This window comes from Capra hircus, chromosome 6 (genome assembly GCF_001704415.2).
Source record: "Capra hircus breed San Clemente chromosome 6, ASM170441v1, whole genome shotgun sequence".
Lineage (NCBI taxonomy): Eukaryota > Metazoa > Chordata > Mammalia > Artiodactyla > Bovidae > Capra > Capra hircus.
Window position 1 is genome coordinate 113,252,692 of NC_030813.1, and position 143,148 is coordinate 113,395,839.

Here is a 143,148-nt window from a genome sequence, read left to right on the forward strand (position 1 = left end):
TGAGTCAGGAGCCTCCCTTGCTCTCCCCTCTCCCTCACTTTGCTCTGTCCCATTTCTCTCCTTTTCTGTCTACTGCACACAGCATAGCCTGGCTGCATGAGTAGGCACGTAGTCAATGTATGATAGACAGATGGATAAAGGGATGGTTTGATAGAAAAAAAGATGGAGGGAAGGAAAAAAAGAGGATGGATGATGGACAGGTCAATGGTTGAGTGATGGGTGGATGGAAAGAGGAAGGAAGGAAGGAAAGAGAATGAGTGAAGGATGCATGAACGGGAGGGAAATGGGTGGCAGATGGACTGTTGTGTAGACGGAGGTTGAACAGATGGACAGGAGGGCGCAGGGTGGAGGGCAGTATGAAAGGATGGGAGAGTGTGTGGTGGGTGACTGGATGTCTGCAGGGATGGATGGATAGAGGGATGGATGCAGGAGCCAGTTTCATCCCAAGGAGGAAGCCTAAACCCCAGGCTGTGTCTAAGGACAGCCCACTGAGATCAAGGACAGGGCCCCTCATGGCCTCAGTGAGACAGCTCTTATGAACATATCCAGGTCCACAACCCATGGAGAAACAAGACCAAGCAGGGCCAGAGCCCCCTGTACCTGGCTTGACTGTGCTGTGCCCTCAGGGGAGGCCAGAAATGAAAGAGGCTCCCTGGCAGTGCAGTCCTGTCAAGAGGGGTCAGCTGAGGGTTGTAACCACGGACCACAGACGCAGCAGGAGCCGTGTTGTCAGGGGGATGCGGAAGGAGGGGACCTGAGGAAGCAGGTGGTCCAGGGGCCGTGCTGGACAGACCCTCTCTGCTCCCAGGCAGCTCCAGTCAGCCCTCGCCACCACCAGGAGGCCCCAAGGTCACCATCTACCCGAAGGAGATCCGGACGTTCTTCATTCACTTTCAAGAGCACTGAGCCCTTGGCAGATTCTTGGACCGAAAACACAGGAAAGAAAGCCTAGCGGGATGACTGGGACGCTGCCAATCTGGTGGGCTAAGGGCAGGAAATGGGTGGATGGGGGTGTCCTGACTTCTTAAATAAAATTGCATTAAGGACCTATGTCTTCCCCTGCCCACTGGAGCCAGCCCTCTCTCTCCTCTCCTGTCACGGATGGTAGCTTCACACATGCTCACACTCCTGCTTCACCTGCAAGAGTCGAAGCCAGGAAGTTCTCCCAAAGGCAGAAGGAACAATCCCCAGGGATAGCAAAATGCATCTGCCTGCCTCCTTCCAGATCTCAGCAAGTCCACCAGCGTTACCACTGGCCCTGCTGTGACCTGGGCACCTTCACGGGCTCATCCCAGGGTGGAGACGGCCCTGCTGTGGAGGGATATGCCTAAGATATACGGGAGGGAGCTACAGCACTGGCCTACCGACCCGGATGTGTGATGCCAGGCTCTGCGTCCAATCTCATACTCTTGCCCTGGCGCTTGGCCACACCTGCCCTACAGGAAGTTCCTACAGCTCAGGCCACAAAGATGGAAGGAAATCATGTAGCAAGTGAAACACGGAAAACCCAGTGTAAGGATTATTAATAATAAGGATCCCACTGGCCTCATAATTTCAGGACCAAGAACAGCAGCTGCCTCAGGACTCGGTGCCCCTGGTGACCATTATGAGACAGAGCAGGACACGGAGGGGCTCTGGAGCTGGTGGGTAGCCTCAGAAGGGTTGGCACAAGAAGGGGAGAAGAGATGGCAGGAGCAGATGGCCATATGCAAGCGTGTCATGCCATGCGGCGGTGGCCTCTGTGCCCAGGTTCTGCCCTGGGGTTGCCTGCCTCAGTGTGAAGCGCATTTTATGCAAGACAGGCTGAACGGGAGTGGGTAGAGAGGAAGGTTCTCAAACTGCGCATGTTTGACTCTGCCCTGAAAAACTTTTCCTTCTCCCCAGCCCCAAATGCCCTCTGTTGGGGGGAGAGCTGTCTGAACTCCCCTGCTCCCCAGGGATGCCCTGTAGAGCTGGACAAAGCCCTGGAAGCCAGTTCCAAGGAGGGAAATAGAGCTGCTCCCCGTGTGATCTTGACAGATGAGTGGAGGACTGACCTTCTGATTCCAGCTGCCTCACCCAGTGCAGAACAATAGCCTCCCCTCTGGACACTAATGACCCCTAGAGTGCAGGAGTGTGGATGGACTTGAAACCCTGCCTACCCATCTCCCAGCCCCAGAGTGAGATTAGAGGAGAGAAGGGCAGGGAGAGGGAACAGGTGGAGTTCTAAAGAGAGGGAGCCAGAGCAGAGAGAGAGAAAGAGCCTGCAAGACCCAGCCTCGCCCTGGCTCTCCTACCACACCCTGGCCCAGGACCAGCCATCTCCCCAGCACCCTGTGCCCTCCACCCCTCCTGCAGGAAGCCCTCCAGGATGCTCCAAGCACGTCCAAACCAGCAGAGCAGATTCTCCTGTGGTCAGAGCCACCACGGCCAAGTCCTGTCTCCCCACAGGGACATCCTGGGGTCAGCACAACTCCTGTCCCCTCACCGCCAGCACAGAGCCTGGCACAGAGTCAGGGTTCAGTGGCTCTTAACTGATGGAAACTTGAGAATGGGGTGCAGGCAGCCTTGCAGCCTGGGGTGGGGTGGACCTGCTGTGTATGAGGAGAGTTACCTCTGTGGTCAGGCACTGACGGGGCACGTACATCTCCAGCAGCTTAGTATCCAAACCACCCTATGGACAGACCTACGAGTGCCCACTGTACAGGTCAGGAGCCCGGGGCTCTGAGTCAGGCTGTCAGGGGGTGTGCACTGCCCTGCTCCAGGAGTGAGGGGCTCGTCACACAGCAGGTGGAGGCAGAGTTGGGAGGAGCTGCTGAGCTGAGCTTGATATGCTGTCCTGTGGGTGTCACCCATGTCGTCCATGGTAGAAGGGGGGCAGCCATGTCCATGACAGTTACATCCCTGAGTTCTTTCTCTCGAAAGATCAAGAGGTCCTGCTTTGTTCCTGGAGCTGATCCCGCAAACGACATAAGGGACCCATGTGGACCAAACACACAGGTTAATAGAGAAAAATATTCATCAGTAAATGCTATGGAGGTGGGATGGGAGGCCCACAGAAAATCTCTCAGAGATGAGGTGACATAAAGGGGGAATAGCACCTGCCAGACAGGAAGTGGGGGAAGATGCTTCCCAGCAGAGGGAGCAGCACCTCAAAGGGCCTGACCCGGGAAAGGGCTCAACCTGTAGGGAGGCCCTGACCCTGCAGCTGTGGTGCTGGGAGGATGGGGCTCCTTCCAGGCCAGGAGCACAGAGGCCAGGACTCAGCAGGAAAAGGGTTGTGCGATGGGGGGCAGTGGAGCTTCCAGCAGCTTCAGGGTGGACTGAGCAGAAGAGTGGGTGGGAGGTGAGACCAGAAAGGCAGGGGGAGACGTGTGCTGGAGGGCCTAGGTGCAGGCTTTGGGTCAGGCTCCCAGAGGGCAGACAGGGCAGCCATGGAAGGCTGGAAGCTAGAGGACGCCGGGGCCCTGCGGCTGTTGGGTGGATCCTGGCACCGGGTGTAGCGCAGGCAGTCTGTCCATCAGGGCATCCTGAGCCCCCAGGCTGGGCACACGCCCTAGGGGACAGACAGCCCTATGTCACAAAGAACGCATGGAAGTGGTGCTGGTGGGCCCATCTTACAAACTCCCATGCAGCGCAGAGGAGGGTCGGGCCGTTCTTTCTCTGGAACACCCAGCACGAGTCCTGCTTCACGCTCTCAGGATTCGCTATGGCCCAGATCAGGAAGAGGTCACAGGCCGCACACCCATGTGTGACACTGGGGACAAGCTGGCACTGCTGTGGGGTCCTGCCAGGACCGTGTGTTCTCATGGTGCCCAGGCTCAGTGTGCAGTTCCTGGTGCACCTCGTTGGAGCTGAACACATGTGCACCTGCCCTTTCGCTTCACAACACTTTGCTGCCAGGAACCAAGGTCATGTGTCCCAGAACCTCAAGTAGCCTCTTCCACTGGACCACTCAGCATGACAGAGCCTGATCCAGAAAGAACTGCTCCTGTGCCGTAGCCTGTCCCTGCAAGGAACCGATACCTTCTCTTGAAGTGTCTTAGTCACTCTGTCGTGTCTGACTCTGTAATCCAAAGGACTGTAGCCCACCAGGCTCCCCTGTCCATGGATTTCTCCAGACAAGAATACTGGAGTGAGTAGCCATTCCCTTCTCAAGGGGATCTTCCCTATCCAGGGACTGAACCACAGTCTCCTGCATTGCAGGCGGATTCTTTACCATCTGAGCCACCTACTGGTAAAGAACCTGCCTGTCAATGCCGGGGATATAAGCAATTCAAGTTTGATCCCTGGGTTGGATAGATACGCTGGAATAGGGCATGGCAACACACTCCAATATTCTTGCCTGGAGAGTCCCATGGACAGAGGTCCTGGAGTCCATAGGGTCCCCAAGAATTGGACTTGACTAAAGAGATTTAGCAAGCACCCAGTGAAGCACAGCGAGCCCTGAGGTTCTTACAGAAGCTGCCCTAAGCCCTAACTCTCCAGGAGCCTTCTGGTCTCCAGATCTGTGAGATAATACATGTCTGCTGTTTAGGACCCTCAATGGGAGGAAAGTGCAGGTCAAATCAGGTCAGGTGGGTACCAGGGAGGGGATGGGAGAGAGAGGATGGAGACCTGCTTGGAGACCATGTTCTCCACATGTATTTGCTGGGGGAGAGGACACGGTGGCCAGAAGGGACAGTGAGTCTCAGGTCTGGCACTGGTATTAAGAGCCACTCAGGCGTTTGGGTATCAGACAGAAGAGCCCACTCCCTTGCTCCTGAGCGAGGGGTACAGAGACCCCCAGGCAACACTCTGGCCCCTGCAGGTGCACCTCCGTGCCAGCTGTCCTCCAGTAAGGAGATCCTGTGGTTGTCATCCTCACGTGCATTCCCTCAAAGGCCCCAGCTCCTGTAAGGGCGTCCCATTTTACAGATGGGCTGCTGAGACCCAGAGAGCTTAGTCTTCTTGCCAAGGTCACTATCCCCGATCCAGATGCAATTTTGAGTTTCAGGCCTTTTTGCTCTTCCACTAGCTGTGCAACCTCGGGTTCAGATAAGTTCAGTCGCTCAGTCATGTCCGACTCTTTGGAACCCCATGAATTGCAGCATGCCAGGCCTCCCTGTCCATCACCAACTCCCGGAGTTGACTCAGACTCATGTCCATCGAGTCAGTGGTGCCATCCAGCCATCTCATCCTCTGTCATCCCCTTCTCGTCCTGCCCCTAATCCCTCCCAGCATCAGAGTCTTTTCCAGTGAGTCAACTCTTTGCATGAGGTGGCCAAAGTACTGAAGTTTCAGCTTTAACATCAGTTCTTCCAAAGAACACCCAGAACTGATCTCTTTTAGAATGGGCTGGTTGGATCTCCTTGCAGTCCAAAGGACTCTCAAGAGTCCTCTCCAACACCACAGTTCAAAAGCATCAATTCTTCAGCACTCAGCTTTCTTCACAGTCCAACTCTCACATCCATACATGACCACTGGAAAAACCATAGCCTTGACTAGATGGACCTTTGTTGGCAAAGTAATGTCTCTGCTTTTCAATATGCTATCTAGGTTGGTCATAACTTTCCTTCCAAGGAGTAAGCGTCTTTTAATTTCGTGGCTGCAATCACCAACTGCAGTGATTTTGGAGCCCAAAAAAATGAAGTCTGACACTGTTTCCACTGTTTCCCCATCTATTTCCCATGAAGCGATGAGACCAGATGCCATGATCTTCATTTTCTGAATGTTGAGCTTTAAGTCAACTTTTTCACTCTCCTCTTTCACTTTCATCAAGAGGCTTTTTAGTTCCTCTTCACTTTCTGCCATAAGGGTGGTGTCATCTGCATATCTGAGGTTACTGATATTTCTCCTGGCAATTTTGATTCCAGCTTGTGCTTCTTCCAGTCCAGCATTTCTCATGATGTACTCTGCATAGAAGTTAAATAAGCAGGGTGAAAATACACAGCCTTGACATACTCCTATTTGGAACCAGTCTGTTGTTCCATGTCCAGTTCTAACTGTTGCTTCCTGACCTGCATATAGGTTTCTCAAGAGGCAGGTCAGGTGGTCTGGTATTCCCATCTCTTGAAAAATTTTCCACAGTTTATTGTGATCCACACAGTCAAAGGCTTTGGCATAGACAATAAAGCAGAAATAGATGCTTTTCTGGAACTCTCTTGCTTTTTCAATGATCCAGCAGATGTTGGCAATTTGATCTCTGGTTCCTCTGCCTTTTCTAAAACCAGCTTGAACATCAGGAAGTTCACGGTTAATGTATTGCTGAAGTCTGGCTTGGAAAATTTTGAGCATTACTTTACTAGCATGTAAAAATCTCATGGACAGAGGAGTCTGGTAGGCTACAGTCCATGGGGTTGCAAAGAGTCGGACTCGACTGAGCGACTTCACTTCACTTCACTTACTAGTGTGTGAGACGAGGGAAACTGTGCGGTAGTTTGAGCATTCTTTGGCATTGCAACCTCGGGTAGTCAGGTCCTATTTGTGGGAGCCCACTTTTCTCCTTAAAAGGGAGATTACAATTGCTATTGCAAGGCTCAGTCTGGGGTTTCATGTGAAGGAGAGTGTATCACGGTGGGCGTCCTGGTGGTGGCAGGCCCCACACTGAGTGTTACGTTTTGCAGGGCAGTGTCAAGGAGCCAGTCCAGTGGGTTGGGGGCAGGGAAGGGTAAGATGTCCAGTGGGAAATACCGGGAGAGGCCTAAGGGAAAGGCATGAGGATTGGGGTGAGGAGAGCCAGGCCTTGCCAGAGGGAAGCTGGCTGTCCCCCCAGGGGAGGTGGCATTTGGGGTTTGTCTAAAGGCAGGTAGTCAGGAACCCGCAGATGGGAGCAGAGTGCTACCAGGCAGTGAGCGAATGCCACCTGCCTGCACTGCTCAGGTGACACCATCTGTGTGGGTGTCACTCCTGGTTTCCTTCCCACCGCATCCACCAAAGGCTGAGGCCCAGTCAGCTGGCAGGAGGCCGGGCCCTGCAGGTAGGCAGACGTCCTCCAGCCCCTGAGCCGGCCAAGGAGATGGAGCCACGGGGCTGGCTACCTCTGCTTCTGCAGTTGGGCCTGATGTGGCCCCTGGGAGCTCTTTCTGAGCCACGACTGAGGGTATTTGTGGTTCCCCACAGCCACATGGATGTGGGCTGGCTGCACACCGTACAGGTAGGTGGCCCGAGTGACCCCTGCACACCTCTTGAAGCTGCGGTTCTTTTTCCATCTGGACACCAGAGTGGGTTTGTGTCCTGGGTCTCTGCCATCAGGAGTCTCAGCCTGGGATCCATCACTACTGGGCTATGGACTGGCTGAGGGCTTCCCTGGTGGCTCGGATGGTAAAGAATCTGCCAACAGTGACAGAGACCCAGCTTTGATCCCTGGGTCAGGAAGTTCCCCTGGAGAATGGAATGGAGACCCACACCAGTATTCTTGCCTGGAGAATTCCACGGACAGAGGAGCCTGGCGGGATATAGTCAATGGGGCCACAAAGAGTTGGGCACGATGAGCAACTCACATGGGCTGGCTGTGGGCAGGGGTGAGAATGTGTCCCCTGCTGCAATGGGTGGAAGGTGTTCCTCAAATATTCCTTGAGTGAACGAATGAAACAGAGCAGAGGAAAAGAGGTCAGGACTGATTTCCATAAGTTTCTGGGGCAGGTAACTGAAATGATTACCCAGGCCTGCACAAGCTCTTTTCTGGCAGGAGGAAGGAAGTAAGTGAATACGACCACTCTGTGATCATGGATACAATGCTTTCCATGAGACATTAATAAGTGAGTCGCTCATTTTAAAGGGAGTCGGGCAGCAAGAGGCCCTGAGGCTGAAGGTTGAGTCTGGTCCCGGGTCACTGGGCAGCTGCCGGGGTCCAGCCCTGGTGGATCCAGGGTGATTCGAAGGTGGGGACAGAGTCGGCTTCCTTGGAAATAACTTATTTAATTACAGATAGAAAGGGATTAGAAAATTAGCAGAGAAAAAGAGGCTGAATAACTTGGTTTACATGGAATACCAATCACCATCTACGTGGGTCTTCCCATTCTCCCAAAGGAGAGGAGGCACTGAGGCCCCCCAGGTCTGATCTTAGAAGCCCAGGAAAAATTAGCGGGCTTGGTGGATACCCATGCACCAGATGGGAATTTGGCCAGAAAATAGTAGGAGAGAAAAGAGGCTGAATAACTGGGTTTACGTGGGATACCAATAAAATTCCAAGACAAGGACTTTGCACCATCTACGTTGGGCCACCAGCGCCACTTGAATATCGGAAGGTGGCCCTCCTTGGGCTCCTTCTCACGTGGGCTTGAAAACCGGGACAAGTAAGTAGACATAGTGAGCACCCACGCTCCAGATGGGAATTCAGCCAGAAAAAACGGGGAGCTAGAAAGAACGACACGGGGGAATCAGTCTTTCCGGAAACTGATCCGATTTCTTTATTTTTTGGTTTGCTTATATACCTTTTGTTACACATAGGGATGAATACAGAGTCACGCGGGGGTCAGGAGTCCTGACCTTTATCAAACTCAGGTGCTTTACATAAAAAAAGATCTTAGGGGTTTTACATCATCTTCTGGCCATGAGGCCTGCTGACATTTTACGACCCTTTCTTTCTGATAACCAAAAAACTTATTTTTTCCGAGGGTGTTTTTTTCTTAAACCAGGCACCACCCTCCAAATAAAGTTACATTCCTATAGGGTGAGGGTGTAGAGAGTTACAATCAAGAAAGGAATTTATTTAACCCACAGTTAACATGATTAATCTTAAAGGTTAATACTTATTTCTCCTCTATGCTTAAAGGTTAATACTTATTTCTCCTATATGTTAGTTATATTCATTATAAGGGCAGGGAATATGGAGATTTAGCAGCAAACATCAGCCCAACAAATGAAAATCCTTTCACCAATGTTCCCCTTAAGATCTATTTAGTCTTAAGATAGTGATAAAGTTACATTTTTTACATAACAAAGACACAGTGATTTTTAACAAAGTACAGTGATCTATTACAAAAGAGAAAATTCATTAACTCAAAAAGTCCAGTATTGCTAACCTTAAAAACTACTATATTTCCTTTTCTATATTCCAAATACATTGATTAATATATTCCCAGGTGCCTAAGGATATGGAGGCCTGGGGGCAATCATTGACTCAACAATGAGAAAAGCCCTATGCTAATTAAGATTCTCAAAATACTCCAAACTCTCTGTGCTGTTTATGGTTGAGAGGTAGTAAACAATCATGTGCATAGTGGCAGGAGTATGGATAATCCTGTCACACAAGCTAATTTGCCAGCAGAGAGGTTTGACCTGAGACACCCTTGTCACACCCAGGGCAGGGAATTAGCAGCAATTATTGGCACGACAAATGAAAAACCCTTCACCAATATAATTCCTAACCAACCCACTATACTAATAATTTCTAACATCCCAAAAGAATTTGCCTTTAGTAAGTATAAAACATCTCGTGCCTCTCAGGTTGGGAGGCTGTAAACAATCACATGTGGCCGGATGAACCTATACAGGTGGGCTAGATAACCTTCAGAGGAGTTTGTAAGTTGAAACACTCTTGTCACGCCCAGGAATTTTTGTTGACTTGGAGCTGCACATTTACTCCTTCTCCAAGAGAACTGGTGGGGAACAGCCCCCCCATAAAGTCAGGTGTAGGCGAGAGCATGAAACAGTAAAGTAGATAGACTCTGGTTTGGGGGCAGATGCTCGGGAACAGGGGGTTTCCTGAGGCTTGATCACGCCTTTGCATATGCCAAGCCTCCTTCCTCATGACCTTTGCCGTGAGTGGAGTTCCTCATGCTGGCTCCCGTCAGGGAGCCTCTGTGGGTGGTCACCCACCTGTGTGTGGAACTGCTAACATGTAGGGAAGCATGCTCGTCACCCCCAGTTTAGAGAAGGGACACTGTAGCCTGGGCTGGGGTGCTGCCCAAGTCAGCACACATCACCGCCTTGCCCGCTCACCGCCTCCCAAGGCTCCTTGCATTCCTTTATCAGCATCTCTGGGAACCATGCTGAGCCAGCCTGATCTAGATGGGAGCAAACAGAGCTCCATCCTGGGAACTCCCAGCCTCGGGGTGCAGGGGTAAATCGATCCAGAGAGATGCTCAAGCTGTCAGCTCCTCTCAGCCTCAGCCCTTGACACAGGCTTCTCCATCATTTCATCCCAAGAAGGCCCATCAGGGTCCCTGGACCTCACTCCCAGGGCCCTGTTGTCAACTGGTCTGTCCTCCAAGGCAGGAGTAGTCAGCCGGCCCCTCTGGGCTGGCCCAGAGCCTTGGCTGGACTGGCACGACCGTCTGTCACGTAGAGTGTCTGTCTCCTCATGACTCTCCTCAGGGGCAGGCCCCCATCAAAAATTGTCTGCCTGGATCATTGTCTCAGTGCAGGGCTCACCGTGTGTCCATCAGAGTGGACAGGCTCCCTTGTTTGAGGAGCAGGGGCAGCCGATTGCAGGGCCTGGACAGGCTTGGGGGGAGTGCCAGTGGCCCCTGGACACCATGTCTCCCTGGACGTTCCTCCTCGGTCCCTGGTCCACGCCCTGTGGCTTCCCCCAAGGGTCTGGAGTGATGGTCTCTCCCCCTCCCCACCCCAGGAGAGCATGCAGGCTTATGTCACCAATGTCTACAACTCCGTGGTGGAGGCACTGACCCTTGAGAAGAAGCGCAAGTTCATCGCCGTGGAGCAGGAGTATTTCCGGCTGTGGTGGGATGGTGTCGCCTCGGACGGGCAGAAAGGCCAGGTAACGCTACCCTCAGGGCGTGCTCACCAGGCAGATGAGAGTGGATGCCCTGGGGATCCTGGGGACGACCCTTCAGGAAGCTCCTGGGTTGTGCTCCATGAGGCCAGGGTGGGGCTGCATAAACCAGGAGGCCCCAACCTGGCTAGCTGTTTCCAGGGTCCATTTAGTACAGGTTTGTGGTCAGCCCCATGCCCAGGGGACAGGTTTGTGTTTGACCCTGCCTTTCCGGTTTTTCCTGAATAACTGAAGCTCTGGCAGCCCAGCCAGGCACTCAGCTGGTGTGAATGCGGTCACCTCTGACACTGCGCGCTCTGGGGTGACCCTGTGTCCACAGCTTCTGACTTCATTTGTGGATCTGCGTGGCCCCGATGGGCACCAGAGCCCAGGACCAGGCAGGGGTGCAGGAATCCCTGTGGATTAGCCTCTGGGGCTGATTAGCTCCATATCACAGGGGGTCAGAGGCCCTGGTCCTTGGAAGGGCAGCCTGGGGCCAGGTCCTCCCCGATCCCTGTGTGGTCACAGGTGGGGCAGGCTCTGCAGCTTCTGGTCCCACATCTGGAAGCAAGAGTATCCTCCCTCCTCAGAGAGGCTGTGCCCAGAATGTGCCCAGGATGTAAGCACCTAGGGTGCCTGGGACATGGTCCCTTCCAGGCATCACCTGCCCTCAGAGCAGTCACTGATGGTGAAACTCAGAGGCTCAGCCACCTGCTCAAGTCAGAGAGCTCAGACGGTCAAGCCAGGTGTCCACCAGGTCCCCAGAGGGGATGTGACCCTGCAGCCTGTGGAGCCGAGAGGATGGGCCTCCCATCTGATGGGCTCTGCCGTGGGCCAAGTGCTGGGCTCAGGTTTGTACAGGTTACTCTACTGACTCCTCCCCACAGCCTGCACGGTGAGGACCTTTATCCTACTGCACAGAGCTAGTCCAGGTTCAGAGAGGGCAGGCATCTGGCTCAAGGTCACACAGCTTATACCTGACAGGTGGGTTCTGGGTCAGTATTGTTAATCAAAGCATAGCTCTCTGGTGTCCACTGGGCAGTTCTTCCTTCTTTATATGGACAACCCCAGATGCAAACCACTTAATCCTCCTCTCACAGCTAGGTGTGCTGGCTAAGACCTAGACAGGAAATTCAATAATATGTCCCTGAAAGTGAAAGTGAAAGTGAAATTGAAGTCACTCAGTCGTGTCCGACTCTTTGCGATCCCATGGACTGTAGCCTCTGACTCTTTGCGACGCCATGGACTGTAGCCTACCAGGCTCCTCTGTCCATGGGATTTTCCAGGCAATAGCACTGGAGTGGATTGCCATTTCCTTCTCCAGGGGATCTTCCCAACCCAGGGGTTGAACCCGGGTCTCCTGCACTGTAGACAGATGCTTTACTGTCTGAGCCACCAGGGAAGTCCCTGGAAACTAGCAATTTTCCGTGAGTTGTGTGGGCTGACTCCAGGTCCTGGATGGGGCCCAACATGAAGCAGGTGCACATTGGAAACAGTACGCAGCAGGTGTCATTCCACATTTCTCAAGTGAACGGTCTGCAAAGACAGTCCTTTCGGATCAGATCCGCGCCGCAGTCTGCCAGGAGCACGGTGCGCTCAGTGTCCCGGCCTCTGACTGTATTTATGCTTCCGCTCTTCCCTTCTTTCATGGATATACTTTATTTTTGTACCGTGAGGTCTGTGGGTTGTTAGCTCCCTAGTTAAAGTAAAAAGGAAAGCAACTCACTCATGTCCAACTCCTTGCAATCCCATGGACTGTATCCTGCCAGTCTTCTCTCTCTGATGCTAAGTCACTTCAGTCGTGTCTGACCCTGTGTGACCCCATAGACGGCAGCCCACCAGGCTCCTCTGTCCATGGGATTTTCCAGGCAAGAGTACTGGAGTGGGGTGCCATCGCCTTCTCCGCCAGTCTTCTATGTACATGGAATTCTCCAGATAAGAATACTGGAGTGGATAGCCATTCCCTTCTCCAGGGGATCTTCCCAACACTTGGATCAAACCCGAGTCTCCTGCACTGTAGGCAGATTCCCCACCACCTGAGACACCAGGGAAGCCCAAGAAGGGATCAGAGTCACATCCTCAGCACTGAAAGTGCATCCTACACACTGAAGTCCCAGGAAATTTCCTTCATTCCTGTCTTCTAAAATATTTGCTAAGCAGCCATGTGCCAAATGCAATTTGAAGAGCATTCTACAAACGTACTAGCCTGAAACCATAAAAAATATGAAACAAATGCTCAGGAAGTGTTGGAAATTAGAGGATAAACTCCAGTATTCTTGTGTGGACAATCCCATGGACAGAGGAGCCCAGTGGGGCACAGTACACGGGGTCGCAAAGAGTCAGACATGACTGAGAACCTGAGCATGAATGCATGCGCGCGTTACTAATGTGAAATAGCCTGAGTGGTGATCATTCTAGAGCAGCTGTAATGATCTTTTTCTTTCAAAAATGACCTGAACTATTCAGATAAAGGCATACAGTTGATAACTTGTACTTTCAAATGGCTTAGAAAAAACTTACTGTGTGTAATGATATGGGGGAGTGTTAACATAAAGAGGTAAAAAATGTTAGCAATGAGATAATCTGGAGGATTTATGGGAGTTTTTTGGTACAGTTCCTGCAAGTTTTCCATAATCTTGGCTTCATTCAAAAGCAAAAGCTGTGGGCATATGTACCTGTGTATATGCCTGACGAAGCAGCAGCCAGGGACAGGTGCTGTTCTTGGAGCTCGACGCAGTGCTGCTCTTGCAGAATAAATGAGGCTGTGGAGTTTGAAGGAAGGACCATGAGATGCTATGGGCATGTGCCCAGAAAATACAACTGGCTCAGCCTGGGAGGTGTAACCTGGCCTTTTCTCTCCGCCCACTATGCCAAGGTCCGCCAGCTCGTGGCCGAAGGTCGCCTGGAGTTTGTCCTTGGAGGCCAGGTCATGCACGATGAGGCCGTGACTCACTTTGATGACCAGATCCTCCAGCTCACAGGTTCGATTACCCTTTCCCAGATCAGGGTCCCTGTGGCCTCCTGTGGGGCTGGGACTGGGTGTCTGAGCCCTCGTCCTGGAGTCCATCTTCCTCTTCAGCAGGAGACTGACCAGTCAGCACTGTGACTGCTGGCGCCGTGCCCATGTGTGCCTGAATGCAGGGGCTGAGGGTGTGGATTCTAGATGAGCCAGCCTGGCTGGTTCCTGACTCTGCTAACTCCCAACCCTGTGACCCTGGCACATGATGCAGCCTCATTAGGGCTTGGTTCCCTCCTCTGTGAAAGTGCTTGATGGTGATGGAAGATCTACCTTAAAGGGGTGTCATCGAGATTCATTTCAGTTCAGTTCAGTTCAGTTCAGGTGCTCAGTCATGTCCGACTCTTTGTGACCCCATGAACCGCAGCATGCCAGGCCTCCCTGTCCATCAGCAACTCCCGAGTTCACTCAAACTCACATCCATTGAGTCGGTGGTGCCATCCAACCATCTTATCCTCTGTCTTCCCCTTCTCCTCCGGCCTCCAATCCCTCCCAGCATCAGGTTATCGAGATTAAATTGGGATAATTCCAACAGAGCACATAGTGTATGGGGTGTGGGTCCCTAGTAAAGGATCAGTAAAGGTCAAATGCCATCTCTGCCATCACCTCACCCACCAGCACCACCACCAGCACCACCACTAACAGCTCAGCACGTCATTGCATCACTTCTAACACCAGCACCTCCAACACCATCACCATCACAACCATACCACCAACATCACTATCTACACCTGCACCACCTCCAACACCAGTGTCACTGCGACCACCAGCACCACCACTATCACCATCATCCCCTCCATCACCACTCACACTGGTGACTAATGGGCACATTCCTCTCCATTTAACAAGTGTTCTCTACACACATCACCTCACTCACCACTAAAGGCAGGGTGTGCCGGGGGCATCATGGCCTTCAGGCTCCTCTGCAGAATTGACTATAGAATAGAGAATACATGCAGAATAGAGAATGCAAGAAGGACACAGAGTCAGTGGAAGAGCCAGGATTGACTGCAGTGTGTGCTGAGCTCTACCCACACTCACTCCACTAAAGAGGGACTGTGTGTAGGACATCACGATGGCATTTCCTCCAAATGTGTTCCTTTTTATGGCTGAGTGATATTCCATTGCATATATGTATCACAACTTCTTTATCCATGTCGACAGATATCTAGGCTGCTTCCATATCCTAGCTATTGCAGATAGTGCTACAGTGAACATTAGGGGTACATGTGTCTTTCATTATTAGGGTATAGGAGTGCAAGGATTTCAGTTTGTTAATTTTATATCCCATAACTTTACTATATTCATTGATTCCCTCTAGTAATTTTCTGGTGGCATCTTTAGAGTTTTCTCTGTATATTATCATGTTATCAGCAAACTGTGAGAATTTTACTTCTTTTCCTGTCTGGATTCTTTTTTTCTTCTTCTTCTCTGATTGCTGTAGCTAAGACTTCCCAAACTATGTTGAATAATAGTGGCAAGAATGGGCATCCTTGTCTTATTCCTCATTTAGAGGAAATGCTTTCAGTTTCTCACTGTTGAGAACAATGCTTGCTATGGCTTTGTCGTATACGTCCCCAAGTCCGAGGTCAGGGGCAGTGGCCGAGAGGAGTACCCCCATCCGAGGTCAGCAGTGGTGGCCGAGAGGAGCTACCCCATGTCCGAGTTCAGTGGCGGACCGGAGGAGCCACCCAGCACCCAAGGCCAGGGGTGGCGGCCAGGAGGAGCAACCCGAGGAGCAGTGGCTGCGTGGACATAGGAGGGCTTAGAGGAGCTATCCCACGCTGAAGGTCAGGAAGGGCAGTGGTAAGGAGATATCCCTCGTCCAAGGTAAGGAGCAGCAGTTGTGCTTTGTTGGAGCAGCCGTGAAGACATACCCCACGCCCAAGCTAAGAGAAACCCAAGTAAGATGGTAAGTGTTGCAAGAGGGCATCAGAGGGCAGACACACTGAAACCATACTCACAGGAAACTAGTCAGTCTAATCACACTAGGACCACAGCCTTGTCTAACTCAATGAAACCAAGCCATGCCCTGTGGGGCAACACAAGACGGGCGGGTATTGATGGAGAGGTCTGACAGAATGTGGTCCACTGGAGAAGGGAATGCCAAACCACTTCAGTATTCTTGCCTTGAGAACCCCATGAACAGTATGAAAAGGCAAAATGATAGGATACTGAAAGAGGAACTCCCCAGGTCAGTAGGTGTCCAATATGCTACTGGAGATCAGTAGAGAAATAACTCCAGAAAGAATGAAGGGATTAAGCCAAAGCAAAAACAATACCCAGCTGTGGATGTGACTGGTGATAGAAGCAAGGTCCGATGCTGTAAAAGAGCAATATTGCATAGGAACCTGGAATGTCAGGTCCATGAATCAAGGCAAACTGGAAGTGGCCAAACAAGAGATGGCAAGGGTGGACGTTGACATTCTAGGAATCAGCAAACTAAAATAGACTGGAATGGGTGGATTTAACTCAGATGATCATTACATCTACTACTGCAGGCAGGAATCCTTCAGAAGAAATGGAGTACTCATCATGGTCAACAAAAGAGTCCAAAATGCAGTACTTGGATGCAATCTCAAAAACAACAGAATGATCTCTGTCATCTCCAAGGCAAAACATTCAGTATCACAGTTATCCAAGTCTATGCCCCAACCAGTAATGCTGGAGAAGCTGAAGTTGAACGGTTTTATGAAGACCTACAAGACCTTTTAGAACGAACACCCAAAATAGATGTCCTTTTCATTATAGGGGACTGGAATGCAAAAGTAGGAAGTCAAGAAACACCTGGAGTAACAGGCATATTTGGCCTTGGAATGCAGAATGAAGCAGAGCAAAGACTAATAGAGTTTTGCCAAGAAAATGCACTGGTCATAGCAAACATCCTCTTCCAATAACACAAGAGAAGACTCTACACATGGACATCACCAGATGGTCAACACCAAAATCAGACTGATTATATTCTTTGCAGCCAAAGATGGAGAAGCTCTATATAGTCAACAAAAACAAGACCAGGAGCTGACTGTGGCTCAATCATGAACTCCTTATTACCAAATACAGACTCAAATTGAAGAAAGTAGGGAAAACTGCTAAACCATTCAGGTATGACCTAAATCCAATCCCTTATGATTACACAGTGGAAGTGAGAAATAGATTTAAGGGCCTAGATCTGATAGATAGAGTGCCTGATGAACTATGGACTGAGGTTCATGACATTGTACAGGAGTCAGGGATCAAGACCATCCCCTTGGAAAAGAAATGCAAACAAGCAAAATGGCTGTCTGGGTAGGCCTTACAAATAGCTGTGAAAAGAAGAGAGGTGAAAAGCAAAGGAGAAAAGGAAAGATATAAGTATCTGAATGCAGAGTTCCAGAGAATAGCAAGAAGAGATAAGAAAGCCTTCTTCAGGGATCAATGCAAAGAAATAGAGGAAAAGAACAGAACGGGAAAGACTAGAGATCCCTTCAAGAAAAGTAGAGATACCGAGGGAACATTTCATGCAAAGATGGGCTAGATAAAGAACAAAAATGGCATGGACCTAACAGAAGCAGAACATACTAAGAAGAGGTAGCAAGAATACACGGAAGAACTGTATAAAAAAGATCTTCACGACCCAGATAATCATGGTGTGATCACTAATCTAGAGCCAGACATCCTGGAATGTGAAGTCAAGTGGGCCTTGGAAAGCATCGCTAGGAACAAAGCTAGTGGAGGTGATGGAATTCCAGTTGAGCTGTTTCGAATCCTGAAAGATGATGCTGTGAAAGTGCTGCACTCAATATGCCAGCACATTTGGAAAACTCAGCAGTGGCCACAGGACTGGAAAAGGTCCGTTTTCATTCCAATTCCAAAGAAAGACAATGCCAAAGAATGCTCAAACTACCGCACATTTGCACTCATCTCACACACTAGTAAAATAACGCTCAAAATTCTCCAGGCCAGGCTTCAGCAATACGTGAACCATGAACTTCCTGATGTTCAAGCTGGTTTTAGAAAAGGCAGAGGAACCAGAGATCAAATTGCCAACATCTGGTGGATCATGGAAAAAGCAAGAGAGTTCCAGAAAAACATCTATTTCTGCTTTATTGACTATGCCAAAACCTTTGACTGTGTGGATCACAATAACCTGTGGAAAATTCTGAAAGAGATGGGAATACCAGACCACCTGACCTGCCTCTTGAGAAATCTGTATGCAGGTCAGGATGCCACAGTTAGAACTGGACATGGAACAACAGACTGGTTCCAAATAGGAAAAGGTGTACATCAAGGCTGTAGATTGTCACCCTGCTTATTTAACTTCTATGCAGAGTACATCATGAGCAACGCTGGACTGGAAGAAACACAAGCTGGAATCAAGATTGCTGGGAGAAATATCAATAACCTCAGATATGCAGATGACACCACCCTTATGGCAGAAAGTGAAGAGGAACTAAAAAGCCTCTTGATGAAAGTGAAAGAGGAGAGTGAAAAAGTAGGCCTAAAGCTCAACATTCAGAAAACGAAGATCATGGCATCCGGTCCCATCACTTCATGGGAAATAGATGGGGAAACAGTGGAAACACTCTCAGACTTTATTTTGGGGGGCTCCAAAATCACTGCAGATGGTGACTGCGGCCATGAAATTAAAAGATGCTTACTCCTTGGAAGAAAAGTTATGACCAACCTAGATAGCATATTCAAAAGCAGAGACATTACTTTGCCGACTACGGTCCGTCTAGTCAAGGCTATGGTTTTTCCTGTGGTCATGTATGGATGTGAGAGTTGGACTGTAAAGAAGGCTGAGCGCCAAAGAATTGATGCGTTTGAACTGTGGTGTTGGAGAAGACTCTTGAGAGTCCCTTGGACTGCAAGGAGATCCAACCAGTCCATTCTGAAGGAGATGAGCCCTGGGATTTCTTTGGAAGGAATGATGCTAAAGCTGAAACTCCAGTACTTTGGCCACCTCATGCGAAGTGTTGACTCATTGGAAAAGACTCTGATGCTGGGAGGGATTGGAGGCAAGAGGAGAAGGGGATGACAGAGGATGAGATGGCTGGATGGCACCACTGACTCGATGGACATGAGTCTGAGTCAACTCCGGGAGTTGGTGATGGACAGGGAGGCCTGGCGTGCTGCAATTCATGGGGTCGCAAAGAGTCGGACACGACTGAGCGACTGAACTGAACTGATGCTCCTTCTATGTCTACTGTCTGAAGAGTTATAATAAATAAGTGTAGAGTTTTGTCAAAAGCTTTCTCTTAATCTACTGAGATGACCAGGGACTTCCCTGGTGGCTCAGAGGGTAAAAGCGTCTGCCTACAGTGGGGGAGACCCGGGTTCGATCTCTGGGTCGGGAAGATCCCCTGGAGATGGAAATGGCACCCCACTCCAGTACTCTTGCCTGGAAAATCCCATGGACGGAGGAGCCTTGTGGGCTGCAGTCCATGGGGTCACAAAGAGTCGGACATGACTGAGTGACCTCACTTTCTTTCTTTCTTTCTTTCTTTCTTTCTTTCTTTCTTTCTTTCTTTCACTGAGATGACCATGTGGCTTTTATCTTTCATTTTGTTAAGATAGCATGTCATATTGATTGATTTGTCTCTCCTGTAATGGTAATATTCTGTATATTGGAGAATCCTTGCATCCCTGAGATAAAGTCTACTTTATCATAAAGTATGATCTTTTTATTTTGTGTGTGTGTGTGTTTTATATTTTTTTAATATTTTTTAAAAATTTTTATTTTTACTTGATTTTACTTTACAATACTGTATTGGTTTTGCCATACATTGACATGAATCTGCCACGGGTGTACACGAGCTCCCAATCCTGAACCCCCCTCCCACCTCCCACCCCCTATCATCTCTCTGGATCATCCCCGTGCACCAGCCCCAAGCATCCTGTGTCTTGTATCGAACATAGACTGGCACTTCATTTCTTACATGATAGTATACATGTTTCAATGCCATTCTCCCAAATCATCCCACCTTCTCCCTCTCCCTCTCCCTCAGAGTCCAAAAGTCCGTTCTATAATCTGTGTCTCTTTTGCTGTCTCGCATACAGGATCATCATTACCATCTTTCTAAATGTGTTGCTCAATTCAGTTGGCTAGAATTTTGTTGAGTATTTTTACATCTGTTTTCACCAGTGATATTGGTATGTATTTTTCTTTTTTGTGGCATCTTTGTCTGGTTTTGTTATCTGGGTATGGTGGCCACGTAGAATGAACTGGGATGATTTTTTCCTGTGCAATATTCTGGAAGAGTTTGAGCAGGATAGGTAACAGCTGTTTTCAAAACTTTTGACAGAATTCACCTGTGGAGACATTCTTTTGCCCTGGGTGTTTCTCTGTTGAAAGATTTTGTGAATACAGTTTTGGGAATCTGTGCTTGTGACTGGCCTGTTCATATCTTGTATTTCTTTCTGGTTCAGTTTTGGAAAGTAATATTTTTCTAAGAATGTGTACATTTCTTCCATGTTGTCCATTTTATTGGCATATATTTCCTCATAGTAGTCTCTTATGATCTTTTGTATTTCTGTGTTGTCTAACTTCTTTTTCATTTTCAATTTTATTGATTTGAGTCTTTTTTTTTTTGGATGAGTCTGGCTAATGATTTATCAATTTTGTTTAGCTTCTCCAAGAATCGATTTTCATTGTACTGATCTTTGCTATTGTCTATTTCATTTCTTTTTCATTTATTTCTGTTCTGATGTTTATGATTTCTTTCCTTCTACTAACCTTGGGGGGTTGTGTCCTCCTTTTCTGTTGCCTTAGTGCAAAGTTAGATTGTTTATTTGATGGTTCTCTTGTTCCTTGAGGTGGGCTTGTCTTGGTATAAACCTCCCTCTTAGCGCTGCTTTTACTGCATCCCGTGGGTTTTGAATCACCGTGTTTTCATTCTCCTAGGTCTTGATAAACACTCTCGAGACTTTGTTTCAGATATAATATCTCTATGAGGGGGTGGCAGTTTTCCCAGCAGCTCAGAGGACAGGACGAGCTAAGTGTGGGCAGCAGGCCCTGGGGATGCGAGCTCATCCGCTCCCTGAAGTGACACTTCCCAGCTGGGATTCTCAGCAGAGGCCTGGAAGAGAGGCGGGACACAAGGGGGTGTCCCCAGCCACCCCATCCTCTGGGAGGGAGTCCAGCTCAGGTCGCATGGGGGCTGGGACTCCCCTAACTGCAGTGACAGAAGCAAATGTCTCCAAGAGGGAAGGACACGCCTGGGACAGTCCTGCGAGGACTCTGCTGTCCTGATTGTTCCTGCCCCAGCTCTCAGCTTGTGCCCACCCCCTCCCCCTCCCAATGCCAGTAATCCCCTGTTTCCTGGGTGCCCCTCTGTTCCACTGCCCTGCTTCTCTCTGACTCCTCCTCAGCAGAGTTAAAAACTGCTTAACATTCTCCTGAGGAGGAAGGAAGCAGGTCTCTCCAGCTGAGGCGGAGACCACAATTCCGGTGTCCCCTTGGCCTCTCAGGCACCTTGGCCCCTGCACTCTGGCCCCGCCCTCCATTACTGGGCAGGGATCCGGACCTGGTCTTTGTGCTCATTAGGACGCTGGCTCAGCTGCATGAAGGTGACTGAGTGACAAGGACTCGAGCAAGAGGGAAGGTTACTTCTCTCAGCACAGGGCTGGGGCGTGGAGTCCACACTGTGGGCTGTTCTAGGCCTTCGGGGTCACTGCTCCACGGAGCAGTGAGGCTTCCAGCAGTGGCTGTGTTTTGCTCGGCCACCCTATAGGGTGTCCCTGCCTTCCTTGCGAGGCTGAAGGTGCCTCACTCCCCTAAAATACCATATCAGTTGGGAAGGGGAGGGGAATGAAGGGAAGAGGGCAGTGCATCCTCGAGAAGGTGGCCCTGAGCTACCCTCATCACTTCTGGGCGCAGCCACTGTTCAGAACTCGTCGCATGGTCTGTCATCGTCAGGAGGCAGGGGAATGCAATTTCCTGCCAGGAGTCTGTTACCCTGTCCTAGTTAGGAGGGGCTGTGTGGTTCTGTTCCTAAAAGGCAGAGGGGAGAGTATATGCTGTACAAAGATTAATTGTTTTATGCGTTAATCACCAGTTCATCTGGACCTCAGGAAGGTTTCCTAACAGTGTTAAGAAAACCTGAGGTACACTGAGGTGTCATTAAGATATTTACTGCTTCCTTACAAAGAAGGGGGAGGATTTAGGGACTGATTCTGCAGCCCACTGATGTTTCTCATATTCTCATATCCTTTCCCACATGATCACAGAACGGCTGCTACAGCTCCAGTCATCAGGAAAGGAAAGGGGTACAAGGGGACATTTCTTGCTGAATCTTTTTAAAATGGAAAATGTGCAGATTGTTGCCCTGAAACTCAGGCCAGTTAAGCCCATACATCTTTTCGGCTATAACTATTTGCATGCCCACTTCCAGTTCCCACAGAGGTGGAGAAAACAAGAATCGGGCAGAGGTGGGTGTTCTTTCCATGACCTGTGGGACCAGTGCTAAGTCATCCCTTGGGTCTGGGTCAGTGTTCCCTGATTGAAGCGAGGATTCTGAGTGTGGAACTAGGGGCCAGCAAATCAGCAGCCATCAGACCTGCCCTCCTCAGGCAGATGATATGGGGACAGGGTGTGCCCTCCACAGATTGCTGAGCCCCCATCTCAGACCCCCAACCCCTAGTCTTCCCCCTCTTCTGCAGCTGCTCCTCCCTGGCCTCCTCTGCTTCCTGAGCCCCCTCTGCTGTTCCCACTGGTCCCTGAGTTCTCAGAGCCCACCCCAAGGCCAACCACCTGGCTGTCTCTTTGCAGAAGGACACAGCTTTCTCTATGAAACATTTGGGGTCCGGCCGCAGTTCTCCTGGCAGGTGGACCCATTTGGCGCATCCTCCACAACCCCCACCCTCTTGGCCCTGGCGGGCTTCAATGCCCACATCATCTCCAGGATCGACTACAACCTGAAGGAGGCCATGCAGGATAACCAGGTGAGTGGTGAGGGCATCTACTCATCCACTTTCTCATCGTCAGAACTGCTGCACCTATAATGATCCATAACGAGCTCCCCATGTCTGGGGACATTCAAGCCGAGTTACAGACAGCCTGGCTGGCAGGCCCTGGCAGAGAGTCCTGCCCTGAGGAGAGTCAGATGAAGGTGCAGAGAGGCACCGTCTGGAGGGCCGATTCCTCCGCCTTCTGTGGCTTTGGGAGGTCAGGGGGAACGTTGAGGAGGGGGCAGCAGAGGGGGATCTTGACCTGAACCCCTGAGAGCAGCAGGGGCAGTGAGGAGACTCAGGCAGTACCTGGAAGGGGGCAGCCGGAAGCCATGTCACCCCTGGGCACTCACTCCATCCCTCTGGGTTTGCAGCAGCTGCAGTTCGTGTGGCGAGGGTCCAGATCCCTGTCAGCGCAGCAGGAAATCTTCACACATGTCCTGGACCAGTTTGGCTACTGCTCGTGAGCACCTGGCTCGGGCCAGTCCCCGTCCCAGCACCCTGCCTGGACCACCTCAGCCACGCCCTTCATGGCCAGCCCTGAGGGCACGCACTGAGCACCCATCTTACAGAAAGAATAACTGAGGCCTGGACACCCAGCCAAGGTCCCGCAGCAGCAGCTGTACAGCAGCTGCACTGGGCTCTGGAGGCAGCACCAAGGCCTCCGTGTCCTCAGTCTCCCTGAGTCTGAGGATTTTGTAATACTGCTCTGTCTTTATATAGAATTTTATGATTCTGTTCATCACGATGTTTTTTGCATTATTTTTTTATTTGAAAAGTGTGAAAATCTCATTATATTGTTACTGAGATTTTTACAAGTGCAGAATTTTGTGTGAAGGCAAGTATCTCACTTGCCTCATTCTGGTTGCAGCCCTGCTCAGGGTTCTTGGAATCAGAATTGAAGGGCACAAGGATGACCTGAAGAATGAGTGATCACATGAATTGCTCCTGATCCACGTGGAGGAAGTGGGGCCCGGAGGTTGTGGGCTCCATGGAACAGCTGAAAAAATACGGGCTTGTAGGGTCATGTGCCCAAGGTCCTGCAGGGCTGAAGGGTGACGCCTTCTGTCCACATAGCTCTCATCTGCCCACTGCCCTCCGCCCTCTGATGGGAGACAGAGGCCCCGAGCAGGGTCTGCAGGCACAGTTGCTCTGGCCTTGCTAAGTCCTCCCGGCCTCCTAGGCCTCGGGCTGCTGCCTTTCTCAGGGCTGGTCCCTAACACTCGTCTCTCTCTCAGTGAGGGATTTTACTGGGATGGTGACCCAGTCTTCCCAGGCCCACCCACGGATGGCCTGTACCCCAGCATGGAAATCCCCGTCACTGAGGACACCATCCCAAGCTTTTCCAGTCTCCTGGTGAACAACGTGTTGGCTCGAGCCACCTGGTTCCGGACACCACACGTCCTCTGGCCCTGGGTAAGTGGGGGTCCCTGGCCCTGATCACTCAGCTTTGCACGAGGGCTGCTCTCACGTGTCTGAGCCCAGCAGCTGGGGCCACCCCAGGACTGTGTGTCCTGTTCTAATCAGGCCCGTGTCCCTCCAGGCAGTGGGCCATCCCAGCCCCGGCTCAGTCCTCCTTCCCTGTACCCCGAGTCCTCACCCAGTCTACCGGCTCCTCACCCCACCCTGGATCACCCCAACAACCTCTGCCTCCCGTGCAGCCCCTCCCCCACGCAGGCTCCAGCCTCTCCCCAGCTCTCCCCTCCTTTCTCCTTCTCAATGCTGGGAGCAGAGGCTTCGGCCTGAATCCTGGCTTCCTGCTCAGGGGCTGTGAGGCTGGGAACACTCTGAGCCTCACTTTCCTCATCTGTGAAATGAGGATGGTGACAGGACCTGCTCCATAGGCTGGATTTGAGGTCAAGTGGGAAAGACACCCCCAGGGGACAGTGCCCAACACCCAGTCACCATTGTTGTCACAGCTAAACTATATGGAGCACCCCCTGTTTTATGGGATGTGTGTGTCTCCCCCATTTTCTCTGCCCCACTGAGCGTAAGGGCAGGGCCTATGGTGTCCTGTCTACTCATAAGGGTCTGAGAACCAGAGAGGTTAAGGAATCTTCCTGAGGCCACATCGGTACTTAGCAGGGCACCTAAGAAAGTGGAATTTGTGCTCAGAGCCGTCAGAAAAGCTCCCGAGTGAGAAAGCCACCTGTGCATGCATTCAGCATACTGCGCATTACATCCTCTTGAAAGGTTGTTGTTGAATTACGCCGCCAGGATTCTTGGCCCCCAGAGGAGAAGAATTCAATCCGGGGCCAGAGACGAGGCTTGATCGCTCAGAGCTTTTGTGTAACAAAGTTTTATTAAAGTATAAAGGAGATAGAGAAAGCTTCTGACATAGGCATCAGAAGGGGGCAGAAGGAGTACCCCCCTGCTAGTCTTTAGCTGGATGTTATTGTAAGAAACGCCGCGGGAAGAAGGAGCCACCCCTATAGACCGTTGATCAGGGCCTTTTATTGGGCGGTCGCTCTCGGGCAGAACTCCCGGGGGCGGGTAAGCAAGGAAGCGAGGGGGGTCTGCGAAGCAAAGGGAGTCTGCGGGGTAAACGGAGTCTGCAAAGTCTGTGAGGGTGGGGAAGGGTTTTATAGTCCGGGCTGGGCCTCCCATATAAGGAAGAAAATGCGGGCTCAGCGGTGATTGTTGTCCAAGGGCTCTGTGTCGGTTCCTGATTGGACGGCGAGGGCTTCGTGTCGGCTCCTGATTGGTCGGCTTGGTTGCCGGGCCGTCTCCGGGGCTTGTCTGCAGCGCCCTCTGCCGGGACATGTCCCGACATGCCCGGGCATGCCCAGGCATGCCTCAGCACGCCTGACCTTGCCCTGACCTCTCATCCTGACCTCACCCTGACCTTTCATCCTGACCTCACCCTGACCTTTCATCCTGGCCTTTTTGATATAGGACAAGGGGTGCCGACTCTCTCTGGCTACTTCCTGCTGAACGGGGGTGACGAGGGTAGGGTACGGCCGGAATGACAGGGGGCGTCTGTCGTTAATCTTGCCACGGAGTGCTTGTTGGAAGCCCTTGGTACTGTTGTCGCATCACCATCAGCTGGACTGTGTCGAGCCTCTGTTTGATAAAGGCCAAAAGCTTGTTTAGGATACAGGGCCCGAAAGTTAGGAGCAGTAGGAGAATGATGATCGGTCCCACTAGGGAGGATAGCAAAGTTGTCAGCCAAGGGGAGCTCTGGAACCAGGACTCGAACCAGCCCTGCTGAGCCTCCCTCTCTCTCCTCCTGCGTTCTAATCCCTCTCTTACTTTAGCCATGGACTCACGAACCACCCCAGTATGATCAGCATAGAAACAGCATTCTTCTCTGAGGGCTGCACAGAGGACCCCCTGCTGCAAAAAGACCAGGTCTAGTCCTCTGCAGTTATGTAATACCACTTCAGAAAGGGAAGTCAGGGACTTTTCTAGGGCCGTCATGGACTTTTCTATGCGGGCGATGTCTTCGTCAATTGCGGCCCTCAGGGTGATGAAGCCCTGATGTTGTGTGGTCAGGGAAGCAATGCCTGTGCCCGTCCCAGCTGCTCCCAGGGCGAACAGCGTTGCCAGGGTAATAGCTGTAACGGGCTCCCTCTTATGTCTAGGAGGTAGGGTGTTTTGGTCCCAAAAGTTGTAGAGGACCTCTTCTGGATGGTATGTAATCTTGGGCACTACCGCTACCATGACACAGAATTCCCTGCTCTGGTTGAAGACTGCCAAGTGGAGACAGGGCGTTAACCCAGTCTGTGAGCACACCCACCATCCCCCAGTGTCAGGTATGACGTAGGTCTTATTGGCGAAGTTGGTATCATCGCCAGTCTGGGCACACAAGTTTTGTTTATCCGTAGGGACCGTGCCTAAGCAGGTCCCCGAACCCCATACTTCTTTCATGGTAAGGCCCACCTTGCGGTCTCCCCAAGAGCACTGCGGTGGGTTGGACAGAACAGATAAGTTGTAGGTAGCACTTAAGCCCACGGCCTCGTAGTAAGGTGGATGTAGGGTGTAGCAAAGCCAGCAGGATTGGGTCGCGTTAGGATTAGAGTGGTTGAGGGCCTTGTAAGTTTCTTTGACTAAGGCCCACAGGGGTTCCTGGGTCTCTAGCGGGTCAGTCCGGGTCAGCTGAAGGGAGGGTGTGAGGGTAGGCGAGGTCACAACATTTGTGGCGTTTGTCCCCCGTGGTGAGGGACAGGGAGGTGCAATAACCTGGTTGGGCCCCACAGCATGGGCCTGAACAGGTTCTATTGTCTGACTAACAACCAGAATTCCCCCTGGCTTTGCTTCAAACCACTCAGCATAGAGTTGGAAGCCCCATGATAGCCCGGATACCCAAGACCTCTCCAGTTTAGCCGCTTCCTGGTTGAACATTACTTTCACCTGAGCAATCCCGCAATAGGGTCGGACAAACGAGAAATTGACTAGGTCCCGATTCCCGACCTCCCATCTCCATCTCCCATCATTGGAGGTGACGCAGCTCCAGGACCAACAGAAATAATGTTTCAGTCCTCCCCAAGTCTCCCAATTATGTTTCTTTAGGTGTCCGGGACATGCCCAGAACCCAAACCAGAAGTTTCTGGTCCGGGTCGCTGACCAAGAAGTCTTTATAAGGTCTTTGAGGTTGAAATACAGATCTGGCCACCACGTACTAGGGGGGTGAATTCCAGTGGTCAAATTGAGTACCTCGCAAGTCAGTCCATTCCGGAGCGTCCAAGTGATCTGAAAGGACTGGTGGGGGTTTTGGTTGGTGTGTCCCCCTTCCTCCATGACGCCCAGTACCCCCAGAACAACCCAGAGTAGAGAGCCCCGCATTGTTCCGAGGTTGGGGTGAAAAGGGGTGCGGTGGATAACCAGCCTCGGGGGTCCCATGAGGATGGAGCTGGTAACCAGGTCAGGGTGTCCCAAGGGAATAGCACCCCAGGAGTAGGAAGTGGATGGTCAGGTATGTGAGGACTAGGGACAGTCGAAGAGTGGGGGGACCAATCCTTCGGTTTCTCTCCGTCTCTCTCTTTTCCTTCGATTCTGTCTTTCTCTCTTTGCTCTTTCCTTTCCCTTCTGTCACACTCTCTAATTCCTTTCTGTCTCTCGTCTCTCACTCTTTCAGTTTCAGTCTTTATCCTTCTTCCTTCCTTCCCCTTCCTCCGCCACTCTCTCTCTCTTTCCTACTTTCTTTTGCCTTCTCTTCTTTTCGCTTTTCAACTCTTCTCTTTCCTTTCTCTGACTTTCTTTTGCTTTCTCTCTCTCCCTCTCTTCTCTTGCTCTCTTCCCCCTTGTTCTTTCCTTCCCTCGTCTCCCTTCCTCTCTGTCCTACTCCTTCTGTCCTCTCTCTAGGTTGCTCTCCCTAATGTCTTCCCGGGGCCACCCCTGTCTCCGGGAGACCCGGGGGAGCTCGTCTAAGTCGGGTCAGGTGATACCAGGGCTCATGTACTAGGAGTTTGGCAGCTGTAGGAGTGGTGAGGATTACAGTATGGGGTCCCGTCCAGCAAGGCTGTAGTGGGCGGGGACTCAGGGTTTTCAGCAGTACCTGATCTCCTGGTGCTAGAGGCCAGGTGGGCCCTGTGTCGTCTGTTGGTTGCGGGAGGACTTGGTCTGCGTGTTCCTTCAGCAAGGATTGTAGGAGGGAGAAGGGGGGAGGTACCCCGCGAGTGGGGGAGCCTCTCCCTCGGGGAGGTGTGTCAGGAGATAGGGCCTGCCGTAGAGCAGCCCAAAAGGGGTCAAACCTGTTTTGGAGTGTGGTGTGGTGCGAATGCGAGTGAGCGCCAGAGGAAGGAGGTCGACCCAAGACAGGCTTGCCTCAGAACTGCGGCTGTCTTGGTCAGATGTGTCTTGATGATGCCGTTCACCCGCTCTACCTTGCCTGACGATTGGGGCCGATAGGGGATGTGAAGATGCCAGCCAATACCTAGGGCCGCAGCCACCTGCTGAGAGATCTGTGAGATAAATGTAGGCCCATTGTCAGACTGGAGAGAGTTTGGCAACCCAAATCTGGGAATGAGATGGGCCGTCAAGACCTCCGCCACCGCCGCTGCCGTCTCCCGGGCTGTGGGGAAGGCCTCGACCCATCCTGAAAAGGTGTCCACCAAGACCAGCAGATAGCGGTAGGTTCGATGTCTGGGCATGTGGGTGAAGTGGGATGGTAAAAAGGCATCCCTGTGAAATGGGAGGTCTGAGGAGGTATGGAAGAAAGGAGGGTGTAGGGGTTAGGGACAAGTGGATGGGCAGGGATCACTGCCGCGTTGATCAGGCGGAGATCCTGCACTAGCCTGTAGTCTCCTGAAGCCTTCCGAACAGGGAGGATGGGCGTGTTACAGGGGGAGGTCGTGGGGATCAGGAGACCCTGTCCCATGAGATGGTCGATGATGGGCTTCAGCCCTCTGAGGTTGCAAGTAGACAAAGGAAACTGGGACCGGGCTGAGAAACAGGTGGGGTCCCTTAGCCGGATGAGGACTGGAGGGTGGTGCTGAGCCACCACCGGGACTCGGGTGTCCCAGACCTCAGGATTAACAGAAGGGGTTGGAGGGTCAACCAATAGCATTAGGAAGGCCCCTGACGTGGGAGCCGACCCTGGAGCTAACTGAAGAGTGGCCTTCAGCTTAGCCAGTATATCTCTTCCCAAGAGAGGAGTAGGGCAGGAGGGGATGACCAGAAAGGAGTGGGTAAATAGACCGGAATCTAACTGACAGGATAGTGGTTGGGTTTGGAGCAGACACGAGGGTTGGCCGTCAATGCCCATAACCGAAACCTGGGAAGGACGTAAAGTGCCTCCAAAAGAGGGAAGGACCGAATAGGTAGGAAATTGATGGACTTACCCGCTACCTGGAGCATTACCCTGGGCTCGGCTTGGGTTATTGGGGTCCCCGAGTCTGGGCGGCGCCAGTCACCATTGAAGTTCAGCAGCTCCAAAGCCGAAGGAGGGCAGGAGGTCTCCCTGGGGCGCTCTGGTCCCCGGCCCCTAGAGGTCGAGACCCGAGAGGCCTGGGGACCGTCACTAGCCCAGTGTCCTCGTCGTTTGCACAACGGGCACGGCTTGGAAGGAGGCCGCGGATTGGGGCACATCCTGGCCCAGTGCCCTTCTTGGCCGCACTTGAAGCAGGCCCCCGGAGGGGGGTTTTGGGGCCCCGAGCCTGCCGCCGGCCGCAGGGCCGCTACCAAGGCCTGGGTTTGCTGGTTTAGGAGGCTTGCCTGAAATTCAGCCTTTTGCTTGAGCCTTGCCTTCCGGCTGGCCTCAGCAGTTTCCTCCCGGGCATGGTAGACCTTAAAAGCCATTTTTACCAGGTCTCGGATAGGGGTCTGAGGGCCGTCCTCGGCCTTGGCCAACTTTTTCCGGATATCAGGGGCAGACTGGGAAATAAAACGATTGGCCAAGGTGGCCGCCCCGATAGGGGACTCAGGTGACAGCCTGGTGTATTGGACAAGGGCCTCGGTCAGCCGATTAAGGAACATGGCTGGGTTTTCGTCGGGCCCTTGGGTCACCTCATCTAGTTTGAGGAGGTTTACAACCTTGTGAGAGGACGTTTCCATCCCGTCGAGGATACACTCGATCATATAGCGTACTCGCAGCTGGCCACCACCCCTCTCCTGGTAGTTCCAATCAGGGTCAACCGCCTGACCCCCTGGGAGGCGCTCGGGGGAGAGGTTGGCATAGTGCCGCTGGTTGGCCTGAGCCTTGGCTGCCGTCCAGATAGCCTGCCTTTCCTCGGGGGTGGTGGTGGACCCCAGGATGACATATAGGTCCTGCCATGTCAAGGCTAGGCACGGGTCAGACCAGTAAACTGCTTAATGTACTGAGTGGGGTTGGAGGAGAATGAACCCAGTTTGGCCTCAATCTGTGCTAAGTCTTGGAGGGAGAAGGGGACATGGACTTGGGCTAGACCCTCAGCTCCAGCTACTTGTCGGAGACGGAGTAGTGGGGCTGAGGGAGGGGGAAGGGAGGCTCCCGGAGGGTTGCTGTGGGAGCGAGTGTGGGAGCTAACCCGGGAAGGGGAGGGAGTGACGGGGGGAAGAGGAGGATACAAGATAGGGTTAAGGGCCGGAGGATCCGGGACTGGTGGTGGAGTCTCGGGGGCGGGAGCGGAGGTAGGAGAATCCGGAATGGAAGGGGAGGTAGCAGAAACCGGAGTGGAAGGGGTAGGGGCGTTGGAAGAGGTATAGGGAGGAGGGGCCACCAGATCTTCCGGGGAAACAGAGAAAGCAGAGGACTCAGAGACGGGAGGAGCTGGTTTGGCCCGGGAGGGTGGAATAGGGGGAGCCAGGATAAGCAGGATTTGGTGGGGAGTGCACGTGGTGCACAGGGTGGGGCAAGAGCGCAACACCCAAAAGGCCTGAACACAGGGGGCCTCAGACCATTTTCCCGTTCTCCGGCAGTAGTTATCTAAATCACGGAGGACGTCAAAGTCAAATGTCCCTGTGGCTGGCCATTGTGAGCCAATATGGCGGACGTATCCCTTTAGTTTTAGGGTCCGCAGGTTAGCCAGCAGGCCCTCTAAAGGGGTAGAATATTGGGGATCGGGTTTGGAGGCCGTCGATCCCATGGCGATCACCAAACGGAGACTAACCCCCGCTGCCCGAACGTCTTCGGGTGCCAAGGGAAGCTGGAGGATCCGCACAGCCGTTCGGAACGTCTTCCTCCCATGCTGGGGGACCGAGGCGGCCGAAGCCGGAGGATCCGCACAGCCGTTGGGGACGTCTCCCTCCCGAGCTGGGGACCGAGGAAGGCCGAAGCCGGAGGTCTACACAGCCGTTCGGGACGTCTCCCTCACGAGCTGGTGACCGGGAGGGCCCAGTAAGTGCACACCCGTTACTGGGTCCTAGGAAGTGGTCGCCAGGGAGGGTGGGCTCCAAAGCCGAAGGGACTTAACCCGTATCCTGCTGTCCGGGGGGTTGGTCAGCCACCTGGGTCCGGGGGGCTACCACGGCGGTGGAGCTCGAGGGGGCCTCAACGGCGAGTGCCGGAAGCCCTCACCTCGAGCCCCACGTTGGGCGCCAGATGTAAGAAACGCCGCGGGAAGAAGGAGCCACCCCTATAGACCGTTGATCAGGGCCTTTTATTGGGCGGTCGCTCTCGGGCAGAACTCCCGGGGGCGGGTAAGCAAGGAAGCGAGGGGGGTCTGCGAAGCAAAGGGAGTCTGCCGGGTAGAGGGAGTCTGCGGAGTCTGTGAGGGTGGGGAAGGGTTTTATAGTCCGGGCCGGGCCTCCCATATAAGGAAGAAAACGCGGGCTCAGCGGTGATTGGTGTCCAAGGGCTCTGTGTCGGTTCCTGATTGGACGGCGAGGGCTTTGTGTCGGCTCCTGATTGGTCGGCTTGGTTGCTGGGCCGTCTCCGGGGCTTGTCTGCAGCGCCCTCTGCTGGGACATGTCCCGACATGCCTCAGCACGCCTGACCTTGCCCTGACCTCTCATCCTGACCTCCCCTGACCTTTCAGTTATATAGTTATCAGCAGTCTGTTAATGAAAGAAAGGAATGTCTCAAAACTTAGAACGGCACCAGGCCCCTCACCCATAGGATGTATTTTGGAATAATCTTGGCTCCAAATGGTTCATCTTGGACCATAAAAGGATTAACTTGAATCTTGAAGAAGGGCAGAACACCATACAAATAGTGTTATTTACATAGATTAGAGGAACAATATCGGTGTATAACATCAGAGTTTGGGGTAAATGCATAGTACATTAGCAGAGCCTAAGATAAACATTTCTGTAAGAAAAGGCATTTGTTAACTTCAGGTGAAACCAGCTGTCATGGCAACACAGAATTTTAAGAGAAACCTCCTTTTAAATTTGTATAGAGAAGGAAAAATATCGCTACTTTGTTTCTTCCTGCCGCTTAAGAGAGAAAAATATGTCTGACATTTGCAGGCTATTTCCTCCATTTGGAGACCTCTGGCTTTCCTGCCTGTTACCCTCTCACTGTGACTTGTTCCTCAGATGGAAACATAACTTCTGACCCCTGTCAAGCATTTAGCCTACCCTGCAGCCCCTGTCTTTGGATCTACCCATATGTTCTCTCCATACATGACGTTATTGTCCACGTATTTTCTGTTTTCCTTTGATTCACGTATACCTGAGACCATATAGTATTTCATCTTTCCTTGTAGGACTTGTTTCCTGAGCTTAATGCCCTGAAGTTTCATCCGTGCTGTTGCAAACAGCAGGATTTCCTCTTTTCATGCTGAATAATACTGTGTACATATATGACATTTTCTTGATCTCGTCATCCATTGATGCACATGTAGGTTGATTCCATATTTCTGGCCGATTATAAATACAGCTGCAATGAACATAGGGTTGCAGAAGTCTTTTCAAGTTAGTGTTTTTGTTTTCTTTGAATAAATACAAAGAAGTGGGATGACTGTGTTAGGACCAAACTGAAGCCAGGACAGGCTCTAAGGGGCAGGCTAGGCCTGAGGTTTAGTCTCTAGGAAAGCTGAGGCACTGGGAACTCCCGCAGGCAGCGTAGCTGGACCAATCAGAAAAAAATCCCCGTAGCCCCCCGCCTGTGCCAGACCTGAGCCAATCCGGATAGGGATGCGAGGTTTAAAAGCCCCACGCGCATGTACGGTTTAACCAATCAGCTATGCTGTTACAGGAACAAAGAACCGTCTGTATAAAAGTAGATGTGATTCAGAGCTTGGGGCTCTCATCAAGACTCCACTGCACTGGATGAGACTTGAACCCTAGGTCGAGCTAGCAAGAAACCCCTTTATGCTTTTGCATTGCTGTGGATGTCTTATTCTCTCAGTTTTGGGGACTCGGACACTGGGCATAACAACTGAATCATGTGGTAGCTCTATCATTAGTTTTTCAAGGAACCTCCACACTGGTTTCCATTACTGCTGAAACAGTTTACTTTTAAATCAACAGTGCATGAATGTTTAAATTTCTCCTTATCCTGATGTACATTGGTTGTTTCTTTTCACTTAGACAATAGCCATTCTAATAGGTGTGAGGTGGTAGCTCTGTGTGGTTTTGATTTGTTCAGCATCTTTTCCTGTATCTGTTGGCATCTTCATGTCTCCTTGGACAAATATCTATTCAGGACCTCTGCCTATTTTTTTACCTGGATTGTTTTCATTATTACAACTAATCTTTTTTTTTTTTAAATGGAAGTCTTTGAAAAGACCAAACTTATTATTTTGGTCTTTTATTTATTTATTTTATATTTTACTTTGCAATACTGTATCGGTTTTGCCATCAACATGAATCTGCCACAGGTGTACACGTGTTCCCCATCCTGAACCCCCCTCGCTCCTCCCTCCCCGTACCATCCTTCTGGGTCATCCCAGTGCACCAGCCCCAAGCATCCTGTATCCTGCAATGAACCTAGACTGGCAATTCGTTTCTTATATGATATTATACATGTTTCAGTGCCATTCTCCCAAACCATCCCACCCTCTCCCTCTCCCTCTCCCTCAGAGTCCAAAAGACTGTTCTATACATCTGTGTCTCTTTTCCTGTCTTGCATACAGGGTTATCATTACCATCTTTCTAAATTCCATATATATGTGTTAGTATACTGTATTGGTGTTTTTCTTTCTGGCTTACCTCACTCTGTATAATAGGCTCCAGTTTCATCCACCTCATTAGAACTGATTCAAATGTATTCTTTTTAATGGCTGAGTAATACTCCATTGTGTATATGTACCACAGCTTTCTTATCCATTCGTCTGCTGATAAACATCTAGGTTGCTTCATGTCCTGGCTATTATAAACAGTGCTGTGATGAACATTGGGGTACATGTGTCTCTTTCAATTCTGGTTTCCTCAGTGTGTATGCCCAGCAGTGGGATTGTGGGGTCATAAGGCAGTTCTATTTCCAGTTTTTTAAGGAATCTCCACACTGTTCTCCATAGTGGCTGTACTAGTTTGCAATCCCACCAACAGTGTAAGAGGGTTCCCTTTTCTCCACACCCTCTCCAGCATTTATTGCTTGTAGGCTTTTGGATCACAGCGATTCTGACTGGCGTGAAATGGTACCTCATTGTGGTTTCGATTTTCATTTCTCTGATAAAGAGTGATGTTGAGCATCTTTTCATGTGTTTGTTAGCCATCTGTATGTCTTCTTTGGAGAAATGTCTATTTAGTTCTTTGGCCCATTTTTTGATTGAGTCGTTTATTTTTCTGGAATTGAGCTGCAGGAGTTGCTTGTATATTTTTGAGATTAGTTGTTTGTCAGTTGCTTCATTTGCTATTATTTTCTCCCATTCTGAGGGTTGTCTTTTCACTTTGCTTATAGTTTCCTTTGTTGTGTAGAAGCTTTTAATTTTAATTAGATCCCATTTGCTTATTTTTGCTTTTATTTCCAGTATTCTGGGAGGTGGGTCATAGAGGATCCTGCTGTGATTTATGTAGGAGAATGTTTTGCCTATGTTCTCCTCTAGGAGTTTTATAGTTTCTGGTCTTACGTTTAGATCTTTAATCCATTTTGAGTTTATTTTTGTGTATCATGTTAGAAAGTGTTCTAGTTTCATTCTTTTACAAGTGGTTGACCAGTTTTCCCAGCACTGATCTATATGTGTTCTTATATACATTGTGTATTATACCTTTTCAGATTTATGACTTGCAACTGTTTCATTTCATAGGCTGTCTTTATTTATGAAGTTTCTTTGCTGTGCAGAAGCTTTTAGTTTGATGTAGTCTTACTTGTTAATTATTCCCTGTGTTCTCTTTCCATGTGATGTCAAATCCAAAAACTCATCATCAAGATTGATGATGAGGAATTTACAGTGTATGTTTTCTTCTGGAAGCCCTTGTAGTTCCAGGAGTTACAATCAAGTCTTTAATTAACTTGACTTACTGTTTGAGTACCATGTCCAGCAGTGGTCCAACCTCATTCTACACCTGAGGATGTTCAGTTTTCATAAGACCATTTCCGGTAGAAGATGTCCTTTCCCCAGTTTATATTCTTGCCTTTTTGCTTTAATGTGATTACCATATACACACAGCTTTATTTCTGAGCTCTCTATTCTATCCCATTGATCTATCTATATCTTTTATTGTCGGTACCAGACTATTTAGATTGCTATGACTTTGAAGTGAAGTATGAAATCAGGGTGTACGGTGCTTCAGGTTTTGTTCTTCTTACTAAAGATTGCTCTGACCACTCACTGTCTTTGTGGTTCCCATAAGTTTTAGGATTGGTTGTTCTGTTTCTGTGAAAAACGTCATTGGAATTTTAAAAGGTTTTGCCTTGAATCTGTAAATTGCTTTGGAAAACGCAGCCCTCCTCTTGCAGTCATGAGCTCAGAATATTTTCCCACTTAACTCATGTCTTCCTCCATTTTGATCATCACAGCGTCGTCTAGTTTTCAGTGTGTAGGGCTGTCACCATCTCCGTGAAACGTATTCTTAGGCATTTTACCTTTCTGATGGAACTATCAAGAGGATTGCTTCCTTCACTTCTCTTTCTGATGGTTTGTTGTTAGTATGTGGAAACACTAGTCAGCAGGTGACTGTGTCTGTTTATATTCTATCCTGCAACTTTACTGCTGTTATTCACTTAAGATTAGTGCAGCCACTATGGAGAAGAGTGTGGAGATTCCTTAAAAAAATTGGAAATAGAACTGCCATACGACTCAGCAATCCCACTGTTGGGCATACACACCGAGGAAACCAGAATTGAAAGAGACACGTGTACCCCAATGTTCATCGCAGCACTGTTTACAATAGCCAGGACATGGAAGCAACCTAGATGTCCATCAGCAGATGAATGGATAAGAAAGCTGTGGTACATATATACAATGCACTATTACTCAGCTGTTAAAAAGAATACATTTGAATCAGTTCTAATGAGGTGGATGAAACTGGAGCCTATTATACAGAGTGAAGTAAGCCAGAAAGAAAAACACCAATACAGTATACTAACACATATATATTGAATTTAGAAAGATGGTAATGATGATCCTGTATGTAAGACAGCAAAGAGACACAGATGTATAGAGCAGTCTTTTGGACTCTGTGGGAGAGGGCGAGGGTGGGATGGTTTGGGAGAATGGATTAAAACATGTATATTATCATATGTGAAACGGATTGCCAGTCCAGGTTCGATGCATGATACAGGGTGCTCGGGGCTGGTGCACTGGGATGACCCAGAGGGATGGGATGGGGAGGGAGGTGGGAGGGGGGTTCAGGATGGGGAACACATGTACACCCGTGGCAGATTCTTGTCAATGTATGGCAAAACCAATACAATATTGTAACGTAATTAGCCTCCAATTAAAATAAATAAGTTTATATTTTAAAAAATTTTAAGATTTGTCTCTAGGGTTTTCTATAGTCACTATTTTTATGACATCATTACAGTAGCCATTAGTGAGAATTTTATCTCTTCTGTTCTGATTTCCATGCTTTTTCATTACTAATTGCTGCAGCTCTGATTTATAATACCACATTAAATAAGTGGTGAGTGGGATCATCCTTGTCTTTTTCCTGATCTCCCGGGAATCAGGAATCTTCCTTGAGTTGGTGTTAGCTGTCAGTTTGTCATATATGGCCTCTACTATGTTGAGGTAATTTTCATCCACACCCACTTTGAGGAGAGTTTTTATCACAAATGGAATTTGAATTTTGTCTTATGCCTTTTCTGCATCTGTTGAGATGATCCTATAACTTTTATCTCACATTTTCTCACTGATTGATTTAAGGATGTTGATCGAGCCTTACATTCCTGGAATAAATTCCTTGCATTCTGCTTTATGATGATGCAATATCATCTTCAATACTGTTGATTTTGTTTGTTATTATATGTTGAGGATTTTTGCATCTATGTTCCTAGGATATATTCAGCTATAATTTTCTTTTCTTGAGGCTTCTTTGCCTGGTTTGGTGTCAGGGTAATCTTGGCATTGTAAAATTATATTGAAACCTTTCAGTCCCCTTCTAGTTTGTAAAAGAGACCAACAAGGATTTGTATTCCCGAATCCTTGATGGCAATACCAGACCAGCTTACCTGCCTCCTGAGAAATTTGTATGCAGGTCAAAAGCAACAGTTAGAACCAGACATGGAACAATGGACTGGTTCCAAATTGGGAAAGGAGTAAATCAAGGCTGTATATTGTCACCCTGCTCATTTAACTTATATGAAGAGTACATCATGCAGAATGCCAGACTGGATGAAGCAGAAGCTGGAATCAAGATTACTTGGAAAAATATCAGTAACTTCAGATATGCAGATGGCACCACTCTTATGGAAGAAGTGAAGAGGAATTGAGGAGCTTCTTGAGGAAACTGAAAGAGGAGAGTGAAAAACCTGGCTTAAAACTCAACATTCAAAACACTAAGATCATGGCATCTGGTTCCCATCACTTCTGGCAAAGAGATGGGAAACAATGGAAACACTGAAGGACTTTATTTTATTGGGCTCCAAAATCACTGCAGATGGTGACTGCAGCCATGAAAATAAAAGATGCTTGATTCTTGGAAGAAAAGTTATCACCAACTTAGAAAGCATATTAAAAAGCTGAGACATTCCTTTGCCAACAAAGGTTCATCTAGTCAAAGCTATGGTTTTTCCAGTAGTCATGTATGGATATGAGAGTTGTACCATAAAGAAGGCTGAGCACCGAAGAATTGATGCTTTTGAACTGTGGTGTTGGAGACAACTTTTGAGATTCCCTTGGACTGCAAGGAGATCAAACCAGTCAATAGTAAAGGAAATCAGTCCTGAATATTCATTGGAAGGGCTGATCCTGAAGCTAAAACTCCAACACTTTGGCCACCTGATGCAAAAACCTGACTCATTGGGAAAGACCTTTATGCTGGGAAAATTTGAAGGCAGGAGAAGGGGATGACAGAGGAGGAGATGGTTGAATGGCATCACCAACTCGATGCCATGAGTTTGAGTAAGCTCTGGGAGTTGGTGATGGGCAAGGAAGCCTAGTGTGGTGCAGTCCATGGGGTCTCAAAAAGTTGGACACAACCGAGTGATTGAACTGACTGAATAAGGATTTGTATAAATTCTTCTTCAACATTCGATAGACATCGGCACTGAATGTTGATCTTTGCTTTCTTGAGAAGTATTTGGATCCTGGCTCAGTTTGGTTCTAGTATCCATTTGTTCAGGCTTCCTATTTACACATAATTCAGACTGGGCAGGTTATATATTTCCAGGAATTTATCAGTTTTTCTACTTTGACGTCTTTCTGAGGATGCAATTAAAGTCAGTAAATTCAAGCAAGCCATTCTGCTATTTATTCTTGTTTAGTATCTTATCATAATCAAGCTTATTGATAACTAATAGCAGTGCTGGGATTTAAGAAATTGTCAGGAAATGGAATCTGTCAGACACAGAAAACCAAAACCTAAATCATCACACTTATGTGGAATTTTACAAAACCAGTCTCATAGACAAAGAGATCAGATTTCAGCAGCCAAAGGTGGCCCTGGAGAGTGTGCAGAATTGGGGAATGTTATGAAAGGGTACAAAGCTGCAGCTGTAAGACAAACAAGTGCTGGGGAAACACCCTCAACATGGCAGAGAGCAGACACACCCAGCACAGGGCTCAGGATCCATGCCCGCCGCAGGGAGTACGTGTGGTCATGGGGATAGGAGGGGCTCTCCACGTGCAGGCTGGGCTCTGCACCCAGAAGGGCAGGGCGTTGCTTCTGTCCCCGGGCCTGCAGGGATGTGACAGGCAGTTCTTCAACGCCTCACTGCAATTCACCAACATGGACCGTGTAATGGAGGAGGTCAACAAGTTCACATACCAGCACGGCATCTCGGTGCAGTACGCTACGCTGGGCAACTACTTCCAGGCTGTGCACACTCACCAGCTCTCCTGGAAGGTCCGAGACCACCAAGACTTCCTGCCTTATTCCTCAGGTAGGAGCCTCTGGTGGGGGATCAGGGAGGGATTCGGTGCCAGGGAGGAAAGGGGCCCCCAAACTCAGTGCCTGCTCAGGCCTCTGCTTGGAGCCTGCTAGGGGCCCTGGGGGAGGTACAGGCCCTGACCCTCCTGCCTGACGCCCTCCACACTCTGCCCACTTCCTAGCTCCCGGAGCCTCTACGCTGTCCACACGCAGCAGGTCCCGTCTCTGCCTTTTATTGCAGTGCTGCCAGAGGGCTGGCCCGTGCCCACCTCCTCTTCCTGCAAAGTCCCAATTGTCCTGTAGTGTCGCCTCCTCTGATCCCCACGTGGTGCTTGTGGTAAAGAATCCACCTGCCAATGCAGGAGACACAGGAGATGCAGGTTGGACCCCTGGGTAGGGAAGATCCCTCGGAGGAGGAAATGGCAACCCACTCCAGGATTCTTGCCCGGGAAATCCCATGGACAGGGGAGCCCGGTGGGCTGCAGTCCATGGGGCCGCAGCGTCGGACACGACTGAGCATGCATGCATGTCACCTCCTCCAGGAAGCCTTTCCTGACCTTACGTCTCGATCAGCTGTCTCCTCTTCCCCTCAGGGCCCCGCTTTTCACCTACTGCCACAGAGGCATTATTGGGGGACCTTGTCTCCCACAAACCTGTGTCCTGGAGGCCAGGACGGGTTTGGCTGTGGCCGGCAAGGCTCCGGGTGAAAGGTCGTGGACTGAGCCTTGTGGTGGGTTGTGTGCACCGTGGAACCGTTCTGTGTCAGGAAAGCGGGGACGCTTATCTTGGTTAGCGCATCCAGTGTGAGAATGAAGTGAGATGAGGAGAGCCCTTAGCCTAGTGCCTGGGCCAGAGCCAGGGCTCAGCAGATGCAGCTGTTAACACTGACAGCAGCATCTCCATCCTGGGAGGCCAGGCGCCATCCTGGACATGCTGTGGGCACTCCATGCTGAGGAAGCTAGCCCGGGGCCTGATGCCCTGAAGGAAGCCCAGCATCAGTGCCTCTTCCCGGTCCAGCCCTACCCACCTCCAAGTGGACCCCCTCTAGAAGGTCCAGCTCTGCTATCTGTAAGCCAGACAAGAATTATGCACACACAGCCTCCCACTGACAGCTGGGGAGACAGAAATGCCCTCCACAGCCCAGTCCAGCCCTTGCTCAGGGCATCCACGGGGGATGGTGTTGGCCAATTTATTGAACATCTGATACCCTTACTGGAAGGAATGCCAGAAACCTTGAAGAAACCTTGTTGTCCTGCTCCCCTTTTCCAAAAAAAAGAGGAGCTGAGGGGTATCAGCATGGGGGGACCCCATGAACCAGGGCAGCCCAGGGACCCTGATCAGGCCCTACCTCCCAGCCAGGTTTGCCCAGCCATAGGTCCATGGTGGGATTACTCAGCAGGACAGGTCATTTTAGAAGGGAAAGGTGAGGTGTCTGTCTCCATGGACAGTTAGGAGACCCAGGCTCACAGCAGCATCCACTGGTTGAACGTCCTCCAGGGGACCAGGGTGCCTGAGCTGCGCCTCTCCAGGGCCTGTCCCCTACCCACCCTCACCATCCAGCAGGCACAGTGTCTCAGCAGGGCTGGCTCCAGGCGGTGACTCAGATGCTCACCTGGGTTGAGCTCGCAGCTCCTGCCCCCACCGGCTTGGGTGGCTTTGGGTAAGTGACGTCTGAGGCTTGGTTTTGTCATCCATAACATGGATTTTCAGAGGACTGGAGGGACCCTCACATGGCAGTTCAAATACAACCTTCTCATTTCCTTCCCTTCCGAAGAGACAGCAGGATGGGCCTCCAGCTGCAGGGCTGGTACCGGGCTGGGTGCCACCCTGACTGCCCCAGACCTGGATTTGCAGTGCCTCTCTGGCCTTGATCTTCTGCCTGAGTGGTGAGAAAGGGGAGCTACATACCTCTCAGGACACTTCCCTTAGGACCTCATCAGACTAGGGGAGGGCTGGCTCCTGGAGTAGGTGAGAGGGGCTACAAGAATGTGGGTGGGGTTCCAACTGAGGTGGGTGAGACACTGCCGTGTGGGCGTGGTCACACTTGAGGTGGGAGGAGATAGAGAATGTGGGCCTGGTTACCAGGAGGCAGGAAGGAGTGTCTGTGTCTGGGTGGGAAGGTATGCTGAAAGGTCCAGTGAAAAGCAAGGTGGGTGTGGCCACTTAGCCTTCCTCTAGAAAGGCACCATTTAGTCAGAGACTAAAGTGCAAGGAGGAGACTTGGTCCTGATCTGAGTGCAGGATTATCTTGGTAGCTTTGTCTAGTTGGGTCCTTGCTTAGAGCTGAGGCTGTGGTGAGCCGGTGCCTGACCTGTGTGCTCAGCTTCCGGGAAGAGCTGCGGAGGGCTCCTGTGTCTGGCCCCTCCAGCTGTAGCCTTTCCTCAGTCCTCCTGGCTTCCCTTCCTTGTCTAGCCAAGGTTCTCTGAGGGAAGAACAGAGAATGGAGGCACAACCCAGCCTGGAGAGGAGGCAGGAGGAGGGAACAGTCAGGAACCCTGAACCACCTGCTGAGACACATCCCAGCCCCAAGGTGCTCAGACTCTCGCCCCTTCCACCAGCCTCACACTCTTAGTCCAGGGTCAGGACAGAGGCTCCAGGGCTCTCCCAGCTCCCACCCTGCTGCCATCCTTCCCTGCTGAGCATCCAGAGAGAACTGCTGAAATGCATGCCTTCCAGGACCCACTTTTTCTCCAGAGGCACACAGGGGCTGCCAGCACTCCAGTTCTTCCCCTCTGGGTCCCTCAGTCCTCGCCCTCATCCCTCTCCCTCCTCCCCTGAGGTACTCAGGGCCTTTCCCCACAGGCCGTACCAAGGGTTCAGGTGCACACTGAATTCTTGTCATCACTGTGCTTCAGTGCCCGGACCTCAGCCCAGCCTGACCCTGCCAGCTGCCCAGCCATCCAGGGATCTTGTACCATTGCTGACCTGGCTGGACCAGGAGCCCTGAGATCACTCCTCTGACCTAGGCTGTGTCCCTGGGGACCTAGGCAGATCTGTCTCTGACCTCATCTTCCTCAGCATTTCCCAGATGAGGCTCAGGGGCCTCCATGGGCAGGACCTCACACCAACTACTGACCTTTTGCTTCTAGAAATATTTCACGCCTGGACCGGATTCTATGCCTCCCGAAGTGGTCTCAAGGGGCTGGCGAGGAGAGCCAGCGCTCTGCTGTACGCTGGGGAGTCCATGTTCACACGCTACGTGCTGTTGGCTCCCCACCGGTTCCTGGACCCGGCCTGGGGCCTGCAGCAGCTCCAGCAGCTCCGCTGGGCAGTCTCCGAGGTAACGCAATGCCTCCCAGAGACAGGTCAGGATTGGACCCTGCTGGGCTTCTCCCTCCCTAGGTCAGCACACCTCCTTGTCCCTGGTCACTACAGGTCCACTTTACAGATGAGAATACTGAGGTCGCCTTGGTCACAAGACTTGTACATGTTGAAGCCGCCCCAAGGCTAGGACCATGGCCTGCCAGGGTTCAGCTTGTGGTTCAGTAAGATTCAGAGCCAGATTGACCCAGAGGGGAAAGGGCAAAGTGGAGTAGCACTGATGTCCAACAATCCAAGGCTGGGCTCAAATCTCAGCTCAGTTCTGTGACGTCAGGCTACTGAGTTTCCCTCTCTGAGCTTTGTTGCAGAAGCCAGTACTTGAGAAACCAAGCACCACACTCAGAGAGTTGGAGAAGTCAGGTTTACTACGCTGGCAGGCCTGGAGGAGTTAGCACTCTAAGCTATGATCCCCAAACAAAGAGGCTGCAGAGTTTTTAAACATGGACAGGAATGACTCTGTGGGTTTGCAGGGGCTGGGAGATTGCAAAGAGCAGGACAAGAGTGAGTGAGATAAGATCCAGTTCCTAGTATTGTGAGTCCCCACTTTCTGAGACTACGTGACCTGCGTGATCCAGACGTTGCGAGGAGCAAGCTGAGTTACAGAGGCAGAAGGAGCAGGAGGTTATGTAAAACTTTAACTTATCCTCTGCATTCCCCCACCTCCTGATGCTTCTATCATTCACTGTAGAAAGCATCATCTCGTGTTTTGGTAGGATATTCAAAGCTCCCCTTTGTTTAGGGGGTATATTGAGCTATTACCATTTGTAACTTTATGGACTCAATTCTAGAGGTTATGAACTGGGTAACAGCACTGAGAATACGAGGGCCAAACAAGAGTGCCACAAAGAACATGAAAAGAGGACAGGTTTAAGGGAGAAGCCATGATGTCCAGCCCATATATGGTTCCAATGACCCCAGGAATTTGCTAGCTCCTCTCTCTTTTTCATCATTCATTCCCTTAGATATTGGGCCGTGTCCCTGACTATTCCTGATCGGTTTACATAAAAGCGGCAGTCTTTGTTCAAGAAGAGGCAGAGTCCTCCCTTTTCAGCTGTCAGTAAATCTAGTCCTCTCCTATTCTGTAAAGCCATCTTAGCCAGATAATCTGTTTGGTCCTGTAAAGCCACTAAAGATTTGGCTGCTCTCTCAATGTTGTCTGTGAAGTCCTTGGATAGTGTATGGTAGGAGGTGGTTGATGAAACAATTCCTCCTACTCCCGTACCTATCCCAGGAGTAACTGCCAGACCAGCTAGTAGAGGTATAGACTGGATGGCTCTTTTTGACCATGTCTTTGCTGCCAGAGGTAAGGTGGAAGTCTGGCTGTTAGGGGCAATATTCATGGCGGAGTGAGGAAAGCTAAGATGCAGATACCCATCCAATTGACTGGTAGGCATAAGTAAGCATCTGTCCCACAAAGAAAAGGCCTTGATGGGGGCAGCACCATATTGTGTTTGTGGGAGGATGAGTGGGCCACTCACCTTTTAAAGGTTGATTACATTGGTCCGTGGCTAAATTGCCTACAGGTTCAGTTCCTGCATTATTTGTAAAGCATTCTGGAGCCTTTTGAGTTAACTCAGTTGTCCTTAAGACCGGCCCTTGTAAGGGTGAATACATGGGAGGTCCCATGGCTGTGGCATTAGTCAATGGTACTGGTGTAGCTAAGCACCATGGCGCTCCTTACGATAAGCAAAGCCAGCAATCCCTGACCAGCTGGAGGACGGTGTCTTTGAGAAGGCGATGGGTTGCATTGAGAACCTGGTACAGACGAGGGTCTAAAGGGGAGTTTACTCTGTAACCTGAGTCCTACTGAGAGCCTGAGTTTTCAGGGCAAAGTCGGTCTGTGATTTTGTCTGTCTGCATTATTGTTCCTGTCCAGTAGGTTTTTCCATTTATTTGCAGACACACCTGTTCTCTTTTATTACGTCTGTGTGGTGTTTGGGGGTAAATGGAGGCACGGGGGCATGATGGCGATGGCATGGTATCACGATACCCCTGGGGCTTGGACCACCTGGTGGGGGGAAGGTAGCAGCAATGGGGGACATGAATGGAGAACATTTTGGTGCCCAGGCCTCTGGATTTACGTCGCATGGTTAAGAAGGCAGTAGGTGACCAACCTATAGGATTGGCTATCTATACATTGTTCAAGCTGATGATTAAGGAAGCAGTTTTCCAAGGGTTGACTGTAATGTTGACCGGTGCGTGATGGGTAAGGAATGGCACCATCTGTTACAGCAAGGGACAGCAAAAGGTTGCAAAGCAGCCTGCACATAACAGATAACTGAACACTAGCAAAAGGTTTCCTCCCCATCTTTGGGTTGCCATGGCTATAGCAACTGAGCCTATCGTGAAAGGGGTCAGCTATACTGTGAGCGATTTAGTTAGTAGGGAGAATTGATCCTAAGAGACGTGATCTCTGAGGCTTCCCACTCAGTGAGATAACAGACAGCCAACTGCAGCTTCTGACCCAAATCCCAGTCCCGGAGTGCGACTGAAGCTAGTCCTGGAGTGAAGAGCACAGCAGTAACTCCAATCAGGGATAAAGACCAAGGTTGACAGTGAAAATCCACTGATGTTTTGATAGCCAGATCCTCAAGCTTCCGCCGGGGGATGACCAGTCAGCTGTCGGAGTGTGGCTGGAACAATCCTCAAGCTTCTGCTGTGCGTTGACTAGTCAGCTTCTGAAGCGGCTAGGGCAGAGCTCAGCGCCCTTTGTGGGTGAGGGCCACTGTATTTGGAACCGACCTTGAGGGGATTTTCAGAGTCCTGAACTGCTTTCCAGATGTCCCCATCACAGGAAGCCGCTGCTTGACTCTGGTGTGGGGGATCCAAGGGATGAAGTCTGTAACTTTCAGAGCAGTAAGGGTTGCCAGGACGACAGTGGGAGGGCCTGTCCCATCTTGTGGAAGTGGTTCTTTTTCCAGTCTTTAACCCATAGCTCATCTTCGGGCTGATAGAGACGAATCCAATTGCCCACTTGGGGACAATGGAGGGTCCTTGCTAAGCTTTCTTGGGCTATATGGTGGAAGACTTTTCCCAGAGCCTGGACGGGTCAGTACACCTCCAGGTCAGCTGGTTGTTGGGGGTTTCCCTTGAGTTTTCCTATCACTGGGAGCATTTTCCCATATAAGATCTCAAGGAGAGAATTGCCTGAGGACCACAAGATACATCTGACTCAGACTAAGGCTAGCGGCAACATGTCGACCCTAGATAACTGAGTCTCCTGACAGTGTTTGGCTAATGTAGTCCTGAGGGTCCGATTCATGTGCCCAGCTTTCCCTGAGCTCTGCGGCCTGTAAGTGGTGGGACCCTTCCATTCGATTCCCAGTGTTCTGGTTAAAGTTTGCATTATCAGACACAAAAGCTGGCCCATCATCAGACCCTATGGAGCGAGGCAGCCTGTATCTCTGGATTATGTCTCTTAGTAGGGCCTTGGACACTTCTTGTGTCTGTCCAGTGCATGTGGGGTAGGCTTCAGCCCATTCCTAGTAGGTGCAGACTACCACAAGTAAGTACTAATAGCCCCTATACAGCTTGACTTCAGTAAAGTCCACTTCTAGATCTTCAAAGGGCAGAGTCCCAACTGTCTGCACCTCTGGGTTAGGTCTTGGTCCTTGGCTGGCGTTGTTTTGTGTGCAAGTTACGCCTCTAGTACTGATCTGGGCACACAGGATCGGGAGCTTAAAAACAAAACAGTAGCAGCTCAGTAAGCTCTCCAGCACAGTTTTTCCTAAATGAGTTGTCTCATGATGTTGTTTTACCAGCTGGACTGCATGATTGCTGGGGACGAGTCTGTGGTCTGGGAGCGTCCACCAGCCCTCCTTTTCTTTTATTCCTCCATCATTTAGAGCCCATTGGTCTTCTTTCTTCGTGTATCTCAGGGACAGAGGCAATTCTGGTGCCAAGAAGACCTTAAAGGTGGCCTCAGGCTGACTCTGGGGATCGGCTGGGTCGCTGCCTCCCTGACTGCCTGGTCAGCCGACCAATTTTCCTTTGCTGTTTGGATCAGTTCCTCGCTGACGGCCTTTACAATGGATGACTGCTATTTGGAAAGGCTTCCAGACTGCGTCTAACAACTAAAGGATTTCTTTTCTGTTTTTAATCTCTTTTCCCCTGCTGTCAATAGTCCCCTTTCTTTATAAATGGCTTCATGTACACGTAGAATATCCAAGGCATACCTGTATCAGTATAGATGCTGACTCGTCTCCCTTTGGTGCGCCTTAGCACCTGGGGAATGCCCGTAGCTCAGCCCGTTGTGCTGACCACGCTTGTGGCAAGGCCTCAGCCTTCACTTTCTCGGCAGTTGTTGTTATGGCAGAACCTTCTTTGTGCTGCCTTTCTTGGATGAAACTGCTTTTATCAGTGAGCAGTTCCAGTTCTGGGTTCTGGCGGGGAATGTCCATCAGGTCCGGCCTGCTCGAGTGAATTTCATCTGTGACCTCCTTTTAGTTATGGTAGGGGGTTCCCACTTACACGGGTAGAATGGTGGCAGAGCTCAGCGTCCACACAGTCTCGAGTTGCACCTGTTTGTTTTCCCAGAGCTGTCCTTTATAGTGAATCATCCTAGAGTTGGTCAGCCACTTATGGCCCTGGCTGTTCATCAGGCCAGTAACAACATGGGGAACCTTTACTTTTATATTTTGTCCTAGAGTAAGCTTATCTGCTTCTCTGGCCAAAATCACAGTGGCAGCTAATGCCCGGAGGCATGGTGGCCATCCCACAGCCACTGGACCCAGTCGCTTTGACAGGTATGTGGCCGGGCGCTGCCGTGGCCTAACTGTTTGCGTGAGGAGCCCCACTGCGGTGTGATTTTTCTCATGTACAAGAAGGTTAAAGTCCTGTGTCACATTTGGCAGCCCTGATGCAGGAACAGTGGTCTAGAGTCTCTTTATCTCCTTGAAGGCCTTTTCCTGTTAAGGTTGCCACTCCAGGGGGTCCTTACCACTCTATTGTGGCTTTCAACAAAGGCTTGGCAATTTCAGAGAAACTCAGTATCCAGATCCAGCAGAATCCAGCCCGGAGGAACTCACGGACTTTTTTCTTGGTGTTCTGCCGAGGTAGTGAGCAGATGGCCTGCTTCCTCTCCTGTCCCAGTGCCCGATGCCCTTTTCAGATGGCAAACCCCAGGTACTTGATTTCCTATATACAGATGTGACCTTTTCCATGACACCTTGTACCCTGTGCTGGAGAGAAAAGTCAACAGGGATTTGGTGCCTTTCCAGCAATCCCCTGGGTGGGACTGGCTAGCCACAGGACATCCACATACTGGAGCAGGGTGCAATTGAAAGTTTCTCTGTAAAAGGCAGCAAGGTCTTCAGCCAGGGCTTTACCAAACAGGGTAGGTGAGTTTTTGAAGCCTTGTGGCAGTCGGGTCCAAGTCAGCTGTGTCTTCCTCCCAGTGGGTGGGTCTTCCCTTTCAAAGGCAAAGAAAGGCTGGTGGCAGGCTGGCGAGAGCCAGAGCCAGAAGGATGTAGCCTTGTGATCGAAGCAGGTGAACCAGCCTGTGTGAGAGGGCAAGAGACGCAGAAGAAGGTAGGGATCTGGGACCACTGGATGGACGGTGACCACTGCACTGGTGATGTCACAGAGGCCCTGGACGGGGCAGTGGTCATTCCCTCCAGACTCTTTGACTGGTAAGAGCGGGGTGTTCCAGGGACACTGACATTCCGTTAGGACCTCGGCATCTTGTAGGCACTGGATGTGGTCCCGAATTCCCAGGCATGCCTCCTGTAGGTACTGGATATTATTTCTAACAAGAGCGGCTCCTGGCCTCAGGTCCACTACAATGGGGGCATAGTGTGTAGCCAAACCTGGGGATTCCTTCTCTTCCCAGACATCAGAGAATTCTATTAGCAAGATGGTGGGATTTATTTTTTCCCTCCGTAAGTTGCAGAGATGCCATTCATCTTCCCTGGGCATAGTCACGGCCTTCATCAGAGCTGATTGGCTCCCCAGAGTGAGGCTCGCAGGCTTTCCAGGGGCAAAGGTGATATGTGCCCCCAGGTTTGTCAGTAACTATCTACCCAGCCAGGGAATGGGGCGTTCAGGTAAGTAGAGAAACTCATGAGTCACCAGATGGCCCCCTAGCTGGCACGAATGGGGCCTTGCAAAATGAGCAGGCTGCCATGTCCCTGTGGCCCCAGCAACAGCTGCTGTTCGGCCTGTGAGGGGAGCCAGAGGTGTGGTTACCATGGCGTGTTCAGCTCCAGTATCCGCCATAAAAGTCATTGATTGGCTTCCTACTTTCATCGTGACCAGGATTAGCGAGCCCAGTCTTCCTTAGTCTGATTCTGCTCCGGCCAGGCCAACAAGGTTTTGGAGAGCCAGCTCAGGCTGGTACATTTCTTTTTGGATTGACCAAACTTCTTCAACCCTTTAGATGTCCTCTGTGACTGTGGCACTCAATCCTGCAGAGGCCAGTCTCTCTGCGATGCACTGGTCGTGGTGTGGAGCTGGTCTCTTCTTAGTTTCCCCTCTCCATGAGGGAACATTCTGTTTCGCTTGATCTGAGCTCCTCAGTGATGCTGCTAGCAGGGCTGCTTTCTGTTTCATTGATTTATCTGATTCTCGTTGGGCTTCATGGTCTAGGTTCACAAAGACTTTATTTGCTACCTCCAGTCGGTGTGAGGGATTCATCCCAGTGAAGCCTTCCAGCTTTTGGAGCTTTCACTGGGTGTCTGCACAGGATTGAGCCACAAGGGCAGCGTTAATCATCGGTTGATTCTCTATTGTCTCGGGGACGAACAGGTTGTATGTCTGGAATGCTTCACACACGTTTTTCGTAGAAATTGGTGGGAATTTCATCTGCCTTTTTGGACGGGTGTTGTAATTTTGGACATATTAGTGGGCTTTTTGGCTCCTGCTTGAAATCCATGTAGAAAGGTATCACAGTAGTGACCCAGGGTTTCTTATCCTTCTCTGAAATTGAAATCCCAACTAGGCCTCATCTCTGGCATCAATTCTCGTGCCCATCCTTCTGCATCTGAGACCTCTGTGGATACTTGTCCTCGGAGCCATTTTTGGGCATCTGTTGAGATGAGTCACCTTTCTTCAGTGGTGAAGAGAGACATAAGGGGCTGGTGACAGTCATCCCATGTAGGCTGACGGGTGTGGAAAATGGACCCTAGGAGGTCAGTCATAGCCAGTGGTTTATCAGAGTATGCTGGGTTATGGTGTTTCCAGTTGAGGAGATCAGTAGGGCTGAAGGGCTGGTGATAGAGGAGGGAGTGTCCAGGCTGGACTGAGCCTCATCCACTTATTGAGGACCTTGAGTTTCTTGCAGTGGTGTCTCACGGGCTGTGGCCAGCTGGTTAGGTTGTTTGACCGAACGGAGCCGCTTCCCTACTGGCTCAGGGCTGGTGTCTTGCTCATGAGGTGGTGCGGGGGACATGGAGGGAGGTGCACTGTCTGGCAAAGGGTCTGGCGCTGACTGTGCCGGGGCATCTGGAGTCAGGGGAATGTATGGCGGGGGCAGCTGTGGGTCTTTCACTGGGTCTCCCTGGAATATATGTTTTTTCTCTTCTTCTTTCTTTTTCTGAGTTCTGGTTGGGGAACAAATACCCTACTCTGTCCCTATCCGTTCATGCAAAATCTTGCCCATGGGGGCAGGATCTGTGCTATTAGAAGCCAGGGTTCTATGTATGGGGGCTTCCCTGGTGGCTCAGAGGTTAAAGCGTCTGCCTGCAATGCAGGAGACCTGGGTTCGATCCCTGGATCAGGAAGATCCTCTGGAGAAGGAAATGGCACCCCACCTCGGTACCCTTTCCTGTAAAATCCCATGGATGGAGAAGCCTGGAGTCCCAGTGACTACCTGGTTCACTGCTTGGGCAGTGGGAAGGTCAGGACCGCCCTCTGGCAGCCATCCAACATCAAAGCGCAGCCAACTGAGCTCACGTAAGTTAAGTTTCCTGGGGGTCATCTTGACTCTGTAATCTCCTGCAAAGCCCTTCTTAAAGTTCTTTGTCATGCAATGTAATACTGTTGCTTTAGAGGAACTGCCACCTATGTTGACAAGTGTAATCTACCTGGCGGGATTTTGAGGAAAACCTAATCTCTTACCTGTCAGCTCAAGGAGTCAGTCGACAGAAGAAAAACCAGTAACCAATAATTTCTCCCTCACTGTATATCCCTCCCTGAGTCAGTGGTGCAAAGACAAGCAAGGGTGGGTGGCCCATCAAAAGAGAATACCATTCAGGTGACTGCTTGGCTGCGTCCCTGGGGGAACCTAGGTGCCTCTTAGCATTGGCAGATCGGTATACGCCCCTGATCCAGTTCTGTCTCACAATGAGGAACTGGGTCCCTCAGAGCAGACACCGCCTTGAGCCACATGAGGTCACCACAGAACCGCAAGTTAGGGCCCACACGGACTCCGTAGCCATGAAGGCCGTGAAGCCACACAACTGAGCCGGAAGCACAAGCGAATGACATTCATTCACATTCCTGTCTCATCCTCCTGGCTGCTCTCTTGAGGGAGATTTAAGATGCCTCTGAACTTTGGCAGGTCGGTATAAACTACCAACCCAGACCAGCCTCACAGGGAGGGATCAAATCCCCCACAGGCTGGCCCTGCCTTTCAGCCTTGTGAGGCTGTCACGGAACTGCAGAGGATGCTCTCAGGCTCTGTAGTCTGAGGACGGCGTAGCTCACTTCCACTTCCTTCAATCAGCGATCATGCATAGACAGTAATTCAAGAGGTTATCACAATACCTCCCTTCTCCTGAGTCCCCAGGTCTCCCTATCTGATGCTCCCTTCCTGGGATCTCCAAGGAGGTGATCAGTCTCCTCTTCTCCCCATTAGGGTAGGGCCTGACTGGGGACTGGCCGCGGGGCCTCACTTAATCCTGCGGCCGTCCCTAGTGAGTTGGTCCATTCCTCCAATGAGTCCGGACAGGGCTCAGCCACGTGGAGAGTCAGAACGCTGGTCCGAAAGAGAACCCAGAATACCATCAGGTGGTGTGCCACCTCATCCGTTTCGGGGCTCCTCCACTCCAACCCAGCCGAGCACCCAGTCTGGTGGCTCAGGGGATGGAATGGTTGCAATCTTGCTGGGGCCTCCAGAAATGTTGCAGAAACCAGTACTCGAGAAACCAAGCACCACACTCAGAGAGTTGGAGAACTCAGGTTTTCCAGAGGAGTTAACACTCCAAGCTCTGAGCCCCGAACACGGGCCATACAGAGTTTTTATACACAGTGACGGTTAAGTGCATTTGCAGGGGACTGGGCGATTGCAAAGAGCAGGACAAGAGTGAGTGAAATATGATCCAGTTCCTAGTGTTGTGAGTCCCCACTTTCTGAGACTACATGACCTATATGATCCAGACGTTGCAAGGAGCATGCTGAGTTATAGAGGCAGAAGGAGCAGGAGGTTATGTAAAATTTTAACTTTTCCTCTTCCCCAAGGTCAGCACACCTCCCAGTCCCTGGTCACTACATGTCCACTTTATAGATGAGAGCACAAAGGTCGCCTTTGATCGCAAGACACATGCATGATGAAGCTGCCCCAAGGCTAGGACCATGGCCTGCCTGGGTCAAGCTTGTGGTTAAGGAAGATATACAGCCAGATTGCCGCAGAGAGAAAAGGGCAAAGTGGAGTAGCATTGATGTCCAGCAAGCCAATGCTGGGCTCAAATCTCAGCTCAGTTCTGTGAGCTCAGGCTATTGACTTGCCCTCTCTGAACTCTAATTTCCTCCTTGGAAAATGAGAACCCTATATCCAAATCAATAATACACATAAGTTGTTGGGCTCTGTGCTGCCACAAAGGAAGTTGTTTGTAACTCTGCATCTTACTTGTCCCCACTGTACAGATGGGAAAACCGAGGCTGAAGATCTCCTACAACTGTCTCTTCACTAGTCAGAAATGGGCCACACTGCTCATGACATTCATAGGCACTAAAAAGAACTGCTGCCAGGACTAGTCATGGTGCGGGGGGTGAAGGGGATTGACTTTAGTATCCATCAGAGTGGGTGGCCAAGTGACTTCACCTCACGGGGACTCAAGTTTCCCTTCTGTGAAGAGGAGGTCATCCAACCCTACATGGTGCAGACAAGTAATAGGCCGTGTATGGGGCTTTTCTGGAGCAGGTTATCAGCACTTATTGAAAGGTTGTTGCTGAACCATGAAAAACACTGGATTCTTGGCCTCTGGAGGAGAATTCAATCTGGGGCCAGAGATGAGGCTTGATCACTCAGAGCTTTTGTGTAAAAAGTTTTATAAAAGTATAAAAGAGATAGAGATCAGAAGTGGGCAGAAAGAGCAACCCCCTGCCAGTCTTTAGCTGGATGTTATATAGCTACTAGAAATCTGCTAATTAGATAAAGGAAATGTCTCAAAACTCAGAGAATGGCACCAGGCCCCTCACCCACAACATTCATTGAGATAACATTAGCACCAGGTGAGTCATCCCGGGCCATAAAACAATTGACATGGATCTTGAAGAAAGGCAGATTTTCATACATGTATACAGTTTCATTAACATAGATTAGGAGAACAATGTATGAGTATAACGTACTGGTTTGTCGAGTGGGTTCTGAGTCTTTAGGGGGAACCAACTTGAAGACAGAGTCTAGGGTAAATGCATAGTACATTAACATAGCTTAAGACAAACATTTCCATAAGAAAAATGCATTGGTTAGCTCAAGGTTGGAGAAAAGTTAAGTTCAGGTGGAACCAGGTGTCATCATGGAAACACAGAATTTTAAGAGAAACCTCTTTTTAAATTTGTATAGAGAAGGGGAAAAAATATAACACTAGTTTGTTTCCTCCTGCCCCTTAAGAGAGAGATAAAAATGTTTGACACTCCTCCGTTTGGAGACCCCTGGCCTTCCTGCTTGTTACCCTCTCATTATGGGATGCCTGGGTCATGGAGGGAAGCTGGGGATGGTCCTTTTTGGAAGTCAGTTTTCTGTCCAGAGTCAGGGACACAGTTATGTGTTTTCCCAAGGTCGAAAACACTTGGGCAAGTGCATCGACCTCTCTGACTTCAGTTTCCTCTTCTGTAAAGTGGGAGGAACCCCCAATTCTCCAGCAGCAGCTGCTGAGAGGGAAGGGGAGTCAGGGCCCAGTGGGTGTCAGGACAGCAGGTGCTGAGCAGAGGCCGGCCTGACCCCACTCTTGTCCTGTTCCTGCGGGGGTCCAGGTCCAGCACCATGACGCCATCACCGGGACTCACGCCGTCAAGGTTGGTGACATGTTTGTGGAGCACCTGAGCACTGGGATGCAAGGGGTGCACAAGCTGATGGCCTCCATCATTCAGGACAGGTCTCCAGCAAACTCAGGTATGCGAGGCCCCTGGGGGCACAGTGGGCATGGCGGGCGTCTGCCCGGTTGCACTGCCCAGCTCTGCCCTCCACTCAGTATCTGTGTGCAGTCCCATCCTACTTTCAGACTTTGGAAGGGCCCTGGGGACCAGGGGTGCAGCATCCAGGGACTCTGCCCATGCAGACTGGTGTTGGGAGGGGAAGACTTTCTCAGTAAGGGACTTAGAACTGGGTTCTTCCGGTTCCTAGTGGGGCTGGCTATTCCCATGAGCTCAGACGAGTGACTGACTCCCCAAGCAAGGTGTGGGTGGAGACCCCAGAAAGGCGTCAAGCCCTGGGAGCCGCCTGGGCAGAGGCTGGGGACTGGACAGTGTGTGCGGTGTTCAGGGATCTGGGAGTCACTGGACATGCTCTCATCCTGCAGCACATCTGGTGGAGGACAGAGCAGAAAGAGAATCCCAGTTCATACCAAAGAGACCTCCAGTGCTGACCTTGGTGATTGACCTTGACCCTTCAAGCTCCAGAGAACTTGCTATACATTTCCAAGCTCTCAAGCTTTGGAACCAAGCCTTAGAACATGGGTCATCTTGGACAGCTGACCCTTCTCTCTGCACCTCAGTGTCTACACCAGTAAAGTGGGCTGACAGGAAGAGATGAGTGAGGAGCTCATGGACCCTCATCTCTGGGTGGACGCTCTCCCACCCATCCTGGGAACCAGGACCCAGCTTGAACAGATGAGGAGGGGGTTGGACGTCGAGCCCATGTTTCTGCTTGTCCTTCCCCTTGGACTCTGCAGAGCTGGTCCCACCTGCCTCAGTTTCTCTTGTTCTGAGGGGCACCAGGGGTGAGGGGTGGGTCAGATGGCTTCACTAGAGCCTGTTTTCTGTGTGCAGGCCCAGAGCCTGGGGGTCACTTTGCGGTGGTCTACAACCCGCTGGCCTGGACGGTCACCACCATCATCACCCTGACTGTGGGCTTCCCTAATGTCAGCATCACAGACGAGTCAGGCCGCACTGTGCCTGCAAGGGTAAGGGGGACACCCCGTCTATGGTGCGTGCACTGTTGCTGCCCCTGCTCTGTGCGGGGCCCCCAGAAGTAGGCATCTAAAGGGAAGAGGTGACATGCTACCCTCACTGTGAGGAGTGTCCGATGGCTGAGTCACCATCAGGGTCAGTGGACCCACCCGAGGACTGACCCTGGGCTTTGGGCATCTGAGTTGACCAGAAGTCTGCTCTACTCTTCCTGCCTGGAAGGTCTCATGGTATCTTCAGCTCCATGGGAGGCATCCACCCACTGTCCAGCCTCCCATTGGGAATATATATATATATATATATATATATATATATATATATGTTCCTGTGTACATTTCTACTTCTCATGGGGAAGCTAGCAATAGTCTTCATTGTACATCTTTATGGAGGTGCTGTCATAGGGGAAGGCCCCAGCTATGACACCCACATCCTGTGTGGTCCCTCCTCATTTCCTTCCCAGACCTGGAGCTAGACTTGGTTCTAGAGGTGACCCTACTGTTACCAAGCCAGCCATTTCTTGAAGAGGTAAGAGAGGCAATGCCATCAGTCCGTCATTCCAGGCCCGGCCCCAGATGAATGCTCATCCCTGGACTCTGGAACCATCCTGGGGTTCAAGAAACAGACACAGAAATGGACAGTTAAGGTGTGGGGTGATGACCTGGCAGGCAGGGCAGTGATCCTTAGCTGAGACAGAGGAGGAAGATTCCTCTATGCCAGGGTTGGGAGACATGAGGGTGCTAGGTTGAGTAGACCCAACACATAACATCCCCCTGCCCACCCAAAGACACCACCCATTAAATGCTCTAAATGCTCTTAAATACTACTGAACACCTAATGTGTGCCAGGCACCGGGGAAACTTTAATAATCACGTAGACAATGATCCCTGCTCTCATGGGGCTTCTAGTCCAGTGGGGGATGCAGGAAAGAAGAAAATAAGAGTGTGCAGGAGTGACAGGTGACAACTGTGGAGGAAACCCTTCAGGACAGGTTCAGGGTGTGAGGTGGAAACAGGTGTCTTCTTTAGCTCAGAGAAAGGCCGTGCTGGAGACTGTGAAGTGAACGTGAGTTTCTTCACAGATCCCCCAAACCCTCTGCACAGGACTCAGAAATGACATGTGTTCCCTAGAAAGTGAAGGACCTCCTGCATGGACCCAGTGTCCTCATCCAACTCCCTTCCTTGAATCAGATGACACGGAGATGGAGAAAGTCCTGCAGGATAATCTGGAAACCTCCCTCCTTGGGAAAATTGGAGGATTAAGAGACAAGGGAGCCCCCTTCAAAGAGGTCAAGGGAACAGCATGAACAATGGCTCAGAGGCAGGAACAGGAGGGAATGTGCAAAGAGGACAGGTAGTTTGCAGCCCCGATGGAGAAAGAGGAAGGAGGGAGAAGAGGTTGCACCCTTTCAAGCAGGGAGGGTGCAGGAGGGGAGCCAGCTCAGCCCCGCGTTGAGTGACACAACTGTCTCTGTGCAGAGCAAACACTCCATCCACCAGGTGTGTAAGCCCAGGATTTCCAAGGAGACTGAGGCATTTTCCGTCCCTGACATCCATCATTCATCCCGTCCCTCAGGCCTTTCAGGTCCAGAGTTCAAAGGAGATGCCCTCTGCCTATGACTTGCATGTGCTGACCACAATCCCAGGACTCAGTTACCAGCACTACAGCATCCGGCCCAGCAGGAGTTCCCAGGAGGCCACTGGGGAGACTGCACCCTTTGTGGCCAGCACCCAGCATTTTGGACACAGACTCAGGAGACGTGGTGGACAAGTGGGCTGCCACCTGGTACCTGTGGAGAATGACTGCTACACCGTGTTCTTGGACACAGACACCAACCTGATGCACAGCATCTGGGAGAGGTGAGGTGCAGTCATTGCTGCCTCTGAGGCCAGGAGGACCCTGGACCTGGGCAGGTGATGCCCCACATGGGTCTCCATTTCCTCAGCTGCAGGGCGAGGGTGTGATGGTGGGGGAGCTCCCTGTAGTACAAACAGGTTTATGTCTAGTTGTGGGAATCTAAATCAGGTCCATACAGCCTTTCTTGAACTTGTGTATTCCAAAGATTTTTATCCTCAGAGAATGGGGTATTTACTAACACACACTGGGAAAATATACTAATCATGAGATCAACTTTTTTAAAACTGAGAGCCACATGAAATCCATCTATTCACCCATGGTCCCATCCACTATGCACTCACACAACCACTTATCTACGCATCTAACCTTCCTGGTTTCCATCCATCATCCATCCATCCTCCATCCACCCAACCATCCATCCAGCCATGCATCATCCATCCATCCATCTGTCCGTCCACCCATCCACTGGACTATTCACTCACCACCAGCTATTCGTTGGGAGCAGAGAGGGCAGCTGAGCCCCAGGAAAGGCCCCCAGAGTTTGAAGTCAGCACTGTCCATGGTGAGGTCACAGCATAGGCAGTTTCGATACCTCTTCAGCTCTTTGTCCAATGCACCTACTTCTGTTTCTTGATGTGATCTCCTAACAAGAGCAGAAGTTTGCCAGGGAGAGGGGCAAGGAACCTGGGGTGGGGGGCCGGGCACTGGGCAGAAAGTGAGGTAAGGAAAGAGAAGGAAGAGGTAGCCAAAGAAAGGGAGGAAGACAGGGCACATTGGTCTGAGGTGAGTGTCGCCTGCAGCTCAGCCCTGTCATCTGTCAGCAGTCTGCAAGCACAGACCTGGGCTTGGGGCTCCCTCCTCCAGTCAGCCCACAGGTCCTTCTTGAGAGGGCATGAGGCACATAGTCAGGGCTGACTGCAGAGAGTGTGGCGGAGCAGAAGAAATGGGCTGTCACCCCAGCAGGCTGTGAGTGACTGCCCCCCTCCTCCGAGGGGTCATGCTTTGAAAGGTGGAGTCTGCAGGCCAGCTTAAGCTCTGTCATCGCTCAGGCCCCATGCCCCTTCGGCAACACCCCTGAGCAGCCAGGTCCACCTCGCCACCCCATTCTTCCCTCCCTCAGGAACCCCGTCCCTGAGCCAGGACCCCACACGGCGCTCCCCGGGGGGAGGGCACATGTGCTGCTGGCCGCCTTCTTTACCCTGCGTGTCTTCAGGTGCTTTTGTCTCTGGGGAGGACAGCGTGTTCCTTATGGGGCTGCTCCACATCCCACTAGGGGAGCCACCAGTGCCTGCTGCAGAGTCAAAGAGGGGAGGCTGCGGGGACTGAGAAAGGGTGGTGCAGGGCGGGCATGGCAGGGATGAGGCCCCTGGAGCCAGATGTGAGGCTGAAGGGCAGGAGGGAGTCTGTGGGTCAGAGGAGGGGGCAGTGGTTCCTGGGAAGGACCCACATGTGCAAAGCCTAAGGCAGGGAGCCAGCATGTGCACAGACCACCCCAGGGCAGTTTTGCGGGAGGAGGGCCTTTGTTCTTTTATATACGTCAAGGGTGTTGCTGAAATTCACATACCGTCCAGGTCATCACTTTACACTGTACACATCCGTGCTGTTCCCTGTGATCACAGCGTGGTACAGGCATCTCCACACAGGTTAGGACATTTACATCACCCCCAAGAGAATCCTCACATGTCGTCTTTTCACCTCCTTCCCTGCTGGCTCAGATGGTAAAGAATCCAGCTGCAATGCAAGAGACCTGGGTTCAACCCCTGGATTGGGAAGATCCCCTGAAGAAGGACATGGCAACTCACCCCAGTAATCTTGCCTGGAAAATCCCATGGACAAAGGAGCCTGACAGGCTAGAGTCCATGGGGATGCAAAAAGCCCGACACCACTGAGCAACTAAGCACACACGCAGGGCTACGCAGCTAGTGGAATCTCCTGGACTTGCTTAGTTAAGAGATTTCATTCAATGGAATCACACCCTCTGGGGCCCTTTGGAGCCTGGTAGCCTTCACACGGTTGTTGTTGTTCTGTCGCTACCGCGTGTCCGACTTTGTGACCCTATCAATTGCAGTGCCCCAGGCTCCTCTGTCCTCAACTCCCTCTGGGAGTTCACTCATATTCATGTCCATTGAGTCAGTGATGCCATCCGACCATCTCATCCTCTGTCACCCCCTTCTCCTCCTACCGTCAATCTTTCTCAGCATCAGAGTCTCTTCCAATGAGTCTGCACTTCTCATCAGATGGCCAACGTATTGAAGCTTCAACTTTAGCATCAGTCCTTCCAATGCATATTCAGGGTTGATTTCCCTTAGGATTGACTGGTTTTATCTCCTTGCGGTCCAAGGGACTCTCAAGAGTCTTCCCAAGCACCACAATTTGAAAGCATCAAATCTATGCCTTTATGGTCCACTTCTCCCATCTTTGCATGACTATTGGGGAAACCATAGCTTTGACTATACAGACCTTTGTCGGCAAAGTGCTATCTCTGCTTTTTTAGTATGCTGTCTAGGTTTGTCATAGCTTTCCTTCCAAGGAACAAGTGTATTTAAATTTCTTGGCTGCAGTCACCATCTGCAGTGATTTTGGAGGTAGAAATTAAGTCTGTCACTGTTTCCATTTTTCTCTCTTCTATTTGCCATGACGTGATGAGAACAGATGCCATAACCTTAGTTTTTGAATGTTCAGACTTAAGCCATCTTTTTCACTCTCGTCTTTCACCCTTATCAAAAGGGTCTTTAGTTCCTCTTCATTCTCTACCATTAGAGTGGTATCAGCTGCATATGTAGGGCTTCCCTGATAGGTCAGTTTGTAAAGAATCCACCTGCAATGCAGGAGACCCAAGTTCAATTCCTAGGTCGAGAAGATACCCTGGCGAAGGAATAGACTACCCACTCCAGTATTCTTGGGCTTCCCTTGTGGCTCAGCAGGTAAAGAATCCACCTGAAATGCAGGAGACCTGGGTGTAATCTCTGGTTTTGGAAGATCCCCTGGAGAAGGGAAAAACTACTCACTCCAGGATTCTGGCCTGGAGAATTCCAAGGACTGTAAAGTACATGGGGTTGCAAAGAGTCGGACACAACTAGGGATTTTCACTTCCACTTTCATCTGCCTATCTCCGATTGTTGTTCTGATGGCAGTCTTGATTCCAGCTTGCGGTTCATCCAGCCTGACGTTTTGCATGACGTACTCTTCCACGCAGCATCATATTTCCAAGTTTGTGAGTGAGACCCAGTTCCTCTGTGGGGCTGATTTATATTCCATTGACAGATATTCCTGGGTTCATTTATCCAGTCCTCACCTCATGGACATGTGGGTGGTTTTCATTCTGGGGCTTTTGAGAATAAGTCCACTGAACATGCATGTATAAGATTTTGTGTTGACAAAAGCTTTCCTTTCTCTTGGGTCATTTCCTAGGAGTGAAATTGTTTCGTCACAGGAAACTATGTTTAACACTTTGAGAAATTGTTGGCCTGTGTCCCACCCAGCTGCACCATTTTTCTATCTTATCCAAAACTAGGAGGGTCTGATTTCCCCATATTCCCCCTACATTTGTATTAGCTGCCCGTTCCATATAGCTGCCCTAGTGCATGTGATGTGCTATTTCATTGTGGCTTTGATTTCCAGCCCTATGGACTGTAGATGTTAAGCATCCATTCATGGGCCTCTTGGCCATTTGTGCATCTTCTCTGGTGAAATGTCTTTTTAGATCCTTTGCCCATCTCAAAATTGGGCCGTTCTTTACTGTGGAGTTGTAAGAGTTCTTTCAACTTAGGAAAAATTACCGTGAACAAACGTTGTGAAGGTGATGGAATTCCAGCTGATCAATTTAAAATCCTAAAAGATGATGTTGTTATAGTGCTGCACTCAGTATGTTAGCAAATTTGAAAAACTCAGCAGAGGCCATAGGACCTTAAAAGGTCAGCTTTCATTCCAGTCCCAAAGAGGGGCAATGCCAGAGAATGTTCCAACTACTGTACAGTTGCTCTCATTTCACATGCTGGCAAGGATGTATTCAAAATCCTTTAAGCTAGGCTTCAGTGGTATGTGAACTGAGAACTTCCCGGAACCAGAGGTCAAATTGCCAATGTATGTCGGATCAGGGAAAAAGCAAGGGAATTCCAGAAAAACATCTATTTCTGCTTCATTAATTATACTAAAGCCTTGGATTTGGATCAGAAGAAACTGTGGAGAACTCTTAAAGAAATAGGAACAGCAGACCACCTTACCTATCTCATGAGAAAACTGTATACAACTCAAGAAGCAACAGTTAGAACTGGACGTGGAATAACCAACTGCTTCAAAATTGGGGAAGGAGTTCCTCATGGCTATATAGTGTCACTTTGACTATTTAACTTATATGCATAGTGCATCCCGTGAAATGCCAGGCTGAATGAATCACAAGGGGGAATCTAGATTGCCAGGAGAAATATCAACAATCTCAGATATGCAGATGATACTACTATAAAGGCAGAAGGTGAAGGAGGAACCTAAGAGCCTCTTGATGAAGGTGAAAGAGGAGAGTGAAAAAGTTGGCCTAAAACTCAACATTCAAAACACTAAGATTATGGCATCGGATCCCATCATGTCTTGGCAAATAAAAACAGGAAAAATGGAGAGTGTGACAGATTTTATTTTCTTGGGCTTCAAAAATTACTGCAGCAAGTCATGATGTAACATGGAATTAAAGATCCTTGTTCCATGGCAAAAAAGCTATGTGAAATCTGCACAGTATATTAAAAAATAGAGATGTCATTTTACCAACAAATATCCATATACTTAAAGCTTTGGTCTTTGCAGTAGTCTTGTGAGGGTTTGAGAGTTGGACCATAAAAAACTGAATGCTGAAAAATTGATGTTTTTGAAGTGTGGTACTGCAAAAGACTCTTGAGAGTTCATTGGACTGCAAGGAGATCAAACTAGTCAATCTAAAAGGAAATTAACCCCTGATATCCATTGGAAAGACTGATGCTTAAGCTGAAGCTCAAATACTTTGATCATGTGATGGGAAGAGCCCATTAATTGGAAAAGATCTTGATGCTGGGAAAGATGGAAGGCAAAAGGAGAAGGGGACAGCAGAGGGTGAGACGGTTAGATAGCGTCACCAACTCAATGGACATGAATTTGAGCAAACTCCAGGAGACAGTGAAGGGCAGAGAAACCTTGTGTGCTTTAGTGCATGGGGTCAGAAGATTCAGACATGACTTAGCAACTGAACAACAGCAACAACCAGGAAAGGGACAGGATCTGATGTCATGTGAGCTCTGGTGGGTCCATACTGCTCTTCTCCAAACCAAGTGCATGAGCTTCACTGAGTGAGCTCACAAATGTCACTGCTGCACTTAGGAGGTAGTTTATGTTCCCCCCTTGGCCCAGGCTGGCATCTCCAGAGGCTCTGTCAGCCTGGGTCCCAGAATGAGGATGAGATGGCCATGACGATGACACTCTTCTCTTTCCTTTCTGTGCAGGTGGAGTAACCGAACAGTACGGGTGACCCAGAGTTTCATGGAGTATCATGTGAAGAGTGATGTCAATCATGGCCCCATTTCAGACAATTATGTGTTTACACCCAGCGGTAAAGCAGAGCCAGCGTGGGAGGCTGTGAGGATGGAGATCGTGGAGGGGCCGCTGGTGACTGAGATCCGGCAGTACTTCTACAGGTGAGGGCGGCCCCCTGCTTGTGCTCAGCTCATGGAGGTGCTCACAGGCAGGGGAAGGAAATGAGGGCCCGTCGTGCTTCAGACACCCAGCTCCTGGACCTGGGCTTGGCACACGGTCCTTCCTCCCTGGAAGTTCGATGAAGTCATGAGCTGCTCCAGTCTCTGCCGTCCTGCTCTGCTTGCCTGCGCTGTGTCACCTTGGTGGGACCTAAGTCCAGAGGCGGGACAGGAGCCCACAGTGGCAGAGATGAGAGCAGTTCTTGTGTTTTCATGAGCAGGACAGATAGAGCCGCCCGGGTATGACTGGGTCATCAGAACCTTCAGAGAACTGGGTTGCTCCTGTTCTATTGCCTAAGCAAGCTCCCTGTACCCCTGGCGGCAGGAAGGATGGAGGGAGGGAAATGGAAGGAGAGGGAGGAAGAAAGGAGAAGGGTGGGGAGTCCAGAAGGCTCCCAAGTCTTGACCCACCTCTCCTGCTTCTCCTCGAGGGAGGTGAGCGACAGTGAGCCCACGTTCGCCATCTACTCCCGGCTGGCCCGTGGGCCCCAGGGCTCTGACGGGGAGCTGCTCTGCCATCGCATAGAGCAGGAGTACCGGGCGGGCCCCTTGGAGCTGAACCGCGAGGCCATCCTGAGGACAAGCACTGATCTGAACACGGGGCGGGTCCTCCACTCGGACAACAACGGCTTCCAGATGCAGCGCAGGCCCTACCGGCAGAACATGTGGAACACCATCGCTCGGGTACACCCTGTCCTGGGGTGTGGCAGCCACAGATCCAGTCCTGGTGGCCGTTTTCCAGAAGGCAGGAGAGCCCCCTTAGGACTAGAGCATCTCCCAGAACCCCGCTGCCCTGTGTCTGCCCCTAGGGGCTGCAGCCCAGGCATGTTCAGACCTGGTCTCAGAGTCTGGGGCCGCCGTGTGTGAGGTGTGTCCCTGAGGTTTCCTATGTCCACCACGGGTCCTACTCAGTCAATGGGTGACCCACTGGGGGTTGCTTGAGAATTAAGCACATGGTATCTGGCTAGGCCTGAATGGGTGTGACCCTTCTCTGCTGCTCTGAGCTGAGCCAAAGCTTGGCTGCCAGGGAGGGCTGAGCAGGGGCTGAACTCCAAAATCAGTCAGCTCCCAGGGCCTTGCCCTCCAAAAGCGTGACCTCGGCTGCGTCCCTGGGTGTCCCTGGGCCTCAGTGCTCTCCTGGGAAGTGAAGTGTGCTGAGCGCTGGGATGATCCAGGGAGCAGTGCCGTGCTGACCACCCCCTGAGCCTCCGTCTCTGTTAGTTGTCTCTCCTTCCACTGGGGCCCTGAGAATGGGTGTGGTTCCTCCCTGCTCTGTCTTCCTTGAACCTCTGTCCGTTCAACTCTGCAGCTGTTCCTCACCCACTGTGGCCTGGGCTCCAGAGAGTCTGGGGAAATCAGCCCAGGACATCTTGCTGCAGTAGAACAAACAAATAGAAAAAAGGTTGTATGAGCACTTTCCTGCCCAGACACCAGCCCCTTTCTATTTGGAACCCCTGGCTGGGGGCCATCCCTGGCTGGACTGGAACAGATGCCTCATTGTCTCCCTGCACCAGGGAGACCTTTTGGGCACATTTTATAGATGGGGAAACCGAGGCTTGGCTGGGCTGGGTCCCCCAGGGCATAAGGGCAGTGGAGCTGGATTTGAAACCCAGTGTGTCCATCTCAAAAGTCAGAGCCCATCCCATCACTACTGTGCCACCCTGGGCTGCTGCTGTGCCCATGCAGGAGGCTGCCTGGGGCCAGAGGGAGACCCCAGACCTGCTGGCTAACCTGGCCCTCTGCTCCCACCACCAGCCTGCCAATGTTTCTGTCCACAGAATTACTACCCCATGGTCCAATCGGCTTTCATCGAGGACTTACCAAGCAGGCTGGTGCTGCTGTCCGAGCAAGCGCATGGCGTCTCCAGCCAAGGGAATGGGCAGGTGGAGGTAGGAGGAGGCCCCTCTGGTCACACTCGGGGACCCCAGGACCCAGGCAGGCCCAGTCAGATAGTTGTCCCCTGCAGGTCATGCTCCACCGGCGGCTGTGGAACAATGACAAGTGGGCCCTGGACAATGACCTCACACTGAACGACTCCTCAGTTGTCCACCCAGTGCTCTGGCTCCTGCTGGGACCCAAGACCCTCACCAGTGGCCTGAGCCAGAGGAGCGGGCTGGCGCTGCAGCACCGGCCCGTCGTGATGCTCAGAGAGATGAACGGTGAGGTGGGGGGTCCTTTCAGTTCACCCGTCATCACTGCCCAGGGTGAGGTGGCCTGTCTAGCGCTGGAGCTGAGCTGGTGCCTGCAGGGATCTGGGCTACTATGGGGCAGAAAGTGACCAGGGACCTCAGATCTAAGCCCCTCCTTGTAAACATGGGCATCCTGAGGTTAAAGAAGTTTCAGTGACTTGCTCAAGGTCATACAGCTAGTATGAGGAAATGAAACTCCTCTTTCAAGAGCAGAGATCTCAGAGAAAGGTTCTGATTGGCCCCCATCGAATCATGTGACCCGAGCCTGACGAATCCCTGTGGCCTGGGAACTGAAAGGGGATGGCACCTCCAGTTGGAAACCAGAGTTGAACAGAGCATCTCCTGGAAGAGAAGGGCTCAGTCCCTCTGGGCAGAGGCAGTGATAGATGACAGCAAGGGAGCTGGCTTCCCAGAATTGTTCACAGAGCAGGTCTCTGTGTAAACTCACTGCATTTTCTGGAAGAAATGGCATCTTCTCTCTGGTCTCAGTCTCCCCGTCTGCAGTTTTGAAAGAGCTGGACTAGAGATTCAAGGCACTTTGGGCATTTTCACCAGCAGGTGCTTCCGGCTGCCTGCGGTGTGGTTGAGGGAAAGGGATCAGATTAAATGGGGGCCTTAGTGTGGAGAGCTAAGAATGCTGAGAGGAGAGTTTGGCCCAAAGCCTCTCCTTGTTGTCCATCTGCCTTGCAGAAACTGCCCACAGAGGCAGTTGGAATGGTTCTTGGAAGCAAGAGGCTGTGACACTCCCCTCAAGTGTCCACCTGCAGATCCTCAGCATCCCTGGCTGGAAATACAGCTCGAACCACACACAGCACCTGAGGACTCTCCAGAAAGGTGAGGCAGGTGTTCAGGTGTCCAGACTCACTCCTGCCTCCACATGTCAGCCAGTCCCCAGCCCTTCACCGTACAAAGGACTCTCCTCAGAGTCATCCAGGCTCTGTGAGTTCACCTGGTTCCCTTATCTGCCCAAAGAAGAATCTGAGGCCCTCAGGGAGGCAGGTCACTCAGCAAGCAGGAACAAGGTGCTTCTGGATGACATCAGATGCTGTGACTGTGTACAGAGGGAAGCCCCCAGCAAGGGATCAGGGAGGGCTTCCTGGAGGAGGAAACAACTGCCAGGAACCCATTATTCATATTGGGGTTGCTGCACCTTATCTGCTCCCTTAACTCCATGCTTCTCAAAAGATGGACTGACTGTGCCTCAGCCACTCCCCTGCTCCAAGAGACCCACCAAGGGCTGGCACACTCCAAGTGTCTGTGAAATGAGAAGGTGGAAAAAGGCAGAAGCCAAAGGTTATCTTTGTACCTGATAGAGGGGTGTTGCCAACTGTGGCTCAACTCGTAGACATGAATTCTAACACTGACCCACAGCATCTCCACTTGTCGCAGAAGGTGAGATGGGGGGGGGGCCTCACCTGTGGTGACAGAGCCTCCTCTACTGTTACGTGTGCCAGGCTAAGTGCACTGAGAACGCGTCTTCCAGGGGCAGCTTGTGCCAAAGAGGAGGCCAAGGGGGCTGGGCTGGGCAAGTCCATCCTCCTAGAGAGACATCGGTAGAGACTGAATCAAGGGAGCCACAGGGGATGGCGTGAGGCCTGCTGCCTCTCATAATGCTTGAATCCTCAAGGAATCTCCACCAGCATGATCATTGCCATCATGATCATTGTCTTCACCATTATTGTCATCACCATCACAGTCATAACCACCACACCATCATCACCATCACCACATTCGCCATCACCACCACCATCACCATCAGCATCACCATCACCATCAGGACCATCACCATCACCATCAGGACCATCACCACCATCACCACAATCACCACACCATCATCACCATCACCATCATCACCATCAGCGTCACCATCACCATCATCACCACACCATCATCACCATCAGCGTCACCATCACCATCATCACCACACCATCATCACCATCATCACCATCAGTGCCACCATCACCACAATCGCCATCACTGCCATCATCACCATCAGTGTCACTATCACCATCACCGCCATCATCATCATCACAACCACCACCACCACCATCATCACCATCACCACCACCACCACCATCACCATCGTTACCACAATCACCACCATCATTGCCATCACCACAATCACCATCACCACCATCATCACCATCAGCGTCACCACAACCATCAGGACCATCACCACAATCACCACACCATCATCACCATCACCGCCATCATCACCATCAGTGTCACCATCACCATCATCAGCACACCATCATCACCATCACCATCACCATCACCACAATCACCATCACCACCATCATCACCGTCAGTGCCACCATCACCACAATCACCATCACTGCCATCATCACCATCAAAATTGCCATCACCACCATCACCACCACAATTGCCATCACCACCATCACCACCACAATTGCCATCACCACCATCACCACAATCAGCACAATTGCCATCACCACCATCACCATCATCACCACAATCGCCATCACCACGATCATCACCATCAGTGTCACCATCACCATCAGTACCATCACCACAATCACCACACCATCATCACCATCACCACCACCACCATCATCACCATCAGCATCACCAACACCATCATCACCACAACATCATCACCATCACCACCATCACCACCACCATCACCATCAGCATCACCATCACCATCATCATCATCACCACCATCATCACCATCAGCGTCACCATCACCATCATCACCACACCATCATCACTATCATCACCATCACTACAATCACCATCACCACTATCATCACCATCACTGCCATCACCAACATTATTACCATCACCCTAATCACCACCACCACCATCACACCATCAGGACCATCATCATCATCACCATCACCACAATCACCTCCATCATCATCATCACGGTCATCATCACTACCATCACACCATCAGGACCATCACCATCATCACCGTCACCGCCATCATCACCAACATCACCATCTTCATCACCATTATCCTGGTCAACTTCATGTTCTGCTCTGAGAAGTCCTTCCCTGATTCTAGAGCTCCAGTTCCTAATCTCAGCATTTGAATGGAGACAAGAGACATTACAGACCTCTTGGGCTGCAGTAACAAGGAGCCCACACGCTCTCAGTCCTCACACAGCACAGGTCATTTCATCCCTGTGCTCTATGGGGTCGGCAGCATGGGTCTTCTCATTTGGTCACCAAGGACCCAGCAGGTGGAAGCTGTATTACAACACATTTCCTAGGTCTTGGTGGCAATGACCTGACACATCAACCCTGAAGATGGCGCCTCATATTCAGGGTTATGAGGCCATACCACCCTTCACAGTGGCCAAGCCAGAGAGAATCTTCCAGAGAACTGGAAGGTGGAAGGACGAGCCCAGTGAAGACCCCATCAGTGAATAAGAATCAGTGCCGGCTTCAGTGTGGGTGGTGGGAGGCAGTCACTTTGGTGCACCTCAGGTGGAATCCTGCCCCTTCCTTCTTTATGCACACCAGCTGCGTGCCTGGGCAAGTGCCCACCCCTCTCTGAGCCTTGTTTGGTCATCTGAGAAGTGGGGCTGTGTTAGCTGCCTCCAAGGGAGGGTGAAGATGTGAAAGGGAGGTGAGAGTGTAAAGTGCCAGGTCGAAACTGTGTCCTCATGCCACCTTCTTCTGTCCCCAAGACCGAAAGCACAAGCCCAAGGCAGACCTCCGCCGTGTCCTGCTGCGGCTCCAGCACCTGTATGAGGTGGACCAGGACCCCGTGCTGTCTCAGCCTGTGACAGTGAACCTGAGGGTAACCTGCCCCTCCCATGTACTGTGACATCACTGAGTCAGGCCACCAGGAGGAGGCACCCTTGGGAGACAAACCCTGGTGACTGGGTGTTTGCTGGGGCAGCCACACCTGCCTGCCACCTGCTGGAAGTGCTGACCCAGCTCGGCACTTCAGAGCAGCTCCTTTCGGCCTCAGTTCCTCATCTGTAAAATGGGACTGCCCCTTCTCCCATTGGGACTTGCGCTACAATGAATGTGGGGGATGCTGGGCGCTGGGCCCTGGGCCCTGGTGTGGCTGCCCTTCTTCATCGGGTTCTCTGCTCAGATCTGCGGTCCGGGTGCTCACCCCTCCCTGTGCTCTGTCCTGCAGTCTGTGCTGGGGGGACTGGGCTCCGTGGTGTCCGTGGAGGAGCGCTCACTAACAGGGACGTGGGACATGAGGATGATGAGCCGCTGGACCTGGAGCACAAGGGACCCTCACCGCCACAGAGGTTCAGATGCCCTGGTCCTGACCACGCCCCGGGTCCCCAGCCTGACCCCCAGCCAGATCCCAGCTCTGCCCCTAAGGCCTGTGTGACCTTGAAGTGGTGCCCTCCTGCCCCAAGTCTAGGTCTTCCTGCATCTACCACAGAAGATTCAAAGTCTTCAGGAGAGTCATCACACAGACTATGTATGTAGGTTGTGTGTGCATGAGTCCGAGGCCACACACCCTCTCCCTGCCTTGGGTGAGCGTCATCTTTATTTTTAGGTGAGCCTCATCTTGCAAGCCGGAGAAGGCAATGGCACCCCACTCCAGTACTCTTGCTTGGAAAACCCCATGTATGGAGGAGCCTGGTGGGCTGCAGTCCATGGGGTCGCTGAGAGTTGGGCAGGACTCAGTGACTTCACTTTCACTTTTCACTTTCATACATTGGAGAAGGAAATGGCAACCCACGCCAGTGTTCTTGCCTGGAGAATCCCAGGGACGGAGGAGCCTGGTGGGCTGCCGTGTATGGGGTCGCACAGAGTCGGACACGACTGAAGTGACTTAGCAGCAGCAGCAGCATCTTGCAAGCGTACCCTCAGGGGTTCTGACATTTGCCCTTCTGTGCATTGCACTGTGACACACAGTTAGCTCCTGCAAACCTCCGCCTGCTTTACTACTCTATCTGTGCTGTTCCCTCTACCTAGAATGCCCTTGTCCCCTTTATGTGGGCATCTCCTAATGGGGCTCTTCCAGGTCCAGGGCTGAATCCAGGGCCTCCTCTGCTCTCTCCTCTCCCTTAGTTTGCTCTGACCCATTTAGCTCCTCTTTGTCTACTGCACACGGCATAGTCTGGCTACATAGGTAGACACTTTGTCAGTCTTGACAGACGGATCAATAGAAGGCTGGTTAGTTGGGAAAAAAGGGTATAAAGAAGGGTGGAAGGTAAGTGAATGCTGGACAGGTGGGTGATTGAGTGATAGATGTTTGGAAAGATGAAAGGAAGGAAGAAAAGAAGATGGATGGGTAATGGATGGGTGCTGGGGATGGGATGATGGGATGGAGTAATAATGGGTCGGTGTGGATGGGTGATGGGCATGGATGGGGGTGATGGATGGGTAATGGGTGATGGATGGGTGGATGGGTGATGGATGGGTAATGGATGGGTAATGGATGGGTGGATGGGGATGGGTGATGGATGGGTGATGGATGGGTGATGGATGGGTAATGGGATGGGGTAATGGGGATGGGGTAATGGATGGGTGATGGGATGGATGTAATGGGTCGGTGTGGATGGGTGATAGATGGGGTGAATGGTGATGGGGTAATGGATGGGGTGGATGGGGTGATGGATGGGTAATGGATGGGTAATGGATGGGTGATGGATGGGTGATGGATGGTTGATGGATGGGTAATGGATGGGTGGATGGGTGATGGATGGGTAATGGATGGGTAATGGATGGGTAATGGATGGGTGATGGATGAGTAATGGTCGGTGGATGGGTGATGGATGGGTGATGGATGGGTGATGGATGGGTGATGGATGGGTAATGGATGGGTGATGGATGGGTGATGGATGGGTGATGGATGGGTGGATGGGTGGATGGGTGAGGAAAGGAATGATGGAAGGAAGGAAAGAAGATAGAAGATGGACTGTTGAGTAGATGGGGAATGGATGGATGATTAAATGATGTATGTTTTGATGGATAGATTGATGCATGGATGGAAGGATGGATGGCTGACCATGTTTCAGCCCAAGGAGGAAGCCTAAACCCCAGGGTGTGACCCCTCAGTGGAGTCCATTGAGATCAAGGGCAGGGCCCACTAATGGCCTTACTGATAAAGCTCTTAGGAATTGATTTCCACACCCTATGGGAATAGGAGGCCAAGAGGGACCAGGGCCCCCTAATGGCCTCAGTGAGAAAGCTCTTATGCACATACACAGGGCCACAACCCATGGAGATATGAGGTCAAGTGGGGCCAGGACCCCTTGTACATGCCTTCACTGTGCTGTCCCTCAGAGGAGGCCAGAAATGAAAGAGTCCCCCCGGCAGTGCAGTCCTGTCAAGAGGGGTCAGCTGAGGGTTATAACCACTGTGGCAGCCACAGACGCAGCAGGAGGCCTGTTGCCAGGGGGATGCTGGGAGGAGGGGACCTGGGGAAGCAGGTGGTCCAGGGGCCAGGCTGGACTGACCCTCTCTGCTCCCAGGAAACTCCAGTTGGCCCTTGCCACTGCCAAGAGGCCCCACGGTCACCATCTACCCGAAGGAGATCCAGACATTCTTCATTCACTTTCAAGAGCAATGACCCCTTGGCAGATTCTTGGTCCCAGGACACAGAAAAGCAGCCTAGAGGGATGAGGGGAAAGCTGCCAATCTGGTGGGCTAACAGCAGGAAATGGATGGATGGGGGGTGTTCTGACTTCTTAAATAAAATTGCATTAAGGACCTGTGTCTTCCCCTGCCCACTGGAGCCAGCCCTCTCTCTCCTCTCCTATCACAGGCGGGAGCTTCACACACGCTCACACTCCTGCTTCACCTGCAAGAATCAAAGCCAGGAAGTTCTCCCAAAGACAGAAGGAAATAATCTCCAGTGATACCAAAATGCCTGCAGCCTTGCTAGATCTCAGCAAGTCCACCAGTGTTAACAGTGGCCCTGCTGTGTGACTAGTGACCTGAGGTGCCAGGAGCCAGCACGGTGGGGACAAGAGGACTTCACGGCCCATGGTTTCTGTGTTGGGAAAGCTGTGGAAAGGTTATTCCTGGCTGGAGCTGTAGAAACACCTCACAGATACAGCTTGAGGCCCCCTCTTCCTGTAGGGTCCCCTGCATCCTGAACTGGGAAATATCATCTGCACTCCCTGCAAAAAAAGAAATGCAGACAGTAAATCTATCACTGAGCTGGGGCAGACATATTGAGGAGTCTGTTTGGGGTGACGCAGGCACCCAGCAGAGGGCTTCTTGTGGTGGCCCCAATGCTCCCTCAGGTTGGATTTTTTCCCTAAACAGAACAAGGGAAACACAGGAGCTACATGCAGGAAGGTGCGTCCAGTCTCCTCTTCCAGAGGAGTCTTGAAAAAGTTGAGGATGGTTGAGAAAAGAGACCACTGGGCACTATCCTCTGGGAGGTGAGGCAGGCAGCTGTGATGGATGCTAAGCCTGTTTCAGCATTATGAATTGTTGGGAAGGGTGATGTCCATGAGCACTCATGGGGCTGGCTGAGGTCAAGGGGCCCTCTGATCTTTTGCTGCCTTGACCTGGAATGGCAAGAGGTGGGGTGGCCAAGCAGAGCCTTTGGGGGTCATTCCAAGAAAACCCCCAAAGCTCCCATCTGGGCTGTTGGTGGAGCCAAACTCCTGGGTGCAGGGGATGTCAGGATTGTAGGGGGCTCTCAGGAGATATCTAACCAGGTCACTTCTAACAGGACACCTCACCTGGACCCTTGGAGGGGCACGTGGGGATGACACCAGATCACAGCCCACAGGCTGTCAGGATCTGTTTGCAACAGAGGTCCTCACACAGAGTCTGGGACCAGCCAGGTGTCCCAGATCCTAGAGCTTCTTCAGATCTTAGAAAGAGATAAACGATACCTGTCCTGTATCACAGAATACCCAACAGTGGATCTAGGGCAGCACCCATGATCACAGGCTCAATGTGTCTCCCCAAAATTTGTATGCCGAAGTCCTAACCCCTAGCACCTCAGAATGTGGTTATATTTGGAGATATGGTCTTTAAAGAGGAAATTAACATAAAAGAGGTTATCTTGTTGTTGTTGTTCAGTCTCTAAATTATGCCCAACTCTTTGCGACCCCATGGACTGCAGCACTCCAGGTCTCCCTGTCCTTCACCGTCTCCCGGGGTTTGCCCAAGTTCATGTCCATCGAATCCGTGATGCTGTCCAATCATCTCATCCTCTGCCACCCTTTCTCCTTTTGCCTTCAACCTTTCCCAGCATCAGGGTTTTGTCCGAGTCATCTCTTTCAATGAGATATTAGGGTGGGTCCCAAGCCAGGCTGACTGGTGTCCTTGTGAGAAAAGAAGACTAGGACACAGATGCACAGAGAAATGACTGTGAGGACACAGTGAGAAGATGGTCATCTACACATCCAGGAGAGAGGCCTCAGAAGGAAACCAACTCTGTCCACGTCTTGGTCTTGGACTTCCAGCCTCCAGAACTGTGAGATAACAAAATCCTGTTGACTGGCCCACCCAGCCCCTGTTACTTTGTTATGCTGACCCTGGCAAGGTCACACGAACACTTACATTTCCACAGTGAGGACATGACATACACAGGTAGTAGCATGAATAAGTGCTACGAATGCCCGCACACCCATCAGGCCATGTTTACCAGCAAAGAAGTTAAAAAGCAATGTTTCATTTCCAGAGCTTTTTTAGGTTTCAGAACTACAGCTGAGCAGGTGTGGACCACTGTAAACTCATAATCAATTTAGAATAACTATTAAATCATAAAATGTACTTATTAACCTAAAGTCAATTCTCAGTTTCTACTAATATAAATTTTAGAGGATTTAGTTAACAAATCCCTCCAAGTATCACCAAGGAAGGGCAGACACCAGAGGGACACAGGAGCCTTGAACTTATTCATATCCATGATAAATCTCCAGGGGAAGACCTGGGAGGGTATTCTGATCATCAGACTCTGATGGACCCTGCGGGGAGGGACCCACTGATTGGCTTAGAAAAATGTGCTTCACACATCGTTGAAAGAAAAAGTGAAACCGAGTGTAACCAAAAGCAAAGATCCAGCTGCCTGATGCTCAAAAGCCAATAAAGAAGCAAGGATAGTGGAAAGTAAAACTTGCTTTATTTTGGAGCCCCACAACGAGAGGGGTAGGGGGAGGACAGATGCCTGTCCAAAGGCTGACCCCCTGCCACTGACAATCAGGGGTCAAAAGCTTTTATAGACAGAGGCAAGGGGCTACATGAAGAAACAGCACAGTCAGCTCTGACCATCATCTTGAAATCCATTCATTAGCATCAGCTTGATTGTTTTAAGCACAGTTAATCTTCAGTTCTCACAGTGGTTTGTTCCCATTTCCTTGAGGCCAGTTCCTGGAATTGTGGCCGCCTATGCCATAGCTACAGTCTGGTCATGTAGTTACCTTCTTCCACCTGGTAGGGGTTTCAGTATCTACGAGAAAGCTCACAGAATATGGCTCAGAATATTAGTCCTTAAGAAGGAACTAATGGTCCCTGGCTCTGCTTAATGACAAAACTATAATTATTTAGTCTTATTGGACTATCTTCCTTTGTTTCTGCAGTTTCTCACTTCTGTGATTAAACTTGGCTAAGTGTTTCCACAGGCAAAAGGCAAACAGAGGACATATAGGGAGGGGGGCCATAGGGCCTGGCTCCATGTCAAGAACACCCTCACATTAGTTTTCTTAGGGCTACTGTAACAGAGTACTTCAAACTAGGTGATTTTAAAAAAAGAAAAAATGTAATTTATTCTATCACAGTTCTGGAGGCCAGGAGTCTGAAATTACGGTGTCTGTGGGGCCAGATTCTCTGAGGCTCATGGGAAAGGTTGTTTCTCACCAATTCCAGCTTCTGGTGACTTCCAGCAATTCTTACATCACTTCCCATTCTTCCCCTATTTTCACATAGCCATCTTCCCTTTGTGCACCACCCCCCCTTAAAGGACATAAAAGCAGTCATATGGGATTAGGGCCCTGCCCTGTGCCATCAGGACCTCATTTTAACTCGATTACATCCACAAAGATTCTATTGCCGGATAAGGTGCTGTTCACATACACAGAGCGTTAGAGCTTCAGCAAGTCTCTGGGGAGATACAATTCAAAGAACTGCAACCCTACATGGTAAAGTTTGCGTCCCTGCGGGTGTGGAGAGATTTCCAAGCACCAAAATATTCTGGGAGAGCCTAGTGAAAATTTCCAAGACATGCCCAAGACCTGTTTTTCAGGAACAGATGGGACTACAGATTATGGTATTTGTTTTTGAGCAAATTGTGGCGTTGTTTGTGACAGCTGTAAATTGTGAATAACCCAAAGATCCCTTGACAGCCAGATGAGGAAAGTGCAGTTGGTCTCAAAGTGTGACCCCAAGACCAGCAGTACCAGCATTGCCTGGGAAGCTGTGAGAAATACAAACCATCAGACCCTACCCCAGATCAAACAAATCCAAAACTCTAGGGTTTGGGCCCAAAAATGTGTGTTTCAACAAGTTCTACCGGTTTTTCTGATGCACACTCAAATCTGAGAACTGCTGCCAGAGAACACTCCCCACCATGGTGGCGCTAGGGGTGAAGAACTCCTCTGTCAGTGCGGGAGACATAAGAGACTCGAGTTGGATCCCTGGGTCAGGAAGATCCCCTGGAGGTGGGCATGGCAACGCACTCGAGTGTTCTTGTCTGAAGAATCCCATGCACAGAGGAGGCTGGTGGGCTAGAGTCCAAAGGGTCACAAGGAGTCAGACAACTGAATCAACTTAGCACACATGCACACACGCACATACCTACCCACATCGACACAGGTAAGTCTTATATATAAAACTGGTAAAAGAAGCAAGATACAAACAAATAATTATGATTCCACTTATATAAAGTTCAAACATGGGGGAAAAACTGTACCATATTATTTATGATTACATTTATAGCTGATAAAACAATAAAGAAAAGCCAAAAATAAATAAATGACCAAAAGTCACAAAAGGGGTTATCTGTAACGGGGAGTGGGAGGGCTGGATGAAGAAGAGCTGTCTCCTGACTCCCCTGGGGGCGCAGTGGTCGGCAATCCACCTGCCAGTGCAGGGGCCAGGAGTTCAACCCTTGATCCAGGAAGATCCCGCAGGCCTCAGAGCAACTAAGCCCGTGCACCACAACTACAGAAGCCCGCCCACTCTAAAGCCCATGCTTGGCAACAAGATAAGCCGCTGCAGTGAGAAGTCTGTGCTGCAAAAAAGAGTGACCCTCGAGGGGGGCAGTCCTAAGATGGCAGAGGAATAGGACGGGGAGACCACTTTCTCCCCCACAAATTCATCAAAAGATCCTTTGAACGCTGAGCAAATTCCACAAAACAACTTCAGAACGCTGGCAGAGGACACCAGGCACCCAGAAAGGCAGCCCATGGTCTTCAAAAGGAGATAGGAAAAGATAAAGAGACCAAAGAGTTAGGGACAGAGACCCATCCGGGGAGGGAGTCGTTGAAGAGAAGTTTCCAAACACCAGGAAATCCTCTCACCAGCGGGTCTGTGGGGAGTTTTGGAATCTCAGAGGGCAACATAACTGGGAGGAAAAATAAATAAAAAACCCACAGATTATGTGCCTAATGGCAACTCCCAGGGGAGAAGTAACCAGACACTCGCACCCGCCACCAGCAAGCGGGGGCTGAACAAGGAGGCGCCGGCTGCATTGCTTACGGAAGGGACCGGGCCTGAATGCCCTGAGGACAATCTGAGGGAGCTAACGTGACATAGCAATCTAAACTGTGGGATAGCCAGAAGAGAGAAAAAAAGAGAGAGAGAGAGAACTTTCCCACGAAAAGCTATAAACTAAGGCACTGGCGGGCCTGCTCACAGAAGAAAGGACTGAGCGAATCCCAGAGGAGAGCTAGCCGGCTGCGGACCAGCCCTTCCCCCGCTGGAGGCAGAGAGGCAGGCGGCCTACAGCCAGAGCCAGAAAGGGGCAATCTCGGCCCCAGAGACAGCATCCTCTACCAAACTGCGGGCAGGCTCCCAGTTGCTAACCAAGTCTTCCTAGGATCCTGGATGGTTGACATCCACAGGGAGGGTCACAGTCAGAGATCAGGTCCCCAGAGGAGACGTATGGCACACCTGAGACAGCGCTCCCGCTGCGCACCCAGGAAACCGAGAGGCTGTGACTGGGAAGGTGATAAGACACACCGCCCCACCTGAGGAGAGTGCACGCGCCAAGTACCTGGTCACCTGAGCTGCTCCGACCTGGAAAGGGCATGAAACGCAGGCCCAACCGAGTCTGTGCCTTTGTGGAGTACCCGAGAACCTGCACCTGAGTGGCTTAGACCTGGGAAGTGCACACAACCCAGGGCCCACTTTAGACAGTTCCCCTGCAAAGCAACCTGGAGCCTGAGCAGTGTAGACTGGGAAAGCACACACACCGTGAGCAGGGGCAAACCCAGTGTGGCCAAGACACTGCGAGCACTCCCCACATACGCCAGTGACATTTGTTTGCAGTGTTCCTCCCTCCCCACAGCACGACTGAACAAGTGAGCCCTAATAAGTGACCTCGAGGGGGGCGGTCCTAAGATGGCAGAGGAATAGGACCCTTCACCCCCTTGTGTCACGGCGGAAATTAGACACTGAAGAGACTTGCAAACAGCAGAAGCCAAAATAAGCACAGAGAACCACTTTGGAAGTGACAGGCGCAACAGATTAAAACCCTGTAGTTAGCACTGACTACACTGGAAGGGGCCTATAGACCTTGAGAAGTATAAGCTGGAACAAGGAACTATCTGAAACTAAACTGATCTAACATTTCCCCCAACAGCTCCAGAGAAATTCCTAGATATATTTTTACTATTATCATTTTTTTTAGTTTTTAATTTTTTTATTTTTAAGTCCTTTGTTACTTCTTTAATTTTCATTTTTATAACCTATTGTTAACTTGCAAGAAAAAAAACCTATTTTAAAAGCAAATTTCATATGTATTTTTTATAGTTTTTGTGATTTTTTTTAATATTGTGTTTTTGAGAGTCTATCCTCTACTCTAGATTTTTAATCTTTGCTTTTTGGTATTTGATATCAATTTTCTACCTTTAAAAATCCAATTTTCAGTACCCATTTTTACCTAGGAGTTTGATTACTGGCTTGATTGCCCTCTCCCCCTTTTGACTCTCCTTTTTCTCCTCTAGGTCACCTATATCTCCTCCCTCCCCCTTCTCTTCTCTACCCAACTCTGTGATCTCTTTGGCTGTTCCAGGCTGTGGAAAACACTTTGAGAACTGATCATTGGCTAACTCTGTCTCTCTCCTTTTGCCCACCCCACTGTCCTCCTAATGGTCATCTCTATCTCCCTCCTCCAACTTCTCTTCTCCATGTAACTCAGCAAACCTTTCTAGGTGTTCCAAACTGTGGAGAGTCTTTTCACCATTAACCTAGATGTTTTATAATTGGTGCTGTATGGATGGAGAAGTCTTGAGGCTACTGTAACAATAAGACTGAAAACCAGAGGTTCAGTTCAGTTCAGTTCAGTTCAGTCGCTCAGTCGTGTCCGACTCTTTGCAACCCCATGAATCGCAGCATGCCAGGCCTCCCTGTCCATCACCATCTCCCGGAGTTCACTCAGACTCACGCCCATCGAGTCCGTGATGCCATCCAGCCGTCTCATCCTCGGTCGTCCCCTTCTCCTCCTGCCCCCAATACCTCCCAGCGTCAGAGTCTTTTCCAATGAGTCAACCCTTCGCATGAGCTGCCCAAAGTACTGGAGCTTCAGCTTTAGCATCATTCCTTCCACTGTTTCCCCATCTATTTCCCATGAAGTGATGAGACCGGATGCCATAGTCTTTGTTTTCTGAATGTTGAGCTTTAAGCCAACTTTTTCATTCTCCTCTTTCACTTTCATCAAGAGGCTCTTTAGTTCCTCTTCACTTTCCGCCATAAGAGTGATGTCATCTGTATATCTGAGGTTATTGATATTTCTCCCAGCAATCTTGATTCCAGTTTGTGCTTCTTCCAGCCCAGCGTTTCTCACATTGTACTCTGCATATAAGTTAAAGAAGCTGGGTGACAATATACAGCCTTGATGTACTCCTTTTCCTATTTGGAACCAGTCTGTTGTTCCATGTCCAGTTCTAACTGTGGCTTCCTGACCTGCATACAGATTTCTCAAGAGGCAGGTCAGGTGGTCTGGTATTCCCATCTCTTTCAGAATTTTCCGCAGTTTATTGTGATCCACACAGTCAAAGGCTTTGGCATAGTCAATAAAGCAGAAATAGATGATTTTATGCAACTCTCTTGCTTTTTTGGTGATCCAGCAGATGCTGGCAATTTGATCTCTGGTTCCTCTGCCTTTTCTAAAACCAGCTTGAACATCAGGAAGTTCACGGTTCACGTATTGCTGAAGCCTGGCTTGGAGAATTTTGAGCATTACTTTACTAGCATGTGAGATGAGTGCAATTGTGCAGTAGGTTGAGCATTCTTTGGCATTGCCTTTCTTTGGGACTGGAATGAAAACGGACCTTTTCCAGTCCTGTGGCCACTGCTGAGTTTTCCAAATTTGCTGGCATATTGAGTGCAGCACTTTCACAGCATCATCTTTCAGGATTTGAAATATCTCAACTGGAATTCCATCACCTCCACTAGCTTTGTTTGTAGTGATGCTTTCTAAGGCCCACTTGACTTCACATTCCAGAATGTCTGGCTCTAGAGAATGATTACACCATCGTGATTATATTGGTCATGAAGATCTTTTTTGTACAGTTATTCTATGTATTCTTGCCACCTCTTCTTAATATCTTCTGCTTCTGTTAGGTCCATACCATTTCTGTCCTTTATCGAGCCCATCTTTGCATGAAATGCTCCCTTGGTATCTGTAATTTTCTTGAAGAGATCTCTAGTCTTTGCCATTCTGTTCTTTTCCTCTATTTCTTTGCATTGATCACTGAAGAAGGCTTTCTTATCTCTTCTTGCTATTCTTTGGAACTCTGCATTCAGATACTTATATCTTTCCTTTTCTCCTTGGCTTTTCGCCTCTCTTCTTTTCACAGCTATTTGTAAGGCCTCCCCAGACAGCCATTTTGCTTGTTTGCATTTCTTTTCCACGGGGATGGTCTTGATCCCTGTCTCCTGTACAATGTCACGAACCTCAGTCCAAAGTCACCAGGCACCCTGTCTATCAGATCCAGGCTCTTAAATCTATTTCTCACTTCCACTGTATAATCATAAGGGATTTGATTGAGGTCATACCTGAATGGTCTAGCGGTTTTCTCTACTTTCTTCAATTTAAGTCTGAATTTGGTAATAAGGAGTTCATGATCTGAGCCACAGTCAGCTCCTAGTCTTGTTTTTGTTGACTGTATAGAGCTTCTCCATCTTTGGCTGCAAAGAATATAATCAATCTGATTTCGGTGTTGACCATCTGGTGATGTCCATGTGTAGAGTCATCACCTTGTAGCCATCATGGTCAACAAAAGAGTCCGAAATGCAGTACTTGGATGCAATCTCAAAAACGCAGAATGATCTCTGTTCGTTTCCAAGGCAAACCATTCAATATCACAGTTATCCAAGTCTATGCCCCAATCAGTAATGCTGAAGAACCTGAATTTGAATGGTTCTCTGAAGACCTACAAAACCTTTTAGAGCGAACACCCAAAAAAGATGTTCTTTTCATTATAGGGGACTGGAATGCAAAAGTAGGAAGTCAAGAAACGCCTGGAGTAACAGGCAAATCTGGCCTTGGAATGCGGAATGAAGCAGGGCAAAGACTAATAGAGTTTTGCCAAGAAAATGCGCTGGTCATAGCAAACACTGTCTTCCAACAACACAAGAGAAGACTCTACACATGGACATCACCAGATGGTCAACACTGAAATCAGATTGATTATATTCTTTGCAGCCAAAGATGAAGAAGCTCTATACAGTCAACAAAAAAAAAGACCAGGAGGTAACTGTGGCTCAGATCATGAACTCCTTATTTAGAACCACCTTATGACCCAGCAATTCCACTACTGGGCATACACACCAAGGAAACCAGAATTGAAAGAGACACGTGTACCCCAATGTTCATCGCAGCACTGTTTATAATAGCCAGGACATGGAAGCAACCTAGATGTCCATCAGCAGAAGAATGGATAAGAAAGCTGTCGTACATATACACAATGGAGTATTACTCAGCCATTAAAAAGAATACATTTGAACCAGTTCTAATGAGGTGGATGAAACTGGAGCCTATTATACAGAGTGAAGTAAGCCAGAAAGAAAAACACCAATACAGTATACTAATGCATAAAAATGGAATTTAGAAAGATGGTAGCGATAACCTTGTATGCGAGACAGCAAAAGAGACACAGATGTACAGAACAGTCTTTTCAACTTTGTGGGAGAGGGAGAGGGCAGGATGATTTGGGAGACTGGCACTGAAACATGTATAATATCATATATGAAACGAATCACCAGTCCAGGTTTGATGCATGATACAGGATGCTTGGGGCTGGTGCACTGGGATAACCCAGAGGGATGGTACGGGGAGGGAGGTGGGAGGCAGGTTCAGGATGAGGAACACGTGTATACTCTTTGCGGATTCATGTTGATGTATGGCAAAACCGATACAACATTGTAAAGTAATTAACCTCCAATTAAAATAAATAAATTTATATTTTAAAAAAGACCCTGATGCTGGGAAAGATTAAGGGCAGGAGGAGAAGGAGACGACAGAGGATGAGATGGTTGCATGGCATCACTGACTTGATGGACATGGGTTTGGGTGAACTCTGGGAGTTGGTGATGGACAGAGGGAGGCCTGGCGTGCTGCAGTTCATGGGGTCGCAAAGAGACACGACTGAGTGACTGAACTGAACTGGACTGATATGCCATCCTCTTGTATACCACACTTTTCCATCCACCTTTTGAAGGCTATCTTCAGTTCAGTTCAGTCACTCAGTCGTGTCCAACTCTTTGTGACCCCATGAACTGCAGCACGCCAGGCCTCCCTGTCCATCACCAACTCCCAGAGTTCACCCAAACCCATGTCCATCAGTGATGCCATGCAACCATCTCATCCTCTGTCATCCCCTTCTCCTCCTGTACACAATCCCTCCCAGCATCAGAGTCTTTTCCGATGAGTCAACTCATCACATGACGTGGCCAAAGTACTGGGGTTCAACTTTAGCAACATTCCTTCCAAAGAAATCCCAGGGCTGATCTTCAAAATGGACTGGTTGGATCTCCTTGCAGTCCAAGGGACTCTCAAGAGTCTTCTCCAACACCACAGTTCAAAAGCATCAATTCTTCGGCGCTCAGCCTTCTTCACAGTCCAACTCTCACATCCATACATGATCATTGGAAAAACCATAGCCTTGACTAGACGCACCTTTGTTGGCAAAGTAATGTCTCTGCTTTTCAATATACTATCTAGGTTGGTCATAACTTTCCTTCCAAGGAGTAAGCGTCTTTTGATTTCATGGCTGCAGTCACCATCTGCAGTGATTTTGGAGCCCAAAAATATAAAGTCTGAGAGTGTTTCCACTGTTTCCCCATCTATTTCCCATGAAGTGATGGGACCAGATGCCATGATCTTCGTTTTCTGAGTGTCGAGCTTTAAGCCAACTTTTGCCCTGTCCTCTTTCACCTTCATCAAGAGGCTCTTAGTTCCTCTTCACTTTCTGCCATAAGGGTGATGTCATCTGCATATCTGAGGTTATTGATATTTCTCCCAGCTTGATTCCGGCTTGATTTCAGCTTGTGCTTCTTCCAGCCCAGCGTTTCTCATGATGTACTCTGCACAGAAGTTAAATAAGCAGGGTGACAATATACAGCCTTGACGTACTCCTTTTCCTATTTGGAACCGGTCTGTTGTTCCACGTCCAGTCCTAACTGTTTGCTTCCTGGCCTGTATATAGGTTTCTCAAGAGGCAGGTCAGGTGGTCAGGTATTCCCATCTCTTTCAGAATTTTCCACAGTTTATTGTGATCCACACAGTCAAAGGCTTTTGCATAGTCAATAAAGCAGAAATAGATTTTTTTTTCTGGAACTCTCTTGCTTTTTCAATGATACAGCGGATGTTGGCTATCTTGGTCACTTCCAAATTTTAGCAATTATGAATAAAAGGGGCTTCCTGGTGGCTCAGAGTAAAGAATCAGCCTGCAATGCAGGAGACCGGGTTTCAATCCCTGGGTCAGGAGGATCCCCTGGAGAAGGGAATGGCAACCCACTCCAGTATTCTTGCCTGGAGAAGTCCATGGACAGAGGAACCTGGCGGGCTACAGTCCAAAGCGAAAGTGAAGTCGCTCAGTCGTGTCCAACTCTTTGGACTGTTGTCTACTAGGCTCCTCTGTCCATGGGATTTTCCAGGCAATAATATTGGAGTGGGTTGCCATTTCCTTCTCCAGGAGATCTTCCTGATCCAGGGATTGAATCCGGGTCTCCTGCATTGTAGGCAGACGCTTTACCATCTGAGCCACCAGGGAGTACAGTCCAAAGGGGGGGGGTCACAAAAGAGTTAGACACGACTTAGGGAGTAAACAATAACACACACACACACACACACACCACCCCCACACCACCCCTTCAGGAGACACACTTTGCACACACACACACACACACACACACACACCACCCCTTCAGGAGACACACTTTGGACCCAGGCCCAAAGTAGCCGCCGGATGGAGGTTTGGGGATGAAAGCGGAGCTAAGACAAGACGGAGTGTTGCCGGCCCCTGCGTGGGTTGCGGAGGCGAACGCAGCACGAGGGTAACGGTGGGGAGAAGACGAGAGCCCACGTGCACACTGCGTGGGTTAGCAGCGGCGGGCCGCACGGGGTGAAGGGGGAGGGAGAGAAGGGAGCTCGTGCGTGCGCGTCTGTGCGTCCGCGTGTAACAGAAGGACGCTGCCCGGCGGCGAAGGGGTAGAGAGAGCTTGGACGTGCGCGCGGGAGGCCGCAGTAAAGCGGGTTGCGTCGCCCTCTACTGACGTGCGCGAGCCCGCAGCTAGTTCCCCCAGCGGCGTGACCGTAAAGAGGCACGGCGGTGTCGTGAAAGGGGCCGCAACACGCAGGGCGCTGGTTGACGGCTGAGCCTCCATTTTGTCCTCCGCTTCTCTGCTCGTAAGTCGCTCGTCTTCCGTGGCTTCTGTGAGGCGAAAAGTTTAAAAGGGGTGAAAGTTTTAAAGAATATTCTGGAAGTGTGTTGGTAAGCCCCGCGGGTCTCCATTTTCTCTCTGCAGCCGCCTCGCGTCCTGTGGTTCGGGAAGAGCGGGGAAGATGCGGCCCTTGGACATCGTGGAGCTGGCGGAACCGGAGGAGGTGGAGGTGCTGGAGCCCGAGGAGGACTTCGAGCAGTTCCTGCTGCCGGTCATCAACGAGATGCGCGAGGACATCGCGGCACTCTCCCGCGAGCACGGGCGGGCCTACCTGCGGAACCGGAGCAAGCTGTGGGAGATGGACAATATGCTCATCCAGATAAAGACGCAGGTGGAGGCCTCGGAGGAGAGCGCGCTCAACCATCTGCAGAATCCGGACGACGGAGTCGAGGGCCGGGGGACCAAACGCTGCGAGAAGGCGGAGGAGAAGGCCAAGGAGATCGCGAAGATGGCAGAGATGCTGGTGGAGCTGGTGCGGCGGATAGAGAAGAGCGAGTCGTCCTGAAGGAGGGTCGGCGGTAAGGCGGGGGGTGGGGGCGGCACGGGGGTCCCTGCGGTTGCCCGACGGTTGGGTCGGCCTCGGGGACGTTTGTTTACAGGGGATGCCCGGCGGGTGGGAGTTGGGAGAAGAGAATAGAATTCTGCTCAAGTTTTTACGTTAGGAGGTGTTAGGGCGTACCGTTTGTTTACTCTTAAATTGGCAAATAGGGGGAAAGCCGGTTGGTTGGTTTTGACTTAGTACGTGGTTGAAAGTTAAAATCACGGTTATTAGGATAACCACTAGGGTAATAAACAACAAAAATCACAGTATAGGCCATCAAGCAGACGGGGATAGAGATAACAGAATTAGCAGAGAGAAGGCCATTGGACGGTCCCTGATTTTGCTGGAAGGAGTCAAATGGCCTCCGGAAGAGGTGGTTTCCTGCGAGGCTGAATTCATAATGTTATTAGGTTGATTTTTTCCCACTTCGGATTAACCTGTTAATGGTGAGTTTCTCCCACTTTCACTTTAGATGTACAGCCAATGGATTCTGGTCAACTGATGGAGATTGGCTGACACCCTGGAGAAGCTGAAACCAGAGAGCCTTTTGTTTTCTCTTTCTTTCTCCCCACCCCACCGCCCCCCCCCCTTCTGTCTATACTCTGTTCTCACTTACACTACGTTTCTGCTATGGTCTGTGGTTAATGACCTCAATTTCAGTTTTGACTGTTAAATGTTTTTGTTTGGGAGGTATCTTTTATTTGGAAAATGCACTCACAAGAGTTAGGGCCTAGATTGTAAGCTCTTGCAGCAGCCACATTTGTTCCTGGGCTTTCGTTGTTCCTAAGTTTTGAGGTGCTTTGCTCTTTCTTGTGTGACCTGATAGCTCCCTGGAACTTTGGGTCTGTGTGTGACAGATGAGACTCAAGAGTTGGGGTTCTCCGGCTCTGAAGGTCCTGAAGGAACTACATTATTTCTGGAAGATGAGTCCATGCAGCGATCGCTGAAGAAGCTGAAGAAGGGACCAGACTTCAACTGGGAATGTGACTGGAGCTGATCTGGCTGGGACTGATGAACCAGAAGAAGGGCTGGAGGATGATATTATGTTTGGGGACTTTGATTTCTGTGTGAGACCAAAGGAGGAGAAATGTATTTTGTTCAAAGTTTTAAGTTTTATGCGGCACACCGTCTGATGTAACCTGTCTGGTCAGCTCGTTTGGAAAAGGTAACTCAGCTTTATGTGACACGGAACCTAGAATAGGACACAAGCTAGGTCTCCGTATTCTCTGTAATGGTTGTGATACCCTGATACGTTTCAGGGGGTTCTGGACATGAAAGCGATATTTGCAAAGGCCCTTAAGGGTCTGGGGAAGAAAAGCAAGGGCTGTTTTGGACCCTAAACTGGACAGGGACTAGGTATCTTCAAGATTCGTAAATTGTCTAGCTGTAAGTTCATTTCAGTAGCAGACCTGACAAGCATTTGAGGTCAAAACCCTACCGTGTGTTTAAAAAAAATTTACCATGTTAATAAAAGTATTCATTTGCTTGGAAAGACAAAAGACCTGAAAGATTATTGACTAAGAAGTTTTGTTTCTTTAAGAATGAAATTTAATGTTACCATTGCTTACAGTTTTTGAGGCTCTCAGTAAGCCTGGCTCATAGGGAAGGTTCATCGCTGCGTGTGGCACAAAAGAGTGCAGTTGTCACTCTAGCGGGTGGAGGGGGTGGTTCTAGGACCCCCACCTTCCCACAGGTCCAAATCCAGGGCTACTCAAGGTCCTTGTTAGGTGACAGCACAGTCGGCCCTCCAACCCTCAGTACCCACGATTCTGCATCCTGCAGAACTTAGCCGAACTCCAGTCTTCACCTTAAAGTCTCATTCCTGGGGAATCCAGTTGATGGCAAGTATGAAACAGTAGTAAACCAAGGGTCACAGCCAGATATGGTGCCTTAGAGCACTGAGGGAAGGAAGGTGAGGAAAGCACTTCAGAGCAAGTAACTGGTGAACTTGGCCTTGAAGGATGGGTGCAGTGTCCAAGGAGGAGAGAATGAGAACATCCCACATACAGGGAATAGCATGAGAAAAAGCCAGAGTTCTAGAAGTGGGGAAGCGTGGGCATGATGAATAAAGAACCAGGAAAAAGTCGCCAAAAAATCTGCATTTGGTACATATGCCAAAACTAGGGTGTTAATGCTGTACAGCACTGCTAACTAGACTACACCTTACTCTAATTTGACTGGTTTCCCACTGACACTTTTCTGTCAGGATATCACATTGTATTTGGTGATTTATTTTTAAAAGAGGTAATATAAATGGCCCAGAATTCAAAAGAAAAGTGACCCTCTCCTTAGCTTCCCAGTTCCCCTTGAAGATGACCATTCACTAGTGTCTTTTATCAGTCAGTTCAGTTCAGTTCAGTCGCTCAGTCATGTCCGAGTCTTTGCAACCCCATGGACAGCAGCACGTCAGGCTTCCCTATCCATCACCAACTCCCAAAGCTTGCTCAAACTCATATCCATTGAGTCGGTGGTGCCATCCAACCATCTCGTCCTCTGTCGGCCCCTTCTCCTCCTTCAGTGCCTTCTTTCCCAGCATCAGGGTCTTGTGTAGCCTTCCAAATGTGTGTGTCTGAACATATACATATATAGCTCTCCAACCTTTTTATTTTGCATAAGTAGGAACACACTGATCTATGACTGTACTTTGACTGTTTTTCCACCTAAAACTAGTTTGGCAGTTAACCCTAGCCAAACGTCCAGGCCTGCATTCTTTTTTTAAAGACTGGATTTTGTTCACTGAACTATGAAGTCAGAGGTGGTTTCTTACATACCCAGAAGTTTGAGAATTGTCCTAGATTATTTTCAATCCTTAATTCGTCTTTCTTGTGATTTCACTAAGAGAGTGCAGCCAATAATTCCCAATTTCTCCGGTTGCTGAAATCAGTCCTGGCTTGCTAGCAACTGGAGCAATTCAGTCTTGCTTTTTCTAAGCAAAGAATGGTAAGAAGCCATCCTGACGGGCAGTCTGATAGGGCTGTATAATGTTAGACTGAGTTTAACTAGGGTTGCCAGAATTTTTACCATGGATCCATATGTCCGTCCTGGGCCCCAGGCTGTTCAGAGGTAGGTCATAGACAGCTATGCAAAAAGGCTTGTTGGGGTCCTTGGACAGGTTCCTGTTTGCAGAGGCCCACTGAAGCTGGAACCTATCTTTCCTCAGATGTGACAAGTGACCTTTTTTATCAAAGTGCTATTACAGAAAGAAGCATGAGGGCTGTGGGAGCATGGGGTCTGGAGAGGCATTCAGAAGGAGATAAACATGGTTATTTCGTAACAGAACATCTGATGAGAGGTGCAGGATGTTCAAAGTCTGCTGGTCCTACTTATCACAATCAGGCTGGGGAGATCAAAAAGTCGTGCTACAGAGGCTTTGACACCTGGTTTCATCAGCTGAGATGGCCCCAGGGAGGAAAGAAAATTTAATTCTAGTGGACACTACAGAAGTACTGGCAATAGCCAAGGACACTATCAACTCTGAGGCAGGGTGTGTGGGGAGCATGAGTGAAAGTCTGACTCCAGGTGAAGGAAGGTGGGTCAGGTGTTTCTAACCTTGCCAAAGATAAAAGCTCGGAATCCAGGGGCTGGAGGACAGGAGACCTGGCTCCCAGTCAGCCCGCTGCCGCTCTCTGTGATCTTGGGCAAGTATTGGCTTGTCTCTGAGGTTTCCAGCCCCGGGTTTCTGTGTGACTCCCTTTTGTCATTCAGTTGCTCAGTCATGTCCAACTCTGCGACTCCATGGACAGCAGCACTCCAAGCTCCCCTGTCCTCCACTATCTCCCAGAGTTTGTTCAGATTCATGTTCATTGAGTCAATGATGCCATCTCATCCTCTGCTGCCCTCTTCTTTTACCCTCACCCCTTCCCAGCAGCAGGGTCTTTTCCAGTAAATCGGCTCTTCACATCAGGTGGACAAAGTATTGGAGTTAGCTTCAGCATCAGTCCTTCCTATAAATGTTCAGGGTTGATTTCCTTTAGGATTGACTGTTTTGATCTTGTTGTCCAAGGGACTCTCAAGAGTCTTCTCCAGCACCATAATTAGAAAACATAAATTCTTTGGCATAAAGCTCATCTGAGGTAAAAATGCATAGAGTTCCTGAGTACTGTTGAAATACATTCCAGTTCTTCACCTTGCATGCATCTGGCCCCCGGCAGTTATGTCGGGCTGTGTGTGTGTGTGTGTGTGTGTGTGTGTGAGTTGTGAGGGTGTGTATGTGTGTGTGTGTGTGTGTGTGTGAGTTGTGAGGGAAACATCCAAGCCAAATCCTCCAACGTGAGACCCTCCAGAACTCTTTCTTCTGGCTCAGGGACACAACTTTCCAGATGGTGGTTGACGGTCAGCCTGTGTTCCTTGCCAGCCAATGATGAACATGTCACACAAACAAGGAAAAACTTTGCTTGTTTTAAGCCACTGAGATTTGGAAATTGTTAGGATGACACAGTCTAGACTGAGATGACTGATACTTTCATTATTTTCCTTTCCTGTGTTTTTATGAAAGCCTTGTCCTTCTCTCTGAGGCCTGTGTATTCATTTATCCTCACATCTCCCACTAGCTCAGGGCATTGTCCAGAAAAAAAAAAAAATTATCTTTCTCTTTCTTTCCTTTGTAGCTGTTTGCTCTCCTCTGCTCTCTAATGACACCAAGGAAAAATCCTTCCTCCCCCTCCCAGGCAGCAGATAAACATGAGTTTTCACCATCTTCCAGAAACAAGTGGGGATTTGTTATCTGCTTAACGCTGCGGCCAGAAAAATCTAAGTCCAAACAGGGCTTGCTTCTGCTGCTGCTGGAATCCTTTCTGTCTCCCTTTCTCTGTAGCTCTTTTCTCCTGATTTATATCCCCATTCCTTCTTCCTTCAAGCTCTCTGTGACTCATAAAATCCTCCGTTCTGTTATTGCCAGACTCATCCATATTCTTTGACTCTTCAAACAAAGTTTCTATACCACGTGTAACAGCTGAGACTGGACTCCCCCCTCTCCCCCTAAGCCTTGGGCTTTCCTGCAGCCCCACTGGTGATGGTTCCAACATCCAATCAGTCAAGGGCTGCATTTTTTCAACAGAGAGAAGTGAAGGGCAAAAAGAGAAAAGGGGAGTAAGAGGTTGGGGTTACGACAAGGGTGTTATTTCAACCATGACCATGCACACTCAGTGGATGAGCAGGGGAGAAAGCTGTTTAAGTGAGCTGAGGGCCTGGTGAGGTTTAAGAAGGGTGCTGGTGGGGACTTCCCTGGTGGTCCAGTGGTTAAGAATCTGGCTTGCAATGCAGGGGACATGGGTTTGTTCTCTGGTCAGGGAACTAAAATCCCAAATGCCTGCTCACCGCAACTACTGAGTCCTTGCCCACAACGAAAGATCCTGCATGAGGCAACCAAGATCCCAAGTGTCCCAACAAAGACCCAAGGCAGTCAAATAAATAAGGTAAAATGACGCTATAGTGGAAATGGTGGAAAGGACAGGGTTGTGATCAGAAAGAACTGAGCAGGTACTAAGCAGGTTTGGGGGCAGTACCAAGCCTTAAGTCACGCTTAGGAGTGAGTGACAGAAGCAAGCCCTGTTTGGACTTAGATTTTTCTGGCCACAGCGTTAAGCAGATAACAAATCCCCACTTGTTTTTGGAAGATGGTGAAGATATGTTTATCTGCTGCCTGGAAGGCGGAGGATGGATTTGCCTTGGGGAGAGCAAACAGCTACAAAGGAAAGAAAGAGAGTTTTTGTTGGGTTGGGTTTTTTGTGGGTTTTTTTTGTTGTTTTTTTTTTTTTTTGGACAATGCCCTGAGCTAGTGGGAACTGCTTATTGGATACGAAGAGACTGAGGACCTGGGGCCCCAAGTGTGGGATGGTGGCCATGTGAGCATGGAACTCAGCTAGGATGATGGTGGCAGGGTACGGGGTGGGGAAGAGGGCCAGGGCCAGGTGGGAAACCTGCAGTGAGTGGGGGATCCAGGGCAGTGGGGGAGGGGGCTTGGAGGATGACAAAGGAAGAGGACTGTCAGACGAGCAGCAAGCACTCCAAAGGCATGTCTGTCCCATTAGACAGGGGGAAGATAGCAGCAGTGTAGCCACAGCCAGGGGAGGGGCACACATGAGGACACAGGGAACTGAGCAGCTTTCCCTCCATGGGCCTGAGTACAGAGCTGGCACAATTCTCCATGGACAGTCCAGCCAGGGGCAAGATGGAGGTGGGGGGGCGGCGGGAGCCAGGTACATGCAAGCTGTGGCTCACCAGCTCCGACAAGCCCAGGAGAGGGTTTGGGGGAGGAGAGCTTTATGGGAAACTTGTCAGAAGAATAGCACCCGGGGCTGACATCTACTTGCATCATCCACAGGAGAAACAGGGGTGACCGGCAGTCCTGAACTCTGTCTCCCTCAGGAAGGAGGGTATGCCCTTGGTGTGAACCCTATTGTTGTTTAGTCACTAAGTCATGCCCCAACTCTTTGGGGCCCCATGGACTGTAGCCTGCCAGGCTCCTCTGTCCCTGGGACTTCCCAGGCAAGAATACTGGCATGGGTTGGAGTGGGAAGTGGGAGGGAGGTTCAGGAGGGAGGGGACATATGTATACCTGTGGCTGATTCATGTTGATGTACGGCAGAAACCAACACATTATGGTAAAGCAGGAAGTGAACGTGTTAGTCACTCTGTCACGTCTGACTCTTTGTGACCTCATGACCTGTAGCCAGGTTCCTCTGTCCATGGGATTCTTCAGGCAGGAATACTGGAGTGGGTAGCCATTCCCTTCTCCAGGGGATCTTTCCAACCCAGGTATGGAACCTCATTCTTCTGTACTACAGGCAGATTCCTTACCATCTGAGCCACCATGGAAGCCCCAATCATCCTCCAATTAAAAATAAATAAAATTTTTTAAAAGTTAAAAATAATGGAATGGGTTACCATTTCCTCCTCCAGGGAATCTTCCCAGTCCAGGGATCAAACTTGAGTCTCCTGCTTGGTAGGTGGACTCTTTACCACTGAGCCACTGGGGAAGCCCCGTGAACAGTATGGTGGAGAAAGCGATGCTGTGGTTCCAGAATAGCTTCCTTGAAGGAGGTCTAGGAGGCCACCACCACTGTCATTTGGGGTGGACAAGGGCAAGGATTTCTGCACCCCAACCTGAAACAGCTATAAGAGATGGCTCCAGAAGAAGTTGTCTTCCAGATGAGACGAGACCGAGGCCCCAAGATTTTTTTCAAGTGTCTCCTTTAAAGGTGCTTCCCCAGATGGTGAATGCCTGCCAAGCAACAAAGACCAAAGGATTACTGTCTCCTTCCTATCAAGGCCACTGCTTCACACAGACATCAGGGGGCTGAAAGAGTCAGGAGGGACAGGGCACAGAGACCCCTAAACAAAACCCAAGCGTCTTCATGAGATTTTTGTCTGTGATTACCTTCCCATTAGAATTGATCTGACCGGAAGTAAATAGGAAGCATCCTTGGGTATTGAAGACATGACATCGCCAAAGAAATTCCAGACCAGGTGTGCTAAACCCTGGAGGAACTCCTGAGTCTGGCACTTGCAGCAGCAAGAAGCAGGCTTCCAAAGCTACATTACCCCCCAAAAGGGTGCACTCCCCCAGGGTGTATTTCATCTGTGGCCTGAGAAGGCAAAAGACAAGGAAGAGCCTCCCTGCATAGGTCCTCTTACACAGCAAAGCAGGAGGCACTCGATGGCTGAGCTGGGGCTTTGCCCTCCTCCTGTGGACTCTGGTGGCTGTGTGCTGAACGTTCCTCCCTTTCCTGAATGGAACTTGTAATCAGTGGTCTTTTACCAACTCTGAGGCAGCAGGTTTCCCCCAAAGGGAGTGATCCGAGAGACAAGGAGAAAGCACAGGTGGAAATTGCAGTCTTTTATTTGTTTGTAACAGCACCTCGGGAGCTCCTGGGATCTTAGTTCCCCAACCAGGGATGGAACCCAAGGAGATCAAACCAGTCCATCCTAAAAGAAATCAATCCTGAATATTCTTTGGAAGAACTGATGCTGAAGCTGAAACTCCAATACTTTGTCCACCTGATGTGAAGAGCCAATTCACTGGAAAAGACCCTGATGCTGGGAAAGATTGAAGGCAGGAGAAGGGGGCGACAGAGGGTGAGATGGTTGAATGGCATCATTGACTCAATGGACATGAGTATGAGTAAACTCCGGGAAATGGTGAAGGACAGGGAAGCCTGGCGTGCTGCAGTCCATGGGGTTGCAAAGAATCAAACAGGTCTTAGCGACAGAACAATAACAACACCTGAGCAGTCAGAGCACAGAGTCCTAACCCCTGGATTGCCAGAAATTCCCCCAAAGCTGCAGTCTTTAGACAACTCAGTATCACAAGTGAAATATACAATCGGTCCTGCTTTGCTCTGTCAGCAACAGGCCAGAACAACATTCCAAGGAAAGGGGAATCAAGTTTCACCTCTGGGGAATTCCCTTATGGTCCACTGGTTAGGACTCAGAGCTTCCATTACTGTGGGCTGGGGTTCAATCCCTGGTCAGGGAATGAAGATCCCACAAGCTATATGGCACGGCCAGAAAAAAAAGTTCCACCCCTCAACAAGGGAAATAGCAAGGAATTTGTGGACACATTAAAACCACCGCAGCTATTATCATTACAATCTGATGAAATGTTTTTAAGAAATCATAGATTTGAAAGAGTCTAGAGATAAATTATCAGCATTAGTAGTAGAGTTTAGTACTTGGCAAGTAGCAAGTTTTCAAGTTTTCTAGAAACAAAATCAATATTTAAAAGTAAGTAGTGTTTCTATTCACCACGAACAAAGAGAAAATATACTTTCTTTTCTTTTTTCTCTTTTTTGGCCACACTGCATGGCTTGTGGGATCTTGAATGCAGGCCCTCAGCAGTGAAAACTGTGGGGCCATAACTACTGGACAGCCAGGGAATTCCCAAAGAAATATATTTTCTGAAAGGTATTGTGTGTAAAAAAAAAAAATCCAAAAACACTTTTTTAAAATTTTTATTCAAGTATAATTGATTTATAATACTGTGTTAGCTTCAGATGTACAGCAAAGTGATTCAGTTATATATAACTTTTTCAGATTATTTCCCACTATAAGTTATTAAAAATAGTTCCTTGTACTATACAACATATTGTTTATATATTGTATATGTAGTGGTGTGTATCTGTTAATCCCACACTCGTAATTGATCCCTCTCCTCTCGCCACATTTTCCCTTTGGTTTTCTATGTCTATGTTGGTTTTCTATGTCTGTGAGTCTGTTTCTGTTTCATAAATAAATGCAGTTATATTATTTTTTAGATTCCACATATAAGTGATATTTGTCTTTCTCTGTCTGATTTGTTTCACTCAGTATGATAATCTCTAGTTGCAACCATGTTGCTGCAAATGGCATAATTCCTTTATTTTTTTATAGCTGGGTCATGTTTCATTGTATATACGAACCACATCTTTTTTTGGTTTTCTCTTTTCTTTCTTTTTAAATTTATTTTTTTATTGAAGGATAATTGCTTTACAGAATTTGGCTGTTTTCTGTCAAACCTCGACATGAACCAGTCATAGGTATACATGCATCCCCTCCCTCTTGAACCCCCCTTCCACCTCCCTCCCCACCCCGCCCCTCTAGGCTGACACAGAGCCCCTGTCTGAGTTTCCTGAGCCACACAGCAAATGCCCATTGGCCATCTATTTTACATATTGTACCATATCTTTTTTATCCCTTCACTGTTGTTGGGCGTTCAGGTTGCTTCCGTGTCCTGGCTATTTTAAATCGTGCTTCTATGAGCACTGAGGTACATGTATCTTTTTAAATTAGAGTTGTCTATTTCTGTACACCAGGAATGGGATTGCTGGACTATGAGTGAGTGAGCGAAGTCGCTCAGTCGTGTCCGACTCTTTGCGACCCCACAGGCTGTAGCCTATCAGGCTCCTCTGTCCATGGGATTTTCCAAGGCAAGAGTGCTGGAGTGGATTGCCATTTCCTTCTTCAGGGGATCTTCCCGACCCAGGAATCGAACCCGGGTCTCCCACATTGCAGGCAGACGCTTTACCATCTGAGCCACCAGTGGCTGCACCAATTTACACTCCCACTAACAAGGCAGGAGTTTTCCCTTATCTCGACCCTCTCTCCAGCATTTCTTGTTTATAGATCTTTGGATGATGGCCATTCTGACTGGCATAAAGTGATACCTCATTGTAGTTTTGGTTAGCATTTCTCCAGCAATTAGGGATGTTGAGCATCTTTTCATGTACCTGTTGGCCACCTGTACGTCTCCTTTGCAGACATATCTATGTCTTCTACCCATGTTTTGCTTGGGTTCTTTGATTTTCTGATATTGAGCTGCATGAGCTATCTGTATATTTTGGAAATCAACCCCTGACAGCCACTTCATTTGTGAATATTTTCTCCCAGTCTGTAAGTTGCCTTTTCATTTTGCTTATGGTTTCCTTTGCTGTGAAAAACCTTTCAGATTTGATAAGGTCCCACATGCTTATTCAAAACCATTTTTAACAATATATTATTTTCCTTTGGATACCATAATTGCCACAAACTGAGTGGCTTAAAATAGTACAGATTGGGGCTTCCCTGGTGGCTCAGTGGTGAAGAGTCTGCCTGCCAACGCAGGAGACTCGGGTTCTATCTGTGACCCGGGAAGACCCCACATGCCTTGAAGCGGCTAAGCCGGTGCACCACTGGTTTGAGCCTGTGCTCTAGAGCCCAGGAGGCATAACTGCTGAGCGCACATGACCCAACTACTGAAGCCTGAGCGCCCTAGAGCCCATGCTCTGCCGCAAGAGCAGCCACCGCAGCGGGGAGCCTGTGCACGCACCTAGAGAAAAAGCTCACGTGCAGCAATGAAGACTCACCACAGCCAAAAATTAGTTAATTAATTTCAAATAGTAATAATAATAGTCATTGGTTCTCTCACAGTTCTGCAAGGTAGAAATCAGAAGTAAAGATGCTGGCAGGGCCATGCTCCCTCTGAAGGATCTAGGAGAGAATCTCTCCGTGCCCCCTCAGCTTCTGGTGACAGCTGGCACTCTGTGGCCTCCCTTGGTTTGTGGCTGCCTCAGCCCCATCTCTGCCTCTGTTGTCACGTGGCCACCGTCCCAGTGTTTCTGTGTCTTTGCTTGGCCTTCACATTGGACACACATCGTGGACTGAGGGCCCACCCTAGGCCGGTAAGATCTCATCTTGCCTCATTACATCTGCAAAGACCTCTTTTCAACACAGTCACATTCTGAGGGTCAGAGAGGATATGAATTTGGGGAAAGATCACTAATCAATCCAGCACAAATAGTAACTAGGAAATTTTAACCAAACGGATGTAACATCTTCATGCATAAAATTATAAAATTCTATGAAAATACATTGTTGTTGTTGTCGCAAGTACAGAAAAGCCCATGCAGCTGTGAAGACCCATTGCAGCCAGAAAATAATCACTTAACCTTTTAAAAGTCAGGACATTTCTAAGGAAGAACCAGGAAAGGAACTTGCCATACTTAACCAGATATCAATACCTACCATAAAGCTAATTTAGCTGTCATCATTAAAAATAAGTCTACAAATAAGAAAAGTTGGACAGTGCATGGAGAAAAAGGAAGCCTCCTACACTGTTAGTGGGGATATAAATTGGTGCAGCCACTGTGGAAAATGGTGTGGAGTTTCCTTAAAAAACTAAAAAGGAAGTTACCATATGACCCAGCAATCCCACTCCTGGGCTTATATAAGGAGAAAACTCTAATTTGAAAAGACACATGCAGCCCATGTTCATAGCAGCACTATTTACGATAGCTAAGACCTGGAAACAACCTAAGTGTCCATCGACAGATAAATTGATAAAGATGATATGATATGTATACTGTTGTTCATTATTCAGTCGCTAAATTGTGTCCAATTCTTTGCAACCCCATGGACTGCAGCACGCCAGACTCCTCTGTCCTCCACTATCTCCCAGAGTTTGCTCAAATTTATGTCCATTGAGTTGGTGATGCCATCCAACCATCTCATCCTCTGCCAACCACTTCTCCTTATATAAATACACACATACAATGGAATATTACTCAGCCATAAAAAGAATGAAACGTTGCCATTTGCAGCAATATGGATGGACCTAGAGACTATCATACTAAGTGAAGTAAGTCAGACAAAGACAAGTATCATATGACATTACTCATATGTGGAATCTAAAAAAAAAATTATACAAATGAACTTATTTACAAAACAGAAACAAACTCACATAGGAAACCAACTTATGGTTACCAAAGGCAAAAGGGAGGGAGGGCTAAATTAGGAGTCTGGGATTAGCAAATGCAAACTCCTATATATGAAATAGATAAAGATATAGCACAGGGAATGCGATTCCATATCTTGTAACAAACTATAATGGAAAAGAATCTGGAAAAGAATATAATAAATAAATTCATATGTTGAAGCTCTGACCCCAAATGTGACTAAGACTTTGTCTAACATTTGGGCTGTTTTAACAAAATATCATAGACTGGGTATTTTATAAGCCACAGAAATTTATTGATCACAGTTCAAAGGTCACAAAGGGTTGGACACGACTTGGCAACTGAACAGCAACAATGAAAGCTAAATCCTCAGCATTAGTTAAATCCTCCACTGGACCCTGTGGTTATTACAGCCGTTTGGTTATTACAGTCCAGTCCAGACAAGAGTAATGGAGTGGGTTGCCATTTCCTTCTCCAAGGGATCTTCCCTACACAGAGACTGAACTCAGGCCTCCCATATTGCAGGCAGACATTTTACTGTCTGAGCCACCAGGGAAGCTTCAGCATTAGTAACAGAGTTTATCTAGGTTTCTAGAAACAAAATTATCTGGAGTTCTAAGATCAAGGCACCAGCATGGTTGAGTTTTGCTGAGTTTCTTTTCCTAGTTTACAGCTAGAGCCTTCTCACTAAATCCTCCCATAGTGGGAAAGGTTAGAACATACTGGGTGGTCTCACTGATAACAGCATTAATCCCATTTACGGGGACTCTACCTTGCCAACTTTAACAATATAATAGTCCGTTATTTTACCCGCAGAACTGAGCTGATTTAAGAAAAGCCAGGGGAATTGCATTTGGAATATAGAAACTATGGTGTGCCACAGGCAAATCCAGACAACAAGGAAGAGGAACTCGCTTTTATAGGGGAAAAGGGATCTTTGGGAAAGGCTATAATAACCAGAGTCCAGTGGAGGATCCAGGAGTCCAGTCCAAAGTGTGGAGGTTTCTTACCTGTTGGGGTGCTACAGTCTCTGGTTGGCTGGACTGTCCTCTGGTGGAGAGAAGTTTTCTTCTTACTGCTGGATAGTAAAGCAGGCAATGCCGTCTTGTCCGAGAGGTAGGCGTGGGTCACTTCCTGTTTGGAGTTGTTGGCAACGCATGGTCTGTCCTGACTCCAGTTTCAGCTCAGGATTCTTTCTTTAATCAACTCCACAACCCTCGTTACCTCCCTCCCAATTCTTTCATATTGGGAGTCAAGATTTCTTTTTTAATATTTATTTATTTGGCTCCATTGGGTCTTAGTTGCAGCGCAAGGGATCCTGATCTTCACTGTGGCACGTGAATTCTTACTTGCAGCATGTGGGATCTAGTTCCTTGACCAGAGATTGAACATGGACCACCTGCATTGGGAGTGTGGAGTGTTAGCCACTGAACCACCAGGGAAGTCCCAGGACTTAACATTTCAACATATGGATTTTGGGAGAAACACAAACAGCCAGACCATGGTAACCAGGTAGCCTTTAAAGAGGTAGTTGAGGTTAAGCCCGGCTGCGACGGATCACGCGGCAGAAGCGCGCCGGCTCCGACAGACCTCGCAGAAGCATGGACTAAAGGAGCTACCCCATGTCTGAGGTCTGGGGCGGTGGCCAAGAGGAGCTACCCTGCGACCAGGTCAGGGGTGGCGGCCGTGATTACCAGGCTGTGACAGCACAGCAGCGGCCGAGAGGAGCTACCCCCAACCCAAGGCCAAGGTAAGGAGCAGCAGCTGCGCTTTGCTGGAGCAGCCATGAAGAGATACCCCACGACCAAGGTAAGAGAAACCCAAGTAAGATGGCAGGTGTTGCAAGAGGGCATCAGAGGGCAGACACTGAAACCATACTCACAGAAAACTAGTCAGTCTAATCACACTAGGACCACAGCCTTGTCTAACTCAATGAAACCAAGCCATGCCCTGTGGGGCAACACAAGACGGGCGGGTATTGGTGGAGAGGTCTGACAGAATGTTGTCCACTGGAGAAGGGAATGGGAAACCACTTCAGTATTCTTGCCTTGAGAACCCCATGAACAGTATGAAAAGGCAAAATGATAGGATACTGAAAGAGGAACTCCCCAGGTCACTAGGTGCCCAATATGCTACTGGAGATCAGTGGAGAAATAACCCCAGAAAGAAGGGATGGAACCAAAGCAAAAACAATACCCAGTTGTGGATGTGACCAGTGATAGAGGCAAGGTCTGATGCTGTAAAGAGCAATATTGCATAGGAACCTGGAATGTTAGGTGCATGAATCAAGGCAAATTGGAAGTGGTCAAAAAGGAGATGGCAAGAGTGAACGTCAACATTCTAGGAATCAGTGAACTAAAATGAACTGGAATGGGTGGATTTAACTCAGATGACCATTATATCTACTACTGCAGGCAGGAATCCCTCAGAAGAAATGGAGTAGCCATCATGGTCAACAAAATGGTCTGAAATGCAGTACTTGGATGCAATCTCAAAAATGACAGAATGATCTCTGTTCGTTTCCAAGGCAAACCATTCAATATCACAGTAATCCAAGTCTATGCCCCAACCAGGAACACTGAAGAAGCTAAAGTTGAACAGTTCTATGAAGATCTATAAGATCTTTTAGAACGAACACCCAAAAAACATGTCCTTTATCATTATAGGGGACTGGAATGCAAAAGAAGGAAGTCAAGAAACACCTGGAATAACAGGCAAATTTGGCCTTGGAATATGGAATGAAGCAGGGCAAAGACTAATAGAGTTTTGCCAAGAAAATGCACTGGTCATAGCAAACACCCTCTTCCAACAACACAAGAGAAGACTCTACACATGGACATCACCAGATGGTGAACACTGAAATCAGACTGATTATATTCTTTGCAGCCAAAGATGGAGAAGCTCTATACAGTCAGCAAAAACAGGACTGGGAGCTGACTGTGGCTCAGACCATGAACTCCTTATTGCCAAATTCAGACTTAAATTGAAGAAAGTAGGGAAAACCACTAGACCATTCAGGTATGACCTCAATCAAATCTCTTATGATTATACAGTGGAAGTGAGTAATAATAGATTTAAAGGACTAGATCTGATAAATAGAGTGCCTGATGAACTATGGACTGAGGTTCGTGACACTGCACAGGAGACAGGGATCAAGACCATCCCCATGGAAAAGAAACGCAAAAAAGCAAAATGGCTGTCTGGGGAGGCCTTACAAATAGCTGTGAAAAGAAGAGAAGCAAAAAGCAAAGGAGAAAAGGAAAGATATAAGCATCTGAATGCAGAGTTCCAAAGAATAGTAAGGAGAGATAAGAAAGCCTTCCTCAGCAATCAATGCAAAGAAATAGAGGAAAACAACAGAATGGGAAAGACTAGAGATCTCTTCAAGAAAATTAGAGATACCAAGGGAACATTTCATGCAAAGATGGGCTCAATAAAGGATAGAAATGGTATGGATCTAACAGAAGCAGAAGATATTAAGAAGAGGTGACAAGAATACACAGAAGAACTGTACAAAAAAGATCTTCACGACCCAGATAATCACGATGGTGTGATCACTCACCTAGAGCCAGACATCCTGAAATGTGAAGTCAAGTGTGCCTTAGAAAGCATCACTACAAACCAAGCTAGTGGAGGTGATGGAATTCCAGGTGAGCTATTTCAAATCCTGAAAGATGATGCTGTGAAAGTGCTGCACTTTTGGAAAACTCAGCAGTGGCCACAGGACTGGAAAAGGTCAGTTTTCATTCCAATCCCAAAGAAAGGCAATGCCAAAGAATGCTCAAACTACTGCACAATTGCACTCTTCTCACACGCTAGTAAAGTAATGCTCAAAATTCTCCAAGCCAGGCTTCAGCAATACGTGAACTGTGAACTTCCAGATGTTCAAGCTGGTTTTTTGAAAAGGCAGAGGAACCAGAGATCAAATTGCCAACATCCACTGGATCATGGAAAAAGCGAGAGTTCCAGAAAAACATCTATTTCTGCTTTATTAACTATGCCAAAGCCTTGACTGTGTGGATCACAATAAACTGTGGAAAATTCTGAAAGAGATGGGAATACCAGACCACCTAACCTGCCTCTTGAGAAACCTGTATGCAGGTCAGGAAGCAACAGTTAGAACTGGACATGGAACAACAGACTGGTTCCAAATAGGAGAAGGAGTACATCAAGGCTGTATATTGTCACCCTGCTTATTTAAATTCTATGCAGAGTACATCATGAGAAACGCTAGGCTGGAAGAAGCACAAGCTGGAATCAAAATTGCCAGGAGAAGTATCAATAACCTCAGATATGCAGATGACACCACCCTTATGGCAGAAAGTGAAGAGGAACTAAAGAGCCTCTTGATGAAAGTGAAAGAGGAGAGTGAAAACGTTGGCCTAAAGCTCAACATTCAGAAAATGAAGATCATGGCATCCGGTCCCATCATTTCATGGGAGATAGATGGGGAAATAGTGGAAACAGTGTCAGACTTTATTTTTTTGGGCTCCAAAATCACTGCAGATGGTGATTGCAGCCATGCAATTATAAGACGCTTTCTCCTTGGAAGAAAAGTTATGACCAACCTAGATAGCATATTCAAAAGCAGAGACATTACTTTGCCAACAAAGGTCCATCTAGTCAAGCCTATGGTTTTTCCAGTGGTCATTTATGGATGTGAGAGTGGGACTGTGAAGAAAGCTGAGTGCCGAAGAATTGATGCTTTTGAAGTGTGGTGTTGGAGAAGACTCTTGAGAGTCTTTTGGCCTGCAAGGAGATCCAACCAGTCCATTCTAAAGGAGATCAGTCCTGGGTGTTCTTTGGAAGGAATGATGCTGAAGCTGAAACTCCAGTACTTTGGCCACCTCATGTGAAGAGTTGACTCACTGGAAAAGACTCTGATGCTGAAGGGATTGGGGGCAGGAGGAAGAGGGGTCGACAGAGGATGAGATGGCTGGATGGCGTCACTGACTCGATGGACGTGAGTCTGGGTGAACTCCGGGAGTTGGTGATGGACAGGGAGGCCTGGCGTGCTGCGATTCATGGGGTCGCAAAGAGTCGGACACGACTGAGCGACTGATCTGAACTGAACTGAACTGAGGTTAAGTGAGGCCATAAGGGTGGAATCCCAATCTGATATGACTCATGTTCTTAGAAGGAGAAGAAGAGATACTAAGGATGCTCATGCACAGAGGAAAGCCATGTGAGGAAACAGCGAGAAGATGGCCATCTACATGCCAAGGAGAGAGAATCCAGAGAAACCAACCTGCCCTCACCTTGATCCTGGACTTCCACCCACCAGAACTGTAAGGGTATAAATTTCTGTTGTTTAAACCACCCATTCCGTGCTATTCTACTGTGCCAGCCCTAGCTAACTATTACATACAACATACCCAGAAAGTGTGCGTGCTACATCACTTCAGTCACGTCCGACTCTTTGTGACCTCAGGGACTGTAGCCCACCAGGACCCTCTGTCCATGAGATTCTCCAGGCAAGAATACTGGAGTGGGTTGTCGTGCCCTCCTCCAGATCTTCCCAACCCAGAGATCAAATTCCCATCTCTTATGTCTCTTTCATTGGCAGGTGGGTTCTTTGCCACAAGCGCCAACTGGGAAGCCCATATCCAGAAGAGGTAAATGCAGAGAAACAGAAAGTAAACTAGTGATTGCCAGGGGATGAGGCAAAGGGGAACATGGGGTTATTACTTAATGGGTAATGAGTGTTCTTCTGGGGTGATGAAAAGTAGAGAGCTAAAAAAATTTTTAAGAAAACAAAAACAAAAAACTAGAGAGCTGGCAGTCACATAACATTGTGGATACACTAAACGTCACTGAATTCTACACTTTAAACTGATTAACTGCATGTGACATGAATTTCACCTCAATTTTTTTTAAGCTAGGGCACACTAATTCACAGACACAGAAAGGTAGAATGGTGGCTACCAGCGATTGGGGGAAGTAAATTAGGAATTATTGGTTGATAGGTCCAATTTGGTTTTAATTTGGAAAGATGAAAAAGTCTAGAGATGGATGGTAGTAATACTTCGGCCACCTGATGGGAAGAATTGATTGATTGAAAAAGATCCTTATGCTGGGAAAAAATGAAAGCAAGAGAAGAAGGGGGCAGCAGAGGTTGAGATGGTTGGATAACATCACTTACACAATGGAGATGAATTTGAACAAATTCCAGGAGATAGTGGATGACAGAGGATCCTGGCACGCTATAATCCATGAAGTCACAAAGAGTCAAAAACAACTTAGCGACTGAACAACAAATGGTTGTGTAACAACGTGAATACACTTAATGCCACTGATATGCTCACTTTTAAATGGTTTAAATGGCAGGTTTTATGTTATGCATACTTGACCATAATTGTTTTTTTAATTTTTAACTGCAATCTTGCATTTATCAAAGAAAACTTAGAGTGAAAAGTTGAACCACACACTCTCTACTATCTTCTCAACTTTTCTGTAAACCAAAAAGTGTCTTACAGAGGCTATTTTTAAAACTAGTCAAATCTCAATTGGGAGAAGATATTTGCCACATACATCTTAGCAAAAGAGAGAGAGAGGAGGGAGAGAGTCAGAGATAAGTGAAAAGAGAGGTCAGAGAATAATAAAGCTGTGAGAAGGCAAGGTGGGGGGGAGGGGCAGGTCTTTATTCACTTTCCTGTATCCTTAGGCTCATGACCAACTTTCTTCTAACTTCATACAAATGTTCCGCAGACTAAACTTCTAGCCCCACTTCCAATAGCTCCCTCCTGCACTAGTTTTCTATTGCTGCTGTAACAAATTTCAAATTCAGCAGCTCAAAACAACACAGTTTAACAGTTCTGAAAACCCAAAGTCCAGGTCAATTTAGCAGTTTTCTCTGCTTTGGTTCTGACCAGATCAAAGGCAAGGTGTTAGGGGCTTTGCTGGTGGCTCAGTGATAAAAGAACCCACCTGCCAAAGCAGGAGACACCGGTTTGATCCCTGATCTGGGAAGATTCCATGAGTCATGAAGCAGCTAAGCCAGTGCACCACAGCTACTGAGCCTGTGCTCTAGAGCCCAAGACCTGAACTACTGAAGCCCGAACAACCTAGAACCCATGCTCTCCAACAAGAGAAGCCGCCACAGTGAGAAGCCTGTGCATGGCAAATACGGAAAAGTTCATGTAGCAATGAAGATCCTCCACAGCCAAAAATAAGTGAACAAAAATATAAAAAGCAAGGTGTTAGCAAACAGGCCTCTTATCAGGAGGCTCGGGGATGTAGGCTCATTCAGGTTCGTTCAGGTTGTTGGCAGAATCCCATCGGTCCTGGAATGTAGGACTGAGGTCCCCACATTCTTGCTGGCTGTTGGTTGGGGCCCCCCTTGGTTCCTAGACAACTCTCTCATCCTTTTTAGGCTCTCGGGTTTTCAATAACAGGCATTTTTCGATCATTTGTAGGCAATTACTGTTTCACTCTGATTCTTTCACAAATAATGCTTCCTCTTACAAGAGATTCACAGAAAGAATTCTGGCACTTACTGTAGAATATTAGTTTCTGATAAGGTTTTGGGTCTTACCATTGAACTGGGCATAGTGACAGTTTACCATCTGCAGATGATTAATCACTCCTGTAAGATTCCTCCTGATGAGGATCCATGTCTGTTTTGAAGACTTCCTATGACTCACTTTCTAAAATGACTCCTTGTTTTTGTTTTTACAACTCAGTTTTAATTTTTTAACACCAAAAACGTTTCGTACTGGGGTATAGCAGATTAAAAATGTTGAGGTAGTTTCAGGTGAACAGCACAGGGACTCAGCCATACATATATATGCATCCATTCTCCCCCAAGACCCCCCTCCCATCCAGGCTGCCATATAACATTGAGCAGAGTTCTATGTGCTATACAGCAGGCCCTTGTTGATTATCCATTCTAAATGTTTCAGTGTGTACATGACCCTCCCCAAATCCCTAACCATCCCTTCCCCCCGGCAACCATAAGTTCATTTTCTAAGTCTTGAGTTTCTGTTTTGTAAGCAAGTTCATCTGCATGGTTTCTTTTTAGATTCCACATATAAGGGGTGTTCATATGACATCTCTCTTTCTCCGTCTGACTTACGTCACTCAGTATGACACTCTCTAGGCCCATCCATGTTGCTGCAAATGGCTTTATTTCATTCTTTTTAACGACCAAGTAATATTCCTAAAATGGCTGCTTGTCGTTCAAACGTGGCCATAAGCTCTCTAGGGGCACACCTCTCACACAGCACTGCTCTCTCTCCTCTGTGAGACATAACTGTCTGGGACTGAGCCTTCCCAGCACAAAAGGGAGAGGATACCAATGCCAAATACCCAAAAGATTGCTCACCAATGCTTTCTAAGGAAAGATCTTGATCGAAAGGGAGAAATGTGAAAGGAAAAAGTCAAAATGGCGTCATTATTGCTCAGAGAGCTCTAAAATGAAGCTGGAGGCCATTAAGGAAGTGTGACTTAATGTGCACTTCGTAAGGATGGAACCCGACATTTGACCTGATGAAGTGTTCCAGAACACCTGTCAGAAACTCAAGATACTTATCAGAACCTTATCCTAAAGTAACTCGTGACAGTCCATCTACTTATCCAACCCTTAACCTGAAACAGCTTGTGATTCCTTAAGGATAAATATTTTCACATCAGAGCTGATCAAGTCTTGCCAGGCAATTTTTAACAACAAGCGTACAGCTTTTTGTCCTTATAAGCCCCTGACTCTTTCTCTTCCTCAGAACACACTTTCAAGGTTACCCTGAACCTGTGTGTCCCAAACTGCAATTCTTAAGATCCCAAATGAAGTCTTTTCTTATTTTCTTATTTCAGTACTGTTTATTTTGGTTGACACCCTACCTGTGGCTGCTTGCATCTCAGACCGAGTCATGGCACCTCAAATCATTCTCATGCTTTAAATTTGTCCAAAGTCTCTCAGACGACAAGTTGTGAGGCTAACTAGAGCCAGCATCAGCACATCCGATTATCTCATGCTTGGGATATCTCTGATTCTTCCTGCTTTCCTTTTCTACCTCACTTCTTTAAATCCAGCCCCAAAACATTCTTTGCTTTAAAGGGCAGAGATTGAGGTCCACTCGGATGATCCAGGCTAGTCTCTTTATTTTATGATCTTTAATTTTAATTACATCCACAAAGTACTTTTTGCCGTGTAACATATTCATAATTACCAAATATGTTATGTAATTCATAATACACTCTCAGGTTCCAGGGATCAGGAATATGGACATCTTTGGGGGCCACTCTGCCTCCTACACTTCCCTAGAGGTCTTGGTTCCCAACACCACTAGATACCGGAGGAGACACTGGGAGGCCCAGAGAGCTATCTTCCAGCCATTACCTAATTTTCCCAGATACTCCCAGCCAGCAAGTAGTGGGGTTAGGAACCAAACCTCAGATCTGTCTAAAGCCAACACTTTGCCCTCAACCACCACATTCTACAGTCTAACAATAATGCCACTTATCTGCCTCATACTGTAGCAAGTTTATGATGCACTTTTGCACCCATTTTCTCACCTAATCCTGTCAATAGCCCTGATGGGCATTCTGAAGTGGGAATACCAGCTCCACTTGGTTGTCAACTGAAAGAAAAGTCCTCAATGTAACAGTTGTGAGATCAGTTTTATTCAGGTCCTTACTGAGGACTATAGCCCAGGAACCAGCCCCCTCAGATGGCTGAAGAACTGGTCCAGTGAGGCAACGGAGGAGGTAAGGCTATATATGAATTTTTTGCTCGGGGGGAGGGGGAAATCATGTTTCAAATATCAAAAGATACTGCTAATCACAAAGAAGAGACATATCAAGTTAATGAAAACTTTCCTTAGATATGCAGCTTAACAATCTGGGAGTTGAGACTTCCCTGGTGGTACAGTGGTTAAGAATCTGTCTGCCAGTACAGGGGACATGGATTCAATCCCTGGTCCAGGAAGATGCCACATATCTTGGAGAAAGCAAGCCAGTACGCCACAACTACTGAGCCCATGCATCTAAAGACCATGCTCTGCAACAAGAGAAGCCGCTACAGTGAGTAGCCCCTGATACCAGCAACTGGAGAATAGCTCCTGCTGCAAGCAACTAGAGAAAGCCAGCACGAAGCAAAGAGACTGAGTGCATCCAAAAGTACAATAAATTAATTTTTTAAAAAATCTAGGGGTTGGTATATCCAAAGCACAAAATGCTTTCCATTTTTCCATCCTGAATTCCTCTCAGGGCACAGCACAGTGAGGTAAGATGGCAACTAAAGGCGTTGACAGAACTGCAATGACAGGCAGCATTCATTTCCTTTACATGAATTACTAGGGCTTTCCCAGGTGGCACTAGGGGGTAAAGAAACCACGTGCTAATGCAGGAGACATTAGACACGAGGGTTCCATCCCTGGGTCGGGAAGATCCCCTGGAGGAGGGCATGCCAACTCACTCCAGTATTCCTGCCTGGAAAATCCCCTGGAGAGCAGAGCCTGGCCGCTACAGTCCGTGGCGTCACAGAGTCGGACACGACTGAGTGACTATCATTTTCACATGATTTACTGGAAAACTGAGGCCCAAGTCCACAGCATTTGTGCAAACAGGATCCTCCACCCCACACAGAATATTTATTGTATGTCTGGAAGCCACGGGACTAGAACATAAACTTATCCACTTATTCCTTCCCAGTAGTTAGTTAGCGCTCTCCTCACAGACTTTAGTTTGGTAAGGATTTCGTTTTAATAAACTCTCCCTGAGGAGCCGCTCTATGCCAGGTTTGGGCTGAGGCACCAGACCAGCCTTTGCGTTGGAGAGTTTACAGAGATGGGAAGGGAAGGCAGCCATGGGCTTCACAGCCCTGGCTTACCAGGGCTTGGTGTAACTCAGTTTCTGCTGTGGAAACATCACTTTTGCAACTCAGTGTTAAAACCCACGTCCTCAAGACCCAACCCAAAGGAAAGGACACGACTAGGAATGAGCGAGCACAGATACCCATTTGCCTCACTCCAACCCGCACCCAGATAGGGGTGGCTCAGCGTTTCGGGCGTGGCCGTAAAGGGGTCCCGGGGTGTCGTGAAAGGGGCTGCAAAGCCACACAGCGCCGGTCCATGGAGGGGGCCATTTTGGGTGCGGCTCTCGCTGCTTTGAGGCGAAAGGCAAAGCTTTATCAAAAAGCGAACAAAACTCAAGAACCTGTTGCCCGTCACAGTAGCGCTTCGCCGAGCTCAGCACCGCTCCCGCCGAGCCTCTCGGGCACGGCGACGGGACCCCAGGCCGTGGGGTGTGGCGGGCCGGTGCCGTCCGTGGGCGCGGACCCGGGCCGAGCACCGGAAGACGCCGGGGAGGGGGTGGGGTGACCCGCGCTCCCTGCCGCCCGCCGGGAAGTCGGCGCCCGCGAGCGCGCGCATCTGAGGGCGGGAGGGCGAGGGGCTGCCCGAGCGGGAGAGCGAGATGGGGGCCTCAGAGGCGCGCCCCGCCCCGCCGCGATGTGCCTTAGCGGAGGAGAAAGTGATGCGGCTGTGGGAGGAGAGGGCGGAGGAGGCAGTGGAGACCCCGCTGACTGGGCGGAGGGCTGTGGAGCCACCCCAGAGGGTGCGCGGGCGCAGGCGTGACTGAGGCCCTGGGGGCGGGTGGATCATGGCGGACTGGTTTGCCCTGCGTGGGTTTGTCCACACGGGGCGGTGGGCGAGCCAGGGTGAGACCTTACTGAGCAGCTCTCTTACATATCGGTTTCCATTTTTCAACCTTGGCCATGTGGACTTAAAAATATTCACAACCCAAAAGTTGAGAGTTGTGTTTTATTCAGTGGAAAATTTTAGAATTTCAAGCCCAGAAGACAGTAACTCAAGTGACCCTGAGAGAACTGCTCCAAGGAGGCAAGGGAAGGGAGCCAGGTTACATGGAAGTTTTCCAACGAAGGGCAGGTCGTCTGAATGTCAGAAGATTATTGTAAACTAAAGAAAACCAGAGACCTCAAGTTAAGGAATGTAGTGCTTTTCTGTACTGGGGAAGATACAAGAGTCTGGGCTCACTGAACTCATGTGTGTGTTACACGCCTCACCTGTCTGGGGCCAGTGTGCTGTTGTTCACATCCTGTTTCCTCAGGGCTCTCTGGGTTGCAGTCCAATGGCTGCTCCATGGCAGGTCTTCTTTCCTCCCTGAGTTCTCCTAGGCTGACCAGCTAGCTCACTATCCACAGTGGCTGCAATCTCTGATGACTCTGACAACCTTTGTTTACTGATAATCCATTGCAGGAACCATCCCATTTCTCAGCAGTTAAAATAATTTCATGTGCTGTGAAACGTGAAGACCACTTCTAGTAAAAATATTTGCAGAATGTGGACTGGCTCAGGCTTCCCCAGTAGCTCAGCAGTAAAAAATCTGCCTGCAATACAGGAGACACAAGTTCAATCCCTGGGTTGGGAAGATACCCTGGAGGAGGTAATGACTACCCACTCCCATGTTCTTGCCTGGAGAATCCCATGGACAGTCGGATATGACTGAAGCAACTGAGCATGGACTAGCTTAGAAACTGGAGTGAAGAACCCTGGTCTCAGGGCCAAAAAAAAAAAAAAGAAATGGGAGTGTTAGAGACCAGCTGCATGAGCCTACAGCTTCTCATATGTCCTCAGAGCAAGTGGTAACATTCCCAGGAGTGATCAGGGTTGCCTGTCTGCCTCTTTGAAAAGAGACTCAAGAATTTATGTTGTATTGATGAACTTGCCCCAGTCTAGGTTACCGCTGGTCGACCCTGTTCAGCTGGTAGAGACTGACTTCTTGGAGAGGATGAACCAGGAGTCTTTGCACTTTCTCTCTCCACATTTCCGTCTGTGTATTCACCCCTTAAACACTAAATCTCCAGTACTAGTGTGGTAGATGGTTTCAGTATTAGGTTGTCATATGAGAGATTTGACTAAGTACATTTAGTTTGGGAAAGATCACTTGTAACTAAATAATGTTACATAAAGGAACAGGGCCTAGACTGTAAGCTGCTGTGAGGTCCTATTTTTGTTATTGTGATTTTATTGTATTTTTAAAGCTTGAACATGTATTCTTGCAACTTCCCTGATGGACCATTGGTTGAGAATCCACTTTGCAATGGAAGAGACATGAGTTCAATCCCTGGTCAGGGAACTAAGATCCCACAAGCCATGGAGCAGCTAAGTCCATGTACTCCAGAGCCTCCATGAGGCAATGAAGATGATGCAGCCAAATAAATAAAATATTTTTAATTAAAAATTTTTGAAAAGAAAATATATTCTTACATTATGTTAGTAAGCACTAAAGTTGCTTCCCAGAATTTGGGACCCAAGAAAGAGACTTGAGGCCAGAGTTCTATAAGAAAAAAGGCACTGCTTGGCTGCAGATGTGGAAGCAAGAACTGAGCCTTCACACCACAACTGGAGAATCCCTGCACCACAACTAACGCACCATCACAACACAACTAGAGAATCCATGCGGTACAACTGCTGAGGCCTCACACCACAACTGGAGAATCCAGTCACCAAAACTACTGAGCCCTTACGCCATAACTAGAGAATCCACGAACCACAACTTCTAGGTCCTCAGACCACAGCGTACAATCCATGCACCTCAACTGCTGAGGCCTCACACCACGCTGGAGAATCCATGCACCACAATGAGAGATCCCACATGACAACCAGGATCCGGCACGCCACGACTAAGACCTGATGCAGCCAAATAAATAAATGCTAACAACAACCAAAAAAAAGTAATTCAAACAACAGGGGCAAGACTCTGTTAGCACGTACTGTTTTGTTCCTAATAAACACTTCACTTGTTTCACTGCTTTCCATCTCATGGGAATTCATTTCTACACAGCTGACAGATCAGGGTCTCATCGCCACTGTCACTGGTGGTCTAGTGGCCAGGATTCAGCACCCTCACTGCTGCAGACTGAGTTCAGTCTCTGGCCAGGAAATCAAAATTCTGCTTCAAGCTGCAGCAGGCCAAAGTCACCTGAGATCAGGCCCAGTGCCCAAATGCCTAGGTCAGCCAGGTAGGCAATGCTAGTGGGCACTGGGTGACCGAAAGCCAAGCGCTCCCGGGGGGAGGACTGAAGGGGCATGGCCCTGAGTGAGGGTAAAGCTCTCTTGTTTCTTCCACTCCTCCTGACCACATAACACCAATGTTAGATGATTATGGCAGAGCATGAACTGGGGTGGGCGGGGTTGGGGGGGCGTTTGTGCTGAGGCAGGAGCACTTTCTTTCCTAGATCAGCCTGCTCAGAAGGTCAATGCTGGAGCAAGGGAGAATCATCCACTCCCAGCTCCTCTCTCAACTTCCCTCTGCTTCTTCACTGCTGTTACCCTGACACCCACACAGTCACACTGCTGCAAAGAAGACCTGGGGTGCCCAAGCCTGGAGGGTGGAAAGGAAAATACCCTTGACCTGGTCAGGGACACAAGGTTCCTTCTGCATGATGTAATTCACAATCTCCTTTTGGGAAGGAACTCACTGTCCAGATAAAAGTGGTTTCTGCTAAATTTTTAATAGAGTTCAGATTTGGTCTTGGAAAGTAGTTATCCACCCGCAGAGAGACGGTTGGCTGACAGAGGTCAGGCACTTAGTGATCTTTAACTGGGCATTCTTTTCTACTTGTGTTCACACTAACAGTGGTGATCAAACCACTTCCATTCTAATCCCTGGAAAGATCTCCAGCAAGATAGGTCTTTTTGTGGGACCTCTTTAGCTTTCATAAGTTTGAGAACAAAACTTCAAACTTTGGGAAGAACACATATTCATAATCAAATTCAGGGGAAACCTTTTTTTCTTAGCAAAGAGGTGGAAACAGAGGTTGTGACTGTGCTGCTGTGGATCAGCCCTGTGCAGGCACTGCCCTGTCCCTGGCTGCCACAGGTTTTCCTGTCTCCATGAAGGTGGCCCCAGACCCACCCCTTTCTGTCCCATGTCTTGACCCAGCAGGTCTGAGAGCTGTTCTGTGGGTCTGGCAGACTCTTTTCTTGAACGAACTTTAGTCAACATCCTCTGTTGTTGTTTATTTGCTAATTCATGTCTGACTCTTTTGCGACTCTAATACTTTGGCCACCTGACACGAAGCACCGACTCTTTGGAAAAGACCTTGATGCTGGTAAAGATTAAGGACAGGAGAAGGGGGCAACAGAAGATGAGATGATTGGATGGCATCATTGACTCAATGGAATTGAGTTTGAGTAAACTCTGGGAGATGGTGAAGGACAGGAAAGTGCTTCTGTTCATGGGGTCGCAAAGAGTCAGACAAGACTTAGCAACTGAACAATAACAATGGACTGCAGCCCACCAGGCTCCTTCTGTCCATGGAATTTTCCAGGAAAGAATACTGGTGAAGTGAAGTGAAGTCACTCAGATGTGTCCGACTCTTTGCGACCCCATGGACTGTAGCCTACCAGGTTCCTTTGTCCATGGGATTTTCCAAGCAATAGTACTGGAGTGGATTGCCATTTCCTTCTCCAGGCGATCTTCCCGACCCAGGGATCGAATCCAGGTCTCCCACATTGTAGACAGACGCTTTACCGTCTAAGCCAACACTGGAGTGGGTTGCTATTTCCTTCTCCAATGGATCTTCATGACCCAGGGATCAAACCCGTGTTTCTTGCATTGGCAGGTAGATTCTTTACCACTACGCCACTAGGGAAGCCCCAGTGTTCTCTGAGCCCTCTTTAATGCTATGGCCTCAGGTTTCATCCTTCGATCTGCCTAACCCAACTGTGGCAAATATCAACCAAAACACTTAGAAAGGCTGCAAACAAGAAAAAAAAAAATTTTTTGAAGTCTTAAGAATTACAATTCAGGAGATATATTCAGGTATTAATAAAACCAAGAGTGTTCAGGGGCTTATACAGGCAAGGCCACAGGTGGCTAAAGTTGCTTGGTGAGGATGTTGATGGATTCTGATAGAAGTCATGGAACATTTGTCCTTAAAGGAATCACAAGTTGTTTTTGGACAAGGTCCGATAAGTAGATAGACTGTCAGGAGCTATTTGACGAGTTATTTTAGTGTAAGTTTCAGATAAGTATCTTGGGTTCCTGGCAAGTGTTCTAGATGGCTTCCTTAGGAAAACAAGTGCTCAGAAGGTCAGATTCACCCAGGCTGAGACGCATATGTCACACTTCCTCAGCAGCCTCCCTGCTCTGTATTACAGTCTCGGAGCAATACCAACTTTTTTTAAAAATTATTCATTTTTTAACTGAAGGATAATTGCTTTACAGAATTTTGTTGTTTTCTGTCAAACCTCAACATGAATCAGCCATAGATACACAAGAGGGAGGAGATATGTGTATACCAACTCTGTTTTGATTTTCAGAGTTGAGCCACTCTCTCTCCCCGATTGCAACAGACCTGAATAGTCTTCCTTCCATTTTAACAAGCATCAGAATCTTTTCTTCAACAGGCCCTCTGACACGAGGGGTCATCTGTAACCCTTTCTTGGGAGTGCAGGCCCGTCCTCTGAGGAGGGGCCCTGGGGAGGGGGTGGGGTGGGGGCGGCACCCATTCTTGTCGGGCTTGCTGGTGAGTTACTCCATCAGGAGCCGCCCCGGTGCCTGCTGACCCTTCAGGGGTGGGGAGAACGGCTCCCCCCTGATGTCTTGGCCCTCCTCCCACAGTCACGGAGCTTAAAGTGAGTGATAGAGCGTCAGTGGTGGGGCTTGGCTGTGGAGCGGGCACCTTCCCTTTGTGTTGCTGATCGGGTCCCCAGTTAAGGCGTTGCTTCCAGAGGTTTGTCCTCCCCAGACCTCACCCTATGAGGGAATCAGTCATCCAGCATGTGAGTGAGGCTGACCTTTCCCTGCTCCCCAAATGATCACCAGAAGGGCCACACCGAGCCTCCCTCACAGGAGACCTGGGAAAAGGCAGCTCATCCAAAGGAGAACCCTGGGAAGCACCAGGCTGGTGCTGAGTAGGTCGCCTGAGTTCATCTCCCCATCACCCTGACCCCATCCAGGCTCTCCCTTGACATCCAACGTTGGGCAGCTGGGGCCCTGCAGGCTTTCCCAGGAACAAATGCCTCCCCCACTGGGGAGGGGAAGAAGTGTGCAAACCTGACCTAGATCCTATGATCAGAAGCATTCCTGGGAATGCTCCTGCACTGTAGGTGGGAATGTAATTTGGTACAGCCACTATGGAGAACAGTATGGAGGTTTCTCAAAAGACTAGAAGTAGAGCTACTGTATGACCCTGCAATCCCAATCCTGGGCATATATCCAGAGAAAAACATGGCCTGAATAGATCCATGCACCTCAGTGTTCATTGCAGCACTGTTTACAACGCCAAGATGTGGAAGCAATCTAGACGGCCGTTGACAGAGGCGTGGATAGAGAAGGCGTGGTGCACATATACAGTGGAATATCACTCAGCCTTTAAAAGGAATGAAATCATGCCTTTCGCAGCAACATGGATGAACCTGGAGAGTGTCACACTGCGCGAAGTATGTCAGACAGAGAAGGAGAAGTAGATGACATCCCTCATGTGTGCAATCTGAAAAGAAATGATACAAATTAACTTACAAAACAGGAGACTCACAGACTTAGAAAAGGAGCTTATGGTTGCTGCGGGGAGGGGATAGTTAGGGACTTTGGGAAGGTCATGTACACACTGCTATGTTTAAAATGGATAACCAACAAGGACCTATGGTATAGCATGTAGAACTATGCTCAGTGTTACGTGTCAGCCTGGTTGGGAGGGATTTTGGGGGAGAATGAATACATGTGTATGTATCGCTGAATCCCTTTGCTGTTCACCTGAAACTACCACAACATTGTTCATCAACTATACCCTGTTACAAAATGATTTGATGTTAAAAAATAAAATTAAAATTAAAAAAAAAAGAAAAGAAGTATTCCTGACACACAGAGCCCCAGGGGAGGCTTGCTTGTCTGACCCTGCAAGTACTGTGGGTTTAGAGAGCATCACCCAGGGGACAAGCTGGGGGGCTCCATCCGGGGCAGGACAGGCTTGTTGGGGGAACATGGAGAGGGTTAGGGAGGATGGTGGGGGCACGAAAAAGAAGGTCTAGAAGGCATAAGGGACAGAAAGGGTCAAGACCCTGCTGCTCTGAGAGAGCCAGCCCTGGGAAGGGAGGCCAGTGAGCCCAAGACTGGACTTGCTGCCAGGGGCTGGGACCAGGGGCTTCCGAACAGGGAATGGCTGTGGCCAGGCTGACCCTGGTAACATGGGGTTGGAGCCCCAGTTTACCCGTGACCCGGATTCTTCTGCAGGGGGCCCATGGGGGAGAGAGGGGTGGGAACCCCAGAGCAGGCCTGGGGACACAGGGACCAAAGCCAGGAACCTCTCCAAGGCCCCCTCAGAACCGTCCCTCTGCGGGGCTCCCTGCCCTACTATCTGCCTGCCGCCTTGTCCTGGTTCCCAGGCTGCCTGGTGCGAGCAGGACTGAAAGGAGCAGTGGCAGGAGGAGGCCCTGTCCCGGCACTTGTCTGCCCACAGCTCTCCAGCCAGGAGGCCCTGTCCCGGCACTTGTCTGCCCACAGCTCTCCAGCCTGGAGCCTACAAGGGCCGCCTTCCTCCACCTCCCCTCCCACCTCCCCGCCCCTGCCCTTTCCCCACCTCCCTCCTCCTCTCCGCTCTTCCTGCTCTGGGCCCCTTCCTCACCCCTCCTCCTGCCCCACCACACTCCACCTACCCACCCTCTAAGGGGACTAAGCTGAATCTTGCAAATGGAAGCCTGAGATTTTCAGCCTAAAGTGTCACTTCAAACGCTGAGCACGGGGCTTCCCTGGCAGTCCAGCGTAAGAATCCCCCTTGCAATGCAGGGAGCATCAGTTCAACCCCAGGTCGGCTGCACGTGCTGAGGGTGACTAAGCCCGAGGGCCACAGGCACTGAGCCCGTGTGCTGCAACTGCTGACGCCCACATGCCCTGGAGTCTGTGCTCTGCAGGAAGCCCCGCAGTGAGAAGCCCACGCACCGCAACTAGAGAAGAGCCTCTGTGCAGCAACAAGGACCCAGCACAGCCAAAAATAAATATACAGCCACGTGGAGGGAAGATGTGCCCCCGGTACAGACTCTCCCTCTCCCTTGCGTCTTTTCCCCGTGCAAAAGTTGATGCGATTGAACTAATTGATATGCAATTTAATTTCTTTTCGAACTCAGTATTATCACCTGCATTCTCAAGCTCTGGCGCTCACTGAACACCCCGTGCCATGCGGGGGAATCCCAGGAACACATTTTGAAAACCTGTGGATGATTAAGTATTCTCAAACTCGGATAACTTCAGAAGCACTAGAGGGACTTCCGTGGCGGTCCTGCCATTAAGACTCTGAGCTTCCAATGTAGGGGTATTGGGCTCAATCCCTGCTGGGGGAACTAAGCTCCTGCATGCCACTGGGGTGTGGCCCCAAAATAGGATAACCAGGTAACTTGGATTAAAAACAAAAAAAAGTAAGGGGTCAGTGACAAATCATTCAGTCATGTCAGACTCTTCAAGACCCCACGAACTGTGGTCCACCAGGCTCCTCTGTCCATGGAATTCTCTAGGCAAGAATACTGGAGTGGGCAGCTATTCCCTTCTCCAGGGGATCTTCCTGACCCAGAGATTAAACCCCAGTCTCCTGCAGTGCAGGCAGACTCTTGACTGTCTGACCCACCTGGGAAGCCCTTCAATACACCTGGCCTGCAGCTGGTGTTGAAGCCCAGGACAGCTGGAGGAGCTCCAGGCTCAGCAGTGCCCAGAGCCTTGTGTGCAGCCCAACGCCTGGCACAGTCAGAGCTTCATGCATGCTGCTGACTGCCAAGCTACAAACTTCCCAGGTATCCTGCCACGTGGAGACCCTGCTCAGTGTACCGTGGAATTTGCGGCTGCAGGACTGGGCCGGCAGTGGCCCCTGCTGCTGCTTTCTGGATCTGCACCGTGGTGGTGCTTGGTCCTCGCTTGCCCACTGACGTCACAGGAGCAGGCTATCAGAGGCACCCCCACCACCTGGCCTTCCAAAGACCCTGGGGCCCATGAGCTGGGTGCCTGAGCAAGGCAGAGAGCAGCCCTGGGCCTTATTTACTTCATCTGTAAGCTGGGGTGATGTCTGTTCCCTGCCAGGTAGTTGTGAGGAATAGAGCTAGCTTGGTGCCAGCAGGAGATGGGTGCTCAATAAACCTAACGCAGAGAATTTTAATGAAGTAACATCCACAGAGTGAGTGGCACACCAACGACAGAGGACCGAGGGGGCGCGCTTCCCGGGAATACTCATGGTACAGCACGTCGTCGTACAGTCCAAAGGCAATCCCCTTCAAAACATGAAGGTTAAGGTAAATATTGCGTCCTGCACTGCAAAACACAATTCAAGTTTGGCCTAAAAACAAGCAAACAAACAAAAAACCCTATAGATTGCTTCCTGTGACGTCACAGACGTCAGGGCCGCTCACAGCTTCCCAGAGTCCCAGTGCTCTTTTAGGGTCCTGCTCCAAGTCCATGTGACGGCAAAGGTAGCACAAACTCTGCCAAGGCCCAGCACTGCCCAGGCACGCTCATCGTGGACGCCAAGCCCGTCTCCTCTGGACCGGAAGATACAGGGATGCTGTGGGCAACCGGCCCAAGGACCCGGACGCACGGATGGAGGCCATGAGATGGACTTTGGCCAGTTCACAGCATCGCAGCTGCGCTCCAGCCAGCTGGTCCCAGGCACTTTGAGCAGGGAGAATTCAACAGATGCCCTGAAGATCCAGATTCCTGAAGGGTGACCAGGCAGGATCAAGCAGCAGGCCCCGGCTACCGGAAAACCCTTGTTGATAATTATTTCCCTGGGCTGAGCCCAATGATGCCTCTCTGATTAATAAAATCCTCATGAAATAGCACTGGTCTCAGAGAAACTGATGGTTTCCTTAAACCTCGGTGTTAGGGGAAGCACGCTGACTGAAACCGCCCACCCTGGCCAGGCACCATAGTAACCAATTGCATGAGTTGTTTTACCACAGGAGCTCCTGGTAAGGAACATGGAACTAATAAGCCACCACCAACGGGAAGAGTTCGGGGAAAGGTCAAAAGGAGACACCACGTGTCCAACCACCTCCCAGAATCCTTCTCTCTGGCATCCATCTTGGCTGAACAAGGTGTGCACCACCAGGAAGGACTGAGTCAGAATGATTGGCTAAAGACAACCCAGAAACTAATCCCATCACCATAAAACCCAAGACCTCAAGCCATGTGGCAGAGCTGTTCTCCTGGGTTCCCTTACCCTACTGCTCTCCATCCAGGCGCCCTTTCCCAATAAAGTCTCTTGCTTTGTCAGCACATGTGTCTCCTCGGACAATTCATTTCTGAGTGTTTGACAAAAGCCCAGTTTCGGGCCCTGGAAGGGGTCCCCTTTCCTGCAACATCAGCACCACTCCCAACACATACACACAGCAAATAATCCGCTGATTTATCACTTGATGCTCACTGCCTGCCCAGCAGAGAGACACAGATACAAACAACACAGAATCCACTCACAGGTCATTTCCCGAGTGCCTGCCATGTGCCAGCCTGATGGCGGAGGTACAGTCCCTAGCTTTTGCTGATTCATCAGCACAAAGTGAGCACCACGCTGTACTGAACCCCAGGGAAGCACATGGAACCCAAGTACATCGATCTAGTCAGTCAGTCACGTAGCCACTCATCAAACCCTGGCCCCTGCATCTCTCCAAGCACGTTTTTTTCAAGTAACATATTCTTGGTACAATACTTTTTTTTTGGGGGGGGGGGCCACCAAAACCATAAAACACAATGTGTATGCTCAGTCATGTCTGACTCTTTGTGACCCCACAGACTGTAGCCCACCAGGCTCCTCTGTCCATGGAATTCCCCAGGCAAGAATACTGGAGTGGGTTGCCATTTCCTCCTCCAGGGGAGCTTCCACAATAACAAAGAAATGAAGAAATGAATTACAAGTGAGGATTAAAATCACCAGTGAAAAACTGCCCAGATAGGTGCCTTTACAATTTTATGAAACCGTCTTTAGAAAGTAACCCATGATGCAAGTGAGCTTTTGGGTCAATAATTTACTCTGGTTTTGAGATTCCCTTTTTTTTTTTTTCCTTTAAATACCCAGCAGCTGAAGTCTATCCTTAATGTTTGAAGACATATTCACCAGAGTAGAGATGATCGTCACCGAGAGATCCTGGACTTGGTGATGAACTAGTCAAATCTGAGGCTTTGGTTGATTCCTCGACTGGGAAGGGATGGCCCCTGTTGTCATTGTTGTTATTATTTATTTACCCTGGTTGTATCAGGTCTTAGTTGCAGCATACAGGATCTTTGGTTGAGGTGTGTGTGGACTCAGTAGTTGCGTTGTGGGCTTAGTTGCCTTGAAGTATGTGTAATCTTAGTTTCCCAGCAAGAAATCAAACCACATCCTGTCCAGTGGGTTCATCTATGAAATGAATGGTGGCTGCTTGTTTTCCTCGATGGTGGAGAAATATGTGATTTGGGTTAAAATTTTTTTTCATCTGTTAGCAACCCAAATGTCCATCTACAGATAAATAAATGAGCAAAATGTGGTCTGCTCACATGACGGACTGTTACTCAGCCTTCAGAAGGAAGGAATCCTAGCACACACAGGAAACTGAATGAGGTGAATGAAGCCTGAAGACATTATTCTGAGTGAAACAAGCCAGTCATGAAAAAGTCAAGTTCTGTGTAATTCCACTTACATGAGGTCCCTAGAGTCATCAAATCCACAGAGACATAAAGTGGAGTGGTAGGGGCCAGGGGCAGGAGTGATGTTGTCTAATGGGCTTAATGTATCCATTTTGCAAGATGAAAAGTTTTGGAGATTGGTTGCATGATGATATGAATACATGTAACAATACTGAACTGCATGTACTCTTAGAAATGGTTAAGATGGTAAGTTTTATTTTCTTTAATCACAATAAAAAATTCTCCTTTGACCCAGTAGTCTAAGGTTAAAAATGGAATTCATTTCTGGGAAATTATCTGAGCACAAACAGATGATGATAACAGTCTGGGATTATAAATGGGAGCCCCCAAATCTGTAATTTGTAATCCTACCAGTGGGGTGGATGCACTGCCCAGGACCCTTTTCCCAACTGGGACTCCAAATTGCTGTTACTTGGGACTTTCTAGCACTATTCAAGTCTGAATATAGGAACTGGCCCAATTGGGTGCTGTATATACACTATCACTTCTCTCTGTGGTTTCAAATCTAAAATGAAAGTAAAACTTTTGGCAAAACAACTGAGTTGGAGGAAGTCTAAGGCACTGCTCTCCTTCACAGCTTCCTCACCCAGAAACAGCCAATTATAATTGTTACAAGGCAGTTCATGGAGATATTTGATGCGAAATGTTTTGGAGTTGGACAAATCCAGAACTGGTTCCTAGTTCCTCCAATTAGTTGCTCAGTTGTCCAGTTACTTGGACAAGTTGGTTAACCTGAACACATCTCTCTGGATCTGAATGTCCACCTACCACCCTAAAGTGGGCATGAGGCATATGATCCTTAGTAATCGTAGTATGATCCGAATGGTTCATAACAATTGTATGGCATAATTTATCCTAGATTTTACACCTCTTGTCTTGATGTGATTGTTAATAGTGTCCCGTTTCACTCCCCAAACTTTCCTAGTTTGGTAAATTGGACTTTATTAAAATTATGAACTTCTATTTACCAAAAGACACTATTAATAGGAGGGGAAAAAAAGTCACCACTTTTTTAGAGAGTGAAAAGTCACATTGCAGAGTGGGAGAAGATATTTTCAATAGATATTTCTGACAAATGTTGCTGTTGTTGTTTAGTCACTAGGTCATGTCTGACTCTTTGCCACCCCACGGACTGCAGCCTGCCAGACTCCTCTGTCCATGGGATTTCCCAGGGAAGAATATTGGAATGGGTTGCCATTTCATTCTCCAGAGAATCTTCCCGACCCAAGGATCAAACCCACGTCTCCTGCATTGACAAAAGATTCTTTACCACTGAGCCATCAGGGAAGCCCTATTTTCAAGCTGTATTGAGAATTTCTACAGATCAATGAGAAAAAGAAAACTCAATATTTAAAAGGTGGAAAGACTTGAACTGGCACTTCACAAAAGGGAATACCCAAATAGCCCATGTTTTAAAAGGTTTAAAATGTTTTAAAAGGTGGGCTTCCCAGGTAGCCCTAGAAGTAAAGAACACACCTGGCAATGAAGGAGGCATAAAAGATGCAGGTTTGATCCCAGGGTCGGGAAGATCCCCTGGAGGAGGGCATAGCAGCCCACTCAAGTATTCTCCCCTAGAGAATCCCATGGACAGAAGAGCCTGGCAGACTACAGCCCCTAAAGTAGCAAAGACTCGGACATGACGGACGCAGCTTAGCACACAGGCATCAATGTTAAAAGGTGCTCAGCTTCGTGATTCAACAGGGAAATGCAAATTAAAGCCACAATGAGATAGTGCAATGCACCCACTAGAATGGATGAATGGAAAATGTTGACAATTCGAAGTCATGCCAGTGGACGTAGGTTGTATAAGAATTTCCAGTCACAGAGTATTGCAGGAAGGAGTGGTTTTATTAAGAACAAAGAGCAGAGATACTGTGGGCACTGCAAGCCTTGTGGGTGAACACGTCCTGATAGGCCAGAAGAGTCAATGCTTTTTGTGGATCAGTAGACAATTTTTAGCCTCAAGACAAAAAAAAAAAAAAAAATCCTGCTGGAAAGTTGACATCAGGTGATTGATTAGGGCACTATAGGGTAAGTACCAGGGTGGGCATTTTTGCCTAATTTGGGGTCAGGAAGTCTGTGGGTGATGCTCACGGCGAGGGGGCGGGGGGGAAGGGAGACAGTGCTTTCGGCAATGGTTTAGTACATTCAGCAATATCTGAACCGTGAACTTCCTGATGTTCAAGCTGGTTTTAGAAAAGGCAGAGGAACCAGAGATCAAATTGCCAACATCTGCTGGATCATCAATAAAGCAAGAGAGTTCCAGAAAAACATCTATTTCTGCTTTATTGCCTATGTCAAAGCCTTTGACTGTGTGGATCACAATAACCTGTGGAAAATTCTGAGAGAGATGGGAATACCAGACCACCTGACCTGCCTCTTGAGAAATCTGTATGCAGGTCAGGAAGTCACAGTTAGAACTGGACATGGAACAACAGACTGGTTCCAAATAGGAAAAGGAGTACGTCAAGGCTGTATATTGTCATCCTGGTTATTTAACTTCTATGCAGAGTACATCATGAGAAACGCTGGGCTGGAAGAAGCACAAGCTGGAATCAAGATTGCCGGGAGAAATATCAATAACCTCAGATATGCAGATGACACCACCCTTATGGCAGAAAGTGAAGAGGAGCTAAAAAGCCTCTTGATGAAAGTGAAAGAGGGGAGTGAAAAAGTTGGCTTAAAGCTCAACATTCAGAAAACGAAGATCATGGCATCCGGTCCCATCACTTTATGGGAAATAGATGGGGAAACAGTGGAAACAGTGTCAGACTTTATTTTTTGGGCTCCAAAATCACTGCAGATGGTGACTGCAGCCATGAAATTAAAAGATGCTTACTCCTTGCAAGAAAAGTTATGAGCAACCTAGATAGCATATTCAAAAGCAGAGACATTGCTTTGCCGACTAAGGTCCATCTAGTCAAGGCTATGGTTTTTCCTGTGGTCATGTATGGATGTGAGAGTTGGACTGTGAAGAAGACTGAGTGCCGAAAAATTGATGCTTTTGAACTATGGTGTTGGAGAAGACTCCTGAGAGTCCTTGGACTGCAAGGAGAGCCAACCAGTCCATTCTGAAGGAGATCAGCCCTGGGATTTCTTTGGAAGGAATGATGCTAAAGCTGAAACTCCAGTACTTTGGCCACCTCATGTGAAGAGTTGACTCATTGGAAAAGACTCTGATGCTGGGACGAATTGGGGGCAGGAGGAGAAGGGGATGACAGAGGATGAGATGGCTGGATGGCATCACGGACTCATGGATGTGAGTCTGAGTGAACTCCAGGAGTTGGTGATGGACAGGGAGGCCTGGTGTGTTGCAATTCATGGGGTCACAAAGAGTCGGACATGACTGAGCGACGGAACTGAACTGAACAGTAGATTTTGGAGGTGTCCTTGGTTCTGGGCCTCACACCTGTGGTCTTGGTGAGGATTCTACACTGGGGAAGATGGGGAGCATCTGAGACACTCACGCTTTGCCACACAGCATGTGGGATCTAGTTCCCCACCAGGGACTGAACCCATGCCCCCCGCCTTGGAAGCACGGAGTTTTAACCACTGGCCTCCCAGGCAAGTACCCAGGAATGCTCGTACACTCCTGATGGGTGTCTTAGTCTGCTCAGACTACAAAACACCACAGCCTAAATCACAGGCTGTCCCCCGTCACAGTTCTGGAGCTAGAAGTCCATGATTAAAGTGCCAGCATATTCATTGTCTGGTGAGTTCTCTCTTCCTGGCTTGTGGACAGCCACACTTTTGCTGCAGGCCTCACGTGACCTTTTTTTGCATGTATAGGCAGGGATGGGATGGGAAGAGAGAGGGCAGTGGGCTCAGGTGTCTCTTCTTACAAGGACACTAATCCTATCAGATCAGCACTCCATTTTTATGACCTCATTTAACCTTAATCACTTCCTTACTCCAAATACAGTCACACTGAGTGTTAGGGCTTCAGCATATGATTTGGGGGAAATGCATACATTCAGTCCAGTCTATAAATATGAATGTAAATTGCTACAACTTTGGGAAATTATTTGGCAGTGACTGCTGCTGCTGTTAAGTCGCTTCAGTCGTATCCAACTCTGTGTGACCCCATAGACGGCAGCCCACCAGGTTCCCCTCGTCCCTGGGATTCTCCAGGCAAGAACCCTGGAGTGGGTTGCCATTTCCTTCTCCAATGCAAGAAAGTGAAAAGTGAAAGTGAAGTCACTCAGTCGTGTCCGACTCTTAGCGACCCCATGGACTGCAGCCTACCAGGCTCCCCTGTCCATGGGATTTTCAGGAAAGAGTACTGGAGTGGGATGCCATTGCCTTCTCCTTGGCAGTGACTACAGATCGGCTAAAGAAGCCACCTGCCAATGCTGGAGCTGAGGGTCCGATCCCTGGGTCAGGAAGATCCCCTGGAGAAAGAAATGGCAACCCACTGCAGTATTCTTGCCTGAGAAATCCCATGGACAGAGAAGCCTGGCAGGCTACAGTTCGTGGGATCACAAAAGAGTCACACATGACTTAGTGACTAAGCACTAAGTGCAGGCGGCAGCAGTGAGCCGGAGCACTAAGCGCGGCTGAAAGGAGTTACCCCACGTCCAAGGTCAGAGGCAGCGGCCTAGAGTGCCAGGCTGCGAAGGCGCAGGAACGGCCGAGAGAAGCTACCCTGCGTCTGAGGTCAGGGGCCTCGCACCCGAGGCCAGGGCCGACGGCCGGGAGGAGCAACCCAAGGAGCAGTGGCTGCACAGGCACAGGAGGGCCTAGGGGAGCTACCCCACGTTGAAGGTCAGGAACAGCTGTGGTAAGGAGATACCCCTCATCCAAGGCAAGGAGCAGCGGCTGTGCTTTGCTGGAGCAGCCGTGAAGACATACCACACGCCCAAGGTAAGAGAAACCCAAGTAAGATGGTAGGTGTTGCAAGAGGGCATGAGAGGGCAGACACACTGAAACCATACTCACAGAAAACTAGTCAATCTAATCACACTAGGACCACAGCCTTGTCTAACTCAATGAAACCAAGCCATGCCTGCAGGGCAACCAAAGACAGGCAGGTCATGGTGGAGAGGCCTGACAGAATGTGGTCCACTGGAGAAGGGAATGGCAAACCACTTCAGTATTCTTGCCTTGAGAACCCCATGAACAGTATGAAAAGGCAAAATGATAGGATACTGAAAGAGGAACTCCCCAGGTCAGTAGGTGCCCAATATGCTACTGGAGATCAGTGGAGAAATAACTCCAGAAAGAAGGGAAGGAACCAAAGCAAAAACAATACACAGCTGTGGATGTGACTGGTGATAGAAGTAAGATCCGATGCTGTAAAGAGCAATATTGCATAGGAACTGGAATGTCAGGTCCATGAATCAAGGCAAATTGGAAGTGGTCAAACAAGAGATGGCAAGGGTGAACGTCGGCATCCTAGGAATCAGCAAACTAAAATGGACTGGAATGGGCGAATTTAACTCAGATGACCATTATATCTACTACTGCGGGCAGGAATCACTCAGAAGAAATGGAGTAGCCGTCATGGTCAACAAAAGAGTCCGAAATGCAGTACTTGGATGCAATCTCAAAAACGACAGAATGATCTCTGTTCATCTCCAAGGCAAACCATTCAATGTCACAGTTACCCAAGTCTATGCCCCAACCAGTAACGCTGAAGAAGCTGAAGTTGAACGGTTCTATGAAGACGTACAAGACGCTTTAGAACTAACACCCAAAAAAGATGTCCTTTTCATTATAGGGGACTGGAATGCAAAAGTAGGAAGTCAGGAAACACCTGGAGTAACAGGCAAATTTGGCCTTGGAATGCGGAATGAAGTGGGGCAAAGACTAATAGAGTTTTGCCAAGAATGTACTGGTCATAGCAAACACCCTCTTCCAACAACACAGGAGAAGACTCTACACATGGACATCACCAGATGGTCAACACCGAAATCAGATTGATTATATTCTTTGCAGCCAAAGATGGAGAAGCTCTATACAGTCAACAAAAACAAGACCAGGGGCTGACTGTGGCTCAGATCATGAACTCCTTATTGCCAAATTCAGACTTAAATTGAAGAAAGTAGGGAAAACCAGTAGACCATTCAGGTATGACCTCAATCAAATCCTTTATGATTATACAGTGGAAGTGAGAAATAGATTTAAGGGCCTAGATCTGATAGATAGAGTGCCTGAAGAACTATGGAATGAGGTTCGTGACATTGTACAGGAGACAGGGATCAAGACCATCCCCATGGAAAAGAAATGCAAACAAGCAAAATGGCTGTCTGGGGAGGCCTTACAAATAGCTGTGAAAAGAAGAGAGGCAAAAAGCCAAGGAGAAAAGGAAAGATATAAGCATCTGAATGCAGAGTTCCAAAGAATAGTAAGGAGAGATAAGAAAGCCTTCCTCAGTGATCAATGCAAAGAAATAGAGGAAAAGAACAGAATGGCAAAGACTAGAGATCTCTTCAAGAAAATTAGAGATACCAAGGGAACATTTCATGCAAAGATGGGCTCGATAAAGGACAGAAATGGTATGGACCTAACAGAAGCAGAAGATATTAAGAAGAGGTGGCAAGAATACACAGAGGAACTGTACAAAAAAGATCTTCACGACCCAGATAATCATGATGATGTGATCACTCATCTAGAGCCAGACATAATGTGAAGTCAAGTGGGCCTTAGAAAGCATCACTACGAACAAAGCTAGTGGAGGTGATGGAATTCCAGTTGAGCTGTTTCAAATCCTGAAAGATGATGCTGTGAAAGTGCTGCACTCAATATGCCAGCACATTTGGAAAACTCAGCAGTGGCCACAGGACTGGAAAAGGTCCGTTTTCATTCCAATTCCAAAGAAAGGCAATGCCAAAGAATGCTCAAGCCACCGCACAAATGCACTCATCTCACATGCTAGTAAAGTAATGCTCAAAATTCTCCAAGCCTGGCTTCAGCAATACGTGAACCGTGAAGTTCCTGATGTTCAAGCTGGTTTTAGAAAAGGCAGAGGAACCAGAGATCAAATTGCCAACATCTGCTGGATCATCAATAAAGCAAGAGAGTTCCAGAAAAACATCTATTTCTGCTTTATTGACTATGCCAAAGCCTTTGACTGTGTGGATCACAATAAACTGTGGAAAATTCTGAGAGAGATGGGAATACCAGACCACCTGATCTGCCTCTTGAGAAATCTGTATGCAGTCAGGAAGTCACAGTTAGAACTGGACATGGAACAACAGACTGGTTCCAAATAAGAAAAGGAGTACGTCAAGGCTGTATATTGTCACCCTGCTTATTTAACTTCTATGCAGAGTACAATGTGAGAAACGCTGGGCTGGAAGAAGCACAAGCTGGAATCAAGATTGTCAGGAGAAATATCAATAACCTCAGATATGCAGATGACACCACCCTTATGGCAGAAAGTGAAGAGGAACTAAAAAGCCTCTTGATGAAAGTGAAAGAGGAGAGTGAAAACGTTGGCTTAAAGCTCAACATTCAGAAAACGAAGATCATGGCATTCGGTCCCATCACCTTACGGGAAATAGATGGGGAAACAGTGGAAATAGTGTCAGACTTTATTTTTGGGGGCTCCAAAATCACTGCAGTTGGTGACTGCAGCCATGAAATTAAAAGATGCTTACTCCTTGCAAGAAAAGTTATGAGCAACCTAGATAGCATATTCAAAAGCAGAGACATTGCTTTACTGACTAAGGTCTGTCTAGTCAAGGATATGGTTTTTCCTGTGGTCATGTATGGATGTGAGAGTTGGACTGTGAAGAAGGCTGAGTGCCGAAGAATGGATGCTTTTGAACTGTGGTGTTGGAGAAGACTCTTGAGAGTCCCTTGGACTGCAAGGAGATCCAACCAGTGCATTCTGAAGGAGATCAGCCCTGGGATTTCTTTGGAAGGAATGATGCTAAAGCTGAAGCTCCAGTACTTTGGGCACCTCATGCGAAGAGTTGACTCACTGGAAAAGACTCTGATGCTGGGAGGGATTGGGGACAGGAGAGAAGGGGACGACAGAGGATGAGATGGCTGGATGACATCACGGACTCGATGGACGTGAGTCTGAGTGAACTCTGGGAGATGGTGATGAACAGGGAGGCCTGGCATGCTGCGATTCATGGGGGTCGCAAAGAGTCACACACGACTGAGTGACTGAACTGAACTGAAGACTAAACATATACCAAGCCTGTGACCTAGCAGATTTAATGCCTTGGTTAAGATTCAAGACATTTTGAGCACATGTGTCCAGAAAAAGATATAGAGAAGAATATTCATAGCTGCTTTATGATAATTTCCCTAAAGCTAAAACAACATAAATGTTCATAGGTAAGAGAATAAATAAATAAAACAAATAAATTGTAGTATACTCCTTCAATGGTAAGTTAACCATCTATTGCTGTAACAGATTACCCCTAAAGCTAGCAGATGAAGACAACAGATATTTATTATCTCACATAGTTTCAGCTCAGGACATTTAATTAGGCTGCAGTCAAGGTAGCAGTTAGGTCTGAAGCCACCTCTGGGCTTGAATGGGGCTGGAGGATCCACTTCCAAGATGGCTGACTCCTGCGGTTATTGGAAGGAGGCTGTTTTTTGCCGGCTGTTGGTAAAAGACCTCAGTTTCTTGCCATGTAGATTCCTTCATAGATATCCACAAGAAGTAAGAGCAAGTGATTTGAGAGTAAGAGATAATGAGACAAGCTGGGACCTGGGACCGTTTGCTGCAGAGCTTGCACCTGGACAAATGGTCTCCTCCAGCAACAAAGTATGAAGAAACCATCTGTTGCTATTGTTTAGTTGCCAAGCCATGTCTGACGCTTTGTGACACCATAGACTGCTGAGCGCCAGGCTTTCATGTCCTTCACTTCCTCCGAGAGTTTGCTCAAGTTCATGCCCATTGAGTCAATGATAACCATCTCATCCTCTCCCACCCATTTCCCCCTTTCTATAAGGAACTAAAAATAACTGTGTACGTGAGTAGCTGGGGCAAATGATGCACAACAATATACAGAAGAAAAAAAAAAAAGACTCAAAGTCCAACTGCCACTTTTGAAGGGCAGGGAGCAAACACAGGGTGTCAAGAGAAAAAGCAAGGCATGCCCGGCACACAGCACCACTGGAGGGGTGGGCAAACCACCTGAGCCACCCCCTGCCCAACAACCTTCTAAAGACCCTACTGTCTGACTGTGAGGCTCTGAGAGGCACACAATGGACCTCTTTAAAATGCTGTTTTTCTGGCTGAACAGTACATTGAGTGGCCATCTTTTATTTTTCTGAGGTTTTTTTTTTTTTTAAGATTTTACATCATTTTGCCTCTCTGTTTTCTAAGTTTTCTCCATTCAACACGTGATGATTGAGCAACTGGAAAATGGGGGAAATTTTTTTAGAGAAAGATGATGTTTTCTTATTTGACAATAAATTAGGCAACAAAAGGGGAGGTGTTTGATGAAATACAATTACTTTTAGGTCAGGACAGAAAAAAATTTAAATACAGTTTGGGCCACTATGTCTGTTTGGGCCACATTCGCTCTTCAGTGTGCACTGCGCCTCTGCACTGCACATTAACCAGACTCCCTCAGAAGACACGGGAGTGCCTGCTTGCAAAAAAAAAAAAAAAAAGTAGATTTTTCCTGTCACAAGCAAGGTAACTCTTTAGGAAAAAACATTCTTTCTCAATACTGTGAGGGTCAGGATGACCCACAACTTGCCTTGCACGTGCAGATCTGGACTATGTAAACTGTAAATATGTTACTTTGGTGTATAATCCTTTGTCACAAAACTAAATAATTGTGCTTTTATCTCTTACTAGTGGAACAATCCTCAGAGCTTTCTGAAAGACTGTCTCCCAGGTTATAATATAATCCTTGGGTTGGCTTGAATAAAATTTTCCATTTATTTCTTTGGTTAACTATCAATTAAAAGGGATTTTACAGTCTCAGCTCCCTATTTTTTTTTTCCTTGAGGCAGGAAGAAGATGGTCCCCCCAGAGTAAAGCAACTGTAGACTCATTCCATGTGGATCGGAACTCCAAGACAAGAATAGCATGAGAAGGGGTGAGACGGGAGAAGGCTGGGCCCTATCTAAACCACATAGCTCTCATTCCCAAAGCCAGGAGACCTCTTCAGCCACACACGTGCAGAAAGGCTCCTCGGAGGCCAAAAGGGAGCGATGCTAACGGAGGCTGTACCCATACGGCTCTTCGGGGGAATAAATCTTGGCTAAGAGATGCATGTGCACACATGGAAGGATCCTGAGATATACCAAATACGGACTGTGAACCAGGCAAATCAAAATGACTGCCCAAAGGAAACCCAGAGGAAATGCCCCATAAAAGGAATTCAAACTGCCATGAGGTCTCGACTCAGCGACTCTCTAAGTCCACTCCTGTCTATCCACACGTACACTCTTTCTCATCCTCATAAATACTTGTTTCACTACTTTCCATCTTTGTGTGAATTCTTTGCAAAGCCGAAGGGCCAGGGCCCTTGTCCCTGACACCTGGTCTAGTGGCCAGGATCTGGGGCTCTCATCCAAGTCCTGATTCAAGACGTTGCAGGCTGAGGCCACCCAAGATCACCCTGGATGTGATCTTTGCTATAAAACCATTCTTAATTCTGCTTATTCTGGCTTCCCTGATAGCTCAGCTGGTAAAGAATTCACCTGCAATGCGGGAGACCTGGGTTTGATCCCTGGGTTGGGCAGATCCCCTGGAGAAGGGAAAGACTACCCACTCCAGTATTCTGGCCTGGAGAACTCCATGGACTGTGTAGTCCATGGGGTGGCAAACCGTCCGACAGCGACTTTCACTTTTCTTTTGCCATTTGGAAATGCTGAGAATTTTCAAAGTCACAAAAATAGCAAAGTTTGGACTTTCCTGGCAGTCCAGTGATTAGGACTCTGCCATTCCATTGGAGGAGGCATCAATTCAATCCCTGGTCAGGGAACTAAAATCCCACAAGTCTCACAGCCAAAAAACAAAAGTCAAGGTTTAACAGACCTTCATTTTGCTTATCTGACTTCTCTTTCATTTAACTATAAACAGCAAGAAGCAGCTAGGTAAATGAGGGGGAAGACTATCATGGTTCCTGGACATGTTCCAAATCTTGACCTGGATGGAGGTTACTTGGCTATCAGTTCAGTTCAGTCACTCAGTCGTGTCCGACTCTTTGTAACCTCTTGAATGGCAGCACACCAGGCCTCCCTGTCCACCACCAACTCCCGGAGTTAACTCAGACTCGCGTCCATTGAGTCAGTGATGCCATCCAGCCATCTCATCCTCTGTCGTCCCCTTCTCCTCCTGCTTCCAATCCCTCCCAGCATCAGAGTCTTTTCCAATGAGTCAACTCTTCACATGAGGTGGCCAGAGTACTGGAGTTTCAGCTTTAGCATCATTCCTTCCAAAGAAATCCCAGGGCTGATCTCCTTCAGAATGGACTGGTTGGATCTCCTTGCAGTCCAAGCGACTCTCAAGCGTCTTCTCCAACACCACAGTTCGAAAGCATCAATTCTTCGGAGCTCAGCTTTCTTCACAGTCCAACTCTCACATCCATACCTGACCACTGGAAAAACCATAGCCTTGACTAGACGGACCTTAGTCAGCAAAGCAATGTCTCTGCTTTTGAATATGCTATCTAGGCTGGTCATAACTTTCCTTCCAAGGTGTAAGCGTCTTTTAATTTCATGGCTGCAGTCACCATCTGCAGTGATTTTAGAGCCCAAAAAATAAAGTCTGACACTGTTTCCACTGTTTCCCCAAAATTTTTTAGAGGTTTAAAAAATCTCTTTTAATTGGACGCCAAAAGGCAGTAATGCTAACTGATGCTCTACCCATACGGCTCTTCGGTGGAGAGTCTTTTTTTTTTTTTTTCCCCAAGATCTTTTGGGGGGTGGGTGTGTGTGTGTGTGTGTGTGTGTGTGTGTGTGTGTGTGTGTGTGTGTGTGGGTGTGTGTGGGTGTGTGGGTGTGTGTGTGTGTGTGTGTTTAAGATTTCTGAGCCTGAGCACCTGCGCGCAGAGGCCGCAGGGCGCGTGCACGCCCGTTCAACGGGCTGGAAGCAGAGATGAGTGCGCATGCGCGGGCGAGTGGGGGCGGTCCCCTAGAAAGGGCGGGTGTACGTGCGGGTACGAGCTCGCGCAGGGGCCGGAAGTAGTGCCGCGCGTGCGCAGGTGCAAGCGCGCGCCAAGCCCGGAAGTGGGGCTGTCTAGCCCGGCGGTTGCGGGCCATGGAGGATTTCCTACCGAGTTGCGGGCCGGTTGGTGAGGAGCCGGCCGAGGAAGCCGAGGCTCAGGTGGCGGCCTGGAGCGGGGACAGCGGAAATGTGTCGCAGAGCCACAGCAGCGCCTCGGGGCCGTGGGAGGACGAGGGCCCGGAGTCGGGCGCGCCGAGCCGGGACCCGCCGCTGCTGCGCCGCGCCGCCGAGGGCTACGCCTCCTGCCTGCTGCCCGGCGCGGGGGCGCGGCCAGAGATCGAGGCGCTGGACGCGAGTTTGGAGGACCTGCTCACCAGGGTGGACGAGTTTGTGGGCATGCTGGACATGCTGCGCGGCGACTCCTCGCACGTAGTCGGCGAGGGCGTGCCTCTCATTTACGCCAAAGCCACCGAGATGCGGCGAGTCTACAGCAAGATCGACCGGCTGGAGGCCTTCGTGGGCATGGTCAGCGCCAGTGTGGCCAGGCTGGAGGAGCAGGTCGCCAGGGCTGAGGCCGAGCTGGGGACGTTCCCCAGTACGTTCAGGAAATTGCTGCACACGATTAACGTGCCCTCCTTTTTCCACAAGGCGCCCCCCGGCAGGTCCCAGCTGACCGGCTACGAACCCCCCGTCGTCTTTCGGACGGAAGACCACTTTCCCTGTTGCAGCGAAAGACCTCAGGTCTGAGTCTGCCGGACAGCGCTGCAAGAGGACAGGTCTGAAATTATCTCGACTGTTAATCAGATCAGTTGAAATTCCTGTTACCGGACACCTCTGATGTTGGAGTATGGAATTGTAAAGTTTGGGTTTTGCACACTTCATTGCTCACTCTCCTCATCATTTCAGTGGAATGTATGGTTTTCTATGTCTTCCAGTTCAAACTTGAAACACGAAAGCTGCTTGGTAGGGGAATCCCGGAAGCAAAATGTATGAACTTAGCTGCACACTGTGGCAGAACTGTTATTTTTAGGCATTTTACAGCTCAACTAACAGTATTACCTTTTCAACATTTGTATATTTGCAATACTCTTAGGAAAACTACTGAGCCCTTAAAGCCTTGTTAATTGGAGCCTAACAACTTATTGACCAGAGACGTATTCATACGTCTTTTGTTACCCAAACTATTGCCTGGAGACAGTTCGATATTCTCTTATAGAACAAATCAACGGCCACAGCTGTTAATTTCTGCACACATCTCCCAATCAATAAAGTGCTGATAGTGATTCAGATTTCTATAGCATACGTTAGGGTAGATGGTAAATTATTTTAAATTATATTAAACTTTCCATATGATGGATTGTAAACCAAAGGAAATCATACAATTTTTGAGAAAATGTTTTTATTGCAACTCATTCTGAAGTTGTATTTGAAAGTATAACTACGGTCTTAATTTGTCCAAAGCTAACATGTCTATATATGATTACCAACGTTTGATTTGTAATTTTAACATTAATAAAAAGTGTAAATTTTATTGGAAAAGCTTTCTGTCTGAAAAGGACTTTACGTGTTTGCTTTTTGTTTGTTCGAAGGTAGACATGTTGTGTATGTAATTTTAGGAGTGGGATTAAGTTCACAGCTTTAGATATTTCTTTCTCCTCAGAATGAATATTTAAATCATTTGTGTGATGATACAACTAGTCTTAGGGTTTTATTCTTTCACCCTGAGGACCTGGAATCTTAAACATCCCTTAAAGGGACAGAAGGCTAATCTGTTTTATAAGGTGGTCCTCCTAGTTGCTTGTTCAGCCTCTAACTGGTGTGCAACTCTTTTTGCGACCCCATGGACTAGGCTGCCAGGCCCCTCTGTCCATGGGATTTCCTTGGCAGGAATACTGGAGTGGGTTGCCTTTTCCTTCTCTAGGGAATCTTCCTGCCCAGGTATCTAACCTGTGTCTCCTGCATTGGCAGGCGGGTTCTTTACCACTAAGCCACCTGGGAAATCCAGTCTTCCTAGGTAATAGTCCTCAAATAAGCATACACCTTGGTTGCTTTTGTGTCATTTATCATAGATGTTTAAGGTTCGTGAAGTAGGTATATTCTCACTTAGCTGTGTATTATGAGAAACTGTGTAATCTTTAACCGTAGCTTTCGTGGACCTTCTCTGTCACATATTTACATTTTTTTTCAGGTAGTTCACTAATTACAAACTAAGGACTCCTGAAGTTAGAACTGGAAAAGAGCAAGTAACCAACATGTAGTAATTGGTGACTTGGGCACCTGCTGTGAGTAATTGGTATAGGCTTCCCAGGTGGCGCTAGTGGTAAAGAACTCACCTGCCCGTGCAGGAGATGTTAGGAAATATGGGTTCAGTCCCTGGTTTGGAGGAAAATGGCAGTCCACTCCAGTATTCTTTCCTGGAGAATCCCATGGACAGGAGCCCGGCGGACGAAAATGGCAACCCACTCCAGTACTCTTTCCTGGAGAATCCCATGGACAGAGGAGCCTGGCGGGCTACAGTCCATGGGGTCATACAGAGTTGGGCATGCCTGAAGCGACTTAGCACTGCGCATGTGGCATATCCACTGAATATGAAAATAGCTTCCTTACGTATCTATTGCTAAAATATTTTTTGTTTGTGGTTAATATTTTAAAAGTAGTAATTAAGATAAATCATAATAATTTTGTGTCTCGGCCGCACCTCGCAGGTTTCAGGATCCTAGTTCCCTGACCAGGGATTGAAGTTAAGCCCTCCACAGTGAAAAGGGTGGTACCCTAACCCTGGACCAGCAGGGATTCTCAAAAAGTCCTGGTTTGGGAGATAATTCATGTCATTATCTGTGCACCTTATGCCTAAAGGGCTCTGAAATCCTCTTAGTCATTCGGTGCTGTTTCTGACGTTTCTACACAGAGATTAGCGCAGGGCCTCACTTGGAATGGCGACTTCAAGCTGGTTTGCATAGTGCCAGACAACTATTAGACCACGGTTACTTTTGTGTCTTCAGAATGGAGGTTGGGGAGCCAGACACACCCTGCCCTGTTGGGCACTGCCGCCTTCAAACCTCCCAGTTCCTTCCTCTCCCCACTTCCGTCCCCCCGACCATCTGGAAAGTTAAGAGGGCCCTCCTGAATCTTATAAACCTGATCTTTCTCCCTCTTCCTAAGTCGGTAACAAGCTGGGAGGGAGGCCCCACTGTCACTCCTGGGTGACTCCTGCAGACCATGTCTGCTGCTGGAGTCTAGAGCTCCCTTACTTTCTAGAAGAATGATCAGGGTTTAGGATGGGGTCTAATAAAGGTTGAGGGGAGCACCCCACCAGTCACCCTGGAGTCAATTAACTTGTTCTTCATTCCCACGCCCGAGAGCACAGGAACCACTTAGCAGGTCGGGAGTATCTGGGACATTGTCTCATCTACCCCAGGACAGCCTCGGGCACCCAGGAAGTCACCCTGGACACACTCATAAAATTGGGTGCTGATAATTCACACATAGCAAGTTCATACATGTGAAATGAGGCAGTAAGCACCTGGCGGCTTATCCTCCAAGCTAGAACTTTCAGGAATATGAGCCTTGGCCCCTGTCCTGGAGTCAGCTCGGTGTGGAGCTGCTGACTGAGCTAGGACAGGGGTCCACAGAGTCCTCAGAGGGCCAGTGAAAAGAATTGCAAGCCACCTGGTCTCACAACTACTCACTCCATCCTTGTGCAAAAACAGCCATGGACACATGCAAACTATGTAATATATACATAAATACATAAGTAAAGTAAAACTACTTATAAAAACAGGTATTTCTTGGGCTTGCCTGGTGGCTCAGAGGTAAAGAATCCACCTAGCAATGCAGGAGACACAGGTTCAGTCCCAGATCCGGGAAGATCCCACATGCCTCGGAGCAGCTAAGCCCACGCCCCACAACTATTGAGCTGGTCCCCCTCCTGAGCTGTATTCTCCCAGTGCCCAGCACTCTCAGATGCCTGTTGAATGAATGACTCAGATGGCGGAAAGAACGAACAGCTAGATGAAGACCAGCCCCTTCTTGAGGAATGGGAAGCAGGCAGATACAGTAACTCAATCACATGTTTGCTGGGAAGTCAAGTCAGTCACCACAGGAGGACTGAGGACCCCAAGGAAAACAAGAGCTCCCAGGAGCTTAACAGGCCAGTGGGAGAGAAGGTCAGACACCAACCTAGACCAACCCATCTCATGAACTGAACTTGTTATATCTGTACAAGCAATGCTATGGGATCCAAGAAGACCGCATTCTTAACTGTGCCTCAGAGATGCAGGTACAGAACTTTAGGTCTATCTTTCCAAAGAGACTTCTTTTACACATCAAAAATTTTTAAATTATTTTTTTCAAAAAAAGCATTTTCCTAAGTGACCTAGATCCCAGTAATAAACAAGGAAATGCATTTCTTTTAGAATGAGAGATTTTTCTTTATGATTTTCATCCTCAAAGGGGAGGGATCAGTCTGTGGTCACATGAGATCCTGGGATGGGAGGAAGGGAGTAACTGGGTACTGTTGCCCGAGTGCCACAGTGGTAAAGAATCTGCCTGCCAATGCAAGGAGACCAATCCAGTCAATCCTGAAAGAAACCAACCCTGAAATGGAAGGACTGATGCTGAAACTAAAGCCCCAATACTTTGGCCACCTGAGGCGAAGAGCTGACTCATTGGAAAAGACCCTGATCCTGGGAAAGACTGAAGGCAGGAGGAGAAGGAGATGACTGAGGAAGAGATGGTTGGATGGCATCACTGACTCAATGGACATGACTTTGAGCAAGCTCTGGGAGACGATGAAGGACAGGGAAGCCTGGTGTGCTGCAGTCCCGGGGGTAACAGACTCGACTGAGGGACGGAACAACAGTGCAGGAGATGCAAAGACCCAGGTTCGATCCCTGGGTCAGGAAGATCCCCTGGAGTGGGAAATGGCAACCTTCTCCAGTATTCTTGCCTGGAGTAGCACCTGGACAGAGGAGGCTGTCAGGCTACAGCCCCTGTCGTCCACCTGTTGCCGGGGTAACTGTGGGAGTGCCCTAAGCGGCAGAAACAGCTTCCTTCCAGCAGGAGGCGCTGTGGGAGCAAGACCGGCCTTCAGAAAACAAACACGCCAGCATCTGGCAGTCAGAGCCACCAGCTGCTGTCCAACCCGGGACTCACAATGTAAGGACCACAGCTGTGCTCCAAGGCAGAGCTTGTTTGTTGTCCTCTCTGCTCTTCTCTCTGTGGGAAGGAAGCTTGTTTATTTATGTGCTTGTCTTGTCTTTCTTTAACTTTCAAAAAAAAAGGAAAATGTATTTCTTTTGCTGAGCTGGGTCTTAGTCGTCACACACTGGATCTTCAAGCTGCCTTGCGCCATGTGGGGATCTTCTTTGTGTGTTTTTCGTCTCCCCTACTAGGCCGCAGAGAGTGGTCTCTGTCCATTTGGTGCAGCCCCAGATCCGTGGCACCTGGCACAGTGCTGAGCACATCTAAGTTGTAAATGTAAGTATTAACATTTTTTAACCAAATATTTAGTTCAATCATTATTTTTGGTTTCTTCCAAAAAAAAAAAAAAAGAGTGGTAAAATGCAAATAACAAAAACTGATCACTGTCACCCGTTTTTCAGTGTTCGGTTCAGTGGCATCAAGTCCGTTCACATTGCTGTGCCATCAGCGCCATGCATGCCCACAGCTCTTCTTGCAAAACCGAAACTCTGCCCGCATGAAACAACTCCCCACTCCCTCCCTCCCAGTGCCTGGTGACCACCGTTGCCGTTTCTGTCTCCTTGAGTTTGACAGTTCTGAGGACTTCATACAAGTACACGCATGCACGCTGGTGCTCAGTGATAACTGACTCTTTGTGACCCCGTGAACTGCAGCCCGCCAGGCTCCTCTGTCCATGGGACTTTCCAGGCAGGAATTCTCGAGTCGGTTGCCATTTCCTTCTCCAGGGGATCTTTCAGACCCAGAGATGGAAACCGCGTCTCTTGCATTGGCGAGCAGACTCTTTCCCACTGAGCCACCTGGAAAGCCCACACGAGCGCAGTCACATAGTGTCTGTCTTTTTGTGACTGGCTTATGTCACTGGAGAAGGGAATGGCAGCCTGCTCCAGTATCTTTGCCAGGAGAAATCCATGGACAGAGGAGCCTGGTGGGCTCCATGGAGTCGCAAAGAGTCAGACACGACTGAGCGACTAACACTTTCACTTATGTCCCCGAGCGTAATGTCTTCAAGCTTCCTCCCTGTCATAGTGTGTGACAGGGCCCCTTCCTTTTTAATAAAGGTGGAATCATATTCCCTTGTATGGATAAGCCATACTTTGTTTATCCATCCATCTGGGGGTTTTGTTTCTTGGTTTTTTTGGCAGTGCCACATGGCTTTTGTGATCTTAGTTCCCCAACCAGGGATCGAACCTGGGTCCACGACAGTGAAAGCACCCGGTCGTAACCACTGGACAGGCAGGGAATTCCCAGTATCCATCCATCTGTTGATGGGCCCTTAGGCTGCCTCCAGCTTTTGGCATTTATGAATGACACTGCTACAAACATGAGGGCTTGAGGCCCAGTTGTCAGTTCAGAGGTGTATATACTCAGAAGAGTGCTTGGGCTTCCCTGGTGGCTCAGCCTGCAATGCGGGAGACCTGGGTTCGATCCCTGGGTTGAGAAGACCCCCTGGAGAAAGGAAAGGCTACCCACTCCAGTATTCTGGCCTGGAGAACCCCATGGACTGTCGCAAAGAGTCGGACATGACTGAGCGACTTTCACTTTCCACTTTCTTATTCTCCGAAGTGGAACTACCGGACCAAGCGGCGGCTCCATTTTCACTCTTTTTAGAGGGCCCGCTATACTGTTGCCCACGAAGTCCCAACACTGTCATCCCCACCAGCAGTGCGCGAGGGTCCCAGTGCCTTCACATCCTCACCAACGCTTGCTATTTTCAGAGTTTCTGGACAATGGCCACCCTGATGGTGACCATTCAGAAAACTAAGGTCGTGGCATCTGGTCCCATCACTTCATGGCAAATAGATGGGGAAACAGTGGAAACACTGGCTGACTTTATTTTGGGGGGCTCCAAAATCACTGCAGATGGTGATTGCAGCCATGCAATTAAAAGACGCTTACTCCTTGGAAGGAAAGTTATGACCAACCTAGACAGCATATTCAAAAGCAGAGACATTACTTTGTCAACAAAGCTCTATCTAGTCAAGGCTCTGGTTTTTCCAGTAGTCATGTATGGATGTGAGAGTTGGACTATAAAGAAAGCTAAGCCTCAAAGAACTGATGGTTTTGAACTGTGGTGTTGGAGAAGACTCTTGAGAATCCCTTGGACTGTGAAGAGATCCAACCAGTCCATCCTAAAGGAAATCAGTCCTGAATATTCATTGGAAGGACTGATGTTGAAGCTGAAACTCCAATATTTTGGCCACCTGATGCGAAGAGCTGACTCATTTGTAAAGACCCTGATGCTGGGCAAGATTGAAGGCAGGAGGAGAAGGGGATGACAGAGGATGAGATGGTTGGATAGCATCACCGACTCAATGGACATAAGTTTGGGTGGATTCCAGAAGTTGGTGGTGGACAGAGAGGCCTGGCGTGCTGCAGTTCATGGGGTCACAAAGAGTCAGACAAGACTGAGCGACTGAAATAAACCCTGACGGCATGAGGTGGTGAGGAGGCAGGGGCTTTTCAGGGTTGATGATGATGGTGATGATGGGGAAAATGCCAACAGGAATAACAACAATCGAAGTTGACACTCCATCCCCCTCTCTTCCAGTCCACTCTCCCCACCACCACCCAGCAGGAGGAGTCATTTATCTGGGTGCTGAGTGCCAGACTTGGGCACCTCTGGTTCATTTCTCAGCCAGGTGGACTTACTGAATTACAATCACTCTGACCAGAGTGAGACAAGATCTCCTTGTGTGTTTGACTTGCATTTCCCTGTGATTGGTGATGCTGAGCGTCTTTTTATGTGCCTATTGGCCATCTATGCTTCAGTTCAGTTCAGTGGCTCAGTCGTGTCCAACTCTTTGTGACCCCATGGACTGCAGCACATCAGGCCTCCCTGTCCATCACCAGGACACCAGTTGGTGATGCCATCCAACCATCTCATCCTCTGTCATCCCCTTCTCCTTCCGCCTTCAATCTTTCCCAGCATCAGGGTCTTTTCAGATTGAGTCAGTTCTTTGAATCAGGTGGCCAAAATATTGGAGTTTCAGCATCAGTCCTTCCAATGAATATTTAGGACTGATTTCCTTTAGGATGGACTGTTTGGATCTCTTCGCAGTCCAAGGGACTCTCAAGAGTCTTCTCCAACACCACAGTTCAAAAGCATCTGTTCTTCTGTGCTCAGCTTTCCTTACGGTCTAACTCTCACATCCATACATGACCACTGGAAAAACCATAACCTTGACTAGACAGACCTTTGTTGGCAAAGTAATGTCTCTGCTTTTGAATATGCTGTCTAGGTTGGTCATAACTTTCTTTTCAAGGAGTAAGTGTCTTTTAATTTCATGGCTGCAGTCACCATTTGGAGCCCCCCAAAATAAAGTCAGCCAGTGTTTCCACTGTTTTCCCATCTATTTGCCTTGAAGTGATGGGACTGGATGCCATGATCTTAGTTTTCTGAATGTTGAGATTTAAGCCAAATTTTCCACCCTCCTCTTTCACTTTCATCAAGAGGCTCTTTAGTTCTTCACTGTCTGCCATAATGGTGGTGTCATCTGCATATCCGAGGTTATTGAGATTTCTCCTGGAAAAATTCCAGCTTGTGCTTCTTCCAGCCCAGTGTTTCTCATGATGTACTCTGCATATAAGTTATAAGTTACTTAGTTTTAGGTAACTTATAAGTTACATCTATGCTTACTTTGGATTGAATTTGCTCTTCTTTTTCTAGAAGCTGAGATGATTGATTTTAGATAGTGTCTTCTGCGGCTAAGTCGCTTCAGTCGTGTCCGACTCTGTGCGACCCCATAGACAGCAGCCCACCAGGCTCCCCCGTCCATGGGATTCTCTAGGCAAGAACACTGGAGTGGGTCGCCAGTTTCTTCTCCAATGCATGAAAATGAAAAGTCAAAGTGAAGTCGCTCAGTCATGTACGACTCTTGGCGACCCATGGACTGCAGCCCACCAGGCTCCTCCGTCCATGGTATTTTCCAGGCAAGAGCACTGGAGTGGGGTGCCATTGCCTTCTCCGACAGTGTCTTCTAGTAGATGCATTCAATTCTATAAGTTTCCTTCTACGAACTGCTTTCGTTGAATCCCACAAATTCTGATAAGTTGTAGTTTCACTCTCATTTAGTTCAAAATGTTTTAATATTCTCCTGAAATTTCTTGACTATCTAGAAGAGTGTTGTTTAATCTCCAAGTCTCTTGGGGTTTTCCAGCTATCTTTCCATTATTGCTTTCTTTTTTAATTCCAGTGAGGTCTGAGAGTATACAATGTATAATCTGTGTTCTTTTTTTTTTTTTAATTCAAAACTTTTTTTTTTCCTGCCTGTACCATGAGACTTGCCAGATGTTGGTTCCCTGACCAGGGATTGAACCTATGCCTGCTGCATTGAAAGTGTGAAGTTTTAACCCCTGGACCACCAAGGAGGTCCCAATCTGGTTTGTTTTAAATTTAAGGTGTGTTTTATGGCTTGTTTTAGATATGATCTATCTTGGTGAATATTCCATACGAGTTTGAGAAGAATGTATATTCTGTTGTTGGATGAAGTCGTATTAATGTTTTTTACTTTGAAGTAGTTTTAGACTTGCAGAGAAGTTGCAAAACTTTAATTCAGAGAGTTCATATGTGCCCTTCACCCAGCTCCCCGTGACAGCATCTTACAAAACTGTAAGGCAATGGCAAGATCTAGAAATTGACATTGGCATGAAACTGCTAACGAAACCACAGAATTTATTTGGATTTCTCCCACTTCTCCATACACTGAGTTTTTCTCTTTGTATATACTCCTGTGAATTTCGTTGCACACAGATTTGTGTAACCACCTACCCAATCAGGATACAGAGCTGCCCCACCATTCTAAAAAATTCCTTTATGCTGTTTCCTCTGGCCATCCACCTCCCCATCCCAGCCCATGGAAACCACTGATCGGCTCTTCACAGTTTTATATACGTATATATATACATATATATATCTTTAGTTGCTAAGTCGTGTCTGACTTTTGAGACCCCATGGACTATAGCCTGTGAGGCTTCTCTGTCCATGGGATTCTCTAGGCAAGGATACTGGAGTGGGTTGCCATTTCCTTCTCCAAAATATATATATAATTTTGTTGTAATGTTGAGAGCCTTATGTAAATGGAATCACAGCATGCCATCTTTTGAGAGTGGCATTGTCCACACAGCACAGCCCCTGAGCTCCATCCAGGCTGAGTCCAGGATTCATTCCTTTTGGTCCCTTGCTGTCTCTGTTCCTGCCTCAGGAAGAGGTCTTGACCCCTTTCCTCTCCCCCAGGTTCCAGGCTCCATGCAAGCTGGATGCTCTGCTCCAGGCAGCAGGACCCTGAGCTCCCAGGGACCCTTGGGCAGTGATTCCCCTCAACCTGTCTCCACATTCCACAGCCAGCATAGACTCCATTAGGTGAGGACCCAGAGTTGACCCGCACGGACCCCCACATTTCAGATGGGGAGCAGAAGCACAGAGACGATGTCGTTTTTTAATAATCTATTTTGTGTATTTGTGGTTATGTTGAGCCTTCGCTGCTGCTGGCGGGCCTGCTCTAGTTGCAACCAGCACCGCCCCTCTTCCTCAGGGCGCAGCGGCTTCTCACTGCAGCGGCTTCTCTTGCAGCGGCTTCTCCTCTGCAGCGGCTTCTCTCTGCAGCGGCTTCTCTCTGCAGCGGCTTCTTGCAGCGGCTTCTCTCTGCAGCGGCTTCTCTCTGCAGCGGCTTCTCTCTGCAGCGGCTTCTCTCTGCAGCGGCTTCTCTCTGCAGCGGCTTCTCTTGCTGCGGCTTCTCTCTGCAGCGGCTTCTCTCTGCAGCGGCTTCTCTCGCCTGCGGCTTCTCTCGCTGCGGCTTCTCTCTGCTGCGGTTTCTCACTGCAGCGGCTTCTCTTGCTGCGGCTTCTCTTGCTGCGACTTCGCGGCTTCTCTTGGCTGCAGCTTCTCTTTGCTGCGGCTTCTCTTGCTGTGGCTTCTCTCTGCCGCGGCTTCTCCTCCTCTCTGCAGCAGGCTTCTCTCTGCAGCGGCTTCTCTCTGCTGCGGCTTCTCTGGCTGAGGCTTCTCTCTGCAGCGGCTTCTCACTGCAGCGGCTTCTCTCTGCTGCAGCTTCTCTTGCTGAGGCTTCTCTTGCTGCAGCTTCTCTCTACAGTGGCTTCCCTTGCTGCGGAGGGCAGGCTCTAGGCACTCTGGCTTCTAGTCGTTGTGGTGCACGGGCTCAGCTGCTCCGTAGCATGTGGTATCTTCCCAGACGAGGGATCGAACCTGTGTCCCCCTGCATTGGCAGGCAGACCCTTATCCACTGTGCCGCCAGGGAAGTCCCTGTCATTTGCTTTGAACCTGGCTGTGAGCAGAGGCACCCTGCACGCTGGACACCCAGCCCCCGCCACGCCCACAGACCACCACGCCAGCCCGCTCCCCATGCAGGATGCTCTGTTTCCATCCCCAGGATAGTCCAGGATGAAAGACCTCTGGCCAGAGGAGGCATCCACACTGAGACTTGAGACAGGAGAGGGAGACAGCCCAACCTGATCAGGAGCAGAGCAGCTGTGGCACCCAGTGCCTCGGTGAGTTGGGGATTCCACTTCCTGGCCATTCATCCCAACTCTGGCTGGGTAAACCTGAGCCAGTCACAGTGGAGCTCACCCAGGACCATTGCACAGAGAGGACAGGAAGCCACGTTCTTTCAAGCAGAGATGCTTGCGCAGCTTGCACACGTGTGCATGGACGTGCATGTTTGTTGAGACACAGGCCACTGCTTACCGACATAGAGAGGAGTGTGAGGGCTTCCGGAG

General features: G+C 49.0%; 4 protein-coding genes across 5 annotated transcripts in view; all 4 read left to right on the plus strand.

Annotated features, from left to right (window-relative positions):
* Positions 1 to 937, plus strand: part of LOC102173830 (epididymis-specific alpha-mannosidase-like) — a 42,360-nt gene extending 41,423 nt beyond the window's left edge. Inside the window, exon 19 of the mRNA XM_018049956.1 lies at positions 809 to 937. Coding sequence (XP_017905445.1) covers positions 809 to 906 — 98 coding nt within the window. The 3' untranslated portion in view covers positions 907 to 937. The remainder of the gene's footprint in view (positions 1 to 808) is intronic.
* Positions 6,977 to 71,383, plus strand: LOC102171400 (epididymis-specific alpha-mannosidase-like). Its single transcript, XM_018049957.1, has 19 exons — positions 6,977 to 7,114; positions 10,535 to 10,681; positions 13,551 to 13,656; positions 22,441 to 22,613; positions 22,994 to 23,082; positions 23,858 to 24,035; positions 39,210 to 39,408; positions 42,485 to 42,675; positions 53,850 to 53,988; positions 54,864 to 54,997; positions 56,583 to 56,857; positions 62,318 to 62,509; positions 62,998 to 63,250; positions 64,345 to 64,455; positions 64,533 to 64,754; positions 65,484 to 65,589; positions 68,414 to 68,526; positions 68,875 to 68,995; positions 71,177 to 71,383. Exons 1-19 carry the CDS (start codon positions 6,977 to 6,979, stop codon positions 71,272 to 71,274), a joined length of 2,985 nt encoding a protein of 994 aa, XP_017905446.1. The 3' UTR covers positions 71,275 to 71,383.
* On the plus strand, positions 83,620 to 85,823 carry LOC102168235 (MORF4 family-associated protein 1). Of its 2 annotated transcripts, XM_018049759.1 has the most exons (3): positions 83,620 to 83,739; positions 83,859 to 84,292; positions 84,788 to 85,823. In XM_018049759.1, exon 2 carries the CDS (start codon positions 83,896 to 83,898, stop codon positions 84,277 to 84,279), a length of 384 nt encoding a protein of 127 aa, XP_017905248.1. In that variant the 5' UTR covers positions 83,620 to 83,739; positions 83,859 to 83,895; the 3' UTR covers positions 84,280 to 84,292; positions 84,788 to 85,823. The 2 variants fall into 2 exon arrangements, with proteins under 2 accessions (XP_017905248.1, XP_017905247.1); XM_018049758.1 differs by having other exon boundaries at positions 83,712 to 84,292.
* On the plus strand, positions 131,238 to 132,756 carry BLOC1S4 (biogenesis of lysosomal organelles complex 1 subunit 4). Its single transcript, XM_013975209.2, has one exon. The coding sequence runs from the start codon at positions 131,311 to 131,313 to the stop codon at positions 131,962 to 131,964; it is 654 nt and encodes a 217-aa protein (XP_013830663.1). The 5' UTR covers positions 131,238 to 131,310; the 3' UTR covers positions 131,965 to 132,756.

Bases quoted from the DNA above. Each gene is read 5' to 3' on its own strand.
- LOC102171400 (XM_018049957.1), top strand. From the start codon at position 6,977: ATGGAGCCACGGGGCTGGCTACCTCTGCTTCTGCAGTTGGGCCTGATG. The intron at 10,682-13,550 runs GTAACGCTACCC...CACTATGCCAAG, and splicing joins CGGACGGGCAGAAAGGCCAG to GTCCGCCAGCTCGTGGCCGA. The intron at 63,251-64,344 runs GTACACCCTGTC...TTCTGTCCACAG, and splicing joins TGTGGAACACCATCGCTCGG to AATTACTACCCCATGGTCCA.
- LOC102168235 (XM_018049759.1), top strand. From the start codon at position 83,896: ATGCGGCCCTTGGACATCGTGGAGCTGGCGGAACCGGAGGAGGTGGAG.
- BLOC1S4 (XM_013975209.2), top strand. From the start codon at position 131,311: ATGGAGGATTTCCTACCGAGTTGCGGGCCGGTTGGTGAGGAGCCGGCC.